The 144,179-nt window shown below is 33.9% G+C and overlaps 7 protein-coding genes, 1 long non-coding RNA gene and 2 pseudogenes across 15 annotated transcripts in view; 3 read left to right on the top strand and 7 right to left on the bottom strand.

Moving 5' to 3' along the window:
• The window catches only part of LOC128168905 (uncharacterized), a 5,291-nt gene extending 516 nt beyond the window's left edge, over positions 1-4,775 (top strand). The window contains exons 2-3 of the mRNA XM_052835067.1: positions 190-4,104; positions 4,694-4,775. Coding sequence (XP_052691027.1) covers positions 833-4,104; positions 4,694-4,775 — 3,354 coding nt within the window. The 5' untranslated portion in view covers positions 190-832. The remainder of the gene's footprint in view (positions 1-189; positions 4,105-4,693) is intronic.
• A 6,498-nt stretch (positions 4,776-11,273) lies between these two features.
• Positions 11,274-37,990, bottom strand: LOC128168909 (TNF receptor-associated factor 3-like). Of its 4 annotated transcripts, none has more exons than XM_052835074.1 (12): positions 37,743-37,990; positions 33,755-33,837; positions 32,243-32,283; positions 28,944-29,238; positions 28,523-28,627; positions 27,854-28,021; positions 27,690-27,770; positions 17,457-17,534; positions 17,069-17,188; positions 16,722-16,835; positions 15,050-15,230; positions 11,274-14,541 (listed from the first exon to the last, which is right to left on the bottom strand). In XM_052835074.1, the coding sequence occupies exons 4-12, from the start codon at positions 29,229-29,231 to the stop codon at positions 13,970-13,972; spliced, it is 1,707 nt and encodes a 568-aa protein (XP_052691034.1). In that variant the 5' UTR covers positions 29,232-29,238; positions 32,243-32,283; positions 33,755-33,837; positions 37,743-37,990; the 3' UTR covers positions 11,274-13,969. The 4 variants fall into 4 exon arrangements, with proteins under 4 accessions (XP_052691034.1, XP_052691036.1, XP_052691033.1 ...); XM_052835076.1 differs by lacking the exon at positions 32,243-32,283 and having other exon boundaries at positions 11,274-11,590; positions 14,275-14,541; positions 37,743-37,989; XM_052835073.1 differs by lacking the exon at positions 32,243-32,283 and having other exon boundaries at positions 37,743-37,989.
• LOC128168906 (uncharacterized) lies at positions 33,302-36,200 on the top strand (annotated as a pseudogene).
• A 3,633-nt stretch (positions 37,991-41,623) lies between the features above and the next one.
• Positions 41,624-43,198, bottom strand: LOC128168907 (cysteine-rich secretory protein 2-like). The gene is made up of 4 exons (XM_052835069.1): positions 43,115-43,198; positions 42,615-42,671; positions 42,175-42,292; positions 41,624-41,763 (listed from the first exon to the last, which is right to left on the bottom strand). The coding sequence occupies exons 1-4, from the start codon at positions 43,196-43,198 to the stop codon at positions 41,624-41,626; spliced, it is 399 nt and encodes a 132-aa protein (XP_052691029.1).
• A 532-nt stretch (positions 43,199-43,730) lies between these two features.
• Positions 43,731-53,840, bottom strand: LOC128168904 (TNF receptor-associated factor 3-like). Of its 2 annotated transcripts, XM_052835066.1 has the most exons (9): positions 53,740-53,840; positions 53,444-53,611; positions 50,542-50,622; positions 49,658-49,735; positions 48,456-48,575; positions 48,154-48,267; positions 45,481-45,667; positions 43,973-44,518; positions 43,731-43,906 (listed from the first exon to the last, which is right to left on the bottom strand). In XM_052835066.1, the coding sequence occupies exons 1-9, from the start codon at positions 53,824-53,826 to the stop codon at positions 43,890-43,892; spliced, it is 1,398 nt and encodes a 465-aa protein (XP_052691026.1). In that variant the 5' UTR covers positions 53,827-53,840; the 3' UTR covers positions 43,731-43,889. The 2 variants fall into 2 exon arrangements, with proteins under 2 accessions (XP_052691026.1, XP_052691025.1); XM_052835065.1 differs by lacking the exon at positions 43,731-43,906 and having other exon boundaries at positions 43,922-44,518.
• A 16,506-nt stretch (positions 53,841-70,346) lies between these two features.
• Positions 70,347-76,661, top strand: LOC128168914 (uncharacterized). Its single transcript, XR_008241475.1, has 3 exons — positions 70,347-70,527; positions 71,043-71,090; positions 76,414-76,661. It is a non-coding gene; the product is annotated as an uncharacterized LOC128168914 (long non-coding RNA).
• An 8,192-nt stretch (positions 76,662-84,853) lies between these two features.
• On the bottom strand, positions 84,854-111,732 carry LOC128168908 (unconventional myosin-Ie-like). 3 transcript variants are annotated; one of them, XM_052835070.1, is made up of 30 exons: positions 111,328-111,732; positions 105,148-105,273; positions 104,729-104,818; positions 104,414-104,508; positions 103,864-103,951; positions 103,376-103,465; positions 103,165-103,242; positions 100,905-100,989; positions 100,380-100,483; positions 99,553-99,685; positions 98,994-99,190; positions 97,748-97,915; positions 97,160-97,330; positions 96,899-96,979; positions 96,367-96,452; positions 93,784-93,865; positions 93,473-93,579; positions 93,175-93,273; positions 92,755-92,899; positions 92,454-92,568; positions 91,456-91,625; positions 91,250-91,309; positions 90,879-90,964; positions 90,269-90,418; positions 89,973-90,127; positions 89,590-89,742; positions 88,890-89,031; positions 88,510-88,548; positions 86,640-86,818; positions 84,854-86,420 (listed from the first exon to the last, which is right to left on the bottom strand). In XM_052835070.1, exons 1-30 carry the CDS (start codon positions 111,334-111,336, stop codon positions 86,344-86,346), a joined length of 3,360 nt encoding a protein of 1,119 aa, XP_052691030.1. In that variant the 5' UTR covers positions 111,337-111,732; the 3' UTR covers positions 84,854-86,343. The 3 variants fall into 3 exon arrangements, with proteins under 3 accessions (XP_052691030.1, XP_052691031.1, XP_052691032.1); XM_052835071.1 differs by lacking the exon at positions 111,328-111,732 and adding an exon at positions 105,627-105,786; XM_052835072.1 differs by lacking the exon at positions 88,510-88,548 and having other exon boundaries at positions 111,328-111,731.
• A 5,464-nt stretch (positions 111,733-117,196) lies between these two features.
• LOC128168913 (uncharacterized) lies at positions 117,197-119,804 on the bottom strand. Its single transcript, XM_052835080.1, has 3 exons — positions 119,670-119,804; positions 119,315-119,398; positions 117,197-117,569 (listed from the first exon to the last, which is right to left on the bottom strand). The coding sequence occupies exons 1-3, from the start codon at positions 119,722-119,724 to the stop codon at positions 117,394-117,396; spliced, it is 315 nt and encodes a 104-aa protein (XP_052691040.1). The 5' UTR covers positions 119,725-119,804; the 3' UTR covers positions 117,197-117,393.
• LOC128168912 (uncharacterized) lies at positions 119,771-129,521 on the bottom strand (annotated as a pseudogene).
• Positions 129,522-134,368: 4,847 nt separating this feature from the next.
• LOC128168911 (28S ribosomal protein S16, mitochondrial-like) lies at positions 134,369-136,108 on the bottom strand. Of its 2 annotated transcripts, none has more exons than XM_052835077.1 (3): positions 135,989-136,108; positions 135,305-135,554; positions 134,369-134,685 (listed from the first exon to the last, which is right to left on the bottom strand). In XM_052835077.1, exons 2-3 carry the CDS (start codon positions 135,552-135,554, stop codon positions 134,375-134,377), a joined length of 561 nt encoding a protein of 186 aa, XP_052691037.1. In that variant the 5' UTR covers positions 135,989-136,108; the 3' UTR covers positions 134,369-134,374. The 2 variants fall into 2 exon arrangements, with proteins under 2 accessions (XP_052691037.1, XP_052691038.1); XM_052835078.1 differs by having other exon boundaries at positions 135,979-136,105.
• Between the last annotated feature and the right edge of the window lie 8,071 nt (positions 136,109-144,179).

Consider the following 144,179-nt stretch of genomic DNA (forward strand, 5'->3'; position numbering starts at 1 on the left):
GTACGTGTACGAGTCAAGTGATTGTGTAAAGTAAAGTATATGTAGTGGAGTAGTAAAGTTATGTACAGCAAAATGTGCAAATGTAAGTGTAAATACAGGAAAATGTATTGAGTAGAGTAATGTGCAGTAAAATGCAACTATGAGTAAAATAATGTTATCTGTGTATTTATCATTTCATTTATATTTCAGATCCCTTTTTGTACCTTAATCTCAAGTCTGTTGAAGAATTGGAAATTTATCTGTAAACTATCACCTGAATAAAAGCTACGTAAACCTATTGAACGTTATTATTTTGGAGCCGCAACGCCACCCGGCGACAAATGGTGTCAGAAGTGGGATGTTGCAGTGCCTATCCAGAAATACTTCTTCAAGGATCCAGCAATATCTATACAAAGATACCTATCCAGTGATCTTACATCATTTTGTATAAGATACCTACACCAGAGAGATACCTATCCAGGGATACGTCTCCAAGGATACCAAATCAAAAATTTCAAGGCCTACATCAGATCTCTATTCAAATGACTCAGGATCCTACGGGAACAACTACTCATATCAACTATCTTTGAAGTTATCCTCCAAGAGAAAATATCTCCGCAGACCAGATACCTACAGAATTACTACACTCCTCAACGATGTCCTGATTAAAACCCAGGAACGTGATACAATTCCTCAAACAAGTTTTACTGTTTCTAAAAACAAAACTGATTGTGTCTTGAAAAATAATCTGAAACAGAATTTTGACTTAAAAGTTTTCTTTTGAAACAAAGCGGATGAATTAGTTTGTACAATATTTATCTAAATTTGCTGTGTGTTCTGTCATTGTTTATGAATGTATGCACATTTGTTAATCTATTTGGCTGTCTTGTATGTCTTTGTAGGAGACACGGTCATTTGGTCATTTGGGATCCAGATCTCTAGAAAGGGTGTTGGTTGGACTTCCTCAGAGTGTGTGGAAACTGGTCAGGGTAATTGTATCAAAGTAAATAAAACAAAGTACAATTGTGTCGCCCATTCTGAAAAGTCAATTGCTGAAAAAAATGGTAGAAATAAAAAGTTAGTAGATTACAAAGAAGTACTGCAGTATTTGTATCAAAACCAATGTGTTAGTAAAGTATTTGTGTCTTGCAAAATGTCTCATATGGATTCAGTACAAGAGTTAATAGCTGCAGGTGAAAGGTTAGGTTACAAAGATGATGAGTTGAAAAAATATGTTAGTGATCAACAGAAATTTCAGAGAGAAGAGAGAGCAGAAATTCGTCAGAAAGAAAAAGATGAAAGAGAACATCAACTTATGATGGAACGTTTGTACTACGAAATGAAAATGAAGGAGTTAGAAGAGGAACACGAGTTAGAAATGACAGAGAGAACTGCTAGAGGTAAGGCTGTTGACGCAATGGCTAAGCCCAATCTTCCAAAAATTCCTCCATTCGAAGAGAATAAAGATGAGATCGATAGCTATTTGAGAAGGTTTGAGAGATATGCGACCGCTATGGGTTGGGACAAATCGTTGTGGTCTACACATTTAAGTGCTCTGTTAAAAGGACGAGCTTTGGATGTCTATGCTCTCATGTCTACAGCAAAAGTCAGTGATTACGATGAGCTCAAAGCAGCTTTACTTCGTAGGTACGATATGACTGAAGATGGTTTCAAGCGGAAATTTCATTCATGCAGACCTGAAGTTGGAGAAACATTTTCTCAGTTCACAGTTAGACTGTCTTCGTATTTAACTCGTTGGATCGAAATGTCGAAAATCGATTGTACTTTTGAATCTCTAGTTGATCTTATGCTTCGTGATCAAATTTTACATGTATGTAATTTTGAATTGTCAGTCTTTCTTAAGCAAAACGTTCCAAAGACAGCTGATGAGATGTGTACACTGGCCGATCAGTTCAGGGAAGCAAGGAATACAAGTGCTATAAACCTATGTTCAAAAGTCATAAGGAAACCAGTTGAAGTAAACAAAATACCAGAGAAACCAAAAGAAGGACACCCTCAACAACAACAGAAGTCAAGGTTTGTTCCAATAAATGAGAGAAAGTGTTATATTTGTAATAAACACGGTCATATAGCACCACAATGCAAATTCAGAAACAGAAATTCTAGTGCAGAAGTATATGCGCAGGAAGACCAAGACAAACAAGCCACTTGTCAAGCTACTGCAAATAATTGCGCTGCTCTTATCTGCACCCAAAGTCCATCAATTTATACTCAAGTAAGTGACATAACACATGTCTTAACATCTGCTTGGTACTCTGTGCAAAAACCAATGCCACTCTCAGCGGGTTACGTTGATGGTCAACCAGTAACGTTACTTAGAGATTCTGGTTGTCGGAATATTGTAGTTCGGAAAAGTCTTGTTAGAGATGACCACTTTACAGGTAAACAAGAAACTTGTATTCTAGCAGATAGTACAAGGATAGTGGTCCCAGTGGCAAAAGTTATTATTGATTCTCCTTATGCATCTGGTGAATATGAAGTTTGGTGTATGGATAACCCTGTATTTGATTTGATCATAGGTGAAGTAGATAATGCAAGAAAACCACATGATCCAGATCCAGAATGGAAACCAAACACTGTGTCTACTGTGGAGACGCGAAAGCAGGTAAAAGACAAACAGAAAGCATACCCACCACTCAAGGTTCCTGAAATCGTCAAAGAGGAAATCAGTCCTGAGGACATAATGCGAGAACAACAAGCAGATCCTTCGCTAGAAACAGCACGTCAGTATGCAAGAGAAGGTCGAACATCACGTGATGGTAAAGTAAAATGGATTGAAAGGAAAGGTTTACTATACCGTGAATATGAAGGATTAGAAAAAGATAGAGGTAAAACCTATTGTCAGCTCATTGTTCCTGCAAAGTTTCGCCATATTGTAATGAAGTTGGCTCATGAATCAATTATGTCAGGGCACTTAGCAATACAGAGAACGATTTCTAGAATTTTGTCAGAATTCTTTTGGCCAGGTATGCAGTCCGAGATCAAACGGTTCTGTCAATCTTGTGATACCTGTCAAAGAACAGTGTCAAAAGGAAAGGTGAGTAAAGTTCCGTTAGATAGCATGCCTTTGATAGATGTACCTTTCAAAAGAGTTGCAGTCGACATTGTGGGTCCATTACATCCTCCTACTGATAAAGGTAATCGCTTTATTTTAACGTTAGTAGATTACGCTACAAGGTTTCCACAAGCCAAGGCTCTTCCTGGAATAGATACCGAGCGGGTAGCTGAAGCTCTTCTCGAAATGTTTTCTTATACAGGCATACCAGAGGAAATCTTGACAGACATGGGAAGTCAGTTTACTTCAGGGCTTATGAAGGAGGTAAGTAGGCTCATTTCATTGAAACAGCTGACCACTACGCCATATCACCCTATGTGTAACGGGCTAGTGGAACGTTTCAACGGTACACTCAAACAAATGCTGAAGCGTATGTGTATAGATAGACCGAAAGATTGGGATAAATATCTACCCACTGTGCTTTTTGCATATCGGGAGGTTCCCCAAGAAAGCCTCGGGTTTGCTCCCTTTGAGTTATTGTATGGCCGTACTGTTCGGGGACCAATGACAATTCTGAAAGAATTGTGGACAAAAGAAATCCAAGATCAGCAGGTAAAGTCTACATACCAATACGTTTTAGATCTCCGAGAGCGGTTAGAATCAACATGGGAGTTAGCGCAGGAGAATCTGAAGAAAGCAACACATAGACATAAAGTGTACTTTGACAAGAAAGCTAGAGTGCGGAATATGAAACCAGGTGAGAAAGTTTTGGTTCTTTTGCCATCTGATAGTAACAAGCTCCTAATGCAGTGGCAAGGTCCATACCAAATAGTGAAAAGATTAGGTAAAGCAGACTATCAGTTAGAAGTAAAGGGCAAAGTAAAGACATATCATGCAAACATGTTGAAGAAATATGTAGAAAGATGTGAACCAGTTGTGGATTGTGTTATGTCAGTTGTAGATTCAGAACAGATTGATGACTCAGATGTTGAGTGTAGTCAAGAAACAGATTTCTTGGAAGTTCAGTCTCGAGAAACACACGTTGATGTAGATGTAAATCCAGAGCTTAGTAGAGAGGAAAAGCAGAAAATGAAAGAACTTCTGTACAGGTATAGTGATGTTTTGTCAGACGTACCAGGGCATACGCATGTACTCGAACATGAGATACGGACGACAACAGATAGACCTGTAAGAGTAAGTCCAAGACAAATCCCGTTCGCTATGATGGACACTGTTAAAGATGAGGTGAGCAAGATGCTAGAATTTGGGGTCATAGAACCTTCAGATAGTCCCTATTCATCCCCAATAGTCCTTGTAGTCAAAAAAGACCACACTTATCGCTTTTGTGTTGATTTTAGGGCTCTCAATCGTATCACTGTGTTTGACGCTGAACCAATGCCAGATGTCGATGCAATGTTTGCTAAACTATCAGGTCATAAGTATTTTTCTCGGTTGGATTTGTCTAAGGGGTATTGGCAGGTTCCATTGACTCATTCTGCCCGTCCTTTGACAGCTTTTCAGACTCCTTTAGGTCTTTTCCAGTTCACTAAAATGCCTTTTGGGTTGGTCACAGCACCAGCAACTTTTTGTCGTCTCATGCGTGATGTGTTGCAAAATGTATCAAATGTGGACAATTTCATCGATGATATTTTGATCTTTACTGATACTTTTGATCATCATATGTCTGTGCTTTCTAAGGTGTTACAGCGTCTACGTTCAGCAAATCTCACAGCAAGGCCAACGAAGTGTTCATTGGCGTACCCAAAGCTGGAATGTCTAGGACATATAGTGGGAGACAATAAACTGCACCCTCATCCCGACAAAGTCATAGCTATTCGAGAGGCAAATCATCCTGCAACGAAAAAACAGTTACGGTCTTTTCTAGGATTGGTAAATTTCTATAGAAAATTTATTCCGAATTTTGCTCAAATTGCACTTCCTTTAACAGATCTCACCCGGAAGTTCTCACCAAGCAAACTTCAGTGGACGGAAGCTCAAGAACTAGCTTTTCAAACTTTAAAATCCTCAATTACCACATCTCCGATTTTGAAATTGCCAGATCTTTCTAAGGTTTTTATAGTGCAGACAGACGCATCGGATAGAGGACTCGGAGCAGTGCTTCTACAGGAAGAAGGTGATCTCAAACTCCCAGTGGCTTACGCTAGTCGAAAACTCAAGACAAGTGAGGAACATTACTCAACCATCGAAAAGGAATGTCTAGGCATCATATGGTCAGTGCAAAAGTTTCATAGATATCTTTATGGAAAAGAGTTCATCTTAGAGACTGATCATCATCCTCTCATGTATCTGAACAAAACAAAGTTAGTAAATTCTAGATTGATGCGCTGGGCATTGCTGTTACAGCCATATCGATTCCGCATTATTGCAATTAGAGGAAAAGACAATGTTGGAGCGGACTATTTAAGTCGTCAGACGTGAGTAATAGTAGAAGTGAGTGTTTCAGTGTAAATAAAATGAAGAAATGAACAGTTTTATCTTGTTTTTATCTTTAAAAAAAAAAAAATACGTAAAAACATAGTTCATGTACATAAATTGTTGTGTATAAAAAAAATTATATTTTTTTTTAATTAAAGGGGGGAGGTATGTCACAATTTACGTCCATAATAACTTTCCATACATTTTGTGCTACGTTTATAATGTTACTTATTTATTGTTAGAGTTGCTTTCCATAGTTTAAAGCTCACTCAGCCGGTTTTACTAGGCGGGTTCTAATCCCGTGCATTTAAGAATTCAGTCTGGGCGTAGCAATTGGAGAGAGCGGACGTTTTCTACCAGCTCCCTCATTTCATCCTACATGTAACGTATAAGTATTACTGACCAGAGTCCAACTATTCTGGGTAAGTTTGTTTTGATTTTAATGAAACGGATTCAATGCCGTATTTTATTCCTAAAATGGCCAGATAATCTTGCTTTATATTTTCCGTGAGTAATTTGGAAGTATTTCGAAGTAATGTGTGATAATGAGTATTTGCTCATACGGAAACTATTAAGTAAAAGTATGTGTATTGTTGTGATGTAAACATATGTTGTATGTATTTCAGAGTAAGGCGCGTAGTAGTTGCCGTAAAATAAATGTATTTATGTAGTACACAAGTATATGAAAGTGAAGTACGTGTACGAGTCAAGTGATTGTGTAAAGTAAAGTATATGTAGTGGAGTAGTAAAGTTATGTACAGCAAAATGTGCAAATGTAAGTGTAAATACAGGAAAATGTATTGAGTAGAGTAATGTGCAGTAAAATGCAACTATGAGTAAAATAATGTTATCTGTGTATTTATCATTTCATTTATATTTCAGATCCCTTTTTGTACCTTAATCTCAAGTCTGTTGAAGAATTGGAAATTTATCTGTAAACTATCACCTGAATAAAAGCTACGTAAACCTATTGAACGTTATTATTTTGGAGCCGCAACGCCACCCGGCGACAACGATAATAGCTACAGAAACCAATGAAGGATCTTAGTTCTGTTACATTACAAGGTTGGGGCCATTTCTTAATAACTTCGGTCTTATTTGGGTCTGTGGAAATACCATGTTCAGACACAACATGTCCTAGGTAATCAACACTTCGTGAAAATAGCGCGCACTTTTTCGCCTTCAGTTTTAGTCCAGCTGCTGCAAGTTTGTCGAAGACTCTCGACAAATTAGTCTTCATTTCATCAAATGTCTTTGCATATACAATGACATCATCTAAATAGATGAGACAAATGTCCCAGTGCAACCCTTGTAATGTTAACTCCATTAGCCTCTCGAACGTTGCTGGGGCGTTACACAGCCCGAAAGGCATGACATTGAATTGATATAGCCCATTTCGAGTGACGAATGCTGTCTTGGCTTTGTCTTTTGGCTCCATCTCAATCTGCCAATAGCCTGAGTGTAAATCGAGGGTTGAAAACCATTTACACCCTGCCAGTTGGTCCAGGGTCTCATCAATGCGTAGAATTGGATAAGCGTCTTTTTCAGTTATAGCATTCAAACGCCTATAGTCTACACAAAATCGTGTAGAACCATCCTTCTTTTTCACAAGCACCACTCTAGAAGCCCAAGGACTGTTTGAGGGTTCTATTATCTTGTTCTCCATCATTTCCTTCACATGCTTTTCTACTTCTGTATTCATGTGTTCTGGGAGTCGTCTAGGAGCTTCCTTGATGGGTTTGTGATCACCGGTGTCAATGCTATGTTTAGCAAGTCCTGTTCTTCCCATGTCTTTATCGGACTTTGTAAATAGATTAGCATACTTTATTAGGAGTGTTTTGACTGCACCTGCTTCTGTTTTGCTCATATTCTGGCTAGTCCTTCTATACAACTCCTCTAAATGTTCAGGCAGTTTCTCAACTCCCATTGTAGCTTGGTAATTTTCCTCTATTATACGGTCTATGGGTGACAATTGCCCAACCGTTGTTCCAGTGTGGATGATAACATTGTTGTCAGACGGATTAAAGAGTCTTACTGGAACAGTAGAACTACCTTTCACTACTGATCTTCCAACCAATCCTCTGCCAGAACTCAAAAACGTTTCTGCTGGTTCCACTACTCCAACATCTAGGTGCATCTCTTCGTTCTCTGGAACTACAACTTTTCCTTTTGTAACAATTTCCATTTTGGATGGTATGGATACAGTTTCAAGTGCTACAATTCTAAAGCATCCAATTCTCCACTCAAACTCTAGTGAGTGAGTTTCATCTCCTAAGGTCAGTGTTCTGTCCTGCAAATTAATTATGCCCTTGTTAGCCTTCAAACAATCAAGGCCCAGAACAGCATCAACAGTCATGTCAGCAACCAGTGTTGTCTGATATAATATTTTGTTGCCAAACTTAAATTTGACAAGTGCTTTACCGTAAATTTGAAGAGGCGTACCAGACGCTGATAGAATACTTTGATTCGTTTCAGCTAATTCAATTTTGCACTTTTTATTTATCGCTTCAAACTTTTCCCGAGACACTAGTGTAACTGTAGCCCCTGTATCAACTAACGTCATGGCAGGAATATCATTTATGTTTCCTCTGACATACATTCCTGGTTCATTAGCATTTCTTTGAACGCCAATGCTTCCTTGGTACCCACGTGTTGCAATTGGTTTTCTCATTCCAAGCGTTGCCTTTTTGAAATGTCCGGAGCTGCCGGTTTTCCTTTCACCAGGTTTGTCAACATTGTTCTTGTTCAGTACTGGAAACTTCTGATCATTTTTTCTGTTTGACTGGTTAAGTCTGCAATTTCTCTTTATATGACCAGGTCTGCCGCAATTGTAACACTTCATAGGATTTACTGGCACATTGTCGGTTCTAGGAGATCCCTTCTGTTCATGTTTCAAATCATTAATTTCTTTCTGCAGTTTAACCAATATCTCCTTCATTGAACCGACAGTTTCCTCCAAACTTTCCCGCTTTGGTTCAGGCTTAATTTGATCCCCAACTTCTCTTAGAAATCCGGTTTCTTCATACTTTTTACGTTCTGCACCAACAAATGCATCAAGCTCTACTGCGTGTCTTATAGCATCGTTGAGATCATGTGGCCTGGATTGTTTTATCCTCAGACGCATGTCTGCGCTTGTAAGAGCATCAATGAAATACTCTTTGGCGAGAGTTTCACAAACATCCGCTGGGGCAGTAGGATAGGCCAGCCGTGTCAATCGTCTGACATCTTGTCCGAGCTGTGGTATCGTCTCACTAGCTTTTTGTCTTCTTTCTCTGAGCTGAGCTCTATATAGTTCCGTTTGGTTGGCTGGGGAAAATCTCTCTTCTAGAGCTTTTGATAGTGCCCTGAAATTCATCTGTAATGTTTCAGCCAGGTTTCCAAGCACTCCTTGAGCCTGACCTCTAAGGGAAACAGCCAGATACATTCCCTTTTCAGCCTCGGACCAATGGTTCAAACAAGCACACGCATTAAAATGTGATTTATAATCCACCCATGATGTTGAACCATCGTATGTTGCTGGTTTCAGCTTACCAGGCTTATCTGTATTCCCTTGCTCATCATACGTGCGAGCCTGCGGCACATCCCTGTTTCTACGAGTTGTTATATTTCTTGGCATATTGTCTGGCGTATCTAAATACATCGACGATGTTTGCTTTTGAACCCTGTCTTTTCTATCGTAAAGTTCAAACGAATCTTCTGTCTGGGCATACATCTTAGTTTTAGGTCTTGCACCTTTGGAATCATAGTTTTCTTCCGTGGTATGTTCTACACCACGTCCAGACGCTCCAATTCCTGAATCTCTCACAGTCCCAGGCGTTGACTGTGCCCTGTTTTCTTTAATCTTCATGCTTTCAATAGAAAGCTCCTTAATTCTCTCCTCAGGAAAACTGATTTCTTCATCTATCTTATCCATGATTTTTATTTCTTAACCCTGTATGAATATCTTTTAATAACTTGTTTCAAACATGAAAAGTAAATATGAACAAACAAAAATTCTATCTAAAACTACAATAGTTTGAAACGCTATAAACTTAATCACAGTGAAAAGAAAATTAAGTTGGTTTGAATTATCCCACCGCTGCCACCAGAAATTTGTAACGTGTAATGTGGGTTCAAACCACGGATAATAATTTTTCCTAAACGTTTCCTACGTTTTTAAATGATTGGAGTAAAATCAACTCTTAAACACTTTTCATCAAATTAAATCAAACACGATGATTCTAACTGATTTATAACTAATTATTTTCCTTCAGCTATCCTTGTACAACACTTGGTCTGAAACCACTGTTTCAGACCACTGTTTCAGACCCTGTTCTGAACCTAGTCCGAACTTATTTATTTCTGAGCCTATGCTCCCGGACTATATGATATACCGTAATGTTTCAAATGGTCCACCCGCAGTATTTTGGGGTCCCGCAAATGAAACATAAAGCGTACCTACTATAATCGCTGTATCTCTGCTCTCTGAGGTCTTCTCTCCTCTGCGTCTATCAGCAGACTAACTACTATGCGCAGACGCGCTTCCTATTTATACCCTACGTCAATTCTGCTGACTCATTGCAGGGTCATCAAAACGTTTGAGACAGTTAACCACACCCAAGGAATAGCTTATGATTGAATATATTTGATTGACCCTAATTGCTCTATTTACATACTCAAAGGAATTTTCATTACATTATCATTTAATACACAGCTTTGTACTGATTTCTTACATTAATTGTTCGTGCGGCTCGTTTATCCAGCTAATGCCAGTTGTTTAACAAACTATCTATGTCAAGGTAAACAACTTCAAGGAATTCGGAGCAGTTTGAATGTATGGAAGAAATAGTAACATGGGCCTTAAGTGTTTGTACAGGAATGTTATCTTTTCCTTTTTGACCACTTTCTGTTTCATCATTACTTAAAAAATCTTAAATTCCTGCTAATTCATTTCCAATCATTTATGCAGTTACATAAAATACCAAAGATATCCATGAGGCATTTCTGTTTGTGATGCGATCATACTGTGCAACAAAGCATTGAATTTCATATTATTGTTAATTAGACATTAACTTGCTTAAGAGTGATGGAATTATGATGTAATTATTTTAAATCTCATGTAAAACTCGTTTACACGTATCAACGACTTTTCAATCAAAGGGATACTGCTTACATTATCGATTGTAACATTGTATTACGTGTGATTCTTTGTTGTACTGTGACAATGTCTAACTGGCTTACTCAATTACAAAAGGTTCACTTGATGTACTGTTCTAACCCTAACCTAACCTCATTGAAATTGGATCAGAAAATACGAGCTCGGCGTTGACGATATCCTCACTACAATAGCAATGCAGTTTTTAGAAATATTCTAGTAAGCATTCATACTAAATTCTTAGTCTTCTTTTATTTAAAGTTATTAAAGTAACTTTTGTTTAATTACATAAGTTCATAGATATCTATGCTTTATAGTGATGACGGTTTAGAGAATGCTTTTCAAACACAAAAGGTATCAAAAAATATCAAGTTATCCCAAAATGAGAGAACATATTTAGATCAAAATTGCAATAATATTTGAAAACGTACGTGAATTTCGTGGTTCTTACAGAAATGTAACCCCTGGAATAAGATTATTGTTTGTTGAAGGTAACATATTTTTACGACTGAGTGTAAAATTTAAACTAAGTATATCCTAGGGAGGAACGTAATTGCTGTCATTTATTACAATGCTGATGTCGTGTTAATTTACGTTTGGTAACTTTTTCCCTTATTTAGATTTCCTTCCCAAAGATTGCAGATACCTTCATGTGCATCTTATCAAAAATTGTTTGTAAACAATGGAGAAAACCTCACATGTTTTTTGTTTTGTTTAATTAAATCATTAAATTACTCAGTATAATACAGTACAAATGAAAAACAAATGGCAAATCTGAATTTTTTTATAAAATAAACAAGTTAATTGTTTCTCTATTTACAACCAACGTGTGAAAAAAAGCATAGTTTTTTAAAAATGATACATGTAAAAACCACACTATTTTAAAAGCAAGTTTAAAAGCTACCATTTGAATATTTTGTGCAACAAAATTACAAAACTGTTCATATTCATCAAAAACACTAGATTATCAAGCATAAGTTATTTTAGAATATACATTAGTCATTAGATATTACAAAAACCATAGCCTGAAAAGAAATATTTTGAAAATCAAAATCAATTATATTTACATGAAAGCTGAAAAAATCAACAAAATTCAAATACAAGGTACATGTCAAGGGTTATGTCTCTATATAGAAAAGATGTCTTGTCATAATATTCATATCTAGTATCTCACATATTTTTCAATTTGATTTTTAATGATTTATATATAAAGATAGATAGATAGATAGATAGATAGATAGATAGATAGATAGATAGATAGATAGATATGCGCATTTTTTATTAAGATATTTACATTTAACCATTACTGTACGTCACTAAAAGTGTTATTTACATTCTTCTTTTAAGAACCGTGTCTTGGAAAATATGACTGTTTATCATGGTTCAAAGATTCATCTAAGTCGACAAAATTTAACTGTCATTAGATCCAGTCAACAAAAGCCAATATCAAAATTCTGGTGTCGTTTTATCAAAGTAAACGATGCATAAAACTTTGTTTGACCATTGTTTTACACAAGTAAACTTTTATAACATTCTTCCATTGAATCGACTATTCATATTTACATTTCTATGTAAACAGCAGTATCTATATGATGCTATCAAACCTCAACTATTTAAAGGTTGTCATCAATACAAAGCAAATCAAATGAAACCCCAGCAATATCAATATATTATGGCAAGAAAACGTTACCCATTAAAACTTGCGAGCCGGAAACAATCTATCCGGAATCGCAATGCTGTTGTTTGCGTTTGACCAATCAGACATTTAGATTAAAGATGATTGTTTCCGGTCATTACCCAAGTTTCCATGGAATTCTGCACCACCTCATATGACATCTACACTTGAAAACAGTTTGAAAGTACTGAGAGTATGGAATGATATAAGTATATCATAAGTCAACTAGGGTCACATTTGAATTGTCATAATCACAAACATTTAAAATGTAAATGACTAGAGTAAATTCTTCAAAGGGAACATTTCAAGGATGACCGGGACCCTGACCCTTCATCTACTGAACAAGCTTTTGCATATCCTTTTTTGGGAGTTGATTTTTAATCAACTCTCCTATGCAGTCACTCGGACAAACCGAAAGTGAAACAGTGTTTGGACCTCAGCACAAATCAATCATTGCTCCTGACAAGACTTAGTTCTTGAAAATAATTGATGAATTCGATGTAATGTATGCTAAAGCATTGTTTTTCAAGGAAACTTATTTACAAATACCTTAAAAAAAGTCAGATTTTAAATGGTACGAACAATTTAAATATTTTTTGTAGTCGTATGTATTCCTACGCCAGAGTTCAAAATAGTGTCGTTCAACTCGACGCTCGGCTGTCTCCGTAAACCCTTGTCGGAGATTTACGGTGTCAGCCGAGCGTTTGGTTGAACGAGACTAGAGTTCAATATTGCTTGGATCCATACAATTTTCGAGAAATATTTCTACCACTGATACATACTTTGATTGAATTAATTTTATCTTTAAATATTATTTAACATGATTCATATGGAGGTTTCTCGACATTCTAATCGAAAAAGACCAAAAATTCATATTATAAAAATATGCGTAATTCAAAATAGAAACTACGTATACATGTACTTGTCATGCAAAATAACATATCATTGATTTTAAAATAAATAAACATCGACAAAATCAACTCCCGCCAGTTCTTCAGTACTTTGATAATACTTTATATATCAAAAAGAATATATTTATATGCAATTTTGTAATAAAATAACGTTACCAATCTTCTTTCGTCGTTGTAACACATCAAAATGATTTCACAATTTGGTCTCTATATCCTTAAAATGACTTTCACTCAATAAATTTTAGTCTTAATTTATAATATAATTGAGCGTTAAGTTAGTCCTACTTTTACAAAAACATAAATTAGATGTGTACAACTAACATTAACTTTTTGGGTTTTTATCAATTCATTGACATGGCAAATCAATAATCATTCAGAATTTATTCAACAAATTCAAAATTTATTCGATTTTTTAATATTATTTCAGTTTAATTTTGTCCCCTCAATACTAAGATTTAGTGTTCCTTTTGATGGACTTGAGAGGTTGAAGGAACTGAAATCAAAAGGTGTATTTGCAAACCGGTTGATAAGATATTACAGGTGTAAAACTAAGTTTAGGTAAGAGTTCTGGAATAACATTGACAACAGCATTATTTTTCTGACAACAACCTACGCCGCCACTGTTTATTAAGAGTCATTGACTGAAATTGAAGACATAAAAACATGGGTAAGATAAAACACAAGTAGAGAAGTTCTTAATCAGAAAGAAATAAAGTTTGCATTATAAAAGAAAACTTTTATCATATATCTTTCAGAAATAAACAAGCCTTCAAGTATAGACAAAACGATTGTCTTTTGTAGCTGATTTGGGAACTACTCTAATGCTGTCGCAAACCCTCGATATCGACGACTACCTTTATATAGATCGTATCTTCCTGAAGAAATGTAGGAGTCTCAAGGACACTATGACTGACAAACAGGGGACAGCCGGACGCTACATTCATCTCAGACGTCGGGCGTTTAAAACTAGAACTTGTAATATCTGGTCTAAATGAATCCACCAAATGCCGTGTTCCATTATCTTGGTCCAACAACATTAAAGATACTTTTTGTTTAAAGGGCCAAGGTAACAGGGCGTCGTATTCACCTCTTTGGACAACAAAAAACAGAGAAAGGTGAGTACCTTTTCCTACACCATCTCCATTCAAGTAGACCCGAGCACACATTTTGTATCCAAACCGTCCAGTATAGAAAGGCTGACTATACAGGGAAATCGTGCGCCCAGACTTGGCATCCTGTTTTCTGCGCGAGTAGTCTCTGATTTTCCACATGAGGACTCCGTTATAACTAGCTGTTTCCATTACTTGAAATCGTAGGTCAAGCTCAGCTAGTCGGAGATCAATGATCCCCAGTTGACGTTCGTGTAGTTGAATTTGATCAGATGGTATTCCTGTAAATTATAAACGTACAAAATAATTATCGATTTCTATGTGATATTGATTTTTACAATAATTTTGTTTAAAAATAGCAGGTATTACTTTTTCATTCAAATTTTGTTATTCGGATCAGATTTAAAAGATATAAGTACTTACCATTCTCTTTCTTATTGATAAAAATAATCGAGTCTGAATATCAACTTTGTTAACCAATCTCGTAAATATTGATCTTAACCTCGGTCGAATAATTTTCATCATAAGGAACAGCTTAATATAAATAAATTTTAGAATTTTTATTTTAAATCTGTAACGATTCCCGCATACTTTTTTTTCCAAACGCTATTTAAGTAAATATTCAAACTCTGATAAATAACAAACGCATTTGAGTTTTGAAATAATTTATTTTTTTGATTTTGTGATTCATTTTTGATATGATAAATAACATTTGTTATATTTCATTTTTTTTTTCAAAGGTGTTTTTATGACGACTGTGATATAAAAGCCTTTAGTAGCTAGACCAACCATTTTGTCCGCCCACAGGCCCTGCTCTTTCGAGTTGTGTAACTCTCGTTTCAATACTGCTCTGATTTTCTTTCAGTATATGCATTTCTCCTGCTAATCTATTTTGTGTTTCCTGGTCTGCAAGTTTGTCAATTTTTCTTTCTACTGTAATTAGCCTTTCTGTCTGTGCAACAACTTTCAGCTTGATAAAGTAATAAAATGCAAATGTTATCATTTGCATGGACAACAAAAACATCGTTTAATCGTACAAAATTTCTAATGTCAACCTCTATAAACAGTTGTTTGTCTATAAATCCAGATTCTATATGCCTAGATTTTTTCGAATATACCTGCCTCGAATAGTTTTTCTAGAAGGTGGAAGAACAAAAATTGTTCTTTTAAAATTAAGAACTGTGTTTTCTGCGTATATGAATTTGCAGCAGTTTTCATTTTCAATTCCATTATTGATCCTATATATAACCCAAATAGATTCATTAGCTGTTAAATAGCCAAACTTTTAAGATATTGAAACATTTTATTTAGAATCGAATCAATGTAAAGATCATTTGGGCATATGTGCACCAACTTTTATGATTTGTGTCACAGATGCGAGGGCGCAAAGTAGAAATTTTAAAAAGTAGAAGAACACAAACAAAAGCTGATATAGAACACAGTCACATGGTATAAGTAATTTATTTAAAAAAAATTAACCAAATTGCAACACAAAAATAGAAAGATCCGTTTCTGTTGCAACTTATTTAACAAAACACTAGATTTTGACCCGTGCGTGCACGGGTTGACATTGAATATGATATCGGACATTTACGAAATAGATACATCGACACACCGTATATTGTTGACATTTGCATAACCAAGCTTTAAGTCTACAATAATGCTATTAGTTTTACTACACTCTGCTGAGTTGGAATTATGTAACTGTGTCTGAGGAAAGGCCTTAACCACTGTTAAAATGCCTCCCATAAATACGTAATGTAGCAGAAAATTGCAGAATCGCTCCAAAACGATTTTGGATAAAATTGATAGTTTTGCATTGAAAATAACAGTCAAATTGTTCATAACAAACCATTTTGAAGTTGTAAATACCTTTCTTCGAAAAGTTTAATTCTATAATAATGCAGAATTCAACATTTCTTCAACAACGTTTTTTACACATTATGTTGACATCGAAACTCTCGGGATTTTCTTTTTATAGTAAATGCACTATATAAGAGTTATCTCCAGTATTTTCGTTGATGAACAGAAAAATATTTCCAGTGAAAATTTACACGCATTTGTTTATCGTCTCTGAGTTTATCCATGCAAATGTGATATTGTGGAAACATAAAATAAAGAGCCTCCCATGATTGAGCGTGAATGTAATACTCATGTGCAAGATTGTAAAATCCAAAAAAAAAATTAGATGATTTCCGGATTTTTTTAGGAATTTTCGTTGATTATTAGTTAGCGAAGTTTAATTGAGAAAAAAAAAACAAATTGGTTATCTTCAAGTACCAATGATGTTTAAAATATATAAAACAAAATACAGTACTCTTTCGATTTATCGGTATTAAAGCCCAAAAATTCGAGTCTATTATTTTAATATAGTAGTATAGATTCATATATTCGATATAAACGCATGTTGCCCTAAAATAATTTCTGAGCATCTTCTGGCAGATTCTAAGTAAGAATATACCTTTACATCCTTGATATTCTTTTTTAATGACTCAATATTTTCCTTTGCTTCATGCATGATTTTGACATGCCCCGCGATTAACTGCTGTACCTCGGCAACTTGTCCATATAACTCCTTAATAAAAAGAGAATATATCTGAATAATTTGTTACATTTTTGATATTAGAAAAATAGTTCAACATTTTCTCTTTGGCAAACTTATGGCAGGTGTGTTACTTCTTAAGATGAAGATGACGATGGTGATGATAATGATGATTATGATGATGATGATAATGATGATAATGATGATGATGATGATGATGATGATGATTATCGTAAAAAAACAATGAATATACATCATGCACAAACCTGTGTCCTTTCTTTGGCTTGAGCTCCTTTCAGACCTGTTTCTGCTGATCGCCGAACTGACAGCTCAAGGTGGTGATCAAGTTCATTCCTAATATGATTATCAACATCTTCTTTTGATCCCTGATATATTTACAGAGTTTGAAATGAAGTTAATACTTACGCTGTAACGTAAAAGTAAATTGAAAAGCTGAGAAAAACCTATTTTATACTTAGTGTTACTCAGTTATCTATTTAGTATATATTACAGATTTAGAGAATAATAAATGTCTGTGAGATATCTGTAATGCATGTCCCATAGAAAACAATGTCATAGATAAACAATGTAAAAAGACATAAACAACTCCAATTTTGTTTTATTGTTTAAACAAAGGCTGCTTTTTGTACTCACGGTAAATTTACACCCAATGCTGTTGTATTTACACTCAATCGGACGTCGTGGACATTCATTAGTATAGTGTTGAATCATCTGTAACACATATAAATCATGAGCATCACACTTATTGTTTATGTTCATTACTTGCACTGATGCTTACAATGTTTATAAACTTTTTACCCTTAATTAATATCCATACATTATAAACGTTCCGTGACAACACCTCGACATATGATAACAAATAAGTGAATTATATCTTAACTGAATTATAGTAAAATTTAGTTAAAACTGCTTTGTCCGATTTAATATCAGATTTTGTGTTTGCTTTTAAACGATAATTATGCTAAGTATATAATAATAGACGTTGCAGTAGTTTTCCCGGTCAATTAAGCCATATTTAAATGAAAAAAATGATGAACATTTTTTAAACAAAATCCGCCTCTAACGTCGAGGCAGGGATGATTTTATTACGAGATTGATAACGCTATTAATAGAGTCTAAATATGGGTAGTGTTCTGGAAAATAAAAAATAAACATATGTACAAATTATTCACTATTATCTCTGTTTTATATACAATTGATGCATAACATCCAGGTTAAATATAGTCGGGGGACGAAACCAAACGGTTCCCTTTCGTACACATTCCCGTGATGCATTTTGATTTGTATCTTTGTTGTTGTTGTTTTGTTTTTTTGGGGGGGGTGGGTTTTTTTTTGGGGGGGGGGGGGGTGGGGGGGGGGGTTGTATGCCCGAAAAGAAATTATTTTTATTTACTTTGAATATTCTTAACTCTGAAAGGAGCCCGATTCTGCGGATGTAAATAGACGAAAGTCTAAAACTTTCTAAGATAATTGGTTTGTATGGAAAATTATTTGATACTGTAATAGACCATGCAGCTTTAATATAATTATACCTAATAACAGTTAAACATTTTTTCCAAACAAGCAGTAAACAGGTCGATATACAATTAAGATACTCACATTAACAAACATTAACTAGATGCTATCATTAGACAGTAATACCCACACCAAGTGTTTGCCCCTAAATAACACTGTTCTGTTCCAGTTTAATTAAAAATGAAGGCCACATGCAAGTTCCAGTAATACATTCAAAAATTGTAATTTGCATAACTGAAGGATGAGATCCCTTTCCCACATGATAATACACATGAGCAGCACTTTATGTGCAATTTGGGGTTGAACTTTTTGCATGTGAATTTTAAGTTAATCAATAATCTTAACATTTAATGTCATATAAAGTATGGTCTATATAATTATTACAAACAAAATCAAATTATACCCCCTCTCCGCGGCGGTTGTCGGCTTTAGATTTACTTCTGTGTGCCTACATGTACATAATCGTTTGCACGGATTTAGAAAAGGGGTGGGAGTGAGGTGTCCAGACCCCCCCCCCCCCATGAAAATTCATTTTTATCAATAGTAAAATTACCAAAAATACACCTCGGACTCCAATGATCTTACAGACATGTTATTGCTTTAACCCATTGCGCCTCAATGTAAGGTAACATTATTTGGGGGGGAAATATTATATTTATACTTTATTGTTTATTTCAATAGGAAGTATACATAACAATATGCAGGTGTCCTGCACCACCTTGAAGCTGTTATTTACTTAATAAAATAGTGCAAGGGGTTTTGAAGAATAGGTCATAAAAATACATGCATGTTACAAATGACTGATCTTTGTCGAAGTTACGTACACAACACAGGTCTACGGGTCTCAATAGCGGGTACTAGTTTTACCCAGCTCTTCGATTTGATAGGTTTCATTTCACCTGGTGTATACATACATGTATGTGTTTTTCATATTCAGAAAAGGATTAGTTAACATGCATAAACATTTCTTTTGTGATGATCAGCTCAAGGGATTCATATTGTGCTCTAATGGATCATTATGATGTTGACCAATATAGGTAAGCATAATACATGTATTGTAGCACAATATTATGAGAAACCGGTATAAGTACTACTTTCACTTTCTAAATAAGTGATCTCCCTTTACTAGCATTTTTAATACCGGTATTTAAATAAGCTTATTATCGTTACCTATCCTATCGCATTGTAAAGTTTCCGTCATTCTAATTGCAAAAGTTATTTTTTCATTTGTCAAACTTACACTATTAAATTGACCCCATATTGACCCTGTATAAACAATTTCGTATTAAATTTGTGTATTACATGTATAAGTAAGTGTAGACACTTATCATTTTTATATGAGTTATAATAGGAAGGAGGGGGTATTTCTTTCTAAATTTATTATAATGCATCAAATACAATGTAGATCATGACCTTATGGGACTGTTCTGACCCCACGAAACAGGAAAATATACAAAATATCTTCTAACGTAATTATGATGCAAGTACAATAATGACCCCCAGGTGTTGTCTTTAACCCCCCCCCCTGCCTTTATGAAATAGGAAATGATGATACACTGTATATTTTGTTAACTTCTGAGATCTTAGATACTCATCCCTAAACCATATAATTTATTCTTGCTCTTTGTGTCATTGCATATAGGTTATGCCCCCTTGGAGACACTCTGACATTCTAGAACTAGAAATAATAAAGTATTTTATCTTATTCATATGTAGTGTTTGATCCATGTGGGTAATTCCTAGCCTAATGATTACACTGCTTTGTTAAGGAGACTTTACAATTTCCCAAATAGGCGAATACACATGCATATAACATTTTGTTTATAAATCTCAAAAATTAAATTAAGCAATTTCAAAAATGTTAATGTGCATAAGGAGAGAAAAAGCAATCAAGAAATGATTGAAATATGCTACTGTTCCCATGTAAGAATGTAAGAAGACTGAATCTTTAGAACCAGGTTTGATTGGGAGGGGGTGTGGATGTGGAGTATAAACATTTATAATTTGAATCATATATTGTTATTAATTTTAACTTGTCGATGAATATTAGTTATTGATCCCAAAGTAGAAATATATGACTTCTGATCATATCTCAATAGGTCATTTGTCAATTATGCAAGGTGTAATGTGATATTTTTTAAGAATAAAATTTTTTTCAGTTTATAAAACTTTTAGACCCCAAATTATATTTTAATTTTAATAGAGCATTCAACAATGAAGTGTAAATGTTTAAGGTTATTTTCATTTTAAGCATAAATAAATGTAAGTTTTTTAAATTTCATTTTATATCTAGTTTAAGGAGGAATACATGCTTGGATCCAGAACATTTTCCAGGGGAAGGGGCGGTTTATATTTATGTTTGTTTGGGGGTGGGGGTTCCAAGTCATATATTTGACAATTTTTTGATGTAATTCAAAATAAGACGAAGCCATACTACAGTCATGAACATGAATAGTATAGAACAAAACACAAACTATATATATATATATATATATATATATATATATATATATATATATATATATATATATATATATATATATATATATATATATATATATATATAATAGTATTACAAAACATAGATGATAGATCTATATCTGGGTTCTTGAATTGAATCATATATCATGTACATATATTATTGTTTCTTTGTTCAATGCATTTCAGATGGTATGTAGGTTATGATCCCAAGTGCTCTACCTGATAATATCAAATATCATAAAAACCATTGAGATTCCCACCTTAATCCAAAGATATTATTCCTCCTTTGGCCGTGGTGCGTCAGATCATTATGGTATATAAGTTATGACCCGAAGGGGTCATCCTGTGCCCCTTAGAATCAGAAATTGTCAATTATCTTGAAATTATTGATGTTTGATGATCCTATCTCCATTTAAACTTTATTATTAAGTCTCCCAAATGTAATTTGGAGACTAATTGTTTTTGTACGGTTCTTATTACATGTATTGATATTCTCCTTCTTTTTCTTCTTTCCCGCTCTGAACTTGTTTCTCAGAGATGGCTGAACGGCTATTAGTACTTTGCGGAACGGAACGAAATGATACCAGTTGAGAGGCCCCAAACCAACGGGGAAACAGATTTTTTTAAAAACGCCAATATTTCAATTAAATGGAAGACTGTTTTACAAATTTTGATGTTTGAATGGACTGTGTTTATTAGATGAAATATGCTACTCAATCTGTATACATGTGTAACATCGATGAAAATAACTTATGTTGTTTTTCTTCTGAATAGATTTTTTCTGATTCCGTTCCGTTCCGCAAAATATCATTACCCGTGTGGATATTGGTATTTAACGAAACGGAACGAAATCCTTCAAAAACAAAATTTAATTAATGGAAAATATAACAGCAACTCGCCGTTCTTTGATTTTTTTTATCAAATTCTTTAGAGATGAATGAAAAAAGCTATCAAATCAATTCAGTCATCTCGAATTGTGTATTAAGTTTTCTCGGAAAAAAAAGCGTGTAATGACTTTTAGAGCAATGAGTAGCATATTTCATGTAATAAACAGTCCATTCAAACATCAACATTTGAAAAACAATCTTCTACTTACGATAAATTAAATTGAAATATTGGCGTTTTTAAAAAGTCTGCTTCCCTATTTTGGGCCTCTTAACTGGTTCCGTTTCGTTCCGTTCCGTTCCGCAAAGTACAAATAGCCGGCTGAACAGAATTGTACAAAACTCTAGGATACAATAGGCCTGCATATCTAGTTGTGCACCCTAGTTTGATTTTTCTCATTTGTGGTTAGACAACCACTTTTCGGAGGGGGGGGGGGGTATCAAAAGGGTGTAGGGTCTAACATTGAACCATATGGGAAGAATCGTAGACTCTATTGTAAATGGAAAATCATGACTCCTAAACCATATATATTCTTGTTCCTTATATCAAGGGACATCAAATGTTATGTAGGTAATGGGCCCTGTGGGTGGTCCTGCCCCCCCCCCCCACCCCCGAACAGCAAGTCCCTTAATATCTTCAAAATATATATTCTTGTTCCTTGTGCCAAGGGGCATCAAACGATATGTAGGTCATGGGCCCCGGAGGGGGGGGGGGGGTCGTGACCCCCCTCGAGCAGGAAGTGCACGAATATCTCGAAAACGGTTGAGATCCCCAGCCCTTTACCATATATCTTCTTGATCTTTAAAGAGCATCAAACGGTATGTAGGTAATGTTCCTCAGGGTTAAATTTAATTTTTCAAAACCATAATGCACATTTATAGATCAGTCCCTATCATATACCAAGATATGATGTGTCTAATTGTCTATCCATTAAATCATAAGAGGAGTTCTAGGATCTATGCTTTTTTGAGTGATTAACGTTTCTGCAAATATTTGACTCCCTGGATGAAATTTAAATTTTTAAAACCTTACTGCACATCTATAGAACAGTCCCTATCATATCCCAAGATATGATGTGTCTATCCATTTAATCATCAGAGGAGTTCTGGGATCTATGGATTTCTTTTGAGTGATAAAGGTCAATTTTCTGCTACTATTTGACTCCCTGGATGAAATATAAATTTTAAAACCTTATTGCATATCTATAGGACAGCCCCAATTATATCCCAAGAGATGACGTAGCTACTCCAAAAGTTGTAAGCGGAGTTCTGGTAACCATAGTTTTTTGCAAAAAAAACATCATTTTTTGTTGCCCACTGATCCCCTTAATGAAACAAAAAATTCTGGTACCTGATCACACTTTAATATGACACCCCAATCATTTTCTAGAAGATCATTTGGCTACGGCAAAAAAATTACGTTTTTGAAACAATTTTTTTTGGTAAAAAAAAGAAGTCATTTTTCAGCCATTAATTACACCCAGGACAAAATTGAAAATTACTAAACCTTATTGCGCATCTATAGGATACCCAAAAGCATATTCCAAGAGATGATTTGTCTACTGTTGAAAATGTAGGAGGAGTTCGAGGAAGAAGGTTTTTTGTGAAAAAACGTCATTTTTTTACCAATTATTTGACCCCCAGGACTACAAGGGAATTTTGGAAACCTTTTTACGAAACAACATGACACCCCAAATCAAACTCCAAGAGTTCAGTTTGCTGGTTTATAAGATGTAAGAGCAGTTTGAGTAAGTAAAACGTGACAGACGGACGGACGGAACAGGGTAACAACAATATACCCGAACTTTCTTTAGAAAGTGCGGGTATAATTATACAATAAAAAGACTGGTACTTAACACATGGTAAACAAGCTTGTACTTTACAGAATGATATATGCGAGACAACAAGTGCTTTTCTTAACGTTCAGTTAATAAATTCCAACTGAACGTACAATAAATACCAATAACTAATAGACAAACTTCAAATACAGAATACTGAATTATACTGAACATAAAAAGGTACATGGTTTGCAAGGAGTGGGCAAATGTATGTTTCATATAAAGTATACATAATTATACCTTATATGCAGAGTATCAGACACAAACTGAACATTGAGTAAAAGAAAGCAGACTTCACATAAATAATTCAATTTTACTTAGCAAAACAATTTCAGAAACAGTTTTTAAAACTGCAGACGCAAAAATAAGTAAAACGATTTTAATGTAGCACACATCAAGCAACCCACTCAAATTCATAGTTTTTATTCTTGTACATTTAGTTCACACTTTGTATGATTTTTGAGTGTATACGGCAAATTAACTGAATAAAACAAAATTTATGGCTTTCGGAAACAAAACAAAAGATAAAAAGAATTTAATATATTTTTATTATCCAGAAAACTTGTTTAAATTAAAGTAAGAAGGCTTCTATGTTTTCTTGTAATCTTTATGAAATTGTGAATCCTTGATCTCAAGATATTCACTGTCATCGATGGAGAGTCCAATCTTCTCATTATTTTTTGTTTTCTGGAAAATATTTTTCCCGAATTCACATCTAACACTAAATATATCAGTTATCTCAGCACAGTTCTTTTTACATAAATATCATTATCACAGCGTAACATTACCATCGGACGACCATTTGACAAGAAATAAGTTTTTATTGTGTTGATAAACTTTCCCTAAACAGGTTTCCCGAATAAAAGTGAAGCCAATATACAATTCCTGTGCGTTCCTGTCCATAAGGAACATTGCCAGGTCCTACTTTCTGATCTAGTTCGTGATGCGCTTTAGTTATGCCTCTCATGACGAACATCATGATTTCAGCTTTTTAGTCGATAGCTGGAACGTAGTCAGCTACAGCATGCAACTGTACTGTTTTGTACAGAATAGAAGTATGTCCATTTATAGATTCAATCACTCGATTGTCAGTTTTTCAACCATGTCACAATTATGTTCCAAATATTCTGTCATTCTTTTGGTTTGGTTATACTACCTTAATAATGTTTGAAATGTATTTCCACACTCATGATCCATTTTATATATTTTTGCACGCATGCGTGCTCAGTGGGTGTAGTAGTTTACTGGGGAAACCCTGGTTTGCAGATTTGATTTTTTTTCAAATTAATTTGCTTTGTGGTTTTGGAAGATAAGTTAGATTCATTCTGGACGACAAGCTGTGTGGACGTGTTCGTACTCTTCCTGAGAGATCTTGGGTGTTTCGATTGCTGGATGATCTTGGGAACGATATACCTGTGTGGGCTTTATTCTGAGAAAGCTTCAACTAATTGTCATATTTTTCTTCTATGTGTGTAGTGTTGATAAGAGAAACATTATATTATTGAATCAATAATTCTTCGAATAAACGTGAAAAATAAAACTTATTATGCAATGTTGTTCAATATTTAAGTAGGTAACCAAGGAGTGGAAACTTGGTAGACCATGTGATATCCGTGCAAAGACATTTATATAAGTAACGAAACTAACCATAGGCGCGACGTCATGTTGAATGCCAGTCCATACGAAAAGAAGTGATGTCAACAATTTCCATTTGTTCTTGTATATTTTTGAATAGCTTGCTCTTGTTTTATGAATATTTTCTTGTTTTAAGTAACAAGGACCATCCTCGTACCAGAATGGTTAAAAATTAAATAACCCTACATAATTGAATGGTAATTGTGACACCTTATAATTGTTTTCTTGCAATGTGATGGTAACACATAGTTTGTCCTCATTATATTGATTCCCATAAGATAAAAAAGGTCAGAACTTGCTGAAATTTTGTTTGGTTAACCATTAACCACTGCATACACCTGCATTTGTTTCTGATATCTTTCGAATGCACATTAACAAGTACAGTTTTTGCACAAGATTTTCTTTGAAATTCAACGAATCTCCGCAAACCTGCGTAATTTTGAGTTCATTTTTTCTCATTCTCTTTATTTTGTATCCTCTCCGCCTTCAGGCTTCTAGAAACGATAGAAAAAGACACATTTCATAGACACTAACTTTCTTTTCGAATCCAAGGTGTTGAATGATATGAACTTCCTCACTTCACACATTTCTCATTAAATGACATTCATATTGTTTGTTGTTTTTACGCGACCATTCGAAACATATATTAATTCGACACTGTTCAAAGGAATGACCGGGTCTATGAATAGGACACACGTTTTCGATATCACTTGATATTGTGTCATTCACAGAAGTTTTTCTAGTTCTAGTGAGCACATAATCTAGTTTGTTCACTATTCTGTTTCTATGATTTGTAATTTTGCTGGTGGAGATCAAAGGTGAATTGCACATAAAACTTGGCTTGTTTTCTATACAACTTTGCTTTTGAACAAATTGAAAATAGCACATGAAATTGAGGTTATACCTCTATTTTATTCATTCATGTATTTCACAGCTGTGTTTGTCAATGTTTTCTTGCAGACAGTATGGTTATGTCGTCACAATAAGATTAACCAAACGTAGAATGCAAGAAGTTGTTCATACGGATCATTTATTTTCTAAACAAAGCAATGATAGATCAGGAACTACTTGTTTAGAAAAGAGTTTTCTTTTTTGCACTTGATGGTTTCTCACCTTCATAATTCACTACAGGTTTTTTTCTGCCTAAATAAAGTGACGCATTGGAATGTTGTTTCACGTATTTCGTCGTATGTTCAGTTGACCTTCACTGTCACCGATATTTCTATTACAAATTTCTTCATCTTCAGCAAGAGCTACTACTTTTTTAATGTTTAATAACACGAGGTCAGCTTCTAAATCTTTGGTTTTTGAAGAAATACAACAAAACCCAAAAGGTGACTCAGATTAATGATATTCTCGGTCTTTTTCAGCAGATTGTCTTTCTAATTTTGCAAGCATGTCATCCACATTTACCAAGACAAGTCATGCTATGTCGTTCGCATTTCTTTTAATTTAAAGGCGCATCCACCAAGAAAACTATTTGAAATTTAATAGTCTTTTACTTATACGTCTAATGCACAGTTTGTTTGGCATTCGAGTGTATGTGGTAAACTAACTGCAATAAACCAAAAATAAGGTTTCTAAGAAACAACACAGTAGATAATAAATTTTATAAAAATGTTGCTGACAAATATGTCATCAAAATATGTGTAAATTATTAAAAAGTGTGCGCTTTGAAATTCTCATTTAAAGCAATAAAAAGACACATTCATACAAAACATCGTTCAAATTTACCGACATTTGGTTTGTAACAATATCAATTAGCACACCCACTTTATCTTTAAAATTGACTACTTGAAAAATAACATACTGCTTTACAGAGAGATTAATGCATAAAAATACACAAATTACTTACATGATGATATGCGAGTAGTAACAAAGAAACGCCTCGCTCATGTAGTTTGCACGGGAAACAAAACCAAACTAACTCTTGCACCAAAGAGCAAAACGCTTTTGTTGTAATTTACTAAAATCTTGCATGCAAACGAAGTCATCACAATGGTATTTCAGAATGTTGAAACGTTGGTGTGCTCTTTATATATATATATATTTCAGTCTATGGGTATATGCATATCATACTTACAGCATACAGACTCTTAAGACACATGCATAGCACAAACAAGTTAACGTTTCTAAAACACAGACATGTGTCTACTTTGTCTACTTCGATTTTGTTTTTGATTATTAATCTGGTTTGAATAGTATACATCTTACTACCTTAATCTTGTCTACGATATGATCCCAGCAAAACTAGGCATTTTTAGCTTCAATCTAAAACAAGCACCTTGTCTGGAGTGTTTTTATTTCAGTTTTTTACAAATCTTAAGATCCGGATAAGTTTATGCTAAATATCTTGTTCGTAAATTAATAAATTTCTGAATTGAATATAAATCTGCCTTACGATTCCAAAGAATGATACGTACTAACATAGAGCTTATATAAACCATGCAATTGATAATATACTTTTTATCAATGATCAAGTTTCATTAAGATCTGAAAAACAATTCATATACCATTCTCCTAGTAGCAGATTCGACTCCACATCTGAATGGGCAAGATATGTCATACTCAAGACACGCAGTTTCCAAATGATCCTAAAATGGAAATTTGACAATATCTGACAACGTAGGTTTTAACCGATGGCATTGTGGTAATTAAATACCAGTATCTTGTTCACCTGCATAAGATGATGCTTTATTTCTTGCAAACAATAACTACAGGCCTCCAGACGAAACAGGCACCCCTCTTCATGTGTTTGTAAATCTTTTAGAACAACGGTAACTTGACACCCTTCCTGGGAAAACTTGCATTTAGAAGGTTTGTAACTGCATGTTGTTTCGTGTGCCTATTATCAAACATTGATACGTTAAACAAACCGTTATTAATTATTTACTGTGGTTTCATTAATATTCAAGGGTATCAATTTTCATGGATAAAGTGAAAATCACGGTTTCAAGGATACGTAAATTCGTGGCCAGTGGTCTTATCAATACAAAATGTTATTAGAAATTTCAATTAACACTTAATTTCGTGGATCAACTGAATAACGAAATCCACGAAAATTGGTATTCAACGAATATTGATGAAACCACAGTAATCCAATCTAAACATCACTATTTTCTGCTGTACGTCACTTTGCAGTACTGAAAAAATGATATGTAACCCCCAACTTTATATTTTTTCTTGAATACGTTTATCCTCTGTTATACAAATGTAATGGAGTTAATAATAACACCGCTGTTCTGCATTTGTATAAAAGGGATGTCTAGATGCTTTATTTCTGACATAAATTATCATTATTAAAATAACTCTCATTTGTCACAAGACTTGGTATATATTCAGTTACCTGTAGATTTTTCCATGGCACTTCTTCTTTACATCCTTCAGTTTTGTAACTACAATACACAGGAAGAAGACGCACTTCCCGTCGTGCACCAAAATCCCTGAAAATCTAAATCAATTGATTTTTTTAACATTGGTTTTCCATGTGTTGGTTGATATAGCAAAATTGGTTCGCTAACATATCACTTAAAATCAACAAATATAAGAAATAGACATAGTTTAATCAATTTCCATGGACATAGTTTATCCAATTTCCTTGTTGGGAGGGAACTCCGTAAGAAGAATTATTATAAAGAACAAGGAATAGAAACAACACTTTACCATTTGGAAATATCAAACTATTCAGTATATCACATTAATCAATAGTTTAAAGGTGCTTGATAGAAACCAGTGTGAATTTGTTTTAATATCATTAAAATATTCACCTCGTTTTCTTTTAGATAGACACATGATTCTTCCCCTGCTGGACACATGACCTGTTTCGGATTCCCTTGAAGTAACTGAGAGAAGCACTGCTCGCAGCCCCTGTGTCCACACTGGGTCTGAACAGCCTCCCGCACGATGCCATTACATACCACACATCTGTACTTGTCGTCAACAGTTATAAATTCTGGGTTGCCAGCGGGGGTTTGATGAATTGGAAGTCGAGTTGATTGAGGGTTTGATGACAACGATGAAGGAGAACTCTGAGTTCCTTCTGCCATCAAGGACATTCAAAGACTGGCAAAATAAGCGAATAACTGATTTGTGGATTATGTAATTGAAGGCACGAAAATGTGATTGAATACATTTTTATTTTCCTTTAAATGAAATGTGCCTTATTGACTCAAGCAGAGATTGGTTAGATTATATCCCTTTAAAATCAAATAGTATAATCGATAATATATGATTGTATGTTAATATCTTCTGTCTAAGACAAACTAATCTATATTTTTTTTTAAATCAATTACCGAATAATATTTTGGATAGTTTGTTATTGTCATTTTTTTCATAGTCAAAGGTTTCAAGACAGGTTAAGTTAGTTACTAGTCACTGACTACTAGTCACTGGCTACGAGATGTGAGAAAAGCTTTCTATAAATATCTAGCTAGGATATTAAAGTGGATACAAGTGCTAGTATTGTATAAGATATTCCATAAACCTTGATACAAGACACAGTAAAATAAACGAGAAAAGAATTTTCGTCACTGGAAATAAAATAGAGCAATAGGATAGCTATCAGAAATTGAGATCAAAAGCATTATGTAGATGACAGATATCTACTAGTGTTGTTTATAATAACATTCTAAGAGATCGTCAACATGACATTAAAATAAAGATTTGCTTATTTGGTTTTTGTTTGTTGTTTTTTTTTAAACCTTTCAATTGTTACATGTTTTCTTTTAGATATGACATGTGGTGATAAAAAACAGTGTTCAAAATCAAACGTCCAAAGAAAAATACAAAACAAAAGCAAAAAAAAAACAAAACATGGACCTCTAATAAAAAAAGAGGATGGATCAGGAGCCATGGAGGAGTGAGCATCCTCCTCTGACCGGTTACACCTGCCGTGTGCTCTTTGTCGTAATCGGGAAAATGAAAACATCAGTAGACAATTATGACAACCATGGTCTTACAAAATGTATGGAAAACGTTAGTTAATATGCGATCCAGTTGAAGATTGTATTTGCTAACAAGGTCGTTGTATCGACCATAGAACTTTCGAAAAGATGACTTCAATCGAGACTTTTGGTAGTCCTGTTATTTTTCCTTGTTTGTCAGTAGCTTGCCTTGCCTTAGAAAACTGTTCAAACATAGAGCATGCCCTTGCGTATCAAAACAAGTTGGAGACAAAATCACCATATGCAGGTGGTGAAGGTATATCGCTACACAAATAAAGAAAGTTGACTATAGTAAAATTGAAATCATCACGTTTGTCATATCGCTTTGTTGTTGGGCTACGATCAATGCCCCTTTCAAGTAAAATATGCAAATAATTGGATAAGCAAAATTTCCAAATATGAAACAGATGATAAAGACTCTTTGGTATTTTTTATTTCAAGTTTACTGGGATATATCGAGTCGACGTAAGTATGGAAGTAATATATCTAACATTTTATTTATATTTGTTCCAACATCTCACGTAGATGCACTACAATTGCAACTCGCAGATATCTACAGATATTATTGATTAAATATTCTTAAGACTTCACTAAAGTTTCTTAGTTATTTCCTGTTATTCCGTCAGCTACTATTGAATGCCTCGTTTTTGACACATTCGTTCAAACATTTCAAGTAGCTGAATATATATTTGTTGTATATACATTTATGTGTTGTTGATAAATTTATCTTTTATCTAACCCATATCATAAGTTAGCATTAGGTTACTCAGATGCATCTTTTTATCTCGTCAGTCACTAGTACTTCTAGGGTAAAAAGTCTCGTTTTGATATATTTGTCCACATAATTCAGCAATATGCATATATAGATGGCAGATATTTACTAGTAGTGTTGATATAATCATTCAACTAGCTCATCCATATGAAATAACAATTAGTTAATTCGAATATGAAAATGACTAAAACAAACTGTTAACAATCTCAGAAATCCATAAAGCGAAATATGAATTAAAAGCAGAGCAACACGGACCTCTATAAAGATACGGCATCCGCTGCCGACCGGTCGCACCCGCCTTTACATATTTTCAATATCTTTTTTTATCTCGTTCGCTACTATCCCTTTAAAACAACCTTACAGCTTTCACATATTTGTTTAAATATCTTAAGTACTTATGAAAAAATGACAAAAAAAACCGTCAACTATCTCAATCAAAGTACCGAAGAACTGACGGGAGTTGATTTCATCGATGGTTATTTATTTTAAAATCAATGATATGTTATTTTGCATGACAAGTACAGGTAGTTTCTAATCTGTATTTGAATTAAGCACATTTTTATAATATGATTTTCCGGACTTTTTCGACACAAGAATGTTGATAAAACCCCGTACGAATCATGTTAAGTAATATTCAAAGATAGGATAAATTCAATCAAACTATATGTATCAGTGATTGAAATATTTCTGGAAACTTTATGGATCCAAGCAATATTGAACTCTCGTCTCGTTCAACCAGATGCTCGGCTCTCGCCGTTAATCTCCGACAAGCAAGAGAGACTCTCTGCTTGTCGGAGATTTACGGAGACTGCCGAGCGTCGAGTTGAACGAGACTATATTGAACTCTGGCGTAAGATTACATACAACTAAAAAAATATCTAAATTTTTCGTACCATTTAAAATCTGACTATTTTCAAGGTATTTATAAATATGTTTCCTTGAAAAACAATGCTTTAGCATACATTATTTCGAATTTATCAATTATTCTCAAGAACTATTTTTTGTCAGCGGCGATGATTTGTGCTTTGGTCCAAACACTGTTTCACTTTCGGTTTTTTCAGAGTAACTGCATAGGAGAGTTGATTAAAATCAACTCCCAAAAATCCATAAAATGAAATACAAATCGAAAGCAGAGCAACACAGACCTCCAAAAATATAGAGGTAGGATCAGGTGCTTAGGAGGAGTGAGCATCCTCTGCTGACCGGTCGCACCAGCCGTGTGCTCCTTGATACAATTGGGCATGTCATAATCGAGGAAAATGTCAAAATCGCGAAATGTATATATAAGAAATAGCGTATAAATACTAGTGTTGTTATAAACTCTATGTAATACACATTTTAAAACACTTACGTTTCTTAAATATCTTTTGTGATCTTGTCAGCTACCAAAACCTTTCATTAAAAATGTCTAATTTGTACATATTTGCCCAAACCTTTCATCGAGTTAAGAAAGAAAATACATAGGTTTTTTTAACGAGAAGGTTAGATCCACAAGGTAAAGTAAAACATTTTTTTTATTTAAGGTTACAAATATGATAACCTCAATGAACCTTTTTGTGAATTAAAATCAAAATAAATAGAAAAACAATTTTTTATGCAAATTGGCTTTAACTGTTTGAATCAGAACTAGGAATGACATTTGAAACTCTACGGGTTATAGGTGCAGAGTATAAGGACAACATATGTAATTAAATAAACAATAAGTTTTGGCATGATGCTCAATTTAATGGGGTCAGACTTTTTTGTCTAATAGCCAAAAAAGTTCATTAAGTCTTAATGAACATTCATCGTTAAGTCTTGTAATGTATGTGTACTTCAAATTTATATTATATGTTCATACATATTATGTAAAATGTTAACAAAAAAAATTAATATTTCCAAAATGTGAAAGGGTATTTTGAAATGAGAGAAAAAGAAAGAGAGAGTATACTAAATTAAAAAGGATGGAGCAAGTTACAGTCAAGCTAATGAATTAACCATTTATTAAAATTAAAATTCCCTATATCTGCAATTTTTCAACAGTAATTATTTTTCGGTCCAAATTATTTCAGTGATGATTTTCTTTAGTGCCCATATGCTTAATATAATCGTATTAAATAATTTACTGTTATAGATGAACTGTTTTCAATCTTAAAATTAAGATATCTACTCTTTCATCGATATTTCTTAAAAACTTTTTTAATGCTGGATATTAATTTGTAAATCACCTGTTTGATGATGTTAATTGCCATCTTGAATGTCCTGTATATCTCAAAAACTGTAATTGTTAAACAATGTTTAAGTTCAGACGACACGTTCCTCGAGCATCTTTTTTGTATCTCCTCGTAATAAAGAGTTCCAATAAAAATAATTATTTTTATAATGATTTTTAAAATGATTAAAATTTACTTGTATATGGTTATATGCCTAGATGGCCGAGTGGTTAGAGCCGTGGCAGATCTCTGCCAGGACCGTAGGTTCTAGAGGTTGTGAGTTCAAAGCCCGGCCCAATATAGTGAATTTCGCTGTGCTGTATTATTTATTTATTTCTATATCAGCAATTCAAGTGTATATTCAAGAAGATTATATAGGAAATTGAATTCTCTAGTATTTTGCAGAAATGCCTGGTAAGGTATTCTAATTTTTTGCAAGAAAGCTTGTCGGAGTAGTAGTAAACCATTAAAATAATTCATGGAATATGTTATATAAAATTGAGGAACGTGTCGTCTGACCTTAAGGCATCAAATAGCCTCGTCCTAGACCGTGGATCTTATTCTCATTAATGGATGATTTTTACTATTTCATACCTCTCACATATTATAATTATTTTGATAATCTAACTGAAAAGTAAACAAAGTATTAACTCCGCAGTTATCGTCCTTACCTATTCTCGGATAAGTGGCATAATTTTAATACAACATGTATCAACCAAAAGATACTTCTTCCGTGAAATCTAATTCGTTCTATCTGTAAATAGATAACATAATTGATTAGATCATACATAACCAATACAAAATTTGACTCAACAGTTCGTGATATAACATTACTCAAAATAAAGCATGCAAATAACATGGACTTGGTTTCCGAACATCTAGATGATTAGCTTCGAGGGTAATAACTATGTTATATGTTAATTACCTTATCTAATGAATATCCTATAATCCCAAAGGACATGAATGTCTGCGTTTGTTTTACGCGTATAATACTCCAAAACTGATTATTACAAATGCGGGATAGACAAGGCAAAACACACACACAAATAAATTGCATGTGCAAAGATGTAATGTACATAAAAATTTGTTGGCTATTAATAGATAAGCTATATTTTTGCTTAATCATATGATTTACTCATCATTTATTTTTTCAGAAAAAATTCAATTTTACGATTAGCATTGAAACGTGAACAATCAAGACCAGAAACTAATAAGGAACCTAGATTCGCACTTAAGCTCCGCCCACCCTGACGACGGTTACTACGAAGGAAAAGCATTCTGATAGCTTGATATTGCGCATTGCTTAAGTAAATCCTTTCATTACTACACCTGCACTGTGGATACTATAATTATGTAATAAACAGTCGTGGATCCGTTTATAGGATGATCCCCACTGAGAATAGCTGATAACAAGAAGCACCATCACTTGACGATTTGCAGAGCGATAGACAACACGTACTTTTCCAGTGTGCACTGAAGACGAGAATTACCGCTGCGCCAATTCATTAAAGGAGAGGTAATACGAACTCTATTTTATTTTGAAAAAGCCGCTGAGGGCTTTTCCGTCGCTGAGGACAGAGCTTAAAGTTAACAGAAAAAAAAGCCGATGAGGGCCATAAGTGTTTTCTGTCGCTGAGGACAGAACTTAAAGTTAATACATGTACACTGAAATCTAAAAGCCGCTGAGGGCTTTTCTGTCGCTGAGGACAGAGGTATGGTGGTCACTTCTAGTTAATTATTGTGAAAGTTATTTAATGTTTGGTGTAATGGGTGATAAAACAATATTGCTTATCCCATCAAAAAGGGGATACATATCTGACAAGATAGGGCTGAAATGGGAACTTAGAGCATGCAGAATGAACTTTGACTGAAATTATAGTAACAATGAAATTCTATTTGTAGACGTCAAATTATGGACTTGACCTTCTTGCTATTGACGAAAGGTTACACAAGCTCCAATATAATGAAGAAAATAAGAAATCTGCTAAATAAACAAGAAGCTTGGAAAGAAGATTGCGGTTGTTTCTATCACAGTTACGACACTCTCCTGACTTTACAGTTATGACGCCACAAGACGTATGTAGATTCCTCGTTTGGAGTGATCAGTTTGGAAAAACTCAAGTTCACGCGGTTTCGTGCCCGTTCTTAGGGAGAATGGGGGTACTTGGATGTGCATGTCCTACTAGACTTGCAGCGGGAACTATTCAAAATATGATCCAACAGATGACGGAGATTTTGCGAACCCATGGACGAAGCCGTTCTTGGGATGCTCAATTGAAAGTAGGAAATCCCTGTTTATCAATAGAAGTTAAAAATTATATAAAGCAGTGTAAAGAGGAGCAGGCAAAATCTCATGTATTGCCATAACAGGTTAAACCAATATTCCTGGGGAAAATAAAATCAATGACAATGTACATTGACAGAGAATTTTCGCGTCCCGATTTATCTTTAAGAGAAAAGTTTGTCCTTATTCGGGACCAAGCGATGTTTAAAATCCAATTCTTTGCGGGTGACAGGATCAGTGATGTGTGCAACATTCTATCACAGAAAGTGAAAAAATTACAAGACAATTCTGGTTTTGTTTTTAATCACACGTACGGGAAAACACTGAGGGGAGATGGGAAATCAAACACCTTTGTCCTGAAAAGATCTCATGATAAAGCTATCTGTCCTGTTGTGGGCCTCGAGAAATACTACAACTGGTCTAAAGAAAATAAGGTGGATCTTAGTTTAGGGTACCTTTTCAGACCTGTTTCGGAGTCGGGACGTGTATTGGACCAACAGTTAGGTTATTCGGCCGTTTACGAACGACTGCGATATTACCTGGTATCTTTAGGTATTTACGAGGGGGAGACCCCCCATAGTCTCCGAGGCGGTTTTGCTGTAACGATGGCGATTTCGGGTACCGCCTCATCTCCACAGGATCTAATGAATCATGTTGGCTGGACGAGTGAACGGTCGGCGCATTACTATTGTAGAACAAAAACTTTGACCGATGCAAGTAAATTAGCTACAGATATTGCCAACTTATCGGCAGACTCAAATGAAGTCGAAGAATTTTACAAACTCAACGGAGACTTCTCATCCCTAGATTCTGCATTTGTGCCAAGTATCTAAAGACACCCGGTTTTTTATATTGGCACGCAAAGATGTATACTTGCATATTTGAATGTCGATCTGTTTTCTAGGACACGCCTTGCTCCTTTGGAAGCAGGCATTGAAATTGGTATTGTTTACATAGATTTAAAAAAAATTAATAAAATACAAACATAACTCTTTTGAGTGAGTATTGGGGATAGGCCATTGAAACTCAGCCTGGTTCATTAATTTACAAATCGTAATCACTATGATGATTTTAAGTATCTCGCAATTTCTGAGTCTAAATTCATACCCAATACTATAAACAGAGGTGCGTGTTGTGTCAGATAGTAAGAGTGGGGATATGTTAAGATCCCCACTGAGAATAGCTGATAACAAGAAGCACCATCACTTGACGATTTGCAGAGTGATATAACCTGAGTACTATAAGCAGGGTGTAAAATAAGTAATTATACCCGTTCGGACGTACTGGTCGAAAAAAAAAATGTAGCTGATACATACTACGCATCTTCTGAGTCTAAATTCATACCCAATACTATAAACAGAGGTGCGTGTTATGTCAGATAGTAAGAGTGGGGATATGTTAAGATCACCAACATAAAAGTCACATAGTTTCTTAATATGGTATTTCACTCTTTGAGTGCAAAAGGAAAATAGATTTATAGAAATTAGGTGGATCGACTCATTTAACCATCCCCTTTTCGCTAAAAGTCGTCAAATACTCCTTAAAAACCACATGTAGCAAGCGGGTAGTTTTTAACATTGATATCCGTGTAACGTTATTGCAATTGCGTCTTGAAACTGATGACAATGAAATCATAGTTAATAAAGAAATGAATCCCTACTATTGATGTATCCATACTATTTGGGAATTTGATATAATTTTGTACTAGAAAAAAATAGGAATTTTCTTTTAATGATATGTATTATATTAGGAAAGAGCTGGGCTTCGTTTACATGGGTACTCACGATTTTTCTTAAAGCAATAACACATAATGTTGATCACAAGTCTCCTTTAACTGTTTGTAAAAGAATTAACAATTCCTGTTATTTAAACTCTGATTGAAATTTTAGGGGCCTACTACAGCGTGTGAATTATTTTTTCGCCAGTCATAATGAAAAAGATGAATATTAAATTCTACCAATACAGTAGCAAGGCTTCTCTTATTTTCAAATCGACAATTAGTCGTGCCATTTTGGCCCTTTCGCATTTTACTTTGTTATGTAAAGACTTGGAATAAATTGATGACAAAACGAAAGTAAAAAAGCGCCCTTTCTTAATTATTTCGCCTACAATTGGGTGGAAAGCATAAGTACCTCAAATCAGGTATATACTTTGCTAGAAACTTTAAAGTATATGAAGACACTAATCGTTTGTTATCAGTGTATTTTAAACCTCGGTCTATATTTAGAATATGGAAATCCAGGTTTATTTATAGATTACTTAGCTCGTTCTTTAAAAAACAAATAAAATGTTTTTATCTTATTTTTTCTATAAATTATTGGGAGGATACTTTGTTTAAAGGTAAGTAATAATGTAATAATTTAAAAGTTACATACCTTGTACATGTTATATTTCCTTGTAAAACAATTAAAGAAATTTCACAAAGAGTGGACATGTTTACAAATCTAGTCGTGTTTCACAAATCAGACTTTCCAAGAATTTGCAGTATCACATAATGTTTGCATAATGGTATATATCTTTCTTTTTAAATGAACAGAAACTCCGTCTTATTCTTTGAAAGATTATAAACTCATACGTGGCTTTAAATATAAATATTCTGTCATTGGCACAATGTATTTAAGGATGTGACGTATTATTTACGTTACAAAATGGCGGGCTTGGTGATTGGATGCTCTCTCTTTCTAGACAATACTTACGGGTACAATTGAATAAGCACTAATAGCTTCTGATTGCGTAAAGCAGTAACGATATTTTGTATTTCATTTGCACACCTGCAGTTTTAAAATTACTAAACGAATAAGTAAATCTTAAAAATACTTATCAAACATTAAACCTTTTCATTTTTTAAATACATTTTTTTGTAGCCTTTAACGATAATCGCTGAACAATAAGCATTTAATTATTTTTAATTCGGAAAGTGAGTTTGCACTATAATAACTTGCTTAATAAATTAGAAAAGAAGGAGTGAACAGTTTTTGTTATCTCGGACTTCTGTTGAATTACAATGGCAAATTTCATGTTACGCAAAAACATTTGTCATTACAATGTATGAAGGCGTGTTCTGCACTGAAAGGGAATGTTGTCATATAAGTCTTAAATCTGCTACGCTCTTGATCCTTTTCGACACTCAACCGTGTCCTTTTTTATCGCGTTAAGTTTAGGACTTTTTAAACCAATAATTTGTTTTGATACTTGGATTATCCTGAGGGCATTGTGTGTTGTTGACACATTATTAACTCTGCTGACCGGTCGCACCCACCGTGTGCACCTTGTTACAATTGGGCATGTCATAATCCAGGTAAATGTCAAAATCGGGAAAATGTCATAATAGGGAAAAACCAAAATTTAATAATTTAGTTATTATGTGATGGTCAAAATACAAACATTGACCCAACACGGAGTTATGCATTACATTGCCATTACTTGTAATTAGGTGATTAATTATGGTCTAACAATAAGTATGAAAAACGTCAGTCAGCATGCGACCCAGTGGAAAATTGTATTTGCTGACAAGGTTGTTGTATCGACCATAGAACTTACGACAAGATAACTTCAAACGAGACTGGTGATAGTCCTGTTTTATTAACTTGTTTGTCAGTAGCTTGCCTCGCCTTTGAACTGTTCATACGAAGAGCATGCCCTTGTGTACCGAATTAACTGAGAGACAAAAACACTATATACAGGTGATGAAGGTATATTGTTGCATAAGTAAGGAATGTTGGCCATAGAAAAACTGAAGTCTTCGCGTTTATCATAAAGTTTTGTTAGTAGGTTACCATCAATGTCCATTTCCAATAAAATATTCACATATGAAACAGATGACACAGACTCTGTATAATATTTGTATAATTTTATAATTTAATATGATTTGTACCATTAATGTCTAAATAAAAGCTAAGCGTGTATATTTCTTGTATCTATAGAAACAGAAACGTAAAGATTAACTGTTTGATTGGTAACTTTCATTCCACAAAAAAGAAAAGCAACTGGAGCCCAAAGGACTGCGAACGATAGCATTGTCTAGCCGCCTAACTAAAAGTCATTTTTTGAAAGTTGTCTAATTAAAGTTATTTTTTTATAATAATGTAAACATTTATGTATATTTTCATTTAATATAAATGATTTGGTCAAACAAAGAGAGATAACTTTGTATTTTGGGTTAAAATAGCTCATTTAATAATAGAAAATAACGGAAAAACGGAAATGTTTTTTTAAAACATCTCCCCCCCCCCCCCCCCCCGTGAAACAAAAATTCCTTTTGAGGGGTTTTAATTATTGTTATGTAGCATACTACAGGGTTTGTTGTTTCACGGGGGGGGGGGGGGGCATATGTCTACAGACCGCAATACATTCCAAAAAGAATTTTGCTATGTAAATTTTTGAAAACTAATTAACAGATATGAATTAATATGAAATTTTACTTTAATATATATCGTAAATATGTTATAATTAAGTTTTTATGCACATATTGGCCGCTAAATAATATTTTCCTCACTCATAGAGACCGATTTCAATGAAATTTTTACCCCGTGTTAGAAAAACTTTTGTTTAAAAATGAATAATTTCATTACAAATTTTATTTTGATATAAATTGATTAGGTTTTGATTATACTTTTTAGTAGAAAACTTAGTTGTTGAATATCTAACATGAATTCCGAAATATTTGAATGTAAAATGTAGGCGGGAAACGGGTGTGAGCGTTCGCAGTTCTTCACTCAATGAAAGCTTGGAATATCTTACCAGGATCCAAAGGTACAGACCAGAATACAAGTTGCATCGGAAGACCCGAATATGTCTTACCCGGGTCCATATATAGTTATAGACCACCAGGGTTCCCGCCAGACATCTTTGCTCGGCGCACCCTAAGTATTCTGTGTCAGCCCAGACAACCTGTTATACGAGATGAAACAAAACCAAAACTAGCGAGTTAAAAGGACTTTTATATCTCGCTCGTTTTAACGTTTCTATTACAGGTATTGGATATTGTAGATGATGCTTTAACGATCGCTCTCTGTTTTAAAACTATTCATCTTACAAATTACACATTTGTTTGTGTAATAAAGAGTTGAATCATGTTCTTAATTTTGATTTCCATAAAAAAGACCCTAGGTTTAGCATACCTGCCGATGATAATTATCTTGACAACAATTTTTTTTTTCAGTTCTTCGTGTATGACGCTGTTGTAAACTACATCATTGCACATATTTATGTTTTATACCGTATGTTAATTTATGTTACAAACCGTATTCTCACATTTGTCAATATAATATATTCCACCAATCAGGGATGGGGTAATGGTAATTTGTAATGGTAATTGAGTGTAATTAATTACAAATTTTGATGTAATTGAAAGTAATGTGTAATTGGCCATATTTTCAATTACATGTAATGGTAATTTAATTAATTACTTTCAAAAAAGGCATGTAACTCTAATTACTTTTCAATTACACACTTATGAACATATAAATATGAAGCTGTCCACTACCCATTTTTCCCCACACTATCAATAGGTCAAGATAGGAAAAGTAGTTAAAAGTAGTGAACTATTGTTATATATATCATACTAGATATTTTCAAATGAATTTTTCATTGATTTAATCATGTTTCCCAAATTTAACTAAGTACCTTAATTTGATGATTTGCTTGATCTTTTTTTTCTTAAAAAATACTTATTTCCCTTCTCATTAGAGTAATTAGTGTGTCAATTATCATTAAATTAGTTTTAAAAAAACCCACTAATTTACAAACAAAATCAGTGTTACCTAAATTGTATAAATTAACTTTAAAGTCATGCATGCTTTGTAATTGATAGCCTAAAATACAAAGAGGTAAAATGCATGGCTTCAAATGGGTGATGCCTAACATGTCTACATGGTGTGTTCCGTTATTGCAAACATTTGATAATTTCATGTAGGTACAAAACAACAGGTGTGAATTGTGTTTTGATAACAATTATAGTCTGCCCTCTACCTGATATTAACCTGTATTTTGGCATTGTATTTATAAAGAAAAAATTTAATAAATCGTATCCTCGCATCTGTTTATATTATATATCCCACCTGGATATGGTATATACCGTATCTTCGCACCTTTTTGTTATACCGTTATTATAACTTTTCCTCGCACCTTTTTATGTCTATATACCGTATGCTCGCAAATGTTTATGTTATATACTTTAAACTCGCATATTCTTATGTTATATACTGTATACTCGCACCATTTTTTGTTATATACTGTATACTCGCACCATTTTTTGTTATATACCGTATACTTGCACCTGTTTATATTTGTCCCAGGACGCCGTCTTGTTGCTGCAGTAATCGCTGCTGTAGTTATAGTTGTAGGACTGAGAGGTCCACAGTGACACAGCATTGGACGCTTTAGGGGTTCCAAAACCTGATGCCAAAGTATCAAATACAAGAAAAAACTATAGACTAGAATATCACATTTATATGACACTCTATTGAAATTTATTTGTATATTGAATTAGAAGAATTTAAATGCAGACTAGCAATAGGGGCCTTCTATATCACCTTGGCCTCGATCAAATGACGTCAGATGAGGTTTACAATACACCCTCGGCTCTTTAGCAACATTTTTAACGATAAGCTATCGAAACCAATCAACCGGATAGAACAAGTTGACGGACAGACAGACGGGCGTATCATACCGGGTTTTTAATTCCAATTTAAACCGTTTATTTGCCATTGAGAAGTGAATAAGAATTCATTTATTGATATGGGAATAAGAATTAATTAATGTTTGGTAATATTGAGAAAAGAATTGTACAAGTTTACGCACACTTACCGAGATAACGGTGTTCTCCCACGCAAGTGAAGGAGGGTGATGACGTCACAGGATCCGGTTCGTTTAAACACTTCGAAGCCCATTTCTGTGCTTTAGAAGCTAGTTCCTCACTCAATTTCTGTTCATTTTAATTGAAGAACAAAAATAGCTTGTAACGCTTATTACCACATGATAAATCTTTGCAGTCTTTATTCATTCAGATAGTAAATAAAACAAATGTTAGATGTATTCGGGATGGGGGATGAGCCTGTGTAACACAAACAACACTTAATACAGCGACTAGTGTGTAATATGCACTAATGACTTATACTGATTTTGATTGTTAAGATTAAAGATACATCAAAGTAAGTGACGCGTGGATTGTTATATCCAGCATTGTTATCAAATCATTCTATATAGAAGAAAACATGAAGCGGGGGACCGGTGGGATTAAGACCTACCAATTCCTTCATGTTAGCAGCTCTAGGTCTGAAATTCCTTCTGTACGTGTTGTGTGCCTGTAAATAAAACAATTGTACATCAGAATACACATATATGTCTCTACAGAATGGATTCTGACCACAATGCATCTAACTACATGTAATCCATTATTTGTATCAGGACATTATCGAGGTAATTATGGCTCGTTCTTTATCCACCGTTTGTAATAAGATCTATTAATTCTTAGGGAAAATAGGCTTTGTTTGAAGTAATTTACACTATTTTTCCAATATCATTTTCGAAGGTTGTAGATTTGGAAAATAAAATATCAAACATACCTTCTACTATTGCGTATTATCAATAAATATCCAATGATTGCAACTCATTGGTTTTTCCAAACCATACAATTAATACATCATTGTTATATGGAAGTCTTTCTCAAGTGTAAGGGGGAGAAGGTTTTCATTCTTTTTAACAAGTGATAGTGTGAGAACAGTCGCTGTGGGAGCAGTAGGTTTACCTCGAGGAAGGAGGCCGGGTCCAGCCCAATCACAATGGCTGCCCCAGACAGGAACAGTACAACTAGGACCTTCATGTAGATCATCATGGAAATCATTAGGTCAAGGTGTGTCTCTATATATAAGCTTTTACAACGCCTACATGCTTCATTTCATCAACTACTCAGTGGTTATATCTTATTTTTATTAATGATTCAAACATAGATTACCCAAGGTCTACATGTACTTCTGCAGCGTACATCTTTTGGGGATAGTTAGGTAATTAAACTTATCAAAAAGAAGAAATCTCAATGTATTTTTCCAACTTCATCTTTATTTATGAAAACTGACAAACATTGTTAAAAATATGAATGACAATAATTGTGTTAAAAACATGAATGACAACCGTGTGCTTTGTTACGTGCAAATTTTTGTCATTGGATAATCATTGAAAATTTGCGAGCAATAGAATCCATGATCAAGTATAAACACCAAATAATTGAAGGTTATTAGGTAATGTTATAGGTAATTTTTTTGTTTTTTGTTGAAAGTATAAGTTTTACACTAATAGTATGATAAATGTTTGTTAGGTTTTGTAAAAAGGTTTGTAAAACAAAACCGTGACGACTTATTAATTTATGTAACCATCCATACCTATAGAATACATAGAATGAAAAGATAACACAATATTTGATAATCTTTATTTCAAGTTTTAAAAGAGACAAGGGAGTTAAAGAATCCACAAGTAAGCAACACTGCAATAAGAAAACATAACACTCAGTCGACTTTCACTCCACTCTAGTGCTGTTTAAGACCTTCACTGTCAATAAGAACACATAACACTCAGTCGACTTTCTCTCCACTCTAGTGCTGTTTAAGACCTTCACTGTCAACTACAACTTTAATAAAGATCGTGTCATCTCTTAGATAGGTCGGAGTCTCCAACACCACGTGACTTATAAACAATGGACACCCGGAAGCTATGTTCATTTCCGTCACCGGTCGTTGGTAGCTAGAGCTTGTGGTATCCGGTCTGAAAGAATCCACGACATGGCGCGATCCATTCTGCTGATCCAATAACATCAGCGTCACTTTCTGTTTGAATGGCCAGGGCAACAGGGCATCATATTCACCTTTCTGAACGACAAAGAATAGAGACAGGTGTGTTCCTTTACCCATCCCGTCCCCATTTAGATAAACACGTGCACACATCTTGTACCCGAACGGTCCTGTGTAGAAAGGTTGGCTGTACAGAGAGGTTGTCTTCCCTGCCTTTGCGTCTTGCTTTCTTTGGGTGTAGTCTCTTATCTTCCACATCAAGACCCCACTGTAATTCACTGTCTCTATAACCTGCATTCGTAGGTCAATATCCGCAAATCTAGCATCCAGTAAAGCTAGGCGTTGGTCGTTCTCTCCTCGAGGCTGACCTGGAAGAAAAAGTCACCTAGTAAGAACGGAAGACATCAGAAGATGATACGAAAGTATAGCACCAGCTTATGTATTTTTCTGTTAATGTATATTACTTTTAGGATTATTAAACATTCAATAAAAACACAGAGAAAGATGCCAACACATGCCAAGTGAAAATGTGAAGACAAAAAAAATTAAAATGCTGTTTACCACTAAAAGTTGAATGTATGCACAAAGAGGTTTAACTTTTGACTCAAATATTTTAAAATGGTTATTTATAAAAGTTTGTAAAGATAAAAAAAATATGAATTGGTATTAGTTTGATCAATGTCTTGTTTTCTGGTGTGTTTGGGTTTTTTTTTCTTTTATTTATTTTATGTTAAACAATTTACAAAATTGTGGTCATAGATAGCTTATACATACATATGAATTTCAATTGAAATCATAATTCATTTTCTAGTATATACATATAGGTACATGAAAACATTATTATGCACGCAGTGATAAATATAATAAAACATATATAATAACACATAATGCCTTGTTAACAAATTCCACAGATTGTTGCTGATGAACATCTATAATTAATTTCCCAATTTTCAAATTCAAGGTAGGTCCCTTCTCAAATAAGTTTGATTTCTGTATCTGTACAATGATTCTATTTTTATGTTTTATCATATTCATATCAAAATATATAATAAACCATGTTACTATCATTCATATTAAACATAACACTTCGTTAATTTGGAGGAAATAAAGAATATTCTTATCTTATAATGAATCATATTATTATCATTTACATTAAACAATTTTTCCATAATTTGTTTAAAATTATTCTTAAACATATTTTAAATGACACAACAACAGTTTACATATACAAAGATAAGGCTGTTATTTTTACTGTGTCCGTTCAATCGATGAACAGTTTTTATTTCGCTAAAATCTTGTTAATTTTTTATTTCACTGTTTAAACACTCACAAGCTCCGCCCTCTCCGCCTGATGGCCCCGCCCTCTCTAGGTGAGTGACACGCTGTTCCAGTGTCCCCTGTCTCTCTGTCAGTAACATCACGCTCCTCCCCTGCTTCTCTACCAGCTCTCTATCTGCCATGTTGTCAACTCTCCTCTCTAAGGTTATCAGTCTTTCTGTTTGTGAAACTGCTTTTATCTGAAATATATTATAACAAATTGCATAATATTATCATCACGAAACCGAAGATTCAAACCAAGCTAACTAGTAATATGGAATAATTTCACATCTGTGGGAGTCAATATTCGTGGGCAACCAATTTTTTCTGGTTCATGGGTTTGTAAATTAGGCATAAATACAATGAATATTAAACAAATGTTTGTATATGTGTTCGAGGGGGTATAAATTCGTGAGAAAGGGTTACCCGTGAAAGCCATGAAAAATGCCCCCCCCCCCCCCTGAACGAAGACTATGGGTGTACTTATCTTTATAATGAGCTTCCTAGCTAATAATTAATTGGTTTACATGCAGTGCAATTTATACCATAAGCACAGCTTAAGTGAGTTTTAAAAATAAGTAATTCGTATATCTTTTACTGTACATGTCCCTTGGGGAAATCCCCCAGTCAGTAAAGTGTATATATTTTACATTACATTTAAATTAATGAGAACTTTATATAAGTAACCTATATACTTTATGTAGTACATGCCTCTCTAATTAGATTCCACAATCAATATAAAGCCTACTTTATGGTAGTATATATTTTTCTTTAGTGAGTTCCTTAAAGCTATACACGCTATAATTTGCGTCAAGTTTGAATAAAGGGGAAAGTGTATGTGTTTGATTACTAATAAAAGTTACCATTATGCTGTTAATTATAATGCTCAATTCGATCACGTAACAAATATATCAAATATTAAACAATAAAAAATATTTATTTTCCTGCCAGGAAAGTAATGCCTCCTCGTGAATATCAATATATCACGTGATATCGACAGCTAAATTTAGTCTATCATTCCAAAACTGGTGAAGGGTAAACATCTTCATAATTGTGATAGTTTCACAAAGGAAAGGATATTTTCAGTAAAGCATAAATGTGTCCGATACACGAGTACAAACAAAAGAAAAAAACTACAAGCCTGTGAGTAGATATGAATACTTCCTTTAAAAAAATGACGTAGACCTGTGTTTTTCCCCTATGTGCTATTTATAGATCCTATAAGTGTTAATGCAGAAGAAAGGGTATCGTGAATGACAAACGTTTTTTACTCATTATACATGTATGTATTTCAAATTAACAACTGTTAAGCATATTAAAAATCAAGTTGGATATTTAATTAGGCAAACAATAACGACCACCTAGGTCTCCGCGGACATGCGCAGTGAGGTCGGTTTGCTCTTCCTTCATCAATATTCATGAAAAGGTATATTTTCCTGGCAGGAAAATAAACAATTAAAAATCTATATCTTTGTAACGAGATGGAATTCACCATTGTAATTTACAGATTAAGGATATCTTTTATAAGTAGACAAACACATGCGTTTTCACTGTCATTCAAAATTGACGTGAATTATAGCGTGTATAGCTTTAAATAAAAAATGTGTATATTTTGTAATGTGGTCCCTCGTTAGTAGGTTTTTTTTAAAAATATGTATACCTTATACTAAATAAAACTCTCTATTAAGTTGTATGTATTGTATGGCATGTCAAACTTCGCAATATTCGATCTTTTCCGTTTGTATTGTATAACTATTCATTTGTATTGTATAACTTTCAATTTGTATTCTATAAATTTCCATTTGTATTCTATAATTTTCAATTTGTAGAGCCTAATTTCCATTTGAATTGTATAATTTTCTATTTGTATTGTATAATTTTCTATTTGTTTTGTATAATTTTCAATTTGTGTAGTATATTTTTCATTTGTATGGTACAATTTTCTATTTGTATTGTATAATTTTCCATTTGCATTGTATAATTTTCATTTGTATTTCATAATTTTCTATTTGTATTGTACGATTTTTTATTTGTATTGTATAATTTTTCATTTGCATTCTTTAATTTTCCATTTGTATTACTTAAAACAAATTATAGAATACAAATGGAAAATTATACAATACAAATGAAAAATTATAGAATACAAATGAAAATTATAGAATAAAATGGAAAATTTTAGAATACATATAAAAAATTATACAATACAAATGAAATTCATACAATGTAAATTAAAAATTATACAATACAAATGAAAAATTTTACAATTCAAATAGAAAATTATACAATATAAATGAAATGTATACAATGCAAATGGAAAATTATACAGTAATGGAAATGGAAAACTATTCAGTACAAATTAAAATTATAGAATACAAATGGACAATTATATAATACAAATTAATAATCATAGAATACAAATGAAAATCATACAATACAAATGGAAAATTATAGAATACAAATAAAAAATTATACAATACAAATGAAATTCATACAATGCAAATGGAAAATTATACAATACAAATTGAAAATTATACAATACAAATTGAAAATTATACAATACAAGTGAAAATTATACAACACAAATGAATATTTATACACTACAAATGGAAAAATCGAATATTGCAATATTTGACATGCCATAATATTGCAATGTTTGACATGCATAGTATTGTTCAACTGTGCTTACTTTGATGGTTTTAAGTGTGTGTTTGAATCCGTCGAGTGCGCTTATTAATGACTCCACTTGTCTGGACTGATCAGTCATTCTTTCCGTCAGACTTTGTAAACTGGAGTTGATTTCCTAATGGAGAGGAATAATTATGTATACATATAATAAGCGTATGATGCCAGTCATGATCAAGAAAAACCGTTAATTCTATATTGACGATTACACAAATCAACATATTGAGGATTTTACATGGAGCCACACAAAAGTCATGAAAATTTACTCTCAGTATTTTTATTTAACTTCTGAAGTTTTTTACATACTTGGATATCTTTTCGACACCCTGCCGTGTCAAGTGCGACCTGATGTGAATGCTGGGCCGTCAGGTAGGCGTGGTTATCCCGGAAAACCTCTGTGTGCCTCAACAGGTCCGCCTCTTCACCCTTAAATAATCAAAGTACTGAAGAACTGATGGGAGTTGATTTTGTCGATGTTTATTTATTTTAAAATCACTGATATGTTATTTTGCATGACAAGTATAATGTAGTTTCTAATTTGAATTACGCACATTTTTATAGATGAATTTTTGTACTTTTTCGACAAGAATGTCGAGAAACCCCCATATAAATCATGTTAAATAAAATTCAAAGATAAAATTAATTCAATCAAACTATGTATCAGTAATAGAAATATTTCTCGAAAATTGCATGGATGCAAGCAATATTGAACTCTATAGTCTCGTTCAACCAAACGCTCGGCTGACACCGTAAATCTCTGACAAGGATTTACGGAGACAGCCGAGCGTCGAGTTGAACGAGAACATATTGAACTATGGCGTTTGAATACATACGAAGACAATACATATTTAAATTGTTCGTACCATTTAAAATCTGACTATTTTCAAGGTATTTATAAATAAGTTTCCTTGAAAAACAATGCTTTAGCATACATTACATCGAATTTATCAATTATTTTCAAGAACTAAGTCTTGTCAGCAGCAATGATTTGTGCTGAGGTCCAAACACTGTTTCACTTTCGGTTTGTCTGAGTAACTGCATAGGAGAGTTGATTAAAATCAACTCCCAAAAAATATCTCCCAAAGTATATATCTTCTGATCCTTTAATTAGTTTCGTAAAACTTGTCTTATTCTAGATTTGTTTTAAGCAAGCTCCAAGTCACTAACGATTTTTACATCGATCTCTCTTGAATTTCACGGATTTAAGGCGTTGGATTAACTACAGTTGACAAAACCACTCACCCTGTAGGTACACGCGATGGTCGAATTCATTATGTGGAGATAAATTAATGCTGATGTACAAATGTTATTTAAGTGTTGATTTACACCTTCGGAGTAGACATACTGTGTAAAGACATCCCATTGTTATTAGAATAAGTGCTGATTTATACATACGGGGTAAAAACCACCCCTGGTTTGATACATACTGTGTAGAGACATCCCATTGTTATTAGAATAAGTGCTGATTTATACATACGGGTAAAAACCACCCCTGGTTTGATACATACTGTGAACACACATCCCATTGTTTGATACTTGCACACTTGTGGTCTTTTTGGACATTCTTTCTCTATGTGAATTTCCATCTACAAAATATATATATTTAGTTATTTCCAACATTATACATGTTTAGGGCGTGTCCTTTTGTCTATATATCATCTGCTAAACAGGCGCGCGTCCTGCCTCTATAAATTTTTGCTATACAGAACGCATGCACATGAATATCGTTTATGGGGTTTTTTTAGCCGGGCTCTGCTGAAAGCAGAGCCCTGGCTATAGGCAGGCAAATCACCAATGTTACTATAAATAGCACAAATAAACAAAAAAACAAACAGCGTCAAGGTAAAGCTTCCGCTATACCAAATAGTTACACAAAGAGCCACGTTTTGTCAAAAGTGTTGGCATTTTGTTTCTTTTTTTTAAATTTCGAATGAATGTTCTATCTTTTTTAGTTTTCTTATTAATAACGTGCTTTTAAAACATTTTTACTATGCATTTTGGACACATACAATGCGCATGAATTTCCATGAACTACTTTGCTGCGCGATGAAGAAACGGGGATTGAATATATAATGCTTGTTGCAAAATTCAAGGCAGCAACTGTTAAACTTTTTAACTTCTACTAGACAGACATATTTTTGTTTATAGCCGCTTACAAAATTTGGTCGCTCTCTGATGCTTTGCCGACATTAAAAGCATGAGAGAGAGAGAGAGAGAGAGAGAGAGAGAGAGAGAGAGAGAGAGAGAGAGCGAGAGCGAGAGAGAGATTTTCAGTCTTTACTACACAATATGCATAAAGACACACCAAAAGAGCCCGGCTTTCAGTACTTCAGTACTTTGATTTCATTTATCTCTACTAAACGGATGTTCTATAATATAGTACGTGTGTTACCTTTTGTCTGGGGCAAGATTCTGATCCACAGCTATTTGGACACTGGACAACCACACGGGGGCATTCGGTTTCCTCATGACTCTGAATCAATGATAGGAGGGATAATATGTTATATTAGATATTTATCAAAATAACATTAACTATCAAACTTTTGATTTGATAATTATTATAATCAAACAGTTTACAATGACTATATTAGAATTGTGATAGTTTAACTCAAGAATAGCGACATATGACACTGTATATGTTAATTTTGAATTAGAACATACATGTAACTTGTCCTTAATTGAAATGAATTAATCATAAAAATCAAAAAAATTATGATGGTAGTAACAGCGGTACATTTGGATATACTCCTTACATTGTTTTAAGTAAGAATAATATAACACTAATTGATATATACTCAAATCAAGCATCCCATTTTTATTCAATGGACTCGACCATAACAAAAACGCGAATCAAGCATCGCTAGAACACCAAAAATGTGAGACCATGAATCAAACTCTACGATCACTTACACTGTTTTAACACTTTTTCAACAAATAGTGTATCGCTATTTATTAGCAATACCCAGAAAATTTATAAGTGAATGTTGAATTGACCATAATATCATTAAATTGAAAAAAAACTGTCGTTGGTTTTTTTTCGATGGGTCAAAAAAGTATAGCAATCGCAAAAAGTTGTTGCAAACTAACTAAAGTATTAACCAAAACAACGGTAGCTTCTTTTCTTATAACGACGCTCTTTATATAAGTTGTTTTTGTGGGGTTTTTTTTGGGGGGGGGGGGTCATAAAGGTTTGGTAATGCTTTTCGGGAAAAAATTATTGACAAGGTTTTTCTACTATAACAGTAATGCACGCCCAACAAATGGTGTCAGTCTCTGTGTAGTCAGTAAATGTTACCTTAAGGTTACACGGTGGTATCATTCAATGTTAATTTTAGCTCACATGATGGTATCATTGATTGTTACCTTAAGGTTACACAGTGGTATCATTCCATGTTAATTTTAGGTCACATGATGGTATCATTGATTGTTACCTTAAGGTTACACGGTGGTATCATTCAATGTTAATTTTAGGTCACATGATGGTATCATTGATTGTTACCTTAAGGTTACACGGTGGTGTTATATAAATAGTGCCTGTTTGGGAGGGTAACAGTTGAAATTGACACCCCGAGAAAACCATTGTCAACCGACGCGAAGCGGAGGTTGACAATGGTTTTCGAGGGGTGTCAATTTCAACTGTTATCCTCCCAAACAGGCACTATTTATTTTGTTATACTGAATGTCTTTTTTAAAAATTTTAAGAAAATTTTACTGCTTTTATATAGGAATAACGTGAATTCTACAGCGAACCGTACGCGCATAATTTTCGCGCATGTAATATTTTTTAATGTTACCCGTTGCCAAGTGCGTTGCTAACGCTGAGGGTAATAGTAAATATTATTAACTGCGTCTTAACCAATCAGATTTCAGTATTTAACATGAAAGTATAACAACATTCAATGTTAATTTTAGGTCACATGATGGTATCATTGATTGTTACCTTAAGGTTACACGGTGGTATCATTCAATGTTAATTTTAGGTCACATGATGGTATCATTGATTGCTACAATTAGGTTACATGGTGGTATCATTCAATGTTAATTTTAGGTCACATGATGGTATCATTGATTGCTACATTTAGATTACATGGTGGTATCATTCAGTGTTACCTTCAGGTCACTTGGAGGTTTCTATTCAGTGTTACCTTTATGTTAACTGGTGGTATCATTCAGTACTACTATTTTGTCATATCATGGTGGTATCATTCAATGTAACCTTTTTGATACATAGTGGTATCATTCAACGTTACCTTTAGGTTACACGTTGGTATCTTTCACTGTTACCTTTTCGTTTCATAGAGGCTTCATTTACAGTTACCTTAAGGTTACTGGATGGTATTATATAAATAGTGCCTGTTTGGGAGGGTGACAGTATATAAATAGTGCCTGTTTGGGAGGGTAACAGTTGAAATTGACACCCCGAGAAAACCATTGTCAACCGACGCGAAGCGGAGGTTGACAATGGTTTTCGAGGGGTGTTAATTTCAACTGTTATCCTCCCAAACAGGCACTATTTATTTTGTTATACTGAATGTCTTTTTTAAAATTTTTAAGAAAATTTTATTGCTTTTATATAGGAATAACGTGAATTCTACAGCGAACCGTACGCGCATAATTTTCGCGCATGTAACATTTTTTAATGTTACCCGTTGCCAAGTGCGTTGCTAACGCTGAGGGTAATAGTAAATATTATTAACTGCGTCTTAACCAATCAGATTTCAGTATTTAACATGAAAGTATAACAATAGAAATTGACACCCCGAGAAAACCATTGTCAACCGATGCAAAGCGGAGGTTGACAATGGGTTTCGAGGGGTGTCAATTTCAACTGTTATCCTCCCAAACAGGCCCTATTTATTTTGTTATACCGAATGTCTTAATTTTAAAGAAAACATCACTGCTTTTAGATAGGAATAACGTGAATTCTAAGGTGAACCCTACGCGCATGATTTTCGCGCATGTAATAATTCGTAATGTTACCCGTTGCTAAGAGCGTTGCTAACGCTGAGGGTAATAGAACAGATTATGAACTGCATCTAAACCAATCAGATTTCAGTATTTAACATGAAAGTAAAACAACATTGATTGTTACCTTAAGGTTACACATTGGTAACATTCAATGTTACCTTTAGGTCACATGGTGGTTTCATTTACTTTTACAAAGGTTACACGGTGGTATCATTCGATGTAATCTTTAGGTCACATGGTGGTATCATTGACTGTTACCTTAAGGTCACATAGTGGTATCATTCAATGTTACTTTTAGATTGTATGGTTCTATCATTCAGTGTTACCTTTAGAGATCTGAAGGTTTGCTGTTGAGAACAATGAGTGCACGTGACTGGTCGGTATTCACACTGGTCAGCATGACCCTCCTTGTCTCTGTGGGGGGTCACTACCGGACATCCCGAGCTCATAAAGAGGCAGGGGGTGGCTCTAAACTCACACGACTTCAGGTGAAACTAGAATATAATCAGTGTGATTAAAAAATAGATTTGTTTCTGTTGATAAGTAAATTTACATTAAGTAAGGCAGTGTTTATTTGCAATTGCTTTTCTATGATAAATATATGTATAATTCATCGGTTTACCTCTAGTGCATTCCACGGAAGAATCTCCCGACACCCTTCATTCCGGAAGTTGCAGTACACTTCTAACTTGAGGATCTCCCTCCTCATGCTGACATCTCTGTGAATCTATATAATATATTTTTTGAATTGATGATACAAAAGTGATTAAGGACTTCTTCATTCCCGAATACTTTGGCTATTATAGCATTCTTTGTGCCTCTGAATATATTTCCACTTACTTTGAATAATAAACCTGATATTTTTTTATCTAGACTATCTAAATAACCATTGACATTCCCCGTCTGAATCATATGTACGAAACATTTCAGTGGAAACATTCTAATTTCCTCATGTTTCTGCTTTTGTTTAAATTGCTACGCTAAATTCAAAGCCTGCTTTCGTTTAATTTATTAAACTATTTTTTTTTCGTTATAGTTTTTGGTATTTCGACACCACTATATCTGTCAGTTTATATTTTCTTTCATATATGGAATAAGACAGGGTTAATCACTTTTACCATTCTTGTTTTCTCGATATATAAATGTATTAGGGACGATCACTTTACAAACGTACGTACTGAAGTATGGTTCGTTGTATTTTTTACTTAAGCAGATAACACTGATTAAATGCCTCGGTCTAGGAAGAGTTTTCAAAACTTTCTTCATATTGCACAGTTTTAAAGAATATTATATGAATTTTACTGTTATTTTTTTTTTCAAATCAAAATATGACGTATTTGAAATAAGAATGAAATTATTTTCGAATGAAAATGGTGCTTCACTCAGTGGACCAGACAAATATCGTTTTGTTTAGCAAAGTTTATAAGCGTTGCGTATATTTCATAGGGAGCGCAAGTTTCAATCACTGCTTCGGAATAATAAAAGATTGGCTTTCCGAACAATAGAATGTTTATTGTCCCCTTAGATAGCGATAAAAGCCTCAGGGAAACTGTTATTGTTGGTGTCATAACAGTATTTCACTGAAGGTTCACGTCAAAACATGGCTGAGCCAAACTAATTCCCGAATTTTTCTTTGAATTCGGGGCGGTTCCGCACGCGACAGGAGCTGATTTTGTTTATGAGATGAAAAACAATGTGAAAGAGGTCTAACTATCCCATTTTTGTAATAATGCGAGGTCATTTGAATTTTTGATGCGTGTTGTTTCCGGAGGGGGTGAAAAGGCCCGAGCTTGATTTTCAAGCACATGTGTAACTTCGAGGTAAACAAAGTCTCACGCCTTGCTGGATGCACGTGTGTATTTTGCTAGAAAATTGTAAATGAAGCGTTGTTTAAAAAGATGTCAAGAGGATTTTTTCCAGAAGTTCGATTTGAATTTTTAATCTGTATCTAAAGTTGTGCAATTTTGGTAAGAATATAAAGTAAAATTTAATACTGTAGTGACACCTGCAGGGTATAATACGTTTTGTTTTAAGCAGAGCATTAATTCAATTATATTGTCTCTTTAGCACTTGTTTGAAAAAGTATTTGTGCTTTTTTCTCAAAGCTTGCATTGGTCAAATCTATTATAAAGGGCTTCATTGGATTTGACCACGCCCTCAGACCAAAATTATCACCTCATACATGTACATGTAATACTCAAAGAATGATTCCTTATGCCTTAAATAATATGCCGGTAACAAGTTCATTATACATGCAATATACAAAATAGGATACCTCTAAACATTTAAAAAAATTCAAACAAATGCTTAAATTGTTAGAAGTGTTACGAAAAAAATGTCTTTATCATTTATTTTCTGTATGCATTTGATCTGATAATGTGCGTTAAAAACTGACCTCCTCCTCCTTCAGAATGCACAATTAATAGACATCAGGTGTTACCTATGTGGGCCATCCCAATAAGGTACAAAGGAAGTACAAGTTATATATTTTCCCCCGCTTTTACTCTTAATAGAGAACATTAATCTAGCTCTGTCCGTTCGTTCGTCTTTATGTCATTTTGCTTGTGCATTTCCGGTTATCATAAATTTTACAGCGAATTATAAAAAAAAATTCCTGAACCCTACTTAATTTTTATTTCTATGCGATCTAGTTAAATCACTACAACCAAAACCCCTAACCCCTTACGCCCTTTCTTCTATGTGAGATAAAAAAAATTTACACCAAGTGGGAGACCCAAATTCATTGAATAAGTCCATTAGTTTTTGTTTCAATATGATTTCGTTTCGCACATGTAGGTACTTTAATTATGGCACGTAAAACATAATTTTTATTCGATAAAACATGATTTCTGGTTGACAAGTTGATGCTTTTATGCAATAAGTTACTAGTATCGATAAATTATCAGTCTAATTCCAAAAGATGTTATTCTAAACCATTTTTATTCCATTTAAAATAAAACATTTGACGTGCTTACAATTAAGATATCCTAGATCATAAAATAAATGTAGAAAAGTTTTAATTTTGTTTTGAAAGAGAAAAAGGTGAGATAATTTTCTAAATCCTATTTCAAAACGGGCGCCTGTAAAGTGCGAAACGAAATCGAAACGAAACGAAACGAAACGAAATCGAACGAAACGAAAAGAAACCAATCGAAACGACACAAAATCAATCGAAACGAAACGAAATCAAACGAAACGAAACCAAAAATCGAAACGAAACGAAACGGTATATAAACAAAACTAATATCAATTTTGACTACATAAAAGTGAAAATAAATTCATTGAAATAAATTTTCGAACCATAAAATATAACTATCTGTATGTTTCAAATTGCCGCTGTAAATTTTTAAGCCGATTATCCGAAATTTGCAAAAATTATATAATTATGTAAATAAGTGATGTACATTCCTATACCTTTTAATGTTTCTAATTTGTTTCATTAAATGATAAAAATGAAATTCAGACGTTTTGAGAGAGAGAGAGAGAGAGAGAGAGAGAGAGAGAGAGAGAGAGAGAGAGAGAGAGAGAGATGCCTTAAAACTTATCAGCGACATCACATAGCAAAGTATATACGCAAGTTTGGGAGTGAGAGAAAGAAAGAAAGAGAGATAGAGGTATGATGATGATGATGATGATGGTGATACTGAAGGGGTAGAATTGTTGTAATATGTATAGCATGAATTCGGACGTCGTAATTTGACAAAATTAACTTAACTTATTCTTATTATATGTTAGAAACCGGTAACCAACCAGTATGCTCTAAATCACATTGTATTCGATCGTTTCATTTTTACAATATTTCAAATCGATAGAAAGAAAATTGTTGTTAGAATGTCCCCTTCAGTATCATCATCATATCTCTATCTCTCTCTTTCTTTCTTTCTCTCTCTCCCAAAACTTGCGTATGTACTTTGCTATGTGATGTCGCTGATAAGTTTTAAGGCATCTCTCTCTCTCTCTCTCTCTCTCTCTCTCTCTCTCTCTCTCTCTCTCTCTATAAACGTCTGAATATCATTTAATGAAACAAATTAGAAACATTAAAAGGTATAAGAATATATATCACTTATTTACATAATTATATAATTATTGCAAATTTCGGATAATCGGCTTAAAAATTTACAGCGGCAATTTTAAACATACAGGTAGTTATATTTTATGGTTCAATGATTTATGTCAATGAATTTATTTTCACTTTTATGTAGTCAAAATTGATATTAGTTTTGTTTAAATTCCGTTGCGTTTCGTTTCGATTTTTGGTTTCGTTTCGTTTGATTTCGTTTCGATTGGTTTCGTTTCGTTTCGATTGGTTTCGTTTCGTTTCGTTCGATTTCGTTTCGTTTCGTTTCGTTTCGATTTCGTTTCGCACTTTACAGGCGCCCTTTCAAAACAGGCGATGTCTTTTGGGTGACTCCGTCTTTATGATCCTAGAGTTGTATCATTCTTATTCTTAAATCATATGATTTATAAACAATTAACTCTTTTTCCTGTTCGAAAACATATTATTCCTATTCTAGACATAACGTTTCATGGGCAACAAATACATATAAAATTAAAGGGGCAGAAAGCTGAATACTAGAAAAAAGTTATTATACATACAGGTTTACGAAAATAATATTACAGATATATTTGAGATAACAATTCATTTAATAATACTCTCTTTTCGCAGTGGGTTTTTTTTTGTTCTAAACCTCCAAGAACTTGTTAAGGTGAAATTGATTAACCAAACCCTACCCTTTCAGTTATTTTCACCTCAGCAACATTTACTACATCGAGTTTCGGACTAATGAACCTTCGGACAAGTGGTCCTTCGGAATAATGAACATTCGATTTAGTAGGCTTTCGAACTAATAAATCTTCAAAGTACTAGCCCTTTGAATTAATGAACCTTCGGGCTACTGGGCAGACCCCTCTCGTACAATTAATGTAATAAAATAAGTGCAGCTTTGTAAGTGAGCATTGGATATAAAACATGATAATAATTCTTAGCTAAGTAGCAATATATGTAATGTTTCAACAATGATAAGAAAAAAATAAAACTTATAGAAAGAGCGTAACATACTGAGTATATTAAATAACGTATAATGGTGACACGGGCGTCACTCAGCGAAGAGAAAGTGAGTGACTAATATTGCATTGCTATGGAAATATATATGGTTTGTATTCAGCACAAATAACAATATTTGGCGTTTAATAGAAAACTTGATAACGAAACAACTGTGTCTCGTCCTTGGAACTTACCACATACGTCTAAGACATTTGGCAAAATGAAAATATCGAAGAAAAATCTAGAAGAATTATTTTCATACACACCTTTACTTATATTTTTGCGGAGGCACCTGCGTATATCTTCCGTCTTTTAAATGTAATAAATGATTTCATCTATTAAAGACTGATATATTTGTATCAGAAATATCAATTACACTTCAAACTAATTTTAGTCCTGAATAAATTCCGCGATCTATATTTAGATTTCCGGTGGTTTAGATGTGACAGGGTCCATTACTCTGACGTTTATTTCGTTACACATGTAAAACACATAATTAATTATCTCTTTCACCTATGTAAGGGTAATTTTTATCAATACGTATACGGTGGTTGAACTAATTTTACATATTTTTGGTTGTCAGTGCCAATCAACAGCACACACTTATAAAAGAGGTACTATAATAGCGCACTTAATGTACGGTTTCGCCTAAAATATAGCACTTTTGCAAACATAAGACATTTTTCAATATTATACAATATTTAGGTAAAATATATTCAGAGAAACGCAAATTAAATTACACAATTACCATTAATTATTTTACACAACATCATTAAAATAGTCAGGTTTTGTCGGGGATTTACGGGAAAATAATTAGTAATTTAGTATGCCAAAAAAATGGTATATTTGACTATTTGAACCCCTTTAAAACAAAGAAATCCGATTAAAATTAAGTTCTACAGGTATTCAAGTACACGTTTACATTGAATTAATTTTGGTTAACGTGGTCTTCGTACTGAAAATTAGAGAAATATTTCAATTCGTGACTTCCCAAATACAATTATGTTTATAGCCATATATATTTAAAAGCTTACATATAGTAGCTTTTCTCAAATTACATATATTAATCGGCTAGATTTTTTTTCCTCAAATTATCTTATTTAATTAAGCCTGGTATGAGCACACTCAATATAAACAGATCTCTTCAATAACACTATGTATTTATTCTCTATACAAATGTACACTTAGATTCATTGCATTATAATAGAGTTCTATATATTCATGTTTCGATTCAGGTTTCTCGAGTTTATGATAAATCAGTGGTTACAGACACCATTATAAAAGCAGTACCTATTTTTTTTGAAAATCATTACCTGAAGCTATTTTTAGTAACAGGTATTTTCCGTCCAAACACAGGTGTAGGAAAGAAAATATACCTCTGTGTATACATAAAGTTTAACTTCTTAGTCTAACTAATTAACAGTAAACTGTTGTTAGAGTTTCCACTCTTTTTTGTTGTGATTATCTTTTTATGTATTTGCATATTTTTGATCCAGAAATGTATAAAGTATGTTTATATTTTCTTAAAACTATTAAGAAAATGTTTTTATTGTAATATCAATTGTGTGGAAGATGAATTTCATTTTATATTAGTATGTCCTTTATATAACGTTCTTCGTAAAAAAAAAAATATGCACGTTTATTAAATCTTATTCTTGAAGGAGACCTTCAATTCAACTTTTAAGCCAAGAAAATTTAAACATTATAAATAATCTTGGAAAATATAAATAAAAGTTTAAATCCACAAAATGATTTATAACCATAATTTAAGTATATTTTCTATTCTCCTGTTCAATTTGGCAATGCTTATTTGTATGGAATATGTACTGTATACTAATTTGAATAGTGATGGGCTATAAAGCCTAAAGTGAATAACAAATGATTGAGGCCCTGCATTCTCTTGTCTATACATTAAAGCTTCTGTATATGACCACCATCATTCTTCTCCCCTTTTCTTCGAGACGCCGTTTTAATATTTTTATGGTATTTTCTGATATCAAAAAATAAATATTTGATATCAATAATTCGAAATATTGATATCAAAAAATGATTCTTGATATCAAAAAATAATTCTTGATATCAAAAATTTTATTTTGTGATATCAGAAAATCATTTTTTGATATCACAAATTCGAATTCTTGACATAAAAAAATGAATTTTTGATATCAAGAAATAAAGTTGATTTTTTGTTATCAAAAAATCGAATTCTTGATATCAGAAAATCATTTTTTGATATCAAAAAATCGAATTCTTGATATCAGAAAATCATTTTTGATATCAAAAAATCATTTGTATTTTCTGAAATCAAAAAATCGATTTTTTGATATCAGAAAATAAGACCTACATAAAATTAATATCAACTTAATGAATGCTTCCTGTGATGCAACCTTTGTAATTTGTAAGAAATTGAGTTTCAAACCTGCAGATGCTTGTTAAGAATAATAATGCAAGCCTATTTCTAAACCTGATTTCATTTTTGCAAGGGTATACACATATACAATGATTAGCACTGCTTTCTTTGTGATTCGCTGTGAATATTGAATGGAATTCCTTAAAACATGATGGCGTCGTATAATATAAAGGAATTATCCTGGTGTACAGTTAGCGCTTTCCATACATAAGACCAGAATTATCAAAAACACTTAATAAATTTTTACAATGAATAAATATTCAAATAAAAAACAACAAATATTAAAATGCAAATCGGGCTCTCTAGTTCAGCAATTCAATTTTGGGTCAAGGGAGTATTCATTAAATACGTGAAATTTACTCGCCATTTTATTTGAATATCTGATATCAGAAAATATCATTCTTGATATCAAAAAATCATCTTGAATTTTTGATATCAAAAAATCATTTTCTGATATCAGAAAATCGAATTTCTGATATCAGAAAATGATTTTTTGATATCACAAAATCGATTTTTTGATGTCAAAAAAATGGATCGTATTTTCTGATATCAAGAATTCGAATTTTTCATATCAAAAAATCATTTTTGATATCAGAAATTCGAATTCTTGATATAAAAAACACATTTTCTGATATCAGAATATAACTCAGAAATATTAAAACGGCGCCCCATACTTTTCTGCAATTATTTAAGTAAAATATAATTTCTCTTTCCTATATTGTAACTGGAAGCAAAGGTTGATACATATGCTTAATTTTTCAATTAGATTCATAAATGTGTAAATCTGTGTTACCTTTGTTTTTTGGGGTTTTTTTGTTTTGTTTTTTTTTTGTTTTTTTGAACTGGCAGATAGAACCTGGTAATGAGTGGTACATTATTATAAGATTGTTAATTCTATTCTTATTTATCGGTTTATGGTTTGAATATACCAACCAAATATATAAAAACTTATTGTGTCGAAAACACAGTGACTTTAAAATATCTTCAGTCATAAAGCATTACCTCGTGTGTTGTACTTTCACTCTTCAGTTTCCGGTCGCGTATCGCATTGTATGCATGAATTTTACTGTAAATTATTCGACCTAGCAGCAGTGGCAGATTTACAGGGGCACACTACCCTTACCTTGTCAAGTTGAGCCAAAAATTCAGAGTTCTTCGAATGATTGTTCAGACTCGTGTGTCTATCAAACTGTTCTCTCATTTTCAAGTTTATTTTTTTAACCATATCATTTACATATAAGGAAAACATAAGACAATAAACATTAAAATTTACAGCTTCCAGTGTCTTTGTCTGTGATAACACTACGTATCGATTTTGTACTATATTACTACATAACCCATAACTCAAATGACGCCAAATTGAGGCGCCAGCGGGGTTTGCTTATTTATATCTATATATTTAATCGTACGATGGTTTAAAATTACATAAGTAAAAGTAATAAGAAATCATTCTTTGAATATTATGAGGTGATAATTTCGGTCGGGGTGTGATTAAATCTAACATAAAGACGGTCGGGCTTATTATACCCACACTTTCTAAAGAAAGTTCGGGTATATTGTTGTTACCCTGTTCCGACCATCCGTCCGTCCGTCCGAAAATTATCACCTCATAATAATCAAAGAATGATTCCTTATTCCTTAATAAATTAACCTCATTATAATGATTCTATATCTGATTGGTTCTAGACAACCATGTGCCAAGGCACTTTTTCCTGTCATTATTGTCATATTTTTCATGATATTTCACCCCTTCGTAAACCACGGTAATTTTTATTTCATGCGTATAAAAACTCCCGAGGATAATCATACGATCTCATCAATTAATTTATTTTTTTAAATTATCAGATTATATCAACATTTTGAATCCTTTTTGTATAAAAAAAAAAAACAAAGAAAGAAACCGGTAAACATTCACCACGTTTTTGCTTTACAAGAAATGAAAAACGATTAGAACCTGATGTACGTATTCTAAATCATCTGTCGTTTGGTATAACAAACAATTTATTACATGGTAATGAGGGAGATACATGTATTATGATTTTTTCCCGCAGGAATTTTTCTTGGGGAATAAATCTTCTTATTTCCTATGCCGCTTAGAATGCGAGATTTGATTGGTTAACAGGACGGTGTAAATTTTCGTGCCACCTGCTAAAGCCGGGTGTAAATAAAATGTGACGTCACAATACACTTTTTGTTTACGTCTTTAGTCAAAATAATTTTACGTTAAATGAAGTAAATGAATAAACAAGTTTAGCTTTATAAAAAAAAGCTTACAGTCTTTAAAGCAAACTCTAAACAGCAATGTTGTCAAAGCAAAATTGATTCTTTTTTATATAAACAGATAATTAAATGTCGCATTCTTCTATACAGGTGGAACTATTTTATATGAGCCGTAAACGAACGTGGATAAAATTGAAAAATGCGAACAACGTGCTTGATAGTTGTGATCGACAATAGTAGGGAATAGGAGATTTTAGGAAGGGTAGTATTATTTTGATAAAATCAAAGTTGATAACACATAATGCAGCATCTTGTTTAACTGATATTAGTTTCACCGTATCTAGTATACAAGCTTGTTTAATGATATTCACCATACCGTAACAAATTTTCATATTTTTAGCATTTGCATAAAACAAAATATTTCAATAGATATTATAGAATATTGCTTTCAGCTAGATGTACTGAAAAATTAAAGCATGAATTTCATTCATAGCAATTTTAATTGGTTTTTTTCTCACTTTTTAATATATGCAAACGCAGATTTTAAGTGAAATTTGAGGAAAAAGGATAGACAGAGAAAAAAAATTGAAATCTATAAAAATTGTTAAGTCGTATGTAAAAACAATCATCAGAAATTTATCTCCCTTGCCCCGAACAGTTTTCAACAAATGAAATAAATGTAAATTTTCACATCATGTATTTTCTACCAATCAAAAAGCAGAGGAAGTGCACAATCCGGAGACTGTAAATTTACCGTCTTCTAAGGGAGACGGTGGTCATTTATTAATATTCTAGCTATCCTGACTGCTTCAACATTGGAGGTTCGAATGAATGTGGAAATGAATCGAAAAATAAACAAGTTCATATTTTGTGGGATTTAAACCATTTAACGGTAACATTTTATGTTGATAGGGAGTTGAAAGGATGTTCAAAGTAAAAAGTTGAAGCGGGCCGTTGATTTAATTTCAGCGTATTTTTATCGTAACAACCGGCCGAAGTTAGGCCAAATTTTCCCGATTCACTTTGTGCGGTACTGGTCCTGAGATGCAGAAGAGACGTCTGTCACAAATTTTCAGTCTAGACGAATCTCGCTGAGATTAGGTTACCTCGTTCTAGAAATTTCTATCCAATTGTCTCACCAGAGGTCGTGCTTCACAAGCATCCTATCCTTCAAAACTAGAATCGGACATTCAAGAAACGAATAATCTTATTCTACTTATCTAACATTTGTCAAAACTTAACTTCAATATATACTCTGAGTAAGTCCCCAATAAATATATTCACTCTTTCCATAATCATTCAATAGGATTCCATTGCAAAAATATCTATTTTGATGCTAACTACCACTGACTTGGATCAACCAAAGCGTGTCCACCACCATACTCTTAGTTTTGTTATTTTGGGCTGGTTTATGGTAAATGATAGTAGGTTTCTAAATAATTTCACATTAACTACTTATCAGGTAAAATTATGTTAGAGCTTACAATAGAGCTTATTGAAATACAAAGGTACTCTGGTGCCGGCATTTTGTAGTTGGTTTGCAAAAAGTGTTAATTCATCATTATATAATATCATTCTTGATATGAAATCATGACAAGCAAAGTTAAACGTTCACGGGGATATGAACTTCGGGCTTCACAGGATTTGATCATGTGACCAACCAAGTTCATATCCCAATGAACTTTTTAAATTGCCTTTTATTTCTTAGGTATATACTTTTTTAACACTCTGTTAAAAGATCATTTTTTCGAGAATTGTAATGAAAAAAAAACAGCTCTTGTTTCTACTTTTAAAACTGCTATAAACGATCATGCCTGGGACACTTATATGGAAAATCCAAGTAAAGTTAAAAGTGATGTTGGAATATGGCCGTATCAATTACTAGATTCAAATGTCGTTTATAAATACCAGGGTTTTCGAGAATGGTAATAGGAAAACAGCTGTTGTTTCTACTTTTAGAAACAGCTATAAACGAGTATGAATGCCTGGGACACTTGCATGGTCCACGAAAGTTAAAGTTATGTAGGAAAAGGCTGCATCAATAACTAGATTCAAATATTGTTTATAAATACCGGGGTTGTATTCAAGGGGTGTTGCTAAAACAGAACGGACAACGGAACGGAATGGAACACGGAAAATGTTATATAATGTTATTTACTTGAAAGACATGTTAAACAAACTAAAAACGATATTATAATACCTTATGTAATTCTTTGATATTGTTAAAATTGTTATCCATGTAATGTTCAAGTTTATTTATTTAGAAATGTATGATTTTCTCACAAATAACATTATATGCTTTGACTACTATTCCCAGTCAAGCTAAACAACACATCCAGCTAAGAGATTCGGATTTAGTTGCAGGAATGTACAATCACGTAGATAAACGAACGCCGATATTAGAAGAATATTAAAGAGACTTTGCAGGACATCTAGAGCGTCAGTGATCCCATGAATTGATTCTGTTTTCCATTAAAAAATCTTTAAAATAGCGAGACGAAAAGGTTAGCAAACAGATGTTGCAGCAAAACTTCATAACAATGATAGTGGATGTTATTCGTCGGTCACGTTTTTGATATCAATAATGCTATTTACAAACTTTTGAAATAGAATGGATCACTAAAAATGCAATTTGGATGAGAGTACATCATGTTTGAATTTTTTTTTAAAGTATAAAATCCCAAGCAAGTTTCGAAGTCATGAAAAACACAACCAAACGCTTCAACCAACTGCCCTACACTATTTTCCCAATAATATTACAAAAGGAAAATAATTAAAAAGCTATTTTGTTAGCTTATTTATTCACAATGTGTATACATTTCAATTTCCGTTTATATATATAGATATAAGTACATGTATATTTAATGTATATGTTTGGATGTCGTCGGTCTTATAACACACCAAGGCCGTGCAGACGATTATCACATTGCGCTAACGCGCGGTATTCGATTTGTCTGTAAAGCATTGGTGTGATACAGGACCGACGACATCCAATGCTTAAGGTTGTATGGGACACCTCCTTTTTGTGAATTACTTCCCATTGGAATAAACAATAAGGTCAATTATAATTTTAAATATTTTTCCTTTCCCAAATCTGTTACCTAAAAGCATAGCGCAATGGGTCAGAATGTTACTAACAAAGATTTTAAAAAGTTACAGATCTGTAAGTTCGAGTCCCGCTGAGGCTTTCATAATGTTTACCATTCCGAAAAATTTTGAAATATAATTTTAATCAAATTTTGTAAAATCCGAGAATTCTGAACCAGTGAAAGTATTTGGATTATAATGTACTTTTATCCACATTAATATCGACAGGTGTCCTATACCACCTTAAGTATACACATTGGTCACGGTAAATCTGGTATAGTGATGTGGTTTGGGCACTATCTATCACATTGATTTGTACTGAATGCTCTTTGAAATGCAGTTCAGTTATTTCATGATAAAATTATTAGATGGCTTCGGTATTTGATAATCAGCTACAGACAACCTATGTCTTACTGTAAAAAAATAAACCACTAATGTCTTACTGTAAAAAAATAAACCACTAATGATGGTTGTTTTTCTTTTAACCAGAGATCATTGGAGATGATTCTAGATATATGACATCTTATCCATTTCATTCATAACGTTGCATATATATACGCATAATTATTTCAATGACATAACAAATACTTGTCTACTAAATTTTATCAATTATTGAAAAGAAAAATATTTCTTGCTGCACAAATTTTATTTTGCCATAGAATTGCAAAAAAGCACAAAATAATAAATAGTAAATAATTAAATATTTCTTAATGAGTATTGCACATTTTTTTTAAGGAAAATATTGCAAGACATATTCTTATGTTTCAAAGAAATAAATTATTGATATGATTACAATGAGCAAACGAAAACGAAACCAAAAAAAAAATGGAATTTGAAAAGATTCATAAAGGGGTTTGTTTTCTTGCAACACTTTCCTTTTGGTCGAAGATGGCGTCATCGAGATTGCTAACTTCCTCTGGCTACTAATGGTCAATGATCGGTACGTGTGTATGCGGAATAGTCATTTGTTGGGAGAATTTATCCGGCGTCGTGTCATTGTGTGGGTGAATGCTGATTGGCTGTCTATTTATAGACGGGACAACAGCACTGATGCTGGACGTAGTCATAGAAACAGCCCTGACAATGGTAGCTGTTGTACTCCCTCTTACAGGAATCTACAAGAACAATAATAAGTGGTTTGGTTATGTCCTAAAACGTAAACCCGAATGACGACGAGTCAGTAAAAAAGATTTAGCGTGGTAAATGACCACGAATCGGTATAACAGATTTGGCGTGGTGAATGGCCACAAATCGAAAATAAAAGATTTGGCGTGGTGAATGACCACGAATCGGTATAAAGATTTGTCGTGGTGAATGATCACGAATCAGTATAAGAGATTTGGAGTTGATAAACACAATGAATCAGTATAAATGACTTACAGACAGGTTTTGGCGTGGTGACCTCTGGATTCAAATCGCCTGGTTTGTCCATGCCAAGATCATTTAGTACTTCTAAAAAAAACAAAAAATAATATCACTTATACTACGTTTCACCGATTAACATGAAAAATATTATTACATCGAGACAATAGTAGCTGTACACACCTCGAACCATCTGTTTGGCTACTCCTTTGTTGATTGGTTGCGGAATTCGCTGGATTGCTACAATTTAAATAATTGCAATAATTCTCTACACAGTCCTCCAATAGCTTTAACTAAAATTTTGTGATTCAGTTTTCTTTTTATCTCAAAATGATGAAACACAACAACAAAAAATCATTTGGCTTTTTTTTCCTCACTTATATAATTTTACCAACCTATGCTTTTGTTTTCAATAAAAGCCAAATTAAGGCAGAAAATCTTTTTTAGATTTAAAGAAATATCTATAATAAACAAAAATAACTTACTGGCGGAAAACGCCACTCCGACCAGCACTACCAAGACGAAGAAACAACAGGATTTCATTCTGAAATGTTGTATTGGGTTCTGTAAAATTCACTGGGTTCTTGTGAACGGAAAATTCGGTTATGGCCAGCATGAATGAAGTGTGGTTTATATACGATAGAAGCGGTCGCTTGGCACAATCCATAAGACCCCTTAGGTCGAGAGATACCGTAAACTTATCATTTAAATTTGTCAAAACATGCCCTACATTAATTTTAAGTGAAGTAAATTCTACTGATACATTTCAAAACAAGGATTAAGATAAATCGTTCTCCCCCACGAGAACGGCCTGTGTTATCTTGGGTTAACTAACTCTGTTTACGGGGTAATGACATGATTTTTATCGAGTTGCTCCATCTTGTGTAGGGATGGGAACCCAGGGGTGGACTATTGTCTAAAGAGATGGGGACTGCTCTGTGACGTCATCCCCTCGTGATGGGGGAGAAATCCTTTAAGCTTTGGTGTAAAAACTTTGAAAACAATCCGGTTGTGTTCTGATAATCGTGATTTTGATAAATGGCGAGTTGATCTTTATTTTAATTCTATAAAGAAAACACAGAAAATGTACCGATCAGAGTGGAGAATGTAAATTAACAATAAATAACTAATTTGACTGATAATGATAAATTCACGTGTACGTTTAGTATATGGTCACATTTCCTGTTATTTTTGACGAAATTGTCAACATAGAAAATAAAGATATATTTAGTTGATTAAATTGTCTGCTGGTTTCAAGTTTTTTGTAGACAAAACATTAATATTTGTCAGATTAAACAATGTGAAACTAGGTAGAACTTAGATTGGTCTGTTTGTACTGATTCATTTACTGGACAACCTTTGATGAAACCATTCTAATAAATCGGTTACTTCAAGGTCATTTCTGACAAGAATTATTTAACACGCCAGTTCAAAATATAGTTTCATTGCATTCCATCGAACTTCATTTATTATAATTATCAAAGTTGGGCCGTGAGTGAGGACTTTCACGTGAGGTTTCCCTCGGCGCTGCCCGCCCTAGGACTCTGATTAATGGGGAAGTGTTATCGCCCCTGAATGGCTTTTCTCTGGGCCATTTTCTGGATTCTGATAATAGATTACTTTATTATGCGGGACCTTGACTTATAACCCAATGTTTACAAATAGAATCTTAATTCATTGCATAAATGTCCTTGCCAATTCACTCCCGAATTCTTCAATAATTGGTGTAAGAATTACGGTATTGGCCTGAGTACGGGGAAAGTTCAAAGTAACATGACCTGTAATTTTTAGAATCATAGTTTGCTCCGAAACTCGCTATTATGATCATTTTGCATGAAATCGTATAACTAAAGCATTTATGATAAATAAGATGAAAATATATCATAAAGTGCTATCAAAAGAAAGCCTATGACAGAAATTTATAAACCATGAGTTTTTCTTAAAGTATCAATTGAGATTAAAAGATTGTTAATTTCGTTTTATTCTCGGATTTTAATGAGATTTTTCTTAAAAGCGTCCTTAAAATGTATTAGGATAATTACTTGTCAAGTATTTTATTAAACATTTTGAACTGTTATCATAGTTATGAAATAGAAAAGGTGATAAAAGTATTGTAGTTGTCTAAGTATATACCAAGGTTAATAATTATGATGATAATATTCATGAAGGGAGATAAAATATAATTGTAGTAACAGTTATTGAATTATGTTCAATATGATGACCACATTTGCAAAGGGTTATACGTATTTCTTAAACCCGATGAACCTTGAAAAAGAAGGCAGTCTAAGATCTACCAATTGCAATATAAAATTTAAAATTCCCGCATAGTTGTTGTACAAGTGCATTGGGAAGTATAGACCAAACTTTCCAAGGGTATAATATTCAGGAATTCTTAAAAACCATGAATATAAAATGATTTAGTTAACGTTTTCATATATTTTAATTGGCTCAGTATGTTTAGGACTTACGATATATCAAATTTTATTTATACTTTTTTTGGTATTTTTGTAAAACTAAAAGAACTATACAAAAAACATTCTTATACTGCACTGCTTTCGTACGACAGGAACCAGAGATCTTAAGTATTTGTTTTCTTGTCCAGTACTCAAGTGTAAAAATAAATAAAAAACATAAAATAAAAAAATACAGGCACATGATATTTGGATAATGCGTTCTCCAAACATTACTTTGATTGCAAATGAAATTATGGCAATAATGTCCATTGACTTGTAGCTTTAGGTCAGATAATAGTACAGATAATGGCAGACTCTCCTAAGTCTGGTCCACATCTTCTGTTGTCGCGTTGGACGCGAGAGTAAATGTCACACATTCCGGTTGTCCGGACAAATTTGGAATTTAGCGACTCTAATCTCCTTCTGGAATCTGGATTAGAAAGATTTGGTCAGTTATTTAGCTATCATGAAAACTAAAACTGTTTACAGAATTCTCCAACTCTACTTACTGAACAATTAACGTCAAAAAGTGAGCAATTTCACAGATTAACATTTACAGGGTTCGCATTAAATTTTCTTATATCTAGACAAAAGAGTCGCTTTGACCAAATTTTATCACTTCTTATCTGATCAGAAATAATTAAAATGTGGGTCGAGAACTGTAATTGTTAGATTACAAAACCTTGGATTATGAAAGGAGTTTTATTCAATAAAAGAGAAGGACACGGCATACGCAGTAACATATTGCCCAGAAATCTTCCAAGATGAAGCAGCCATTGGTTATGACGTTTGCTTTGATCTTCTGTGTTCTGACAGTTTCTGTACAGGGTGCATGTAAGTTACAACTAAAAAGGAGTTTAAAATATCTGTACTAAGGAATAGTTGATGATGCATATATATCTTAACATGGTCTCATTTGCGTTAAAGAAGATACTTTATGTTTCCCATTTATCGTTTATTAAGTGTCTGTAGTTGTTTTGTTGACTAACTTTGTGTTAACTCTTTGATTCCCAATTATTGTTTATTAAGTGCCTGTAGTTGTTTTGTTGACTAACTCTTTGATTCCCAATTATTGTTTTCTGTTTACCAACGTCTATTCGCGACCACTTTATTTCGCGATTAACTACCGATAGACTGGTTCGGGACACCTAATGTTCGCGGCAAAGCCTTATCTAGACCCGTGTTGTTATAACAACTATACCACAGCGACTAATTTGCGGCAGGATATATTCGCGTGGACCAAGCCCTCGCGAACCTCGCAAAAATTTATCGCACGCGAATAAAAGTATGTTTACTGTATTTAGCCCGTGTAGTTGTTCAGCTGACTGACTGTGTGCTTACTCTTGCAGCTTTACATGGTTTCCTGTTTTCGGAGGAATCAACGACGGACGGATCACGTACGTATTAAATAATATATATATATATATAATTATGTTTTCGCGTACTGTAACTGATATAATACATTTCTCATCACATACTGTTTCTAACATAATACTTGTCCGAGTACTTTTCAATTGAATTATATTATAACGTGACTATGTAATGTTCATAGGAATTAAATAATTTATACAACACTTATCTATTTAATAAAATTCCTCATCACGTATACGAATTAAGTTATCTCTATAACAGCGTATACCTATCTACATGTAATATAATACCCGATAGCTTTCAAATCAATTAATATAACAATATTATATCATGATCTAATCATGATTTAACAATCTACGAAGGTATCAAAATTTTATAATAAATTTTCTTTTTGTTTTGACGTACGTATTGAATAATTAAGGTAGTACAAAACAGATAAGCTAAATTTTTCCTATCATTCAATTTTTCTGATATTTTTATTTTTTTTTTCTTTGAAATGAAATCTTTTAATACGTAAAATTTGAAGAAAAAAAATCCGACCTCACAACTTTTGCCCACATCGCCCCAAACCTACCATTGAAATCCCCCTTAAGTGGAGTGTAAAATAAAATAGTCATTGTTATAATTTTCTATGCCATTAAGTTATTTTTCAAGATATTACAAATATTTGTGCTGCTATTTAAACAGGAGACCTTCTTGTTACTTAATAATACCGAAATAAATTCTAACTTGTAAGTTAAGATAATTTCTCTTGCAATATAATGTAAAACTAGTGCTTGTAAATACTCTTTTAAGACGAAAATTTGCAGCACTTAACGGTCTCTAAAAAGAAAATGTATAATTCAAATTTGAATGAAATTTAACAGTATGTTTTTCATGACCCTGTAATTAAAATATATCAAAATAAAGAAAATTTAACAATTGGTTTTAGATAATTTAAGGTTTAAGTATGTTAGACGGAGGTATAAATTGATAAAATCCCAGATGACGTCATCATATTTGACTTTTGACCTGTTGATATGACCTTGAAATTTGTTTGACATAAAGCTTAAACACTGGTGGTGGTTATGTCTAAATTTCAGGTCTTTACTTTGAAAAGAACACAAGTTACGCATTTTTAAATGATATAAGGCTAAATTGCACAAAAATCATATGAACACCATCCAAATGTATGTTTCAAAACTATCGAAATATGATGTATCCTAAATTTATTTGGCATTGAGTAATTGATGGGTATGATTTATATTTTTTTTCTTAAGATAATGGACTGAAATTCATTTTTACATAATATTTAGTCATTATTTTGTGTATTTCAGAAAATATTTTAAATAAATAATTTCAGGGGTGTTTCGTACTACCTTAATTGATCAAAGTCATACGTAGGTATCAAATACTGTCTTTTTATGTAATCACATACATCTCCAAAACGTTATCTGTCCGCGCAACTACTTATCAAAAACGTTTTGGGTAATTACGTACTTGTTTAATACTTGTTTTAGATTGTAATCGTCTCAAAAAAATTGTTTTGACCTACGTATTGATTAATGTAGTCACGTACATAAATTAATCAAATTTTTCAGTGTGAAATACGTATCAAAATACCTTATGTTATCTTGCACATCTCCAAAACTTAAGGTGATTAATAATCTATGTAACCACAAAAAATTATCTGATAAAATATGTGTCAACATGCATACATCAAAGAATTCACGTAATCACTGGCGTAAATTACGTACGTTTACAATATTTACCGATTCACGTACTTCTCAAATACTTTGTTATCACGTTCTTTTCCAGTTCTTTACATGACGCATCAAATAATTGTTTACCATACGTGTGTATGTTTTACGTTATCACGCACGTATCAAATAAAATATCTATGCAATGACTCGTTTCTTCAAGATCAATACCGAGAGAAAATGAAATAGGCAAAAATCTTTTTTTAATAGTTTATTGGTTGACATTAGGTAGAATCTATTGATTTATATTTATTGATTAAAAGAATAACACTATTATATTTTCATGTTAAATGCTAAAATCTGATTATAGTTTAGACGCAGTTGATAATCCATTTTATTACCTAATCAAAGGGATTTTGTTGTTCTATTACAAATTAAATATTTGCGTCTATTTTGAACTGCCGGTCAATAGACTGCGATCTATTAGATCGCCGGTCAATAGACTGCGATCTATTGGACCGCCGGTCAATAGACTGTGATCTATTGGACCGGCAACGTATATCAGAACGCGTGTATGTTATACATGTAATGTTACATCCTTTCTCAGGGAATGTATTTTCCTTTACATAAACACTGTTTTAAGTACAAAATTCATTGTTATCAAAATGGAGTATCAAATAATCAACAGTTTTAAAGCCTCATATATTAAGGTAAAAGACTATTTAAAATCTAATGGGTTGAAGACTCCTCCTTCTTTGTGTAAACTACATGTAATATTAAACTGAGATGTTGTAATGCATGCAACAAGTTTGGTGCATGTAAAAGATGAAAAAAAATCTTAGTATATTGCATAATGGCACGAAAACCATCTGCAATATGCAAATTGTAAACCCAGAAAACTAAAAAAGGAATTAGGTAATAAAACAATTAGGTAATAAAACAATTATTTAATGCTTGAACAGTCAATAGACCAGAATTTTTTCCCTTGGTGCAGGGAACAGCTCAGTATGATCTATTGCCCTCGGCCGTTGGCCTCGGGCAATAGATCATACTGAGCTGTTCCCTGCACCTCGGGAAAATATTCTGGTCTATTGACTGCTTAAGCATTAAATAATTGTATACTATTGCCCTCAGCGTTAGCAACACATTTGGCAACGGGTTACACAACACGGGTAGCACGGGTGATACGCATTGTTACATGAGTGTAAATTTGCGCGTACGGTTTGCCGTAGAATTCATAATGTCATTTCTATCAAAAACCAGTAAAATTTTCAACATTCAGCATTATAAAATAAATAGTGCCTGTTTGGGAAGGTAACAGTTGAATTTGACACCCCTCGAAAACCATAGTCAACCTCCGCTTCGCGTCAGTTGACAATGGTTTTCTCGGGGTGTCATTTTCAAATGTTACCCTTCCAAACAGGCACTTATTATGTAATAAGCATCAATAGAGTCAAAATGACATCATGAAAATCAAGTATTTTCCATCTCAATTATTGTTGTAATGATTGTATTTTCCCTGGGTCGAGGGCGAAACTCCAATAGAACGAATCCCCCTGAAAAAATGTACAAAATATTGCACCCTTCTTACTCAAAATTTAGCCAAAAACAACGTTTAAAATGCAAATAGAATTTCTAGGAATTGATGTAAGAGGGGGAGATTAGTTTATAAATAAAGCTATTTAAGGTTAAAGGAAAAAGCCCATTTAACCCCTTCTCCGTGATCACGTATTTTAATGCATGAAGCGTTATGAAGCAGTCAGACACTTAAATGCATAATGATATCGTTATATTTACCAAGTATTATTCCCTCTATTTCTTACGAAAACTTATAGTCAATTCATAGCTCTATATATACATCTACCAAGCATAATTTCCTCTATTTCTTACTTACGGAAACTTTTAGTTAATTCATAGCTCTATAGAAACAGCCAGACTAAAATCTACACGCCCTATTTATCGATTGGTCGAAATCTACAGCGGCTGAAAGTGACAGGAACCTACAGCGACGTTAGTAAAATCCCGGACTGCACGAAATAATCATGACGATGCCAGACTCAAAGTCTCACAGGAGACGATTTGGTTGTTTCTTTTAGCTAACGTACTTTTGTAGATTAACAGTAATTTAGTGAATTTTACTAACTTTTCATAATCAGTTTTTTAATTTGTTAAAGAAAGATATAAATATAAACAATAAAATGCTTTCTTTGATGATTCATGCGGGTTATGAAGGTAGCGATCATTGCAGGAAAAATTTACAACGCGGGTTATGTATTTTTTCCTGCAATGTCGCTACCTTCATATCCCGAATGAATCACCAAAAAAGCATTTTATTGTTTAAATAGAAACATCCAGGCTGAAATCTACACGCCCCGTTCATCGATTGGTCGAAATCGTCAGCGGCTGAAATTGAGAAGAAATTAACAGGTCTGAAATTGACACGCCATCTTTATCAATTGGTCTAAACTTACAGTGATCTACGAAATATCACGGACTGCACGAAATAATCATGATGATGTCGGACTCAAAGTCTCACAGGAGATGATTCGGCTGTTTCTTTTAGCTAACGTACTTATGTACATTAACTGTAATTTAGTGAATTTTACTTACTTTTCATAATCAATTTATTAATTAGGTAAAAGAAAGATGTTAATATAAACAATAAAATGCTTTGTTTGATGATTCATGCGGGTTATGAAGGTAGCGATCATTGCAGAAAAAAATTACATAAGCCGCGTTAGCGGGTTTATATTATTTCTGCAATGTCGCTACCTTCATATCCCGAATGAATCACCAAAGAAATCATTTTATTGTTTAAATGACACAGTCACAGACTTTAATGCAGATATGGTTCTGACGGACGCAATCATGCGCTTTATTAATACGGGGTATACCGTTGAAAGGACCTTTATAGGGTCTGAGTTCAACATTTTTTTATAGATTGATTTTGTGAGGCATTTTGAATTACTGACCAAGATCTGAATGTTAGAAGTCAAATTACAGTAAGATACTGAGGTCAACATTCATTCTTGTGTAAACAAAGCCCGAGATTTTCTCTTGTTTCAAAAATAATGTACAGAAAGGTATTTACCGTATCTTGATCATAATGACTCGTGACAAACAAGATAAACAGCCTCAATGTGTTCATTGATAATATTATCAACAAAAGAAAATAAAATTTGTTTGAACCTTTAATATCAACACATGACATTCTTTAACATTAACAAGACCCCAGCTGTGTTTACAATACAAAGAATTCTAAACTCTGTATTTCGCATGCAACTCAATATTTGAGAACCACATGTTTGAATAGCATTAAAAATAATCAAATTAAACATTACTGACATTAAAACCACGCGCGGATCCAGTTCTGACATTGGGTCGCCCGATTCGTTCGTTGACATTGAGCGACAAGTGTTACTGTTGATGGCTGCTCAGCCACTCTGAGTGTCTTCAATAACTGTTCAGGTAGCTTTAGACATGCGATTTGAATGCATTAAATATCTGTTAGGTTTTTAATCAATATCATCCTTTTCCATATCATAAATAGTCATAAAGAAATAGTTGACCGGGTTTTTTTTTTCGACGCTTCAAATAAATGTACAATGCACTGTATATCTACACTCAGTACAGGGGATCGCCATTATGTCGGTGAATTTCTCGTTCACAGAAACCTGCTTTGAAGTCCACGATATGCACCATTGCCTGGGATGTTTCTACAACGCACACCAACACCAGTGCTGCTGTCCCAACAAACGATGACGTCACCAGCCAGTGACTCTGAACATTCAATGCAGCGATTTTACGATTGTTTAACTTGTATATATTCTTATATATATAAACGTGTGGCGGCCTACATGTAGATATGTGTTTAATCTATATTTTGTATTTAGATGTTATAAAAAAATGTTTTCATTTTTTGTTCGTTTTTATTTTCATATAACGCAAATCTGGGAAATAGTTTTAGAGTGGTATGGGACACCTCCATATTGTGACGTATTGTTTATTTCGAAAATGAAGTGTTATTATATGAGTAGTTTCTTTCCCAACATAGTCACCTAACAGCGTTGCACAAAGGGTGAGAGGATTTACTACGAATCTGTAAATCATGAGTTAGAATCCCGCTGGGGGGTTTACAATATTTACCTCTCCAAATATTTTTTAAAGCTACTTTTTGGCTAAAAATTGTTAAATTTCAAAATTCTAAATCGGAGAAAGTATTCTAATTATAATGTACCTTAATCCACATTAATATCGAAAGATATCCCATACAACCTTAAGGGTTATCTTTACTCAGTGCAGTGAATGAAATTGGAAAGTAAAGTGTCAATGAATTTCAGATTTCATTTTGAATACTTTGTGTAAGTCAGTTATATTTTCAGATAATTTGCTGATATGCAATTAGAAAAAAAAATAATTCCAGATAGCATACATGTGACGTCACATAATTTCACTATCACACCCCCCCCCCCCCCCCGGCCAAATAAAACCCGGACAACAATAGTTATTTCACACTATTAAAGGCTTAAAGTTCATATTAGTAGTTTTTATCAATAATGTAATATCTTATAAAACTGATAAAGTAAATCCGGAATAAATTAAATTAAAATTTGAAGTTTAATCTACACTGTAATTACATGAAAAAAGAAAAACTATCCTTATTTTACGGTTTTCCACTTCCCATAATTATAATCTTATTTGTTACAATTGCAAAATTAAAATGCTCTCTTTAGATAGTAAAATTCTAAGGGATTATTCAGAGGTCATTGGACTGCAGCATGAAAAGTCGGAGCCGGGTTATTGATTAAAGCTTGAGCGAAATCCTAAACCGGTCTTTTATAAATGTCCCTTAATTGTTTATGTCAACGTAAAAATTAAAGTCAGCATTTTCTTAAATATGATGCACTGATACACAGAGCATTTGTCTTACATTCTATTATATCTCTGGGTGTGTTTCGATCTTCAATTTATATCAATGTTCATCTTGCACTGATGCCAAATTGTCCATCTTATCTCAAAATAAGATTGTCATACTCGCATAAATCTCAAAGTGTCCTTTCTATACGTAAAAGTTCGTCGTCCACAGACATTTCAGTGTATGTCTTACATCAAAGTGACTGTGTCTGTCTTACATTGATGTCAGTGCTTTACATTGATGTTGGCGAATTTGCCCTACACTGATGGCAGTGTCTTATATTTATGTCAATGTGTCAATCCAACATTGGTGTCAGTGTCTGTCTTATATTCAGGACATGGAAGTCCGTGTGTTTGTCTAAGATTGATGTCAATGCCTGTCATTTATGTCAATGTGTCTGTCATATATTGATGCTAGTTTGCGTCTGATACATTGATGTAAGTGTGTTTGATACATTGATGTCAGTGTGTTTGATACATTGATGTCAATGCCTGTCATTTATGTCAATGTGTCTGTCATATATTGATGCTAGTGTGTGTCTTATACATTGATGTGTGTCTTTTATTGATGTCAGTATGTCTAATACATTGATGTCAGTATGTCTGTCCTTCATTAATGTTAGTGTGTCTGTCTAACATTAATGTTAGTGTGTCTGTCTAACATTAATGTTAGTGTGTCTGTCTAACATTAATGTTAGTGGGTCTGTCTAACATTAACGCTAGTGGGTCTGTCTAACATTAATGTTAGTGTGTCTGTCTAACATTAATGTTAGTGTGTCTGTCTAACATTAATGTTAGTGTGTCTGTCTAACATTAATGTTAGTGTGTCTGTCCTTCATTGATGTTAGTGTGTCTGTCTTACATTAATGTTAGTGTGTCTGTCTAACATTGATGTTAGTGTGTCTGTCTAACATTAATGTTAGTGTGTCTGTCTAACATTGATGTTAGTGTGTCTGTCTTACATTAATGTTAGTGTGTCTGTCTAACATTAATGTTAGTGTGTCTGTCTAACATTAATGTTAGTGTGTCTGTCTAACATTAATGTTAGTGTGTCTGTCTAACATTAATGTTAGTGTGTCTGTCTAACATTGATGTTTGTGTGTCTGTCTAACATTGATGTTAGTGTGTCTGTCTAACATTGATGTTAGTGTGTCTGTCTAACATTGATGTTAGTGTGTCTGTCTTACATTAATGTTAGTGTGTCTGTCTAACATTAATGTTAGTGTGTCTGTCTAACATTAATGTTAGTGTGTCTGTCTAACATTAATGTTAGTGTGTCTGTCTAACATTAATGTTAGTGTGTCTGTCTAACATTAATGTTAGTGTGTCTGTCTAACATTAATGTTAGTGTGTCTGTCTTACATTGACGTTAGTGTGTCTGTCTAACATTGACGTTAGTGTGTCTGTCTAACATTAACGTTAGTGGGTCTGTCTAACATTGACGTTAGTGGGTCTGTCTAACATTAACGTTAGTGTGTCTGTCTAACATTGACGTTAGTGGGTCTGTCTTACATTGACGTTAGTGTGTCTGTCTAACATTAATGTTAGTGTGTCTGTCTAACATTAATGTTAGTGGGTCTGTCTAACATAAATGTTAGTGGGTCTGTCTAACATTAACGCTAGTGGGTCTGTCTAACATTAACGTTAGTGTGTCTGTCTAACATTAACGTTAGTGTGTCTGTCTAACATTAACGTTAGTGTGTCTGTCTAACATTAATGTTAGTGTGTCTGTCTAACATTAACGTTAGTGTGTCTGTCTAACATTAATGTTAGTGTGTCTGTCTAACATTAATGTTAGTGTGTCTGTCTAACATTAATGTTAGTGTGTCTGTCTAACATTAATGTTAGTGTGTCTGTCTAACATTAACGTTAGTGTGTCTGTCTAACATTAATGTTAGTGTGTCTGTCTAACATTGATGTTAGTGTGTCTGTCTAACATTAATGTTAGTGTGTCTGTCTAACATTCATGTTAGTGTGTCTGTCTAACATTAACGTTAGTGTGTCTGTCTTACATTGACGTTAGTGTGTCTGTCTAACATTAATATTAGTGTGTCTGTCTAACATTGATGTTAGTGTGTCTGTCTAACATTAACGTTAGTGTGTCTGTCTAACATTAACGTTAGTGTGTCTGTCTTACATTGACGTTGTCTGTCTTACATTAATGTTAGTGTGTCTGTCTAACATTAACGTTAGTGTGTCTGTCCAACATTAATGTTAGTGTGTCTGTCTAACATTAATGTTAGTGTGTCTGTCTTACATTAACGTTAGTGTGTCTGTCTAACATTAACGTTAGTGTGTCTGTCTAACATTAATGTTAGTGTGTCTGTCTAACATTAATGTCAGTGTGTCTGTCTAACATTAATTTTAGTGTGTCTGTCTAACATTAATGTCAGTGTGTCTGTCTAACATTAATGTTAGTGTGTCTAACATTAACGTTAGTGTGTCTGTCTAACATTAATATTAGTGTGTCTGTCTAACATTAATGTTAGTGTGTCTGTCTAACATTAATGTTAGTGTGTCTGTCTTACATTGACGTTAGTGTGTCTGTCTAACATTAACGTTAGTGTGTCTGTCTAACATTGATGTTAGTGTGTCTGTCTAACATTGATGTTAGTGTGTCTGTCTTACATTAATGTTAGTGTGACTGTCTAACATTAATGTTAGTGTGTCTGTCTAACATTAAAGTTAGTGTGTCTGTCTTACATTAATGTTAGTGTGTCTGTCTAACATTAATGTTAGTGTGTCTGTCTAACATTAATGTTAGTGTGTCTGTCTAACATTAATGTTAGTGTGTCTGTCTAACATTAATGTTAGTGTGTCTGTCTAACATTAATGTTAGTGGGTCTGTCTAACATTAACGCTAGTGGGTCTGTCTAACATTAATGTTAGTGTGTCTGTCTAACATTAATGTTAGTGTGTCTGTCTAACATTAATGTTAGTGTGTCTGTCTAACATTAATGTTAGTGTGTCTGTCCTTCATTGATGTTAGTGTGTCTGTCTTACATTAATGTTAGTGTGTCTGTCTAACATTGATGTTAGTGTGTCTGTCTAACATTAATGTTAGTGTGTCTGTCTAACATTAATGTTAGTGTGTCTGTCTAACATTAATGTTAGTGTGTCTGTCTAACATTAATGTTAGTGTGTCTGTCTAACATTAATGTTAGTGTGTCTGTCTTACATTAATGTTAGTGTGTCTGTCTAACATTAATGTTAGTGTGTCTGTCTAACATTAATGTTAGTGTGTCTGTCTAACATTAATGTTAGTGTGTCTGTCTAACATTAATGTTAGTGTGTCTGTCTAACATTGATGTTTGTGTGTCTGTCTAACATTGATGTTAGTGTGTCTGTCTAACATTGATGTTAGTGTGTCTGTCTAACATTGATGTTAGTGTGTCTGTCTTACATTAATGTTAGTGTGTCTGTCTAACATTAATGTTAGTGTGTCTGTCTAACATTAATGTTAGTGTGTCTGTCTAACATTAATGTTAGTGTGTCTGTCTAACATTAATGTTAGTGTGTCTGTCTAACATTAATGTTAGTGTGTCTGTCTAACATTAATGTTAGTGTGTCTGTCTTACATTAACGTTAGTGTGTCTGTCTAACATTGACGTTAGTGTGTCTGTCTAACATTAACGTTAGTGGGTCTGTCTAACATTGACGTTAGTGGGTCTGTCTTACATTAACGTTAGTGTGTCTGTCTAACATTGACGTTAGTGGGTCTGTCTTACATTGACGTTAGTGTGTCTGTCTAACATTAATGTTAGTGTGTCTGTCTAACATTAATGTTAGTGGGTCTGTCTAACATAAATGTTAGTGGGTCTGTCTAACATTAACGCTAGTAGGTCTGTCTAACATTAACGTTAGTGTGTCTGTCTAACATTAACGTTAGTGTGTCTGTCTAACATTAACGTTAGTGTGTCTGTCTAACATTAATGTTAGTGTGTCTGTCTAACATTAATGTTAGTGTGTCTGTCTAACATTAATGTTAGTGTGTCTGTCTAACATTAATGTTAGTGTGTCTGTCTAACATTAATGTTAGTGTGTCTGTCTAACATTAACGTTAGTGTGTCTGTCTAACATTAATGTTAGTGTGTCTGTCTAACATTGATGTTAGTGTGTCTGTCTAACATTAATGTTAGTGTGTCTGTCTAACATTCATGTTAGTGTGTCTGTCTAACATTAACGTTAGTGTGTCTGTCTTACATTGACGTTAGTGTGTCTGTCTAACATTAATATTAGTGTGTCTGTCTAACATTAATGTTAGTGTGTCTGTCTAACATTAATGTTAGTGTGTCTGTCTAACATTAATGTTAGTGTGTCTGTCTAACATTAATGTTAGTGTGTCTGTCTAACATTAACGTTAGTGTGTCTGTCTAACATTAATGTTAGTGTGTCTGTCTAACATTGATGTTAGTGTGTCTGTCTAACATTAATGTTAGTGTGTCTGTCTAACATTCATGTTAGTGTGTCTGTCTAACATTAACGTTAGTGTGTCTGTCTTACATTGACGTTAGTGTGTCTGTCTAACATTAATATTAGTGTGTCTGTCTAACATTGATGTTAGTGTGTCTGTCTAACATTAACGTTAGTGTGTCTGTCTAACATTAACGTTAGTGTGTCTGTCTTACATTGACGTTGTCTGTCTTACATTAATGTTAGTGTGTCTGTCTAACATTAACGTTAGTGTGTCTGTCCAACATTAATGTTAGTGTGTCTGTCTAACATTAATGTTAGTGTGTCTGTCTTACATTAACGTTAGTGTGTCTGTCTAACATTAACGTTAGTGTGTCTGTCTAACATTAATGTTAGTGTGTATGTCTAACATTAATGTCAGTGTGTCTGTCTAACATTAATTTTAGTGTGTCTGTCTAACATTAATGTCAGTGTGTCTGTCTAACATTAATGTTAGTGTGTCTAACATTAACGTTAGTGTGTCTGTCTAACATTAATGTTAGTGTGTCTGTCTAACATTAATGTTAGTGTGTCTGTCTAACATTAATGTTAGTGTGTCTGTCTTACATTGACGTTAGTGTGTCTGTCTAACATTAACGTTAGTGTGTCTGTCTAACATTGATGTTAGTGGGTCTGTCTAACATTAATGTTAGTGTGTCTGTCTAACATTGATGTTAGTGGGTCTGTCTTACATTAACGTTAGTGTGTCTGTCTAACATTAAAGTTAGTGTGTCTGTCTTACATTAATGTTAGTGTGTCTGTCTAACATTAATGTTAGTGTGTCTGTCTAACATTAATGTTAGTGTGTCTGTCTAACATTAATGTTAGTGTGTCTGTCTAACATTAATGTTAGTGTGTCTGTCTAACATTAACGTTAGTGTGTCTGTCTAACATTAACGTTAGTGTGTCTGTCTAACATTAACGTTAGTGTGTCTGTCTAACATTAACGTTAGTGTGTCTGTCTAACATTAATGTTAGTGTGTCTGTCTAACATTAATTTTAGTGGGTCTGTCTAACATTAATGTTAGTGTCTGTCTTACACGGATGAGTGTCTGTTTTACAATGGTGTCGGTGTGTCTGCATTACATTGATTTCAGTATGTTTATCATATATATTTGTCAATCTGTTAGTCTTACATTGATGTCAGTCTTACATTGATATCAGTGTCTGTCTTACTTTGATGTTATTGTATGTATTTTTTTGATATCAGTCTGTCTATCTTACACGTGTATTACAATGATACCGGTGTCATTCTTAAATGAATGTCATTGTGTCCGTCTTACATTAATGTCAGTGTTTTTATATGAATGACATTTTGTCTGTTTTACATTGATGTCGTTGTGTCTGTCTTATATTGGTGACAGTGTGTTTTACATACGTGTCAATGTGTTGTCCTACAAAGAATTAAGTATGTCTGTCTTACAATGATGGCAGTGTCTGTAATACATTCATAACAGTGTTTTACATTCATGTCAGTGTGTCCGTCTTATATTGGCGACAGTGTTCGTTGTACACTGATGTCAATCTGTCTGTCTTACGTTGGTGACAATGTGTCTGTTTATATTGGTGACTGTTTGTCTTATTATAGTGACAGTGCCTGTCTTACATTAATGTCAGTGTATGTTGTACTCTGATGTCATTGTACACTAATGTCAATTGTCTTTTGGACACAGATGTCAGTGTGTGTGTATATGTGTGACAGTGTCTGTCTTATATTGATGTCGTTGTGTCCATCTTATATTGGTGGCAGTGTCTGTCTGATATTGATGTCGTTGTGTCCATCTTATATTGGTGACAATGTCTGCCTGATATTGTTGACAGTGTGTCTGTCTTATATTGATGTCGGTGTGTCTGTCTTATATTGGTGACAGTTTCTCATATTGATGTCGTTGTGTCCGTCTTATATTGGTGAGTGTCTGTCTGATATTGATATCGTTGTGTCCATCTTATATTGGTGACACTGTCTGTCTGATATTGATGTCGTTGTGTCCATCTTATATTGGTGACACTGTCTGTCTGATATTGATGTCGGTGTGTCCGTCTTATATTGGTGACAGTGTCTGTCTGATATTGATGTCCATGTGTCTGTCTTATATTGGTGACAGTGTCTGTCTGATATTGATGTCGGTGTGTCCGTCTTAAACTGGTGACAGTGTCTGTCTGATATTGATGTCGTTGTGTCTGTCTTATATTGGGGACAGTGTCTTATATTGATGTCACTGTGTCCGTCTTATATTGGTGAAAGTGTCTGTCTGATATTGATGTCGTTGTGTCTGTCTCATATTGGTGACAGGGTCTGTATTATATTGGTGTCGATGTGTCCGTCTTATATTGGTGACAGTGTCTGTTGTACACTGATGTCATTGTACACAAATGCCAGTTTGTCTTTGGTACACTGATGTCAGTGTGCCTGTCTTACATTGGTGTCAGTGTGTCTGATCTACATTAATATATAAAGTGAGTGTCCAACAATGATGTCAATTTATTTGTATTTCTCTAATGTCAGTGTCTGCCTTGTATTAATGACAATGTTTCTGTCTTATATTGATGTCAGTTTGTTTTTTGTACTTGGATGTCAGTATGTCTGCCTTTTATTGGTGACAGTGGATGTTGTACACTGATCATGATGTCATTCTACACTGTCAGTGTCTTTTGTACGCTGATGTCAGTGTGCCTTGCTGTTTTTCCTTGCTATTTTTCCTATTGGTTTATTTATAATTCAAGATGTCCATACAACATATACATTTGTTATAAGCTATGTAATATTCTTTAATGAATAATGAAAATATGCATATAAAAATATTTGTGGTTAAAAAAATATAACAGATCTTAATAACAGAGTAACAATTGGTTGGTCATGGTGACATCACGTTAGATTTGACTGGTGTGTATCACATTCATTAATCCATAAACAGTTCATCAATAATGGGAATGTCACAAATGCAGGTGAACTGAACATATTTCTCCACAACAGTTAATTTCTCAGCACACTCCCGACATCTGGTATTCCATTCAAGCACCTTTCAGTGATATTTCAGATAATCACTGGATAATCAAAACAACAAGCAGAGCATCTGCTCCAAAAACAAAGGGTGAGACATCAGAATTTGTTATAAAGCCTAGATTGTTTGAAATAAATAGTCACCAAGGATATACGTCTCCAACACTCTTCGGAGTAAAAGTTCTCAAAACATCAGTTGTTATCAAGAAATGAAATGTTCCATATTAACTATCGATTTTAAAAATTTGATATGCTAATTTTGATTTAAAATAACAGGAGGTATGTCCTGAAGATAACTCTGAGAGAAGGACGGAGAGAAATGCATAGTAATATAGCATAGAGGAATGGTTGACAACTTTAGAACTGAACAGTATGCATGGTCCAACATGACTTTTCGTTTGTTGATCATTAATACATGTATATTGCTAACAATTATTCATCAATAAGTGTTCTACTCTAGAAGAATGGTAATGGATATGAAATAGCAAATATAATGTATATTAACTTGGCTTACATTGAAGCAATAACATACTTTAAAACTAAAAATCTTATTACCTCTAGAACTACAGCTGTAAAATTTGCTAAAATATACTTAATATCAGATTCTATAACATCCTAAGCCTGTTTTACTAAAGATCTAAGTACCATACCTTCCCACTGGACATATCTAGCAAGTCTACTTTTATGAGACAATCAGATTTGAATACATAGGCTGACTCCATTACAAGATGACACTTTAAGGTCACAGAAATAAATGCCAATAGCTTCTCTCACTTTCATGTTGAATCACGAGATAAACCCCTTCAACACAGTGACAATAAACTTCATCTCTAATATCAACTCGTTAACAATTCATCAGTTTAAATGACACAAAATAATTGCAATGAGCAGGAAATTTTAACGAACATGAGGCAAGTAAAAGTTTTGCATAGAAGGAGATATATATCCAGTTCATTGCCGACATGATTTAATGAGGTTTAAACAGATCTGACAGAGTTATTTGCCCCTTGTTTCTTGCCATGGTGATATGTTGTTAATCTTAAGATTTTATGCTCCCTTCTTCATTAATGGAACACTTTTAGAACACCTTATTCCATCACATACTGACAAACGTATCATGAACTAAGAAGACATATCAACGGTCCCGCATGTGTCACAGATAAATCTAGTCACTTTTTGTGAGTGGAGAGGCACCAGTTGGTGAAGCAGCATTGTGTAGCGTTGTGTGGTGGATCATATCTTCTCTATGTAGTTGGCAGGAAACAGCCCCTCCTTACCACGTAATCTCCCCCTCCACCAACCCGCCGGGTCTACAACAAAGTGCAACTAAGATTATCTCAGCTTTAAGTTTTTGGTTGCACTGTACTTATTAATGTCCATCATAACACAACCAGAATACAAGACAATAAAAAACTGACTAATACATACAAAACAGCATTCTAAAGAATGGCAACATCTATTCTGGTAACATGTAACTTGATTAACACCTTCCAACTCCGAGTATGATTAACATGAGCATTAAGCTTTACCTTCTTTGAGGATTTCGATGGTGTCGCCCTCGTTGAAGCTGAGTTCATCAGTATCCTGAGCATCGTATGCGTACAGACAGCGACACTTTGGGAGGCTGGGCTTGGGTTTCTGGGGCGGGGGTTTGGGCCGACCTGCCCCAGGGGGTGGGGGTTTCCCACTAGATTTCCTTCGCTGGATTCTGTAAGATAATATCAGCTATGTATTGTAATTCATATTAATTAGTTTTTATTGCATGAACACAACCAGATTTTGAATTGTTGCAAAGGACAACATTAGCCTAATTGAAGAGAGTTTTCCTTTTCACACCTACATGTAGCAAGCAGCAACAAAACTTCAAAGAACAAGAGCACTATTCCTGATTGGTTAATATGATCAATATTCCTGATTGGTTAATATGATCAATATTCCTGATTGGTTAATATGATCAATATTCCTGATTGGTTAATATGATCAATATTCAAAACAAACACACAAGACCAGTGATTTACTTATACAAGTAATGTTAGTTATAAAACATGATAAATCGAAAAGTGGGTGTTAACATAAATCAAAAAACACATTAAATTGTTGTTACTTGGTGCATTCAATATTTCTATCAGAAACTGGATGTTAATCAAACTGAACAGATTTCACAGTCACCACATAGCACTACAAAACTGCTTTAATTCACATCAATCCTTCCCATTTATTTACCCCACCTAGTATTAATTCTGAAAGATATTAAATGCATTCTTCATTATGATTTCTTCCCTGTATGATATTTTAAAAAATCAAATGCATCTTATCAGGAATTCAATTAGGTTTATGTACTACCTTCATATATCTAACCTATTATAACATGTATGTTAACCTTTTATAACATGTATGTACCTGATTTTCAACTGCCTACATATCAGGAATTTTTAAAAGTATAAACAAATTTTTGTAATTTTTATTTTTGATGAATTTCAAACTACCAGCAGCAAAGACTATATAAGCGAATATATTCAACAAAGGCTCTTTTATTGCTCACTGCGAACTGTGCTAACCTGACAGTGCATTGACAGAATAGTGATAGTTACTACTACAGTAAAACTCGGTTACAGCGAAGTCCTAGGGACCAATTTATTTCGTTATATCCGTAACTAGTTATATCCATAATTTGTTATATCCGTAAAACAAATTTGTAATAATAACTATAGTGAATTCTTTATATACATGTTTTCTTTCACCAGACCATAATTTTTGCTAATTGAGGCTTAAAATAAAAATACATTATTTTAATACCTTTATTTATTTAATTGTGAATTGAAAATTTTATATATAAAAAATAACTTCATTTAAACCCTTATTTTAAATAGTATAGCGAACGTTTTTTAACTGTAAAGAAATTCATTATAAAAGTTTAAATTTCGTTATTTATTCACCTCAAATTCAGTTTGCTATATCTGTAAATTCCTTATATCCGAATTCCTCATAACCATAAAATTTTGCAAAGTTTTGTTAAGAAGTTACCGGGGAGTCAATAAAACTTCGCTATATCCGATAATTCGCTTTATCCTTGTTCGTACTAAATGAGTTTTAATGTACTGAGAATACTAGTTGTTCTCTTATGCTTTTAATATTCATCATTTAATTACTAAATTTTATTAGGCTAAATAACAGTGAAAAAGAAAAGAAAAATGTTAATCAAAAATAACTGTATCTTTAAATCATCGCTTAAAAGAAACAAATAACATTTAGTAAAACCAGAAAAAAATACTGAATAATGGTTACACAAATTTTCAAATAATAGTCACACACTTGAAAAAAAAAATTGAGAAGAAGTTAAACTTTAAGAGAGGTGAGAAGAGGAAGGTGCTGGGTCCATGCATCACACACGCTACTCACTGAGTCGATATCCGATCCTGATCTAACTGCGCTAAAATTCTACGAAACAACCGAATTAGGGTTAGTGTCTACATCACATAGAAGGGAGACTACTCAATGCCCGCAGGAGGGGAGATAGTCACAATACATAACAATGTTCTTCAGTGCATCTTTAACAACTGCTTCCACTATACCAGTACATGTACCAGGTTTACATCAATAATATCTGTGTTTGCTGGATGTAACCAGTACCAAGGTGCGAAATAGGCCTGTCTATATGTATCCCGAGTTTCTGGGTCATGTATTATTTTTTAATACAAAGGTGTGAAATAAGCCTTTCTAAAAATATCTGGGGTTTGTGGGTCATGTAATGTAACAAGCAGGTGCCCCTGAAAACTCACCCTGCCTGCCCCGCGTCGGGTGTGGCCATGAAGTTGTTATTTACAGGCACATTCTTGCCGGTTTTACGGAGCATCTGTTGAAATCCGCCCTGAGGCAGTGAAGGGGCGTGGTCACTGTTAAGGCGAGAACGACGTTTCCCTCCTGTCAACAAACGTAGAGTCATTTACATCAAACAGTCCATCCAGATACAGCAATAAAATCATTGTTATTTATGGTTTAGTATATAAAGCAAACCAGAAATGTCAACATTTTTGTTGTTTACAGTGACTGTAGTATTTACAGAACCTAGATATTCATACAATAAAAAAAACATCAAATTAAAAATAAGTACCCTACATGCAGGAGTTTTCGCTGGGATTGATATAAACCATTTTAGTAAGATTAAATATAGAAATTCTAAGTGTCAAAATAAGATTATATAAATTTGGATTATAAGGAGCACATGTAATCATCCTTCACATTCAGATGTCCCAACATTAAAAAAAAAATGCCAGATGAATTCTCACTGATGATTCTGCTCATATGGCAGATTTTAGCCTGCCCTGTCTTTTACCTATACACACAGTGCATGCTATACATGTACCAACAGAAGAGATTTTTGTATACTATTTCTGGCCTGTGTACTATGCAAACATATGAGATCTTGTATGACTGGCCTGTGTGTGCTATACAAACAGATAAGATATGTGTATGTCTGACCTGTGTGGGCTGGCTCTGTCCCAGGTATTGCTGGAGGAGCAAAGTTTGGTGGGGGTCGGGTGGGGGCAGGGCGTGAGGGGGGCCCTCTCTGTGACCCAGCCCGCCGAGATCGCATGCTGCCATTATTGACCGCCATCTTTGTTTTCCCTGGACCTGTAAGTAGCATGTCAAAATGACATATAACCTTTTACAGATACTTAAAGTCATTCAGTTGTTTATTCTGTAAATTTTTATGTACAATGTATGATCAATTTTGTTATATCTTAATTTTTTCCACAAATCTTTAAAGACCTAAATATCATATGCTTCAATTAGTAAAAGACATTTGGTTACATGCCTAATGAAGCCATTCTCTGGTGAAGAAATTGATATGTAACACTCACGCGAGTCCTTGGGCAGGCCTGGCCCTATGGAGACGTTGAGGGTCTTCCCTGAGGGTTTGAGGGTGGCTATGTCACTGGGCTGGGGGAGGCGATGGAACTTAATCACCCTGGATCCTCCTCCTCCCCAACCCTCCTTCTTCACCGGGAACTCAATTCTAAAACAAGTCTCTGATTTGTAAATCATCATCCCCAAGATCAATAATTCATCAAACTATTCCATACAATGTAACATGCATGTATTGACATATTGGTGTGAAGGAGATTTAGCTGATATGGAGCTCTCAATTTATACTTACGCTTCACTGAAGCTGATAGGTAGCTCTCGGTTCGTCTTGTCCTTGTAACGCTTCTTCAAGGTCATCAGAAATTCTGTTTTAAACATGGACTCTAACATACTGCTGAAGTCGTTTTCTATGTGTATCACAAATATATCATCCTGAAGAGGACTGGAAAAGAAGACGGCTGAGCAATGACACACAAGTATGTAACAGAAAACAACAGTGTATTAACACAAGCACTGACAACTACATCAGTAACCATGAAGCACTGACTTCACAAATAAAGCTATATCAAATTCAGTGATAAATCATCAAAATTTCTGGAAGCACTCAATTTTTACCCCCAAATCCTCATCTAACTATAAAAGTTCATTATTACAAAATTCATGAAAGAAATTCAACAGAATTACAAAATCACCTACAATGTTAAATGATTTCACAGTACCCTAAATATTTATAAATAATGTTTGACTGTTGATAAAAAAGGCACATGGTGAACGTGAAAAGTCTCTCCTTTAAAAACACCTGTTATTTATAGCCTGGGACATACGCTGTATTTTGAACCCACCTGAGGCACACCTGTTATTTCTAGCCTGGGACATACATGTACGCTGTATTTTGAACCTACCTGAGGCACACCTGTTTGATGTGTTCTATGGGAATATCACGTTTTAGAACCTCAATCATCTTCCCCTTCTCTGGACCCTTCTTTACCTTGAATATAAGAAAGTGTCAACTTAAGAATTTAAATTGAATCAACTATGGAATTAAAATGCTTACACTTATCCCCAATGCCTTCATTGAAATGTAGGGACAACAGCACAATGGTAATAGAAAACAAAGGGTCTCTTTGTTATGATGCACTACGGATAATTCTTTGGTGTCAGAATGCACGTACATAAGCTTTATATACGACAATTGATAATTTCCAATAATCCCTTTCTTTACTAAGTAATTAAAGCAAACATTACAGTAGCAAAGGAATAAAAACAGACTCACAATTTCTCTACCAATCAAGTAGATCTTTTTTCCAGTTAACAAAAGGTCTCTCTTGGCAATCTGCATCATAAAAATTCATTTTCTAAGCAAGATTAAACACATGTAAGACACATAAAAAGAGAGAGCTCTTAAATCATATCAGCAAGTCAATAAATAAATAATTTTTACGCATGTATCACAAAATTAACTTGAAGTCAATAAACTACCTTGAATCTCCTGTCAAATTTCAGCACAGTATCAGCGAATTCTATCCTCTCCCGCTTTCCCACAAATACGCGTAGCGCTGGATGATCCTCCATTCCAATGTAGTCACCCACAAAGTTCCTGTTCAAACTGTGTCGCCTTCTCTCCTTCTTATTGTACAAAATGTCCGACGCTAAAAAGAAAGATAATATTATACAAATATTGACTGGGGTTGAGGGCAACATTGATTATATTAGCCCCCGAGGGACAAAACATTGCCCGACGCGAAGCGGAGGGCAATATTTTCGTCCCAAGGGGGCTAATATAATCAATGTTGCCCGAAAACACAGTCAACATTTGTTTTGTTATATGAAGAAACAAACAAAAATTTAAGAAATTAATTGAAAACAGATCGCCGTTATTTTCTCAGCTCAACAAAGAATTCACGAATTCAATTTTGTGCAAAGTTCATTTCCAAAATATCCTCAGCATCAAACGGTCGCTGGTGATATTCCGCCGACCGTAAGAATTAACAAACAGATGTTCTACCTGATTTTACTTCACAGTAATTCGCAGATCCTTATATCCGTTATGATAGCAAACCGTCGCATTGTGCGTTCGTTGTTTACTTGACTTGACTGACTGTCTATTATGACGTCACCTTGTTTTGGAGTCGCGAAGAGTTATTTACGTCATAGTTTACGAATCAACAAATCAGAGGCGATTATTTGAAATAGAGGGAATGTTCTCTAGATATTATTCCTAGCCAGTCAATATCAAAAAATATTGACCGGTCAATATTTTTTGGACGATCTAATATTACAATTATTGACTATTTGTCTATATAGAGTTATATAGCGAGAATATACTACTGAATATAACAAATACATATATGTCCCTTGTCCTTTTTGCCATTTTATACTTTATCTATTTATCCTGAAACCAACAAATTTAGGTGATGCAGAAAACTTGGCTTCATAATCTGTCATCAACTTTGAAGTGACATTGTTTCTACTGTTACCTTCTTCCCGCAGCTTGTAGTACGTTTTTCTGGCATGGTACTTCCTGTACGCTTTTTGTATTACACGGGCATATGTGTCAAACTTTCTCTCTCTCATTTCTTCCAGTAAAAATAGCTACAACAAAATCATATGTTATAAAAATCTCATGTTTTTATTCTGGTTAAAATATGCCACTACAAATAAGTGGCTATAAAAGGTAAGATATTACAGAAGGTCAGAGGTTTGATTACGTATTCAATGTTATAGGAAGCTAGAATAGAGTAATACTATCTATCATTGTTTGTTGTTTCAGCTACTTACAGATTCTGGGTTTTTGATGAACACTTTGGTCTTGCCGAGCTGCCATTGGTCGGCGTCCATGTTGACGTAGTTCATTAGGTGCTTGATGCCCTGTCTGGGGTCCCCTCTCCACTGCGGCCACGTCTCAGGGGTCAGGATCGCATACCTGTGTACACACAGTTAACTGTCATATTATTACATGGTTCTCAAGGGGTCAGAACAGGATATGTTATTACATGGAAGATGACTAAACTTTAAACAAACACTTGTGTTACAAATACAATGTATTATATAATCAATTGGGGCTGACAACACCAATACAGAACAATATGGAACAGGCTCATCACGGGGTGTCAATTTCAATTGTTACCCTCCCAAAATGGCACTATTTATATAATGATACCAGTGACTGAGTGATACATGAAGCAATGATACCAGTACCTTCTCAGGAATTTAGAGAACTCTCTTCTGAATGCGAATCCTGCACGCCTGACTCTGATGTTTTCCTTTAGTCCAAGATATTCCACTTGATGCTTCACCCTACAGGTCAAGGATAAAGGTCAAGGATAAAGGGCCTTCAATTGTAATAAAGATTGTAAACAGTGTTGACCTTTGACATTCAGAAGTCTTAAAGGATCTGGGGTATGTTGCTATATGATCATATTCAGAAGTCTTAAAGGATTTGGGGTATGTTGACATATGATCATATTCAAAAGTCTTAGAGGATCTGGGGTATTACCTGCTGTCTTCAAAGTCGCGGGCTCGCTTGGTTTCATTGGGTTTGATGCATCGTATATAGTGGGGGGTACACTTCATCAAAGTTTCTACCAACTTGTTGGCCTGAGTCTGAATCACCAAAAAACAACAAACATTATCAACAAAATCCTTTATCATTTAAATAAATGATAATGATGGAGAAAAATCTAAATTCTATGATTTACTTGAAAAAACTGAAATTTTGAATGAAACATCAATAGCAATGTATCTTTTTAAATTGACAAGTTAATTACAAATATAAGATGATTGTAAGAACAATCCATCAGTTCAGACCTTGATTTTACTGGAGCCTGTACTCGGCCTTCCTTTGGTCTGTTGACTGACATCTTCTGGGAACAGACTCGCCAAAAACTCACTGAAACAGAGAAACAGTGGAATATATCAGATGACATACAGATAGAACAGATCAACATTAAGCCTTCTATCTGAAAATCATCAATAAGTCAACAATGAAATGAAATGAGATTGATGGAAGCCTACAGCTGATCATGTTTTAGAACTCCCTGACTCCTACAGCTGATCATGTTTTAGAACTCCCTGAGCCCTACAGCTGATCATGTTTTAGAACTCCCTGACTCCTACAGCTGATCATGTTTTAGAAGTCCTTGACCCCTACGGCTGATCATGTTTTAGAACTCCCTGACTCCTACAGCTAATCATGTTTTAGAACTCAATGACCCCTACAGCTAATCATGTTTTAGAACTCAATGACCCCTACGGCTAATCATGTTTTAGAACTCCCTGATCCCTACAGCTGATCACGTTTTAGAACTCCCTGAACCCTACAGCTGATCATGCTTTAGATCTCCCTGATCCCTACAGCTGATCATGTTTTAGAACTCCCTGAGCCCTACAGCTGTTCATGTTTTAGAACTCCCAGACTCCTACAGCTGATCACGTTTTAGAACTCCCTGACCCCTACAGCTGACCATGTTTAGAACTCCCTGACCCTTACAGCTGATCATGTTAATAACTCCATGACTCCTACAGCTGATCATGTTTCAGAACTCCCTGATCCCTACAGCTGATCACGTTTTAGAACTCCCTGACTCCTACAGCTAATCATGTTTTAGAACTCAATGACCCCTATGGCTAATCATGTTTTAGAACTCCCTGATCCCTACAGCTGATCACTTTTTAGAACTCCCTGAGCCCCACAGCTAATCATGTTTTAGAACTCCCTGATCCCTACAGCTGATCACTTTTTAGAACTCCCTGATCCCTACAGCTGATCACTTTTTAGAACTCCCTGAGCCCCACAGCTAATCATGTTTCAGAACTCCCTGACTCCTACAGCTAATCATGTTTTAGAACTCTCTGACCCCTACAGCTGACCATGTTTAGAACTCCATGACTCCTACAGCTAATCATGTTTTAGAACTCAATGACCCCTATGGCTAATCATGTTTTAGAACTCCCTGATCCCTACAGCTGATCACTTTTTAGAACTCCCTGAGCCCCATAGCTAATCATGTTTCAGAACTCCCTGACTCCTACACCTAATCATGTTTTAGAACTCCCTGACCCCTACAACTGATCATGTATAGAACTCCATGACTACTACAGCTAATCATGTTACAGAACTCCCTGACCCCTACAGCTAATCATGTTTTAGAACTCCCTGACCCCTACAGCTGATCATGTTTAGAACTCCCTGACCCCTACAGCTAATCATGTTTCAGAACTTCCTGACTCCTACAGCTGATCATGTTTAGAACTCCCTGACCCCTACAACTGATCATGTTTAGAACTCAATGACCCCTACAGCTAATCATGTTTTAGAACTCAATGACCCCTATGGCTAATCATGTTTTAGAACTCCCTGATCCCTACAGCTGATCACTTTTTAGAATTCCCTAAGCCCACCAGCTAATCATGTTTTAGAACTCCCTGATCCCTACAGCTGATCATGTTTTAGAACTCCCTGAGCCCCACAGCTAATCATGTTTCAGAACTCCCTGACTCCTACAGCTAATCATGTTTTAGAACTCCCTGATCCCTACAGCTAATCATGTTTAGAACTCCCTGAGCCCCACAGCTAATCATGTTACAGAACACCCTGACCCCTACAGCTAATCATGTTTTAGAACTCCGTGACCCCTACAGCTGATCATGTTTTAGAACTCCCTGACCCCTACAGCTGATCATGTTTAGAACTCCATGACTCCTACAGCTGATCATGTTTTAGAACTCCATGACTCCTACAGCTAATCATGTTTCTGAACTCCCTGACTCCTACAGCTAATCATGTTTTAGAACTCCCTGATCCCTACAGCTAATCACGTTTTAGAACTCTCTGAGCCCCACAGCTAATCATGTTACAGAACTCCCTGACCCCTACAGCTAATCATGTTTTAGAACTCCCTGACCCCTACAGCTGATCATGTTTAGAACTCCCTGACCCCAACAGCTAATCATGTTTCAGAACTTCCTGACTCCTACAGCTGATCATGTTTAGAACTCCATGACTCCTACAGCTGATCATGTTTTAGAACTCCCTGAACCCCACAGCTAATCATGTTTCAGAACTCCCTGACTCCTACAGCTGATCATGTTTAGAACTCCATGACTCCTACAGCTGATCATGTTTAGAACTCCATGACTCCTACAGCTGATCATGTTTTAGAACTCCCTGAGCCCCACAGCTAATCACGTTTCAGAACTTCCTGACTCCTACAGCTGATCATGTTTAGAACACCATGACTCCTACAGCTGATCATATTTCAGAACTCAATGACCCCTAAAGCAAATCACGTTTCAGAACTCCCTGACCCCTACAACTGATCATGTTTCAGAACTCCCTGAACCCTTTGGCTGATCATGCTTTAGACCTCCCTGAGGCCCAATTTGACCTACTTTTGACTGGATTGCATCAACATGACTAGATCCTGGAACAAAACGTCTCGGTTTCTTTCACAGAACCCCTCTGCATCATATGACACCTACAAAAGTCAGTGATCCATAAAATATTTATAGAAAATTGTGTATCTAACAAAAATAATATTAAGTCATTAGATAATATTTACATTCAACAATTTGTTTGCTTGTAAAGTGTGTTGAAAGCTACGACAGTTATACATAACAGTTATAACACTGTAATACACACAGGGAACTAAGGAAATTTTCAGGTATAAATCGCATTTGCAGACAAGGTAAACAGTTTTTAAAAATGTAAATATAAGCATTAAATCATTATTTTTTGAAGATGCAGTCTCATAACTGCATTGATGTGTGCAAACAAGTTTTCATAACACGCTAATTCGTTACTAAATTTGTATAAACACACCGCTGCACTTATGAGACTGTATCTTCCAAAAAATAATGATTCACTGCTTCAGTGTTAGCATTAAAAATCATGTGGGGGAGTGGGTGTCAAAAGTTTCCTTACCTTCCCTGCATAATGATGGACAACAAAACCGATACTAGATCCCTGGTAGTGCTCATGGCTCCCTACCCCACTCGATAGTTTCTGTAACAAATGACGCCAACAGTTAGTAATCTGATACACAGTGGTATACAATATAAACAATACATCACTCAAGCCTTTATTGCTTCCAATGATTAGAATACAGATGTTAGATGATCTGCTATTATACACTAGTAATACATGTACAATGTATATAGATGAGTTGTAAATATTTCTGTGTACCTGCAGCAAGGTTTGATCCGCTCCCTCTGACACTGCATGCATCGTCGCACACACATCGTCCATGATACACATGATTCCAGGGGGCGCTTTACTCTCGATTAAATCACAGACAATCTTATTGTTAAAGTATTCGATAGGCGTCCATTTTATTCCTTCTTGTACATATTCTTCCTGTTTGTGATATAAACAATCTTAACATAAGCTGACATTCAATATGGCTGATCAATCAAATGTACAATAATAATAATGTCAGTCTCCCAGAGATATCCTGACACACAACAGATCACAAATATGTTTACAATAAATTAACCGAATTATTGTGTGGTCATGTGTTAGTGTCAACAATGTGACTATAGTGTCTAATTTTCAGAGAAACTGTCAGCCATTCCTCATCTGTATCATGTGTATGGATGGGTCTGTGGAATAAGTTTTGTATTTCAAAGTTTTGATAAACTTTTAAAAACATGAAGTGTTTCAGAATATTTTAGCCTGGTTTTACAGTGCAGATTCAACTTGTTGATCCATCATTAGACTTTATCAATCTGTGATGACTCATCACCAAATTGTTCCAATCTGTGATGTTCTTACCTGCTCAGCTTTTAATGTCAGTTCTATAAATATCTGTTGTAACTTCTCATTCACATAATTTATACAAAATTGTTCAAATCCATTCTTTTGAAATATTTCAAATCCATAGATATCTAGAATTCCAATGTTGATTTCCTCATAATCTTTCCTCATGGCTTTGTTCACTGACTGCAAATCACAAAAATTAAATTATGTAATTCTTTGTAAAGTGGTATTTCTTTACAAACAAAGCCCCAATCATGTTTTACCTGAACTTAATAATTCACTAAATGAACATTTATTTACAGGGTACATTGTATGTTTCCCCCTTAGTGAATTGAATGTGATATATCATACCATGAACCTTACAACATATGTACAGAGTGTACACGATTGGACAATCTGTACAGATACCTAGTACACATATAAATAATGCATAGGAAAAATCAAGGCATCAAATAACGAGAACCATTATCATACAAATGATAACATACAATATAACACTGATAAGGAAGCAGGTATGTTATAAATCCTTGGATCACATCAAGATTCACCATTTTACTGTTAATGTAATGGCCATCATCAACTGGCACTGTCCAAGAAGGATTAATAATCCACCTGGGGCTTCTTACCATATTGATGATATGACCTTGACCTTGGTCAATGATCTCAGATTAGGATCATGACACACCCTCTGGTCAAAAACAATCTGGTTGCTAAGTATGAACTGAACCTTTGAGATAACCTTTTTATAAAAGATATGGACGAGATATGAAAGTTGGACAGAGATACAGATGGTAAGATGGATTGACAGAATTATAGCGATAGACAGATAGATAGGGATAGACATGGACATGATGATTCCATTATACCCTTTCCTTAATAAATGCACTAGTTTCTGTGAGATTTAAGTAACTGTTACAAAATCTTGTAAAAAATGACAGTCTGTAAACTTGAAGAACACTAATAAATGAAGTAAAATTGTCCAATCATTATAAAAATGTGAAGGGCACATCTTTACATTGTATATCATGGGCAGTAAGTTTGACAAAATCATGTCAACAAACAGATAGCCAGAGAGAGAGAGAGAAAAGGTCATGGCAATTTCAATATACCTCCAAACTTTGCTTACTGGTATATAACTATAGGCTTTATAATGTACAAATTGCCATGATAATTACATGCATCTTTACAACTATAGAACATTCATAGCATCCAGAGAAGCAGACATACCCACATACAGTGGACAGAACCCCCAGTGACTTACGTTGACTAGAAAGTCAAAGATCCTTGAGTACAGAGTTTTAGACAGGGCGTCCCTCGTAAACTCGGCCTGTTCTACATTGTGAGTGACCTCAATTCTCTCCGTCTTTCCACCCCATTTACTGTCCATCGTGTGACTAGTTAGCTTCTGACGGAGAAATTCTGCATCAACAGCAAAAAGGTACGAGGGATACTGTAAAACTAGAAACAGGCATCAAATTCAGGGGATGTGTAAAACTGGGTAGGGGATAAAATCTCTAAGAACAAAATCTTAAATATCTATTGGAAATCAGAGTGTAGTAGACTACATCTTAAGGTAGTCATTGTCATACGCTTACAGTTAATGTTCTGAAAAACAGTCATCATTCTGAACTTGCAGTTGTTATTCTAAATAATAAATTAAAGTCACAATTATTATTTAGTGTTGATATCTATCTAAGTATACAGTCACTGCAGTGAACAAGTGTCATCATTCTGACCTTACACTCACTGTGCAGATCTTACTGACATCATTTGGAGTCACTATCATCATTTTAATTTTAAAGTTGTAACAATAAACTTACAGTCATCATTCTGAACTTTGGCGTAATTTCCATCCTCCACAAAATTAACATTTCCCAGATGTAGAAGGGCAGCCATTAGACTCAGAATGTCTTCATGATTTTCCTCAGGAATCCCTACTACACTCATAGCATGCTGTCAAGTAACAACAGGACAAGTATTATATGTCTACAGTGTTTATACAGTTAATGACAATTTAACAAGTTTAAATCAATCCATCTATGTATGAATATACCCATTCCTTAAAACATATGTACACTGTAAATATCATCAATTAAGTCTTTCTTTTGTGATTCATTTTGGCTTCAGAAGAAGCAATCATTGCAAAAAAAGATGCAAAAGTTTTTGATCATTGCCAAAACAATTCACATAACTTCCAATGAGAGTTAAGATAATTTTTTTCTTCAATGCTTGCCACTCATCATTGCCTTATAGCCAACAAAGAAAGCGTTCTATCTTTGGTTTGATCCACTGTCTTTATCTGAAGTCCAATGAGATCCTATAACTTCAAGTATATATAGACACTTACCATTGTATATAGACACTTACCATTGTATATAGACACATACCATTTTATATAGACACTTACCATTGTATATAGACACTTACCATTGTATATAGACACTTACCATTGTATATAGACACTCACAATTGTAAATAGACACTTACCATTGTATATAGACACTCACAATTGTAAATAGACACTTACCATTGTATATAGACACTTACCATTGTATATAGACACTTACCATTGTATACAGACACTTACCATTGTATATTGACACCTACCATTGTATATAGACACTAACCATTGTATATAGACACTTACCATTGTATCTTTGAACTCCTGTACATCGTCCGTTCCATCCACTTTATACGCCCCGCTCTGGTTCAGGTACATGTAATAATCTGGGCTAGTAAGACCAAGTGATTCTACAATAAAAATACTGATACATGGTATTTATGTATTGAAACTAGTTAGACCAAAAAAACTCCACAATTATCTGGTCAAATTTTACTACGTCAATCTACAATATGTCAATACAAATACATGTACATGTAATAATCTGGGCTACTAAGACCAAGTGACTCTACAATATGTAATAACAGTAACGTGTAACAGTAACATGTAACAGTAACATTTAACAGTAATGTGTAGCAGTAACGTGTAACAGTAACATGTAACCGTAACATAAAACAGTAACAATTACGTGTAACAGTAACATGTAACAGTAACATGTAACAGTTAACAGTAATGTGTAACAGTAACATGTAACAGTAACAAATAATAATAATGTGTAACAGTAACATGTAATAGTAACATGTAATCAATGGGGGAGGAACTCTGCTTCACCTTTCAGTCTGTTGTCAGCACCAAAACACATCTGGTAAAATATGTGGAAGTTTCGTTCATTCTGGTTTTGACTTACAACACGGGACTAGAAAATATAGAAAAATAAGTGTATGAAACTTACATTAATTTTTCTCATTTTACATCAATTCATTGTCAAAAGAAACTTAACCCTCTAGTGCCCAAACCCAATTATGTCAGTCAGAAAATTCTGACTTTTATAAATAAAACTTGCATCATCATTTCTAACAGGAAATCGGATAGTTTAACGCAATATCTCAATTTTTCTACATTTTACAGCTTGTAGCATATATGCTACATTTGGCATTACCACTTCATGTTGCATATACGATACAAATACTCGAATAATTCAAATTGAAAAAACATTTAACTTGCTAAAATATTTTAATAACTGACAACAATTATAAAACATAAACAAAAAACAGACTTAAAATTTTTAAGTATAACCAGCAATAGGTCAAACTAGAATAACCAATTGTCAAATCTGAACAACTCATATATATGGCACTAATGGGGAAGCATTGTTGAATGTTTCATTTTCATGAAAAGGTGTAAAACAGTTTCTGTCTTTGTTAGACAAAGATGAGCACACAGGCACCGGACATTTTAAATTTTTGTCATAATAGAGATAAATACCCAAATAATAGTAATACACGATGTACCCATCGCCGCCATCTTGGATTTATTTCAAACTGTCACATCAGGTGAAATTTCTACTTAAAACTCATTGGTTAATTATTTTTTTACCTTCTTAGTCTCCCGATCGGTCATTCAACATCTAAGCTTACAATTAATTAAACCAAAATGGTGCATTACACCTTACATTAATAAAAATCATCCTTCAACCTGCACCTACTGCCCTAGATATGAAACAAAAGGCTAAAGGGGGACGGAATTTTTCTGCATTGCGTCAGATATACTAGTATTTGAAATCGTATGGTCAGGTACCATGAGTTTGAAAATTGGAGTGGAGTAAGAAATCTATCAGGAGGAGCTTCCTCAGGTTTTCCCTTAAAATCAGTGTATGGGTCTTTGTACTGCTGGTTTGAGCAATTCCATTCCTGGTTTTGCAGCTGAGGTACATGTAGTACATCTAAATGGTCTGCATCTTCAGTTATTTCACATAAATTCAATTCCCTGAGAGGAGGATCACTATGACTTTTATACTATTTCTCTCCTTGGTGTAAGCTGCTTCCAAGGGCGGAGGGGGGGGGGGGGTGTAAATATTAGGAGTCAGAATCACATTCATGAACAGAGGAAGGCTTTTGATTTTTTTAGTTGATATAAAGTCTCAAAATCATGAGTCAGATGATTCACATTCACTGATAAGAAAATAAATAAACATTAGAAATAAACATCCAAAGTAGAAATGAATGATTTATTTGCAAAATACAGAATTATTAATGCAGAACCTGTATATTGATATCAGGATAGTTTGTGTTTTATTTAACTGTAAAGCAAGTGTTTAATGCCCAATGTTTCATATGTGATACATAGATTTACCTTAATATTATTCATTGATAAGAAAAAAATAAAAACAATCTTTCGAAATAAATTGTGTAGTATTTACTGTACATAACAATACACATCACAAACAACTGTTTATTTTTCAATATTCAAGTTATTTGCAATGTGTAAAATGCCCAAAATTTAAATGAGCTGTATTTTCTGTAAATGCCCGGTGTATCATATAATATACAAAAAAATAAATTCCCGATGTATCACATATGCATCACATCATTTCAAATAAATTTTTGCATTCAGTTATCTATTATTTTAGGGATTTTTCATACTCCATTCAATTATTTGATCCTTTTGAAAGATATTTTTTAAGTGTTCTTACAAATACTCACTATATGTACTCTAGAAATTGACTGAGGAAACTCTGGCTCTGTACAGTGTTATGTTCTTCATGGAGGCAGCCATGTTTGATAGGGTAAACAAGTCATGTGAGGTAGAGTTAGGTTAAAATCCAAAACTAAACTTTGCTAATATGATAGTGGAGAGTTCAAATCAAAGGGAGATAATTTATTATATACAATAATTATCATTGAGTATATTATCCAAGTCCATGTAGCATATATGCTACATGGGGCACTAGAGGGTTAACCACACACAAACACACAAATTTATTACATTTCTCAAGTTAGAATGAATCAAACTGTTTCTTTTATCTACTTGATGGAAATATTGCGTGTAATATGACAATATTATACACATGTAACTGAGAGACTTTGTTCACCTTTTCCAGGAGGAAGTTGGATATTTTCCCCCCATCCGGTTCTCCTCCGCGACTGAACTGGATCTCTACGTATTTGCCCTGAAACAATTCACACAAACTACTGAATAAAGTTGTTTCCTTGAACCTATCGCTTCCTTAAAACAATGGCGAGAATCCTATCATGTGTGAACTTTAAGCTCTGGATGGAATGTCACACAGCCGCAGTACTTACAAAACGACTAGAGTTATTATTGCGGACTGTCTTTGCATTTCCGAAGGCTTCCAACAAAGGATTGGACTCCAATATCACATCTTTGACTCGCTGTAAAATAATCAAAATTAAAACAATGACATAAAATAGTTAGCATTCATTAGTCAAGTTTATTTATTCTGCAACTATAATACCATGAATCATCCAACTCCTTCAACAATTAAATTCTCATACTCGGTATTCTTTAAAATAAAGATATTCATATCATTGAAAATCAAATAATCAGATGTTTACTAATGATTTTGGCAAATAAGGAAATGTTGTCATATTCATGGTATGTATTCTTTCCTCACAATTCTGTGTGCACGTAGTTATACAGCAATGTTAGCTTTTTCACCCACACTTTGAATTGGGCTTCTACTTATCTCATAATGCAATTCATTCATTTAGTTTGCAATGCAATAAGAGACACAACCCTAAGTTTTCTAGGACTTGCATTGCGTACATACCTGGACTTTGGGGCCACCTCCGGACACTTTGGCGATGAAGCCCATTATGAACTTGGCGGCTACTGTCTTCCCTGCTCCACTCTCCCCACTGAAACAAGAGACCTAGAAATCTCAAACAACAATAAATTAAGACAAAAGAATTTAGCATTTAATTTTTAGGAAAGATATAACATATAGAAATACATAAATCTTCTTAGGGAATGTCTAAGACAGTATATTTCCTGTTCTGTGTAAACTTGATCCAGTTTAAGGAGATTAAGACTACACAACATTATAACTCATCTGGCAAAGTTTGAAATATATATACTGGTCCTGATTAAATGGTGTCCATTCATAACACTCAAAACATGTAATAACTGGGTGAGGAACACAGCATTTTTCTAATTTTTTTAAAACTTAAACCATACATGCATGTGATAGAGTCTCATTCCTACTTTGCTGTTTGTTTATAAATCATATACTAAATTGTAAATAACATAAACAGTTGCAATAGATGGCATTGGCTGCGGGTTAAGCCTATGTTTGTCCTGCCCCACGAGCGGGCCCTCACCTGATGATGACACATTGATTCTCCATGTCAATCATCATGTTTCTGTACATATTGTCCGCCAGGGCGTAGACGTGAGGGGGGTTCTCATACTGGGCCTGAAACACAACAGACACAGATTGCAGCACACACTCATATAGCCCCTTATCAAGATGATTTTTCTGTAAGGTTTTTAATCTTCAGGTCTCCTTTTTGTCAAAAGCAAAATGAAATTGATTCTTGTGCTAGCAGTTATGGTACATTATGTTAATCAGCATCACTGCCTACGAAATATATTGACCGCGACTGAACAGAAAGGAAATAAAGATAGATATTTACAGCTCCCTGGTACATCTCCACCTCTCTGTCTGTGAAGATCTGGAGCTGTTTGAATGGATTGACTGACACCAACACGGGCCCAATATAGGTCTAAACAGCTAAGGAGAGTGTTATCCATTAGTCTGATGAGAGACTTTTAAAATATTGCGAAATACAGAGTTATGTTCCCATACTAGATCTTCTACAACATGTCATAAGAGCAATCTTTCCTTAAATAACGGGACAAAGATATCAATATCAACTCCTGACAGTTTTCACACGTGTAATATAAACAGGTGAGTTGTTAACAACAGCATAATATGAGCTAACAATTGCACTTCTAAACAATACAACGTTCAATCAAATTAATTCTCTCTCTCTCTCTTCCCCCCTCTCTCTCTCTTGTACACTCTTCTACGCATCAGCAAGTTGAAGGATACAAATATGGTGTCCTCCATGAACCTCTTTTTGAGGTTTTCGACGATGGATCCCTCCGAGATCTTCTGTAGGAGGACCATGTCGTCCACACCGCTCGTCTTAACATTGTGACTCTGCCAGTGGTAAGGCTAAAACAACACGACACAAGACATATAGGAAAACTTCTGACCACATCCTAAATAAATATATCATAATCATTTTAAAGACGCTCTATTTCTCATAAACTCTCGAGCTCTTTTCTATGACTGGTACACTGTACCACTCCTACTTGTACCCATTCCCGATATAATCTGTTATTTAAATATTCTCGGTTTTTTTAAGTTATCCCAGTCAGGTCAAGTAAGACGACCATTGGAGGTCTGTATAAGAGAGCTTTGTTACTACTATATAGTGTTTGCAATAAAACCATCACACCAAAATCCCGGAAACATATAGATATATGTCCTGCACATTTCTAAAAACACTCCATTGATTAACTTACCATGTTAACAATGAAGTCAAATTATGTAAGCATTGAAATTCTTCTTCATATATATATTTCCATCATTAATTGAAATCAGGGAGCTCCGTAAGTGAAGTTTAACGAATAAAATTAACGAAACATTGTTGACAGATGAACAGGAAATAGCACCTGTAGGTTTGAGCGTGCGCATGTGAGTTCCGAAAACTTGTGTGTCACAGGTATTTACGCGGGAAATTTAAACTATAATAATCGAAACATTCGCAGTAGAGCAATAGACAAACGAAACCAAAAAAAAAAAAAAAAAAAGTAAGATTTCATTGATATATAATTGACAATTCAGGGGCATTTGATGCTGTTACATAATCGCATGCTATTATAGTATACTATGAAGTTACATGTGTATACATGCTTCCTTTTATTATTTCTAACATACGTACGATTCTTGGCCGTTATTACATAATGACAAAAATAAAAGAAACTTCATATTTTAATAACGTTTCAATTAAGAAAAATTTCATTTAGAATAATATACATGTATGTAGCGTCTTTCATAGATCGATACACCATAGATATAAGTGCACCATATTTAAATCGTTTGAAGTTGCCGACTCGCAGAGTGACAATTATGGTATATATAACTACACACACTAATTAACGCAGATTATCATTTGTTTGGTGCCTATCTGTCCTCAAATTTGTTGGTACACAACCAGAGCATGTAAATTATTTATAAAAAGCAGACTGCACGTAGTTCTGTTCTTATTAATTCATTGCGGAAATTATATATTTTGTGAAAACCTACAGGTTACGATCAAAGTATGTGTAATTAAAAATTAAGTGTTTAGTGGTTTTTTATTAGCCAGTCATTATAACAAAAAAGTTTTGTAAATTTTATGGAATGTCCAATAAATACTTCCCATTTAAAAGAGAATTCCCATCCTTTACAGGTTGAAAGTAAAATATAAAATTATAAATATACAAATATTTATCTTAGATCCGGATCCCTATTTTTGTAATTTGAAACGTCACCAAAGAAAAGTTGTGCATCCGACAACATGTACATGTACTGCTATATATAACCAGATCGATAATGGACTCCATTACTTGTGTTTTGTTCCGGTAAAACAGGAAAAAGATTGTAGATGAATGATTTTTTCAAAATTGAAACCAGTGTTTCTCCTTATGTTTGATTAATCATTAAAATGACGAAAATATGACGCTTACAAATCCGAAAACTGTCGCCGTATTCAGTTAATAAAGAAGGAAACGGGTTAATTTTTACTTAAGCGGGAGTAGAATTTACTATATGAATTTAGGATTTCTCCAATTGTTTTATCTAAATCATTGATCCAAAATACTGAATTTTCTCATTTGATGGTTAGGTCAACAATTGAACTTAATGCCGAATGGAATAAGAAATGAAAGTGTTTTGTGGTGAAAGAAGTGACGGATGACAGTAAGTGTAAAAACAGCACGTGACACGAGCGCCCCATCAAAATAGTACAATGTATAACTCAATGAAAAAATAACACAGACAAGCCAAAGTCTTATTCCTCCCTGGCGACCATGTAATGGGTCACTGAGGCCGAGGGTCGACATATTAACTTTATTCCTGGTTCTTATCGGCGACAAAAACAAACTCAACCCCGCCCTGCTGAATTACACCTTCACTGATCTCAGGAAGTGGGACACTTTAATTCTCGGTTTATTTGTTTATGTGTACAAGCGTCATTATACACATGTATAGATCAATCTAGCGTGTGTGTAGTGATAAAAAGATACACAAGAATCATCGACTGCCTTTTCAGTATAGATATTAATCTGTGTGAGATTATTCACTTCCTGTGACTGCATGGAGATTACTGAGTATATTAATAAGTTGTACCAGAGCTAGTTTTTTTATCATACACATGTACTATGTACAAATATACACGAAAATGAAAATCCCCATTCAATCGTTACTAAGTATATCATAGAAAACATAACAGAATTAAACAGAAATTGAGTTGTTAATTGACAGCACAGTGTTTGTAGTCAGATATAAGGACTATGGTACTAATCATTATTAACCAATTAATGTTGTGTAGGACTATTGTACATGTATATTAGTTTCTCTAGTCAGTTGTTGCTGCGTATGACTTTTGTTACGAGTCATTTTAGTCAGTTGCTGCTGTAAAGGACTATTGTACTAGTCATTCTAGTCAGTTGTGTTTGTATGTGACTTTTGTAAAAGTCATTATATTCAGTTTATTGTTACAAGTCATTTTAGTCAGTTGCTTCTGTAAAGGACTATTGTACTAGTCATTCTAGTCAGTTGTGTTTGTATGTGACTATTGTAAAAGTCATTATAGTCAGTTTATTGCTGTAGAAGACTATTGTGCTATTCATTATAGTCAGTTGTTGCTTATAGGACTATTGTAACTAGTAATTCATGTCAGTTATTGCTGTACAGGACTATTACACTAGTCACTCTAGTCGATTGTTACTATGAAAGACTATTGTTCTAGTCATTAAAGTCAGTTGTTGCTGAGTATGACTATTGTACCAGTCCCTTTACTCAGAGGATTATTGTTACATCATTTTAGTCAGTTATTGCTGTGAAGACTATGTACTAGTCACTCTAGTCAGTTGTTGCTGTAGAGGACTATTGATACGTCATTTTTGTCAGTTATTACAGGACTATTACACTAGTCACTCTAGTCGATTGTTACTATGAAAGACTGTTGTTCTAGTCATTAAAGTCAGTTGTTGCTGAATATGACTATTGTACCAGTCCCTTTACTCAGAGGATTATTGTTACGTCATTTTTGTCAGTTATTAGTGTGAACGACAATGTACTAGTCCCTCCAGTCAGTTGTTGCTGTAGAGGACTATTAATTTTACTAGTCATTCGTTGGCTGTATAGAAATGTCATACGTGTTTTAAAGTTATTTATGTTGCATAGAATGTTATACATGTCTTTATAGTTATTTATGCTTTATAGGAATACTAGACCTGTATCCTAGTCTGTGTAGTCATATGACGTGTATTGGACTAGTATCCTAGATTTTGTTGCCATGTGATGCTGGATAGGCATACGTTTGTTTAGTATACAAATCTCTGTAGTCATGGGCTGGTGTACATGTATATGACTAGTGCAGTAGTCTTTGTAGTCATTTACTGCTATATATAACTAGAATACATGTTTTTTAGTCATATACTAATGCTGTAGGAAAAAAAGTCATTTTGTGATTTTTTTTTTGTGCTGTATTGAAAGATAATCGATCTATTTATTATCGTAAATTGCTGTTCTGTAGGAGTGATATACTAATTTTCTTCAGGTTTTCACTGCTGTAAAAGAGTATATACTAGTTGAAATTGACACCCCGAGAAAACTATTGTCAATGGTTTTAGAGGGGTGTCAATATATAAATAGTGCCTGTTTGGGAGGGTAACAGTTGAAATTGACACCCCGAGAAAACCATTGTCAACCGACGCGAAGCGGAGGTTGACAATGGTTTTCGAGGTGTGTCAATTTCAACTGTTATCCTCCTAAACAGGCACTATTTATTTTGTTATACTGAATGTCTTAATTTTAAAGAAAACATCACTGCTTTAAGATAGGAATAACGTGAATTCTAAGGCGAACCGTACGCGCGTGATTTTCGCGCATGTTACAATTCGTAATGTTACCCGTTGCTAAGTGCGTTGCTAACGCTGAGGGTAATAGAACAGATTATGAACTGCGTCTAAACCAATCAGATTTCAGTATTTAACATGAAAGTATAACAATTTCAACTGTTACCCTCCCAAACAGGCACTATTTATTTTATTATACTGAATGTCTTAATTTTAGAGAAATTATTACTGCTTTTACACAGAAATGACGTGAATTTTACGGCGAACCGGTTGAGAACTGGTATATAAATGTATTCGCTCCTGTATATGACTGGTACACTTGTCTTTGTTGTCATTTGAGTCTTCACAGGATTGATATCTTAGCCTTTGTAATTATTTGTAGATGTTTAGAAACAGTATACCAGATTATGTAATCACTAGACTCGTGTATAGTCTATGTGGTCAGCTGCGGCCGGCTGTTTAAGACTTCTATACTAGTCTTTGTAGTAAATTGCAATATACTAGTCTTTGTCGTCATTTGCTGCCATTTTTTACTTGTCTATCATCACATATGAACACTCTGCCGAGGTCACGTTTTCGCGTTCGATACTTTCTTTTCACCCATGGTTTTAATAAATGTATATTATCTATAGGCAATGGTCTAGCGTTTGGTATATATGATTTTGTTGGAAATTCTAGCTTAGACGAGTGAAAAAGAATCCCAATATCACAGGCATAATTACCCGACACAGTGATGCATGCATAATTATCCGACACAGTGATGTATTCATACGCCGAATTTGGCGTCGGTGCAGTACATGAGATGGAGAGCAAGGAGACTGGGTTACTAAGGGAAACAGGATCGTTCAGAGGGTTCCACGTAATGGTCCCAACTAAATAATGCTGTTTTCACAAACAGTTTCAGTCTAGTATTAACTTGGTTCTACGAATCATCTACAGCCATGGCTTGCTGAATGGTTAACAATATTTGGGGTATACATTCTATTTGTTTTGAGGACGGATGGTTCTCCCTGAAGTCCGGAATGACTGGTCGTTGTTGATGTGAGGGTATGGCTGGCACCAGTCTTTCACCCTCTCTGTGATGGTCTGATACACTAGCTTCGTCTGGTTGTTCAAGCTCTTTATCTTCCCGGGGGGGGGGGGGGGGGGGGTAAATTCTTCAAATCCTCGTTGTTGTACCCGCTAAAGTTCTGGATAAGGATGCCATACATTCCACCCATACTTTAGTTCTTGCTATTGGGTTGTTTTCCAGAGAGCCTCAAGTTGAGTTGACTCGGTGGTGGTGGTGGTAGATAGGCAAGTATCTCACTTTAGGCCTCAAATTGATACCAACAAAGAACTGATTGATGGAGCACGATGCGGGATGGTACTGTCCAAGTTGTACATGTCAAATTAAGAGCGTTTGATTCGACTTGGCACCAGCTACTTAAATCAACAAAAGTTGTGGTTACTATTTTTCAAGGTATGTAGCTAAAAAGGAGTACTAGTACTTATTTTACCGACCAACCTACTGATTTTTACAAGTGTATAGTTAGCTGGCCTTGGTATCGCAGGTTGATTCAAAAGATAGCAAATTAGGGTCACGCTGCGTGTCCGCGAGTTATTCACTTGTTTGAGAGGACTAAGTCAAAGATATCCGAACAGGACAAACCGCGGAAGGACAAGACACATAACGATGGAGCACATAACACTGAGGTAACTCTCTAAAGCGATGACGTAACGCTGACCAATAGGATCTCGGCAATAGGTCTCACATCCAGCGACTGACCACCCGTACCCCACCGACATCCCCGGGACTCACCTAGCTCTCCCTCAGCCCACCCAATGTGACTCCCCCTTCAACATTGGATTAGAACGCTATATCGGGGTTTTACATTTCAAAAGGAAAATGGGATATGAGGAAAATGATGTTTGTGCAAGTTTAAAGCGTTTGACAACAGTAAGGAAGTTCATATGACCTTCTCCTTTCAAGCATTTATTTCCTAACACTTTCAAAAGCGTAAGAAGGAGTATGCAGTAAACTTCTAACAAGTTACACCGCCGATCATGAAGCATACATCACAGACAAAATGAGAGGAACGTTAAGGAGGAAGCAACTCACCGCCGCCATATCTGTCCGTGTACCTGCCCGATTCGGTCACTCTAGCATTATAGTCCCACTCTGATCAACTCATAAAATCACAGCATCAGTCAATAAAACCCCTGGTGAACAGTTTCTTGTCCCGAGTCAACATGGGGGATGTGCTTGAGGCGACCTCAGAGCGCTTGTCAATGTCCAACTTCCGATACGAGTCTCATACGGAAACTGAGTCACAACCCTGTGTACTTGTTCTCCCAATCCAATCTGTCTCAATCTTATCAAGGCCCAGGAAATACTTCCTCAATGAGTTTTACTGAAGGTAATACAGCCGCAGCAGTCCGTTCTTATTTGGTTATGGCAGCAATACCTTATTTACTTCGGAATTAAAAATAAACCCCTTAATATAGAAGAACACTGAGAAGATTGATTCACTACTAATTATTTGACGTCACACTAAACAAGGAAGCTTAACACTGACGGACGGATCTTTTTCCGCGTGTGATCTGTATATACATGTACATTGTATGTTTGTTTATCAATTGACCCCCAGTGCCCGATGTGTGCCGAATGAGGGGAGGGGGGGGGGGGGTATATGTAAGGAGAGGTTGAAGTGGGTTTTTTTTCCGACAAAAATAATAATTTTAATATTGATTCGATACGTTCTTATGACGTCAATTCAATTCAATTCAATTTATTTTCACTCAAACCGTCAACATGACGGTACATGAGGTACACACACATATATATATATATATATATATATATATATATATATATATATATATATATATATATATAAATATATATATATATATATATATATATATATATATATATATATATATATATATATATATATATATATATATATATTTACAAATGTATGTATAGAGTCAGAGGTACATGTACAGTACAAATTAGAGAGAAAAAAAATATGAGAAAAAAGTACAAATGTTCAAGGAGGACAGACTGATTCAAAAATTTCATTTATAAATAAACAGAGTTTTTTGAGTTTTTTAAGTTTTAAAGTAGACAATAATTCACAAAATTTAAAAGTGTTTGGTCTCACACAAAATCTAGGTTCCAAGTATTTTTGTCTAATACATGAAAGAGCATTACATTCTAATATAAAGTGCATTTCATCGGCTATTTGATTTTTATTACATAATGTGCAACATCTTTCATTAAGAGGAATGCCTAACCATCTACCAGTTTCTACAGGAAGTTGGTGATTCGACGTATGGAATTTAACAAGAATTTTTCGAAGTTTTGATGGCAGAATACTCAAATATTTTTCATATCCAAAAATAAATTTGAAAGTTCTATATATATGACCTTTTGAAGAATTTGCAATATCAGCCGACCATTTCTGCACAAACTGGTCTTTAAGCCTTTGCTTGACAGCATTTGTAATCCAATTAACATTTACAGTACATTGTTCATTCCAAATGTTTGAAAGACCACACTTATTAAAAATAGAGTGTATACAATCAATCCATGGGTTTTTAGAAAAGTCATTATTATATTGATTCAATAAGTATTTGTAAAGTACATGAACAATTTTATTTTCTGGCCCGGTGAACAATTTTGCCCAGTATACTATTCTAGTATATATATTAACAGATAACGGAAACCTTCCGGTTTCTCCATAAACCATGTATGATGGGGTACAGCTTTTTAAATTCAGTATATGTTTCAAAAATTTCAAATGAATACGTTCTATAGTTTCTATATTTTCAAAGCCCCATAATTCACATCCGTATAATAATACCGGCATTTGTACGTATCAATTGAACCCCAGTGCCCGATGTGTGCCGAATGGGGGGGGGGGGGGGGGGGTAGATGTAAGGAGAGTGTAACTGATGTGTCCGGGTAAGGGTGGTCGTGTGATCTGTATGCAACAAAAAAGTTAGTGTGAAGGGTAGTCGCTTGTCTGAATTTTTATTGGACAAAAAGTGAAGGGCTAGGGCTGTTGATAGAGGCCCTCAGGGGGTATTAGATGCACGATGTGCAATGTACCTGATTTGTGTGTCGGTATGTGCACTTTGTTGTACACTAACTATCTGGAGGGTTGGGGGGGGGGGGGGGGGCTTTCACAATTGACGACCATTTATGTGTGTTGGCTTTGACCGACCTCTTAGAATAAAAGGTGTATTTTATGACTTCTGTGACTGTGGGAGGGTGTTAAGTGATCTGTATGTTTACATAGGGAGAGAAGGCTGAGATGATTATTGGAATTTGTACGTAAAGGGGAGGGGGAACATATCTGTACTACATTAAAATAAAAGACTCGAATTTTTGGGCTTTAATACCCAGAAATCGGAAGAGTACTGTCTTTTGGTTTAAATATTTTAAACATCATTGGTACTTGAAGATTACCAATTCGTTTTTATTATTTCTTAATCAGGATTCGCTAAATAAATTTATAATCAACGAAAATTCCTTTAAAAAATCCGGTAATCATTTGGATTTTTTGGATTTTACAATCTCGTGCATGCGAAATACATTCACGCTAAATCACGGATGGCCCTTTAGTTTTTGCATGGATAGACTCAGAAACGATATTACAAATACTTATGAAGTAGCGTTACTATTGGGCGTTGTACCAAGAATAACAATACTAATGATATATATATATATATATATATATATATATATATATATATATATATATATATATATATATATATATATATAAATCTGATTTAGGCATTGAGGAGACCATACCCTAAAATGTAGTTTAGGGAGACAATATACAAAATTTTTATATGTGCATATTTTTTATTGCAAATAGTCATTTAGAGGTCTTCAAGATTCAAATAACTTTACATGTGTTTTAATTTTTCAATATATCTTGTCCTTAAAAAAATACAGCAAAAATGGTCTCCTTTATATTTTGTTACTCTCTCATAAGGCTTAAGGAGACCGTGCATATATTTTCATATATATTTTTTATGGCTTAAGTAGACCATTCTTTTTTCCCATAATTTTCATGATTTGCAAGTGCTCTATCATTTTTTATCGCCACGCAACATAGAATTAAGATATAATGCAAGGTCACTGTGTACATGTGCATGTATATGTAAGCTTTGTTAATATCTCACATAGTTGATGGTGTGGACTTTTAATATTCATAGATGGTCATTTAGAGGTCTGTGGAATGGCAATAATCTCACATCTGTTTTAATTTTTCATTACTATTAGCCCTTAAAAATATACTATATTGTCCCTCTAATATTTTGCTACTGTCTTATGCGGCTATGGGATACCGATAATACATTTTTATTAATATTACTTAATTAGGGTTTAGGTAGACCATTCTTTTTTTTTAACCATAACATTCGTGATTTGCAAGCCCTTTAATTTTCACTGTCCGGTTTTTTTTCGCATGTCACGAAATTTGCGAAAATGGGGAAAATATGTAGCATTTTAAATTTGCGTCCCTACTGAAGATTATCTTCTCAATTCAATTCATTCTACATGTATCCTAATGTGTTTTAGAATTTCACATTAATAAATGAAAAAAAAAAACATTTCAAGTTCATGAACAAACTTTACTAATCATCAAAACTAATTTCAAATAGATTTCATTTATAATTTATGGACCAGGGTGTAAACATTAGTTCAATTTTGAAAGTTTAAACAATTAATCATTTCAAATTTATTAATAGAGCAATCATTTCCATTCAAAATTCAGTGTACATAACATGTCCATTATTTTGGTGAACTTGCAGTTCAATTACAACAGTTTCATTTTTTTCTGTGCAACAAAATCATGTATGTAAGGATCTGTAAATTTATGAAATCAAAATATTCATAATCTATTTTCAACCTTCATATTTCAAATTTCATACATTTCAAGAAAATAAAGCTTTTAAAATTGATTTACTTAATATTCTTCACAATTCATATATAACAATAAAAAAAGGTGATCAAAGATCACGTATTGAATGAACCATTCATTAATAAATGTTAATGAATAACATTGATAATAAGTACACATGTAAGAAATTGACAACGTTTAAAAGTTACTCTGGGAGCAAAAATGACTGATCAAATGCATGGCAAAAAAAATATTAAAGGACGAACAGGATTATGCAGCTAAAAAAAATTCAAAATTTTCAAACATAAAGACATTAGGATGTCGTCTGCAATACATATCACGTTTAGGGGCCACTTTCTTGCCTTATAAGAAACAAAGGTAATCACAGATTACAAAGCACCGAGACGAGGCATCACCTTTATAAAGCATCACCTTTATGAGACCACCTTTATCATATTACCTGAAAATCATAGTTAATGATCTTGGATATCTATGGATACTGTTTCGAAACAATATCATATTACTATATCATATGTTAAAAAATTGGATAATAATCATATGTTCATTTCATATATTAACATAAGATACACACATATAATAATAAAAATAAAATACTGTAATAAATAATGATGCAATATGATATTGTAACATATGATATGACATAGTGTCATGTTAAATACATTATTGCATTTGATCACATAATACAATATCATAATATATGATACAATGTCATATCACATAATACATCACAATTTTGTAACACATTATATTATATTGTATACTTAAGTATGATATTGTATGATATTATATCATATTTGATACATAATATGATATTGTATCATAAGATACAATATAACTTGATTCACCATTGTATCAAATCATATGATACAATATCATGTGATACAGTAATATATTATATAATACAATATCACTTTATACAATATCGTATCATATGTTACAATATTATATATTCCAATATCAAATAATACTATTTCATGTGATAAAATAATATATTATATAAACCAATATCATTTTATACAATATCATATCATGTGATAAGATATTATATATTACAATACAATATTGTATCATATTATACCATATTAAATATGGCAATATAATATGAAACGATAGCATGTGATAAAATAGTATATAATACATTATCATTTTATACAACATTGCATCATAATAAAAAATACTTTACATTACAATATAATGATACAATATCATATCATTATGCACAAAAATATTGATACAATATCCTACTAACTTTTTATAATATAATATGTGATATAACATTGTATCATATAAAACAATAGTGTATCAAATCGGACAATACTATATCATATGAATCATGTTATATCATTTAACAACAAACACATCTATCAATCAGGTTAGAGTGAGGTAGGATATTCTTTTTAAACATCCTTGATAATAGAGATCAGGATCTGAAACTGAAGCAACCTCTATGATTCATTTATATTATAGTTAAATTAACTATGCAAGCTATTGTCTATAAATCATGTGACCTGTTCCAAAATAACTAAACCTCATCCAGCATCCAAAACCTATGACTCAGATTCGACATTCAAGCCTGCCAGATGCATCAGTATCATAAGACGCATCATCAATTCAAGTTTGGTTAAGTTAGGACCAGTCATTACTAAGATATATTTTTAGCATCCTTGATTATGAAGATCAGGCTCTGCATCTGAAGCTACCTTTGCAATTCATTTATATTATAGTTAAATCAACTTTGCAAGTTTGAAATAGTACTAAATAAATTTAATATATAACCTGTTCCAAAAAACATAAACCTCATCCAGCAACCGAAACCTATGGCTAAGATTCAGCATACAAGCCTTTCAGGTGCATCAGTATCTTAAGATGCATCATCCATGCAAGTTTGGATCGGTAGTAATTTAGAAATTGCTATCAAAGGCCACCTGCACCAAAAACTTTAACCTGTTCCAAAAACCTTAACCTCCAGCATCTAAAATTCATTGCCCAGATTGAGCATCCAAGTTTTTCAAGTTCATAAAAAGGTCCAGATGCATCATCCATGCAAGTTTGGTGAAGATAGGGCAAGAAATAACTAAGATAAAGGACCTGCAACAAAAACTTTTACCAGGTCCGGACGCCAACGCCAGCAGTATAGCATAAGTTCCCCCGAACTTCGTCTCGGTGAGCTAAAAATAAATTATCATACATGCCCTACGTCTTGTTGTTACATTACAGTTACATTATATGTAAAATGATGAGATTCATGTTTGCTTTTTCATTGATTTCATTTCATTTAATTTTTTAAATGTCCTAAGTCTTGTTGTTTTTCTCTCGTTGAAGATTTTAGATCTAATCTTCAAAAATTTGGTCCTCTCATCAAGCCGTTCCAATGAATACATTTCATGTTTTACCAAAAACTCCTGGATTTCTCTTTTACCTTGAAAGGATTTTAAAAATAATATGAACAATCAGAATTATTATATTGTTACATATTCATGTAAAAAGGATAATACCTAGTATGTATAGATTCAAGGCATACCATACTCTGTATGGTTTTTGCTTCCACTACTTCTTGCTGAATATTTTGATTTTCATAAATACATTCATGCTCGAACTACATTCATCCACTTATATGTCAAGATTATCTGTTTTGAAATGCCCCCTCGACCGCTTTAGGCTTCAATACACAACCCAAAATAGAAAGCCTATAGGGATTTTGCATTGCATCGGCCATGAAATAGCCTAGATGACATAATTGAAAAATTGTACGAGGTATTTCAAGTGGGTTCCGAATGGTGAAAAGATGTAAACATTTCACATTATAAATCTCCATGAGAAATTTGTTTCTATTCCTGTAACGGTCACCTGAGTAGCATATAACCCATACACAAACTTGTCGAGGAGTCTCATATATGCATTTAATTAATTAGGTTTTATTCTGGAGTAGAAAAATTATAAATTAGTAATGACGGCCACCTCCCTGCCTGAAATCTTTCAAAAAGAACTGTGAAACCTACAATTTTGGCAAAAAACTTAAAAGATCATGAATTCAGTTTCCTTTCAGGTGTGTGGGAGTAAAAAGGATAATTTTTTAACAGGTTTTTAACACCTATACATCCATTTTGGCCCTGCCCTAGAGTTAAAACCCATACTCCAGGGGACATGAAAATTAAAATTTCAGTAGAGGACTTCCTGGTAAACATAATTATAGGTCAGTTTTTTATACAGATGTGTGAGAATAGAGAAGAAAATGTTATAACATTATATGCATTAACACTATATTGCCTCCCCCCTCATGTCCTGAACCCCTGACCCAGGGGCCATGAATTTTACAATTTAGGTAGAGGAGTTAGTGGACATCGTAACCATGTATTCAGTTTTTTGCCCACATGTGTGGGAGTAGAGAAGAAGATTTTTTAAGATTTAAAACATTTTACTATATGGCCATATTGGCGCCACCCTAGAGCCTGAACCCCTGACCCGGGGGTCATAAATTTCACAATTTTGGTAGAGGGCTTCATGGACTTTATAACCAGATATATATATACATATATTTATATGGGAGTAGAAGAGAAGATTTTCTAAGATTTAATACATTTTTACTATATGGCCATATTGGCCCCACCCTAGAGCCTGAACCACTGACCCAGGGGTCATGAATTTCACAATATGGACATCATAATCATGCATTTAGTTTTAACAAATATATATGGGGTAGAGAAGAAGATTTTCTAAGATTAAATACATATATACTATATGGCCATACTGGCCCCATTCTAAAGCCTGAACCCTGACCCAGGGGCCATGAATTTCACAATTTATGTAGAGGGCTTCATGGACATTATAACTATGCAACCAGTTTTTTCCTAACATGTGTGGGAATAGAGAAGAGTATTTTTTAAAATTTGGCTCTTTTTTTGCAAATTTGGCCCCACATGTGGCGCCCCGGGGGTAGTAGAGCCATGAATTTTACAATTTAGATTCCTCTCACCATAGAGATGCCTCACATCAAAAATCGTAATAATCAGCCCTGTAGTTTTTAAGAAGAAGTTAAAAATGTAAAATTGTTAAGGCACGATGCACGATAACGGACAAAAACGGATTGCAATAAACTCAGGTGACCTAAAAATTGCTAATTCATCAAATTGTGGATAGATAGACCAAGCAACAAAGATATATCACCTGAGCTGCTTTTAGTCTTCTTGGCTGCAACTGGGCTTGCAAGAACTTTAGTTCCATTATCATCTTCGATCTCAAAGAAGCACTCTGTAATAACAATATCATGAATATCTTACTTTGCAAATACTAAGGACAGGCATGCATAAAACGTAATGAAAAGAGCAAACATTATGGATGGGTTTTAATTATTAAACGATGCAAATCAATGTACCATTGTCATCTTAAAGAAAGAAAGAAAATTATTGAGAAAAGTTTTTATCATTTCAATAATATGACTTCTATTACCCCCCCCCCCCCCCCCCCCCCCCCCACCACTACCACACACAGATTCACACAAATAAAAAAAAAGACTGATCACCTTGTGGTGTAACATCCGATGCATTTGCATTTCCACTCTCGCAGGGTTTGGACATCAAATCTTCTTCAGTCACATGTGATTCAGGTGCTGTACTTGGACCTTTAGGATTGTGCACATGTAACTCCGACACTCACCCTTTTAGATAAAATTTCAAAAATGTATACAAATACAAAAATTATTTAATGAAGAAAAAAGAAAAAGAAATACATACACAGTGATTTACCACACTAAAGCACTGCCCATATGCAAATGTGGGGGTATTTTACCCAGTTTTAAGCTTAAGTGTAAATTTTCCCTTACATGTAAATAATCCCTTTTACAGTATTGAAAGTGGTACTCAGCAAATGTTATTAAACACTTTACATTTTCATTACTATCTGAACATTTCTTGAAAGTCAAATGGAATTGTGCACTACAGCCTCTGTCACAAGTCACAAGGAAATAACTCCATCTATACATTGTCATTCAAAAGCCAGAAGCCTAACACCTAGCTGCAATAATGTAGCCCTCTCCTGTTTTTTAGCTCACCTGAGCTGAAAGCTCAAGTGAGCTATTCTGATCACATTTTGTCCGTCGTCCGTCTGTCCGTCTGTCTGTCCGTCCGTCCGTCCGTCTGTAAACTTTTTACATTTTGAACTTCTTCTCTAAAACCGCTTATCCAATTTCAACCAAATTTGGCACAAAGCATCCTTATGGGATGGCGAATATAAATTGCAGAAATAAAAGTACGATCTGTATTCAAAGCGGAGAAAACCTTGAAACTGTAGAAAAAGGGGGGTACATTTTTAAAAATCTTCTTCTCAAGAACTACCGAGGCAAATTCAACGTAGTTTAGCATAAATTATCCTTATGGGAAGGAAAATATAAATTGCAAAAATTAAGGTCTAATTCAGTTTCAAGTCTGAGTTATTACGAAAATAATGATAAAGGAAAGGCGTGTTTCAGCTTCGGTTCGGTTCGGCATCCGGTAAAATGGGTAGGCAAGACTTGGCCTGGTCAAAACAAAAGATTGGCAGTTATTAATCTGCCAATCTCATTAAAATTTCAGGATATTTGATGGGCCAGTTATATTTGTATTCGCTGTAAATATTGCCGCAAAATAATGCGTATTTGGAATTGACGATTGCCGATCTACCCCGGCTTTTAATTTGCCACGGCCCGGGTTTGCATACCCATTTTACCAAGACTCGTATTCCATACTTCTAAAACGAGGTTCTTTGTTTAAAGCAGCCATGACATTATACGAAAAAGGGTCGATCTGACTATGATGAATTTGCTTGTTTATGCAACAGTTCGTGTATGAAGGGAAATTTTTGAAACATGCAAAATATATTGGTGCCGATTTTGTGAAGTAAATTGAGGCTAAATATTTCAATGCGTTGACAGATTTCACACATGACGTTGGTGTTAGCTAGGACTGATTTTCGTTTCGTATGCATTATTTATGCTTTGTATTTTAACCCGGGAACTCTCGTATTTCGTGATTTTTACGTATCAATTCAAACAGAGACTTCGGTAGATCAAACAGTTAACTCTTTACCTGCGCAAATTAAGCAAAATCTGATGTATCAAAAAAGTACTGAAATACAATTCATTCTATCGGTAATTCGGCATTATCTTTTGCGTAATGGTAGATTAATGCAATAGGTTTTGTTGAGATCGATGCTCGGCATTTTCTCGAGTTTATTCAGTTTAAATAGAGTTTGATATCGCTGAAGGAAATATGTAGGTATATATACATGTGTTACAGTGTATATATGATTCATTTCGAAAAAATAAATTGTGTTCTTTATTTGCTATAGTGCATGCATGTTTCTTGTGTTTAATTGTTTACAATTTCTATTTACTAACCATATTTGAGTGTTAAGCTTCGAATTATAAGCAATTAAGATACAGAGATTTGCTCACAATTCTATGTTTGTACACAGATCTTAAAAACTAAAGATTAAAAAAGTAAAAAATTTGTCAATATTTATTAAGAAAATTTTCAAAGTCTGTTCTTCCAGAAACCAATTTTAACAACTTATTGTACATGTATTGTAAACTTAACCTTTTTTCGTCATTATTACTCCTACTTTACATGTGATCCTTGACTGTGTTTGTGTACATTTGTATAAACTGATTTTGAACCTTAAATACCAATGAACTGGTCTTGAGTGAATAAAAGAATTGAAAATCTTAGGCCATTCTTTTTTTCCATTTTTAATGGTGAATAGGAAATACCAAGTTAAAAATCTTAAGCTGAATGTAATAAAGTCATGTCAACAAAATATGACTCAAACCTAGGGAAACTGTGAGCTCTGTATCTTGCTTATAATTCTACGATTGACGCTGAAATTTTGGTTGAACATTAGAAATTCTATATGAATTAGAGTATGTTAAATACTTGAACAAAAAAAATAAAAGAATGATATTCTGTATATACCTACTCTCTGGGGTCCCCTCATTATACAATAAATAATGTGAAATCTACATCAATTTTGATAGTTTTTCAGACACGAGTAAATAAAAACGACATCTTTAAAACAGTTTCCATAGTTTTGACACATTTCTGTTATGGGGATAAAATAATTATCGCTATTCCTAAGAAAATATCACAGCGGAAAATTATCCTGGTTTGTACGCGAGGTAAATAACAGTCATTTAATTATAATGGAAAACAAATTAAATTTTTGAATGTTTTAATTTGAGGAATTGAGCACATTGAGGTACAATTTTCTTCTTCACATCTATACATGAAGGATTTTTTAAATAAAATACAACTATTATATATTTTTTTAAATACAATAACAAGTAAGTAGTTGATGAAACAAATGTACCTATATGCTCTCATATATTTTGATCGCTTTACAAAGTGTGTGGGGGGGGGGGGGGGGCAGAACGAAAATATAGGGAATTGGAAGTTAACAACTTAACAGTGTACCCCTACCAAATGTTTAGTTTTATATCTTGCGTAGGATTTTCTTATTCTGGTAAAAAATAGTATTTCATGAAGGTACAATGTCAAAGATTACGTGTATGCAAAAATAATTGTAAAATTCGAATACTTGACAATATTTATTTTTTGTTATTCTACCGAGGGACCATATGGCACAATATCTTTTGAACGCCAATTGTTGCTCAGGTGAGCGATGTGGCCCCATGGGCCTCTTGTTTTTTGTTTTTTTGGGGGGGAGGGGGGGGGGGGGGGAGTAAACATCAGTTATAAAAAATCGGAGAGGGCTACATTGTTGCAGCTACATATGTATGACTATCCTATTATCAAACAAGAAAAACATTCACAAAATAGATTGAAACAAACCTATCAAGTTAACTTCTTTCATCACAGGAACTGAGAGAGGGAAAACAATGGTATGGAACTGCAAAAGATCAAAGAATCGTTATTGCATAAATAAAGTTTAAAACAAGAAATCTTTTAAAGAAACAGTTGCCCCTTTTGTGGCTTTATCAATCTTAAAATGATTACTTTCTTTCACAAGTCAAAATTAATTATTCTTACTAGACTTTGACCCGTGCGTGCACGGGTTGACATTGCATATGATATCGGACATTCACTACATCGACGCACCGTATTGTTTACAATTACAGAACCAAGCTTTAAGCCTACAATAATGCTATTAATTTCACTACACTCTGCTTAGTTATAATAATCTGACAGGAATGCCTCCCATATACCCGTAATGTAGCAGAAAATTGCAGAATCGCTCCGAATCGATTTTTGAGAAAAATAATGAAGTTGTATTGAAAATAACAGTCAAATTATTCATAACAAACCATTCTGAGGCTGTAAATACTTTTCATCTAAATATTTAATTCATATTATTGAAGGAATCAACACTTTTTTGCTCGCTTCAAAATTACACACCATGTTGATATTCGGATCTCTTGGGATTTTACTCTAACACAGTGTATTTATATTTAGGAATATATAGGAGAATTTATTACATCCATTACATTCCACTCATATCATGGAAATCAAATGCATTATCACAGCATTAGGGAGACCAGACAAACATGTTAATTGTTATACATAATAACGTTGCAACTTTGATTCTAATTCATTTACTTTGTTCAAAATGCTCACTGTTTTCTCTGAGGTTCAAGATGTCCTGTTTTTCCATTGCGTTGCGGCTAGCTCTCAATAAATCTGTGGTGGACTCTGTATAAAAGTACTAATATATTGTATTGTAAATACAAGCTTCAACATTTACTTTTTAAATCATTGCAAATTTTATTCCTTATGACTAATTAAAATAAATATTACAAATATATTACTGGTACATCCATTACATTCCACTCATATCATGGAAATCAAATACATTATCCCAGCATTAAGGAGACCAAGCCCCAGGATCACATAATAACATTGCAACATTTAGTTTAATTCATTTACCTTGTTCAAAATACTCAGTGTTTTCTCTGTGGGTCAAGATGTCCCGTTTTCCCATTGTGTTGCGGCTAGATCTCAATGAATTTGGGGTGGACTCTGTAAAAAGTACCAATATATTGTATTGCAATTTCAAGTCTCTAAGTTTACTTCTTTATATCATTGCTAAGTTTATTCCTAATGATTAATAAAAATAAGTATAACAAATATATTACATCCATTACATTCCACTAATATCATGGAAATCTAATGCATTATCACAGCATTAGGGAGACCAGACAAACAATTTTATTATACTTTCATGTTAAATGTTAAATACTGAAATCTGATTGGTTTAGACGCAGCTGGTAATCCGTTCTATTACCCTCAGCGTTAGCAACACACTTGGCAATTGGTAACACAACGAACTGTTACATGCGCTTAAATTATGAGCGTACGGTTTGTCGTAGAATTTACTTCATTTCTAAATAAAAGCAGTAAAATTTTCTTTAGAAATAAGACATTCAGTAAAATAAAATGAATAGTGCCTGTTTGGGAGGGTATCTATTGAAATTGACACCCCTCGAAAACCATTGTCAACCTCCGCTCACTGCTTTACCTTAGGGTCAAGCTGTCCTGTTTTTCCATTGTGTTGCAGCTAGATCTCAATGAAACTGGGGTGGGCTCTGTAAAAAAGTACCAATATATTGTATCATAAATACATGCTTCTAAGTTTACTTCTTTATCTCTTTGCAAAACTTATTCCTAATGACTTATACATGTACTTATAAGTATAACAAATACATTACATCCATTACATTCCACTCATATCATGGAAATCAAATGCATTATCACAGCATTAGGGAGACCAAGCCCCAAGATCACGAGCAATCTTAGACTTGAGTAGTAAATTGTACACTGCCAGTGGCGTAGCTACCATGTATGCTTATATGCCTGAGCATGCACATCATTTGGGGGAAAAATCAGTAAAAAAATAAATAAAGAAAAAAAAAATATAAAAAAAGAATTCAAGTATTAAGGTCCATACTTAGTTATTCCATCAGCCCGTTTCCGTCACTCGGTCCTACTTTATCGGAAATCAATGCTAAACAAAGACGTATTAAGCACCAAATATAGCCACACAATATGGTCTTAAAGTACCATATTAAAGAAACAGTACACAATGCATGTACCTATGTACCGATAGAATATCACAGCTTTATTGAGATATTCATTACCATAAACTATGTGAAAATGAACTTAAGAATAAAAGCTTTGAGTGGGTCAAAGGCAAATGTCAAAAAAAAATTCTTCTTTTAACTTTTAATAAGTTTTGTGATTTTATTTTATGCCTAAACTATAGCCAAAACAATTTTAACTGCCTAAAAATAGGCTTAAATAGTAAGCATTCCTTTCAATTTCTGCTTTAATTTTTGGTGTTAAAAATCGTCAGAATCCATGAGCTTCCTGGGGCTTTCGCCCCCTGGGCTTTGTCCTGGACCCACTGGGGGCCTCATGGTGGCCCCCACACCCCCTGCCATTTTAAGCATGCACTTCGTTTCAGGTCTAGCGACCCAACTGACTGTATTAATGTTTCTTGCTTAAAAACATAATAACATTGCAACATTGAATTTAATTCATTTACCTGCTTTAAAATGCTCACTGTTTTCTCTGAGGGTCAAGATGCCCTGTTTTTCCATTGTGTTGCGGCTAGCTCTCAATGAATTTGGGGTGGACTCTGTAAAAATACCAATATATTGTATTGTAAATACAAGCTTCTACGTTTACTTTTTTAAATCATTGCAAATTTTATTCCTAATGATTAAACAAAAGAAATATAACTGTTACAAATATATTACATCCAGTACATTCCACTCATATCATGTAAATCTAATGCATTATCACAGCATTAGGGAGACCAGATCAACATGTAGATTGTTATACACAACTACATTTCAAAGTATATCTAGTTAATATAAATGGATTTACTTTAGTCTGAATTAAAATGACTGGGCTCTCAGCCTCTTGTTCTTTCAGGTATTTTTTGCAAAGTGAAAATGGACTGCAGATGCAAAATTATTCTTTAAATAATAACATTACCCAAAACCTTCTTATTTTCATCTGATTCAGAATCAGAACTTGGCGAGTAGTTTGATACACTAAATGGGTCAGAATCCACATCAGAGGGAACTGAAAGAAATTAAAAAATATTATAAATTATGAAATTTTCTTTCATAAACATTCATCAATTATTAGTTTACCACATTTGGTAATTGATGTTTCTTTTTTATAAATCTGACAACAGACCACTGACTAAATCAAACTTTTCAGCCATGGTACAAAAACAAGACTGTACCAATATTCAGTGAAAAATGAATTCCAATTCAGATTGATGCTTAAATTAACTAACCTACCAAATCTGATAATTCTATGTAAATGTATATTTTTCAAGAAGTACATTCTGTAAACAATTTGCAAAATATACATATTTACTACAGAAACAGATTTTGTAATTTATCTAACAAAAAACAATTTTGTTCTGCAAAGGAGACCCTCCACATTAGTGACAGATTCACAATGCACACTGACTTATATTAATAGCTTTTTGTTGGCATGGATGTTAGCGCGAGTGGGTCATGATGTGGGAAGAAGTTGGGGTGACTGGAGAAAACCCACGTGTCCAAGCAGGCGACCAATGTACCCTATCATATACAACAACTGTCGATCATGGGGATTAAACTTGGGTCGCAGTGGTGATAAGCAGGTGCATTGTCCACTGCACAACTGGACACCTCTTTCAAGCTTTTAATTTAATAGTGCTTGATAATGAAAACAAAATAAATCTATTCAGGTCAGCACAAGAACCGTATATAATGTTAAAATTGAAAGAAAATCAAACAACTATAAACAAAATAAAGTGAAATAAAACCTAACAAAACCATTACCAAAATCAAAAGGATCACAGCCTTTTCTGAAATCAATCAAAACTAGTACCGGTAAAAACATGTACATGAACAGGGGCTAGTGTTGTCACGATGATTGAATTTCAATCAATGATCAGTTGAAAAGGTTGTCGATTTATCATAATCGATTTTAGATTTTATAATCAATTATACTCAGTCTGGGTTTATTACATTAATATTATACCTATCATTTTGTTTTCTAATCTGTATTGAATGAAATGAAAACTGTTGTGAGCTGGGGGTTTTCTTCAATCTCAAAAGATGTGCAACATTCTACCTAATAAAAATACAGCAAAAGTCTTATAAGCTTTTAAAAGGAAGTGAAAATAACACTTATATATTTTAGATTATACATAGCATAAAATTTAGTGCCCCATATTATTGAATTTAATATAATTTGTTACCGATTCGATTATTGACCGATCATCAGATGGCAAGAGACAACCAATTCTGCTGATTAATTGATCACGATTTTTAACCTATTTAACAACACTAACAGAAGTTTTAGGCTTGTTTTTCAATAAAAACATATAAATTATCTATTCTGATACTTTTTAAATTCTTGAGAAAAAAACTATTTTTTAGATTAGTTTAAAACAAATCAATGTACGAAAAAATGCAAAAACAAAACCAAAGCCAGATAACAAGATATCCAAAGCCTGATTGTAAATCACTAAACTCTCTCTTAATAATTATTTTTTGTGTATAATTAATCCAACCATTTTCCTACCTTGCTGCGCCACCGCAAGCTTTTCCCATCACAACCATAGTCATATACATGAAGTATCTCTTCCCCAACCACAATGTCTCTCTTAGCAAACAATCATAGGTATTCCCTTCCATTAAACACTCTGAGTTTATGGTGGAGTTTGCATCGTCCTTGCCATCATTTACAAACTGGCAGATACATGTATGGTTGTTCACTCCTGACAGCATCAATACTACAGTGTACATAAAAAGAAATCAAACCTTAAATAAGAAGCATATAATTACTGGTATTTTTGCTTGACTTAATTAGAATTGTTTATAGTTATTTCTAGAAAATTACTGCCATACATAAATGTTAAAATATTACATTTAGCTGGAGGTCTGTATCTCCTGGTCTGAAAAAAAAATTTGGATAAACGTTGCTTCAATTTTTTTTTTTACATCAGGAGCTACATACCTCCAGCTTCATGTAAATATGTATAAATCGTATTACCAAAGTTCTTTTCCATTATATTTATAGATAAATATTTTGTTTTCTGTGCTTGTCTTCAGTCTCTCCTCCCCATCCTGTCCTTTTAATGTTTCTCCTGCAGGAGAAAATCTCCACTGACATGACTGGTTGTGCTAATAACTCCAAAACCTCCATTAAAACCACAAGCACCTGTGTGAAAGCATTGTTTATATGCAAAGAAAACTTTTGGATTCATAAACATGTACATTAAGCCCCATTCACAATTGGCGTACGAGCACTTTACAACTCTTTGCGATCGGAATGTTTTAGATTCGCACGAGCTCTCTCATATATTGCATGAGGTCTCGCATTTGTTGCATGCGTTTTAGTGCTTGCATCATGTCTCCTTAAAAATTGTGGACATGCACACTATTCAGACACGACTGAATGCGATCCAAATCATCGCAGTGCAATGCACAAACAAATATATAGTACGAACATTTTACAACATTTTGTATACTCGCAAGAGTGTAGGTGCATGATTTTTAAAGGTCATAAGATGAATCGCTGCTGTAGAGAGAGAGATAGAGAGAGAGAGAGAGAGGGAGGGAGATAGAGAGAGAGAGAGAGAGAGTTGAATGTGATAATAGTCTACCATATATCATATGTGCATGTTCTAGTGAGAACATACATTAAATTGGTAAACAACAAAATATTTACAACCATCGACCATTTCTAATTATGCTATCATGTATGAAACATGTCATGTTATTCTAATAAATCAACAATTACAGGGGGAAGGGCGCCCCGGGTGCGCATAAACATTAAAATTAATACAAGTATCAAAAAGTAGTTTTAAAAGTGTTGCTACATTGGTCATGCTTCTGGATTGAATGTTCTTGAGAGCACATTGTGCACAACGCTGTGTAATCAAGACATACATGTTTTGCCTGGTCAACAGATCACACTCAGCCCAACGGGAATCTGCAGACACATTGTTTACATTATTATTAATCATCAAAAGCCAAAAATTTTACAAACCTGATAATATCCGAAAAGCCAAACGAGAGTGATACTATGATGTCACATTTGTAAATGTGGGTCACAATTGTAAATGTGGGGTGAGCATCCCGGTTGTAAACATGGAGGCCTGACTATCTTACCTATAATAAGTCAATTCGTACATAGAATAGTCGGCTATCTTTCCACTATACAAGTGAAAAAGAGCAACTGATCTTAATTTGCTTTTAATTCATTTAGGTAACAAGGGGTACATGTACATATATCTACATTACGTACATAATTAATTTAAAACAATATTACTGGTACATATAACTGTAATATAGAAAATTCTTCATGTCGATCTATTTTCTTCGGTTAACTTTTTTGTCCATTTTCAATAAACTAGCTATATAATTACAGGGATTTTTCAGCCTTTGTTTTATTTTGAAAATGCCAATTTTTTGGGAATTGGGAAAATTGTATCGACAATTTCATGCAGTTAGGAGAAATCATATGTTGCATACATCATGATTTCTGAATTTATTATCATAATGGAAAATCAAAGAGCTAGACTTTAATTGAATAGAATCTAATTAACTTCACAATATAGATATATGTATAATATTCCTATATTTAGTTATTAGAACAAGTCTTTTTCCCTGAAATAAACACCTTCAACACTGGTCATAAAAGTATTACATTATTAAGAATTTATCAACATCCCCTTTTTAATTGAGAATGTATTTTTCTGTTTGAAAAATTTCATAACATTTACCTTTTACTTTTATATCAGTCTAGTGTGTGTAAAAAAAAAACATGTACCATTTACAGTACTGTACTGTATACCACAAAATAACGATGTTTTAGAAAAACAGAGGAAAATCGGATTAAAAGTTGGCGATGTTTACAGCGTGTTTGGAAACTTTTATGACTGCAGTTTTGCTAAATGGGTTTAATCATTTGTTAATACTGAACATTTATGGACATTCTGGTTATTTTACTAAGTATTTTTTTATAAGAAATAAACATAAGAACTATTTACCAGTTGGGGGAAAATACTGCTATACTAATTGGGATCATAATTTGGACAGCTGCTGAAGTGAACTTATTTCCAATTGGGAATGGGGACGACTTTTGCTCTGGAGAAGGTACTGATAAATCCTTGAATTACATATTACATCAAACGTACAGTGGAAATGAAAATCATGCTTTTATTGTTAACTTCGTTTCGAATGTCCTCGAAGATTAATCAACATTTGGTGTAAAATAGTCAAGTTGCACACATTATCGCCCTATTTTATTTGAATATTTTAAAAAAAAAAACTTCATAAAAACATTACTTTGTTCAATTGTAGTAGGATTATCAAAAGTACTTACCATAAAATGGCTTTGATTCCTAAAAGGCAACACGCTGGCGTTAAAAGGTCCATTGTTTTAACCCGAGACGTTCCGAGAGTACTCGGAACAAATGGCGGAGAGCACTTGCCAAATGTTCAGACATGGTCAAGAAATTAACGACTTTTTTTCTAGTTAGGCTTTATACATAAAAAGTGAAAAAGTATTTTGTAAACAAGTTCATTTAGAATAATTAAAGGCTAAACAAATTATATATGTTAGATTTTTTGCAATATTGCAAGTTTTCGTTGGTCTCCTAAATGCAGAAAAATAGTCATTGCTAATTATACGATGGAGGCAGATTGAATTCCTTTTTACGAAAAAATATAGACAAAAGGCAACTATTGGATGTCAAATAATAGACACATTGATGCATTTTAGGCAAAGACACACCGTTCATTCATTTAAAGATAAGCCAATTACATTTTAGACAAGGTCAAAATAATACGGAGACCAAAATATGTCTCCCTAATCCACTGGTCTCCCTAATAAAGATAAAATAATACAATCGGTCTACCAAATGCATAAGTCAGGTATATATATATATATATATATATATATATATATATATATATATATATATATATATATATATATATATATATATATATATATATATTGTATTAAAATGAAAACCCTGAAATATACAATGAGAGTATGCCTTATAATATGCATAACATGATATTGATATAAACAGTTTATTCACAACAATTACACGATGATCATAATTATATGAGTTATCGCTCTTACATAAACAATAACTTCATCCATGTAATTTCTACACGTACATATGCAACATTACTAAATCATATATTTATACATTTAAAGATATATCATATATATGCATCTCTATAATAACAACAATTTATAGATATATTTAGGTAACAAAATATTGTAATACCTGATTGTGGATCAGGGTCCACTTCAAATAATTATGACAAATGCTGTTAATCAAGTCAGGATCCTGTTAAACAATAATGTGTGCGTATAGAACACTATTTTTGATAAATACCAACAAATAATAATTTCATTATCTGCTTTCACACTTAGCATTCTCACTGAATAGTGTTTATGTAAAAACCGAGTATAGACAATCAAAATATCACGCTATTTAATTAGAGTTTAACTGTGAATTAAAAAGTAAACGAATTTACAGTATGAAGTCAAGTCAGAAGTCGTAATTAGTTGTATAATCTCAGACATATAATGTCCAGCTCTCCTGAGCTCGACAAAAACTACCCCTCACCAGAAAACTACCTGCCGCGCACCGCGGGAAAATTCTCCCAGCCAACCAACAACCAGAATTAAATATAGAACTGACTATTTGCTATTTTTAACTTTAATGGATAACACGTATAACACAACTTTTTAATATGAATGATTTTATTATTGTAATGATAAACGTTAATTTGTGTAAAGCTGAAATAAAAAATGCATAAAATAATATTTACGAAATTCAACACTATCACACTTACGTGTAAATTTTCATTGAAAATTTGTCATATTCTGTTCATCAAAGGAAATACGGGAGATAACTCTAACTGTGCATTTAATATGAAAAATCCCGAGATTTCCGAATATCAACAGTTGGTGTAAATTTGAAGCGAGTAGAAACGTCGGTGAAAAAGTGTTGAATTCTTCATTTATATGAATTAAATTTTTAGATGAAAGGTATTTACAGCCTCGAAATGGTTTGTTATGAATAAGTTGACTGTTATTTTCAATACAGGTGCATTATATTTTCTCCAAATCGTTTCGGAGCGATTCTGTGGCAATTTTTTGCAATATTACGGATACTATGGGAGGCATTTTAACTGAGTGTAGTAATTGACGCATACATTTTTATAATGTTTAGACATTTTAACTTTAAGATAAAAACAATTAAAGAAAGTATTTCCCACCAAATTCGCTTTCAGTAGAACTTCAACGTAATAGGACAGTCTCAAACTATTTGATCAGACAAGTCGTAAAACTGCCGCCGCCTGATGGCAAACGAGTTATGTTCTAAAATCATTGTGCAAAACATTATTAATTAAGTGCTATAACGCACACTTGCGTACTGACCATATACACCCATATAAACCTGTATTACCACTACCAAATATAGAAATATTGTAGCTATTACCGTATATGGTGAATCACACAATCACGTGACAGAACACGAATACCAGTCAAACACTAGTAACCCATGAATGAGTTAATGATGAAATGTATAGATGAATGAATGAGTATGTGAACCTTGGTTATTTTAATAATAGACAACAAGGCTTGTGTGGCTCAGCAACTTTTTATCTTCGGTGGTAAATGTTATCGATAAATAAATAAATGGCCCTGTAAAATATATTAATACAAGGAACATTAAATATAATGTATAATTATCTGATGTATAAACCATAAACATCAAATATTAAATAAACTGTGATACATGTATATACTAATACACTATACATGTACAACACTTGTATATTTCACTATATATTTGCATTTGAATTCGATTCAGTGATCTCTGCTGAACCTATTTATAATATAATAAAAATGAGTTATTTACATATTTATTTACAAATTAATATATTGAAATACTGACTTACCAAAATTATGGAATTTTGGCGCCGACTGATAAATCTAAGTTTAAAGGCCACGTAGGTGCACTGCTGTTGTAACTGAATTAACCATGCAATTTGTTAAATATTAATAAGCTATAATTAAATCCAAATCTCAATGACTGAAAAACTGAAATAGAAAACTATATAGACTTAAACCAAACATACGATCTCCTACCTGGACTCTGAGCAATATGAAGAACACCCTCAGAGTCACACCAGTCTATCCGGTCAGTCAAGTCACATGATAAATTGACCAATCGCCCATCAAACTTTTGGCGGGAAAATATTAATTCAATAAAATTACAAAATACTTGATAAATATCCTTATTCAACTCCCGTAATTAATAATCTAAATAAAACTTTTATTATCACACACTATTTTTTATATTCGAAGTAAAATTAATACATAAAAGAAACTTAACTTTTAAAGTTTAAACGAATATTTTGCTATGTTACAAGTAAATAAATGATTTACTAAATACTAGATTATATTCAATTGTATCGCTGTGATATTCCATTACTTGGTATTTAAGCATTGAATCATGTTTTGAAAGATATAGCCTCATAACTGCAGCGGTGTGTGCATACAAATTGAGTAACGCGCGTTAAATTAGGCTGAAGATCAGCAAAATAAATTTCAACATAAAATCCTGTCATACATATTGGTAAAGGTAACTGGCATTTATCATGTTTATGCCAGATGAAAAGCTGTTAGAAAGGGAGTATCAATCCATTGTTTTAATCACCATTGGGAGATTTACTTCTAACGATCTCCAATCTTCAGCCATGTCCAGTAACTCTAAATTATCCGGATTTTTTGATTTGTACCGTTAATCTGCCTTTTACATAGACAAATTGAGTAAGTTATCTAAGATTAATATTACTATCAGTTATTCAACAAGATGCTTGGCTAAGTTGGTCCGCGGAGACTCAAATAGGTAAAGGAGTTCAAGCCACAACTTTTTTTTTTAAATTTGAACTCAACTTGTATATTTGTCCCTTATGTCCATTGGGGAAAATTTGCAATAACTTTGTAAAATGCATGGAGACCATCAATAAATTTATTTTTATTTTTTTCATTTCATTTATAAAGTTTGAAGGATGAATAAAATTTTTATGGCAAAGAAAAAATATATTTGTGGCTGAGGGTCAGAGACCCTTAAGACAATACCACTGTGTATCTTGTGGCAAAAAATGAGAATTGAAAGACAGAGATTTCAGATTTTTAATACAGAGGCTTTCTTTGCTATAGTTATAGATTCTGATAAAGCTTCCTCTAGGTTGGTTACATCTGATTTTACAGTTTTTGTCTGATTGTCTGTGGAAGGTGAATGGTCAATGTCGACACTTTCACTTTTGACCTCCTCCCCTGACTGGTCACTCTCATCTTGAACAATCTTATCTGTTTCCTCCTCTTTCTCCTCCAGGTATTTTTCCTTTAATTTCTGTTCTAGTTCCTCTCGACGCCGAGTTATTCTTTTTGCCTCAACCAGAGTGTAAGGATGAATTGGGAAATAGCCAACAATACCTGAAAGTATAAAAATAAAAATGGATCAATCTTTAAATATAACATAATCCTGTGTGTGATAGTTTTTTTAAAGCATGATACATAATGGAATATGCATAATTATCATGATATTTGTTAGATAATTTTAGCATAAAAATCAAACAAAAACAGTTGATGTCCCAAGTGCATGTGATAGAAATGTGTAAAGAGATAAAATGAAATCCAGCAGGTATCCAGACATGAAATGAGCAAATGTAATGAATTTTACCAAACAAATGAAGTAAAGCATGGGCGCATTCTGTGCTGTACTTAAAGTAAGACTGGTTACATGTATCAAGTTTTCATCATACTCAGTAATAAGTCTTTGTCATACCTAGTAACTGTAGCACAGCATGTGTGAATTTTGTGCTGTACTTAAAGTAATAGTGATTGCATATTCCTATTAACTGTTGCATGGGGGGGGGGGGGGGGATGATGGGATGAATTCTGTGCTGTGCCTAGTAACTGTAGCTTGTGGCGGGTGAATTCTGTGCCATACTTGAAGTGATACTGATTAGATGTATCAAAAAACAGGGAGGGTGAATAGTTCTGTGCTGAACTGACAGTGATACTGATTACATGAATCAAGTTTTCATCATACCTAGTAACTGTAGCACGGGGCGGGTGAATTCTGTGCCGTGCTTGAAGTGATGTCGGATCCTGTCTAAGTTTAGCCCCAGGACCTGCTCCCCAGTCAGGTTTGGTAGCCTGTCATAAAACCCCAGCTGTTCCTTGATTTTCCTGTCCCTTGGATACCTGTTCCATGTGACAACAATCTGATAGAACGGACGATTGGTACAGCCGTACCGAGCCATTCGTACCACCAACTTGGCTCCTGGGTAGGGTTTCATCTGCAGAAAAATAATATGTTTATTTACAACATGTACATAGATACGAAAAGGACCCACAAACAATGCCAACGATCTAATAATGGGTACTATTTGAAATTACAAATCATATAGAGAGCTTTTTTCCAGTAATCTTCTCAATAAGAGCTAAAAGATCGTTCATTGAAAATGTCACAAACTGGAGTATCACAAAAGCTTTATATTAAATTAAATATAAATGTTCCCAGTCAAATAACTACATTAGCATGATCAAGCAGATATTCCTTCGCTGAGAATAAACAAAGAAAAGTTTATTAGATACATACATGTATATGAATGTAATTACGCAGTACATTTGACAGAGGAAATTCGATTTAACCTACGACTTTATGCAATCAAAGTATTGGAGCTAAGAGTGCAATGCCTAAAACTATTGATAATATACTACCTTGCATTACCTTTCTGTATGCGAACTACTATTGTCCTTTTAATTTATCTTATAAGACTTATTCTTAATTCATTCCAACTATCGTTGTTGCATGTTTATCACTTGTAAAGTAACTCGTACTATAAATTTATATCGCATCACAATAACTTGTTCAAGGACAAATTCGTGTCCATTTCATTTTGAATTGTGAAAGTCAGGACCATTTAATTTTAACAGTTTAAGGATGAATTCTTTGTCTGATGTCGAAGAATTTTCAACTGAATAAAAAATAGTATTATTTAATACCCACGATATAGTTAAAATTAAATCCTTTATTTCTTTTTGAATGATATTAAATTCAAAACAATCTCATTTCTTTTCGTGTGCAATAAACTAATCAGTAAATGAATTTGTCGCACAATCATGAGCCCCAGAGCAATACCGAGGACAGTAAGCCAAAAACAAAAAACAAAACAAAAACAAACAAACGAACAAAACAAAAAAACTTTTAAAAAACCCCAAAACCCACCAACATTATATAATATTTTTAAATATAACACGATTGAACAGCAAGCAACCAACCACAGAACGATACAGAATTAGGAAATTTCTGTTAAACACAAGTTATGTTTTTAGCTGATAGTGTATAAGGACCCCTTTCATATCAAAAGTCAAAATTCAATACTACTTTACAAGGATATTAGTTAAAGCTTTAATATGTAACCTTCAAAATTATGTTCGTCACGGTACAAATGTACGAGTGAATGGTTCTAGGATTTTCATTATCATTTATTGAACTGATGAAAAAGTATATGGGGGTTACATGAGTAAGCTTCACATAATCTACATCACCTGAGTTTATTCAGGATAACAAATAAAGATCCTCAATATTCAACAGAACAAATATTAACGATTACATTTTGGAAAATCAATGGCTTTTATTTATAAAAAAAATTCCAAAATATTACTTATATGCGGGGCATCAGGCCCTGTGTAAATCGAATTTCAAGACATTTTGATTTTAATCCAATTATTGTTAATTAGCATTGAAATCAATTTCCAAGAACGATCAAATATAGTTCTAATTCTGATCTGTCGATCATAATCATAATCCTATTGGTGACGAAAAAATTGGTCTTCTGTTATATGCCGATGATATTGCCATTCTTAGTGAAAATGAACTTGAAATGCAAAGATGTCTCGATATTCTTACAGATTGGTGTATGCGATGGAGGTTAAATGTAAACTGTGCCAAATCAAATATAATGCATTTTAGAAAACGAAACATTCCCCGAAGTAAATTCAATTTTAGAATAGGAAATGAAGAGTTACAGTACGTTAATCAGTATCGATATCTTGGTGTTATTTTCCACGAGAAGATGGACTTCAATACAACGGCGGAGGTTTTAGGTAAATCCGGAGGGCGAGTATTAGGGGCGATGATTTCCAAAATTCATAACTATAAAGATGTTGGATTTAATACCTATGAAAAACTTTTTCATTCTTGTGTTGTACCCATTTTAGATTATTTTTTCGGAGTTTGGGGATTCAAAACATACCACTCCATAGAAATAGTTCAAAACCGTGCTATCTGATACTTCTTAGGTTTACACAGATACGCGCCGGCAATTACATTAAATAGTGAAGTAGGATGGTTAGCACCGACACAGAGGCACTGGATATGCATGTTAAAGAGATGGAACAGAGTAATCCAAATGGATGATGACCGTCTTATCAAAAAAGTTTTCCTGTGGAGTTATCGTAACAACAGCACATGGTGCTCACAAGTGAAATAAATTCTATATAAATCAGATTTGTGTTCCTATTTTGATTTTATCCGTATTTGTGATATAAACGAAGTGAAAGCTAAATTATTTAAATACTATGAAGACGAATGGAAATCGAAAACAAGGTCTCTACCGAAACTTAGGACATACGTAACGTTTAAACAAAACGTCCAATTAGAACCCTATGTAACGATGAACATAACCAAACAGGAACGGTCTTTGATGGCACAATTTAGATGTGGAATCCTTCCTCTCAGAGTCGAAACTGGTCGTTATCGAAATGAACCTCTTCAAGAACGTTATTGTGTTCTGTGTAAAAGCAATTCGATTGAAGATGAAAAACATTTTATTTTTCAATGCAAATTTTATGAAAATAATAGAATCTCTTTCTTTCATAGCATAAACTTAGATAAAAGTCTAGATGAAACTGTCAATTTAAATATCATCATGAAAAATAATCAAAGACAGACTGCCAAATATCTCAATTTGATTTATTCAGTTAGACAAAGTTATCTGTACAAATCAAAGTAAACGCATGCGCTCAGAAATGTATATTTGTATATTATAAGATTTCAAAGTGACATATAGGTCCAATGGGCCGGGTGTAATTCGATAATGTATAATATTGTATTGTACTATATACCTATGACATACACATGTCACTATAATAAAATATTTACTTACTTACTTACTTACTAATCACACAGTCTAATGTAAAATAGATGGAAGGTGAGAATTTAGTAGCGTGGAGGAATGACCTATATTATTTAGAATGTGTAAAACAAAATAATTTAAAAGTACAAGATCTCAAAATATGTTGTGTTTTAAAAAAAAACTTACACTGACACAAGGACAAGCGATGATATTGTCATTTTATCACAATTTCTACAACAGAGCTATTTCGACGTTCAGTCAACATCCGGTAGACCACATACCGAAGCTATATAAACCATACAAATATTTACACAACGAGCACTGCTGAAAAGATGCAGCGGAAAAACAAAAGCTTCATCAATATTGAATTCGAAACGGATTTAAAATGTATGAGCCAGAAGTATGCCATGTCGTTATAACATGTTTGGCGACTTGCATGCCTGCAGCCAGAATTTTGCTTTCACCAAAGCCTGATTGCAATCAACTTTTGAAGCAGAACATAAAATATTTATCAAACAGAAGACCCTGTTCATTTGATCCAAAGATGTAAATTACACTTGTCAGGGACAAAATAGAAGGTAAAAAGTATTGTCAATAATGAATTTTACAAATAGAATGTTGTTTGTTATGAAAATATAATATACATGTACTTGATGAAAATTTGTAAAAATTTAAATGTTCTTTTGCCAAAGAATTGATACATCTGAATAGCATGAATTATAACAATTTATCCCAAAAGTTAACTTTTAATCATTTACATTTAGTCATACCTCGCATGATAACGTTAACAGACATCCAATGGGCGTAAAAAAAACAAACTGTTAACAATCGCAGAAATCAGTTGTCAGTTAATGAAAGTAAACCGGCCGCTTTTGGGCGGCTTCGCTTAGATAAAGCCAGGCGGCACGTTGATTGCATTCGTTTTTAAAAGCGTGGGGGAATCTTGACAAGCAAAAAAAAAAAAAAAATTAAAAAGGGGGAGGGGAGGTAAAGTTACAAAATCCTGAAAATTCTAATCCGTAACTTCAATTTCACTTTCTATTTCCTTATTTTCAATTCAATTTTTTAAAGGGTCTCGTAAAAGTGGGGGGGGGGGGGGGCAAATCCATGTTTATTTAATTTTTTGTATCTAAATTAAAAAAAAACTTTGCTGCGCAAAAAAAGGGGAGGGGGGTTGAAAGCGTATTGAATGTATTACAACCACACAACAACGTAATGCAGGAAACATTCCGTTAACAGTCACCATCGTTTCAGTATTGAGTGACAATGTACATGTACCAGTAAAAACGAAACTCGCGATGCATGGGGACAGGCGCCTCTCGAGAATCACAGCTTGTCCGGTCAACCCTTTTCCCGGCCTGTAGTTGTCAGGTTGTGAATCGGATCCAACAGGAATGGAAATAAGTTATCTCTCTATCTATCTATCTATCTATCTATCTATCTATCTATCTATCTATCTATCTATCTATCTATCTATCATCACACCCTACCATTCTTCGAGGCGCGGACCTGACCCACAAATGGACAACTACCTCGGCGTTTCCATTCACAGATCAAGATGGATTAGTACAAACAAAATCTGGCGGAAGTTTGGGACAACCCAGTCGTAAAAAGATGAACCACACTGGTTTTGATGTGACCGGTACACAACTGTAAATCTACCGTGCGATACTTTTTTTGTAACTTTCTCAGTTGGTGATCGTCCTTTTTTACTTTGTTACTCAAACATTGGTGTTTGCTAGTTGATTGTTGCTTGACCGAAACTTTTGCGATAATCGGTCTGATATTTTATTCGCTAAAACACTGGTATGATCACAAGGCCCCTTCCAACAGAGAAGTGGTCAACGTTTTTAACAAGTGTGACTGAAACAGTAAGCGAACACCTTAGTCCAAGGGTGTCTGTTCAAAGATTTAAAAAAAAAAGATAAACAAAATGAATGAATACGCCAAATTAAACAAGCACAAACAAGCATGAAAACGGAGTGGAACAGTTTAAGTTATTGCCAGATAACATTAAACGTTAACGTGTGACTGACCTTTTTAAGGTCGGGAATCATGCTACGATCATATATTATCAAAACCGATTTGGTTTGACTTTTCCTATAGCGTCACGTGGTGCGATCATTTCTGTCAGCTACGTCATGCATAAATTATACACGCCGCCGGTGTGAAAACTATATGATTGGTTAACTCCTATTTTTAGGCCGAGTTATCAGTATACGCTTATGCAATGATTTCTCAGAACAGTTTATTTCCCCCCAATTTTATTCATTCAAAATCGACTATCCCGTATGTTTAAATTCTGTGCTAAACAAACTCTCTCTCTCTCTCTCTCTCTCTCTCTCTCTCTCTCTCTCTCTCTGTGGGTAAACGGGCGTTAAACCATAGCCTCAAGCTACGGTCCAGAGTACGGCGTTATAAAAAAATATAATATTTAAAAGTTGCATGTGCTAAGCATTCATTTCATGTAAATACCGTAAATGTATAATGCACATGTATTACCTACTAACTTGCCAGTCAAAGTGATAGGTATGAATTCCTCGATTTCTACACCTTTCGATCGGCAATCGACAGTCAATAAAAGTATTGAACGATGGTGTGAAAGAACGAGACGGAAATGGAGAGTGCAAGGAGGTTTGTACATGTGCGTCTTCATTAGGCAAGTGTCCGATTCGTTTCTCTTCTGTTGCCAGGGCTATCACTTTCGGTGTAAATATATATACTAAAATATCCACAAACCATTTACTGCAGATTTCTTTATTTTACCTGTCTCTGAACCCCCCAATCACCCGCTCCATACATGAACACTGGTTTGTTTACATACATAAAAAATACAGTTCTTGATCCGCTTTCCGAGTACGGTTAAAGGTTGTTTAATAGGAGAAAGTTTGGGGCGGGTAAAGCTACAATTATTAACAGTAGTAAACTAAATGAAGAATTATTTAAATGGATTATTTGCACAAAATGTGGTATGGTATGATGTAAATATTTTTTAAAAATAGTGTTATTTTTATACGCGGCAATTTATTGCCGTAAAGTTTTTTTGTACATGTAAGTATTGTATGCACTGTCGCTTTATATTTTCTAACCCAAAATTTATACACAGAGCTACAGCTATATATGTTATGTACCGTATGTATTGTTTTATCACAAGTGTACACTTTCGAAAAATAGCCCAATTTCGACCGTCACGAGTACCCATGTGAATTTTTCATTCTCTGATATGTTGTTGTTCTGTCCGTGCATAATTTAGTCTTAGTTAACCAGCAGCCAATCAGCGATAAGCTGAATCCACCAATAAAAAAAGTTGTGGTTAAGGTGCGGGTATTGTTTATGTATGACGTAGCTGAAAAAGTTGAACGCGACGCGATCGGAAAAGTCAAACCAAATCGGTTTTAGTAATATCGATGGGCTCAAACACCAGAAGGCATTGCTTCAGTTACTCGGAATACCTTTAAACTACAGAAGAATCAGCCTATATATTATCTGTCGTTGCAAATGTTATAGTTCTGTTTTAGATAATAGAGTTTAACAATACCTTGAAGGAAATGAGCTACTCTCCCTTCCGGCGCGATAGATCATTCGAGGACCATATATTTACCCTCACAAACTTTATTCAAAATAGCAAATCCACATTTGTCATTGATCTGCAGAAAGCTTTTGATCTTGCAAACAGAGACCTTCTACAGTACAAACTTCAACTAAATGAAATCAATGGTCCAATATATGATGCTTTCTCCAGTTGATATACAAAAACGTTCTCGTGTGTATGTGTAAACGACATTCGTACTAATTAGTTTCTTTGTTCAAATGGTGTACGCCAAGGAGAAAATTTATCTCTACCTTTATTCTCTCTAATTATCAATGATATAGCATCTGAAAGAGGTATAGCGCCTTCTCCCATTTTATCGCCTACACATGTCACCCCTGCGAATGTATTCGGAATGTTTTCTTTATCGTTGCTAAGTATGTAATAAATCCAGAGGTGCTCGAATGAAAGTTCACGAGACTTCACTGAGATTTGTTCAGTTCCTGTGAAATTTCGAGCGGAAGTATAAGTGTTCGGATAATATTCTCAAAATTAATTCACATTAAACGATAATATTCAGAACAAAGTTATCGTTCGTGTTCAACCACGTATAGAGTAGTTGAAAATATAAACATCGGGTTGCTTAATAAAATCATAGCCATGGTTGATGTTTGTGGTGTGCAATACCATGTTTTTAGAAAAATAATGGGTGTCTGTTTTGCATAAAAACTTAGTATATCGAGCCATTTTCAAGGAACATTCTGCATAAAATAGTATAGTCTGTTTCACTTTTGATGCTATTACTAGGTCAGGTTCGGATCGAAAATTAATGCTCGGGGGGGGGGGGGGGGGTCTCTACAAGCATGTTAATTGTTGCAACAGCAGACAAAAATTAATTTTTTGATTTTAATGTTTACAATGCTTCAGTAAGGGCATTTTTAATAGGCAAACAAAATCTGAGTTTCATTTGTTGAGTTTTAAGCGAGTTACAGAGCTTACAATTCTTCGCTATGTAAACAAAGCTATTGTTTACATTTTGAACGTTGAAGTGAAAATTCAAGTTTTAAACTGCAAATGAATGTGTTAGTCGTTAGGAACTGTTTATTTATGCTTAGAATGAACAAGAAGATAGGCAAATCAGCTTGAAAAAGATTATTTACTGGTATATTGAACATATGTAAACAAAAACAGGGCACGAGCCTTGTTTGCATGACGAAGAGTTGTGAGCCCTGTATCTTGCTTAAAACTCATTTACTGACACCCAAATTTCATTTGATCATTAGAAATGCATTTCTAAAGCATTGTAAATAATAAAAAAAAAAGTAAAATTGAATTTGACCAAAATCGTGACCATGCCCCTTTAAAGCTGAACACCGCTCGTAAATAGGCACCCTCACCCTCACACAGGTACATATATATAAACCCTTCGATTTCGTTACACCCGATTGCACACCTGAAACTCGTGTCCGACGTGTAGTATTCCTTTCGTGGTCTTTGCCCACTGGTCTTTGGATTTTATGCATTTAATTCTTATTTTGCGTGCATATTAATTATTTTGTAAATTATATTATGACCAGTTTATTTGATGTTAGTATTCTCCTGGCTTGAAAAAAGCGTCTAAAACTTGATAATTTCATCGCGAGAGTAACACGTCGAGGCAAGATGTACGTCCACTGGCGTCGGAAGCAAATTGAAAGTGGGGGACTAATCCTGCGAGAAAAAGTGGGGGGGGGGGGGGGGGCTGAACCCTCTATCATGCTATGTTTCTAATGGTTAGGTATAACTTTGCAAAAAAAGTGGGGGGGGGGGGGGGGCTAAGCCCCTTCTAGCCCCCCCCCCCCCGGTTCCGACGCCTATGACGTCTACACAGGTGAGACCTCTACAGCACAATACGTTAAACTGCTAATACACCCCAGCGAATGTTATTGTCATTCAAATTTTAGACCACGTGGTTTTATTTGACCCTTTCAGTTTCGCAGTAAAAATCGTACCTCGTGTATATAGTCTATTCCACAGTATCTAGGTTCTTGTAGTCAAATATAAAATCTTGAGATTTATTGATTTCAAACTTTATCTTCATTAATTGGTGAATAAAATGTGTTCTAGAAATAAATGAGACTATACAAAAATTAGTTTTTGTCTGCTGTTGCAACAACTAACATGCTTAAAAGAGATCCCTCCTGAAGATTAATTTTCGATCCGCGCCTGACCTAGTAATAACATCAATAATGAAACAGACTATACCATTTTAT

Source organism: Crassostrea angulata, unplaced genomic scaffold, assembly GCF_025612915.1.
Source record: "Crassostrea angulata isolate pt1a10 unplaced genomic scaffold, ASM2561291v2 HiC_scaffold_67, whole genome shotgun sequence".
Classification (NCBI taxonomy): Eukaryota; Metazoa; Mollusca; class Bivalvia; order Ostreida; family Ostreidae; genus Magallana; species Magallana angulata.

Bases quoted from the DNA above. Each gene is read 5' to 3' on its own strand.
- LOC128168909 (XM_052835074.1), bottom strand. From the start codon at position 29,231: ATGTCCTTGATGGCAGAAGGAACTCAGAGTTCTCCTTCATCGTTGTCA. The intron at 17,535-27,689 runs GTATATGAATTG...TATGTGTTACAG, and splicing joins AATCTGCTACTAGGAGAATG to ATGATTCAACACTATACTAA. The intron at 15,231-16,721 runs GTATATTCTTAC...TACTTTATCAAG, and splicing joins AGAATATCAAGGATGTAAAG to CTGAAAGTTGTTGCACAGAC.
- LOC128168907 (XM_052835069.1), bottom strand. From the start codon at position 43,198: ATGATCTACATGAAGGTCCTAGTTGTACTGTTCCTGTCTGGGGCAGCC. The intron at 42,293-42,614 runs GTAGGTCTTAAT...TAAAATGAACAG, and splicing joins CTGCTAACATGAAGGAATTG to AAATTGAGTGAGGAACTAGC. The intron at 41,764-42,174 runs GTAAGTGTGCGT...CTTTGGCATCAG, and splicing joins GGGAGAACACCGTTATCTCG to GTTTTGGAACCCCTAAAGCG.
- LOC128168904 (XM_052835066.1), bottom strand. From the start codon at position 53,826: ATGAGGAGGGAGATCCTCAAGTTAGAAGTGTACTGCAACTTCCGGAAT. The intron at 49,736-50,541 runs GTAACACACGTA...TATATTTTGTAG, and splicing joins AATCTTGCCCCAGACAAAAG to ATGGAAATTCACATAGAGAA. The intron at 48,576-49,657 runs GTATGTATCAAA...TGATTATTTAAG, and splicing joins CAATGGGATGTGTGTTCACA to GGTGAAGAGGCGGACCTGTT.
- LOC128168908 (XM_052835070.1), bottom strand. The intron at 92,900-93,174 runs GTACTGGTATCA...GTGTGTACACAG, and splicing joins TTCTCTAAATTCCTGAGAAG to GTATGCGATCCTGACCCCTG. The intron at 86,819-88,509 runs GTGAGTAGCGTG...ATTATCTTACAG, and splicing joins CAGGATCGGATATCGACTCA to AATCCAGCGAAGGAAATCTA.
- LOC128168913 (XM_052835080.1), bottom strand. From the start codon at position 119,724: ATGTCCAAACCCTGCGAGAGTGGAAATGCAAATGCATCGGATGTTACA. The intron at 119,399-119,669 runs GTGATCAGTCTT...TTGTTATTACAG, and splicing joins ATCGGATGTTACACCACAAG to AGTGCTTCTTTGAGATCGAA. The intron at 117,570-119,314 runs GTGATATATCTT...AATCCTTTCAAG, and splicing joins GAAGACTAAAAGCAGCTCAG to GTAAAAGAGAAATCCAGGAG.
- LOC128168911 (XM_052835077.1), bottom strand. From the start codon at position 135,554: ATGAAACCCTACCCAGGAGCCAAGTTGGTGGTACGAATGGCTCGGTAC. The intron at 134,686-135,304 runs GTATGATGAAAA...TTATACTTTCAG, and splicing joins CCCCGTGCTACAGTTACTAG to GTATTGTTGGCTATTTCCCA.